The 144,179-nt window shown below is 35.6% G+C and overlaps 8 protein-coding genes and 1 long non-coding RNA gene across 14 annotated transcripts in view; 4 read left to right on the top strand and 5 right to left on the bottom strand.

Annotated features, from left to right (window-relative positions):
• LOC128230267 (uncharacterized) overlaps positions 1 to 20,358 on the top strand; it is a 25,356-nt gene extending 4,998 nt beyond the window's left edge. The window contains exons 2-3 of the long non-coding RNA XR_008260191.1: positions 14,914 to 15,043; positions 15,901 to 20,358. This is a non-coding gene — a long non-coding RNA (uncharacterized LOC128230267). The remainder of the gene's footprint in view (positions 1 to 14,913; positions 15,044 to 15,900) is intronic.
• Positions 20,359 to 39,236: 18,878 nt separating this feature from the next.
• On the bottom strand, positions 39,237 to 53,299 carry LOC128230266 (apoptosis regulator BAX-like). The gene is made up of 6 exons (XM_052942387.1): positions 53,157 to 53,299; positions 47,309 to 47,461; positions 47,078 to 47,162; positions 41,935 to 42,070; positions 41,568 to 41,666; positions 39,237 to 41,414 (listed from the first exon to the last, which is right to left on the bottom strand). Exons 1-6 carry the CDS (start codon positions 53,179 to 53,181, stop codon positions 41,304 to 41,306), a joined length of 609 nt encoding a protein of 202 aa, XP_052798347.1. The 5' UTR covers positions 53,182 to 53,299; the 3' UTR covers positions 39,237 to 41,303.
• An 11,559-nt stretch (positions 53,300 to 64,858) lies between these two features.
• On the bottom strand, positions 64,859 to 78,476 carry LOC128230259 (uncharacterized). Of its 2 annotated transcripts, none has more exons than XM_052942369.1 (9): positions 78,344 to 78,476; positions 71,470 to 71,680; positions 71,078 to 71,276; positions 69,753 to 69,947; positions 69,443 to 69,550; positions 69,153 to 69,356; positions 68,486 to 68,627; positions 68,014 to 68,165; positions 64,859 to 66,373 (listed from the first exon to the last, which is right to left on the bottom strand). In XM_052942369.1, the coding sequence occupies exons 1-9, from the start codon at positions 78,349 to 78,351 to the stop codon at positions 66,267 to 66,269; spliced, it is 1,326 nt and encodes a 441-aa protein (XP_052798329.1). In that variant the 5' UTR covers positions 78,352 to 78,476; the 3' UTR covers positions 64,859 to 66,266. The 2 variants fall into 2 exon arrangements, with proteins under 2 accessions (XP_052798329.1, XP_052798330.1); XM_052942370.1 differs by lacking the exon at positions 64,859 to 66,373 and adding an exon at positions 67,346 to 67,392.
• A 210-nt stretch (positions 78,477 to 78,686) lies between these two features.
• Positions 78,687 to 88,999, top strand: LOC128230260 (transcriptional adapter 3-B-like). Of its 2 annotated transcripts, none has more exons than XM_052942373.1 (10): positions 78,687 to 78,728; positions 81,068 to 81,213; positions 81,466 to 81,656; positions 81,902 to 82,024; positions 82,237 to 82,486; positions 82,675 to 82,759; positions 83,452 to 83,567; positions 84,025 to 84,135; positions 86,146 to 86,339; positions 88,544 to 88,999. In XM_052942373.1, the coding sequence occupies exons 2-10, from the start codon at positions 81,114 to 81,116 to the stop codon at positions 88,670 to 88,672; spliced, it is 1,299 nt and encodes a 432-aa protein (XP_052798333.1). In that variant the 5' UTR covers positions 78,687 to 78,728; positions 81,068 to 81,113; the 3' UTR covers positions 88,673 to 88,999. The 2 variants fall into 2 exon arrangements, with proteins under 2 accessions (XP_052798333.1, XP_052798332.1); XM_052942372.1 differs by having other exon boundaries at positions 82,231 to 82,486.
• Positions 89,000 to 89,065: 66 nt separating this feature from the next.
• Positions 89,066 to 97,745, bottom strand: LOC128230262 (choline/ethanolamine kinase-like). 2 transcript variants are annotated; one of them, XM_052942376.1, is made up of 9 exons: positions 97,212 to 97,741; positions 95,900 to 96,122; positions 95,586 to 95,719; positions 94,504 to 94,614; positions 94,269 to 94,327; positions 93,367 to 93,439; positions 91,242 to 91,350; positions 90,823 to 90,990; positions 89,066 to 90,671 (listed from the first exon to the last, which is right to left on the bottom strand). In XM_052942376.1, the coding sequence occupies exons 1-9, from the start codon at positions 97,490 to 97,492 to the stop codon at positions 90,594 to 90,596; spliced, it is 1,236 nt and encodes a 411-aa protein (XP_052798336.1). In that variant the 5' UTR covers positions 97,493 to 97,741; the 3' UTR covers positions 89,066 to 90,593. The 2 variants fall into 2 exon arrangements, with proteins under 2 accessions (XP_052798336.1, XP_052798337.1); XM_052942377.1 differs by lacking the exons at positions 93,367 to 93,439; positions 94,269 to 94,327 and having other exon boundaries at positions 97,212 to 97,745.
• An 11,627-nt stretch (positions 97,746 to 109,372) lies between these two features.
• On the top strand, positions 109,373 to 112,190 carry LOC128230264 (techylectin-5A-like). Its single transcript, XM_052942384.1, has one exon. The coding sequence runs from the start codon at positions 109,865 to 109,867 to the stop codon at positions 110,888 to 110,890; it is 1,026 nt and encodes a 341-aa protein (XP_052798344.1). The 5' UTR covers positions 109,373 to 109,864; the 3' UTR covers positions 110,891 to 112,190.
• Positions 112,191 to 113,698: 1,508 nt separating this feature from the next.
• LOC128230265 (mediator of RNA polymerase II transcription subunit 18-like) lies at positions 113,699 to 118,171 on the bottom strand. 2 transcript variants are annotated; one of them, XM_052942386.1, is made up of 7 exons: positions 118,131 to 118,171; positions 116,783 to 116,964; positions 116,054 to 116,123; positions 115,340 to 115,468; positions 114,919 to 114,997; positions 114,391 to 114,527; positions 113,699 to 114,160 (listed from the first exon to the last, which is right to left on the bottom strand). In XM_052942386.1, the coding sequence occupies exons 2-7, from the start codon at positions 116,961 to 116,963 to the stop codon at positions 114,100 to 114,102; spliced, it is 657 nt and encodes a 218-aa protein (XP_052798346.1). In that variant the 5' UTR covers position 116,964; positions 118,131 to 118,171; the 3' UTR covers positions 113,699 to 114,099. The 2 variants fall into 2 exon arrangements, with proteins under 2 accessions (XP_052798346.1, XP_052798345.1); XM_052942385.1 differs by lacking the exon at positions 118,131 to 118,171 and adding an exon at positions 117,937 to 118,124.
• Positions 118,172 to 120,587: 2,416 nt separating this feature from the next.
• Positions 120,588 to 133,917, top strand: LOC128230258 (ER degradation-enhancing alpha-mannosidase-like protein 2). The gene is made up of 11 exons (XM_052942368.1): positions 120,588 to 120,700; positions 123,976 to 124,086; positions 124,321 to 124,466; positions 124,795 to 124,920; positions 126,551 to 126,762; positions 128,495 to 128,636; positions 128,988 to 129,112; positions 129,508 to 129,652; positions 131,764 to 131,885; positions 132,228 to 132,396; positions 132,576 to 133,917. Exons 1-11 carry the CDS (start codon positions 120,600 to 120,602, stop codon positions 133,451 to 133,453), a joined length of 2,277 nt encoding a protein of 758 aa, XP_052798328.1. The 5' UTR covers positions 120,588 to 120,599; the 3' UTR covers positions 133,454 to 133,917.
• Positions 133,918 to 136,436: 2,519 nt separating this feature from the next.
• LOC128230261 (BET1 homolog) lies at positions 136,437 to 142,600 on the bottom strand. 2 transcript variants are annotated; one of them, XM_052942375.1, is made up of 4 exons: positions 142,514 to 142,600; positions 138,461 to 138,573; positions 137,403 to 137,459; positions 136,437 to 137,258 (listed from the first exon to the last, which is right to left on the bottom strand). In XM_052942375.1, exons 1-4 carry the CDS (start codon positions 142,530 to 142,532, stop codon positions 137,103 to 137,105), a joined length of 345 nt encoding a protein of 114 aa, XP_052798335.1. In that variant the 5' UTR covers positions 142,533 to 142,600; the 3' UTR covers positions 136,437 to 137,102. The 2 variants fall into 2 exon arrangements, with proteins under 2 accessions (XP_052798335.1, XP_052798334.1); XM_052942374.1 differs by lacking the exons at positions 136,437 to 137,258; positions 137,403 to 137,459; positions 138,461 to 138,573 and adding an exon at positions 138,580 to 141,159 and having other exon boundaries at positions 142,514 to 142,590.
• Positions 142,601 to 144,179: the final 1,579 nt, after the last annotated feature.

Here is a 144,179-nt window from a genome sequence, read left to right as displayed (position 1 = left end):
GACGTGTTCACTACGGAGGAATTTAACAAATTTTGAGGAAATTTAACAAATATTAAGGGAGGATACTCTTTCTCATTGCCGAATGTTCAAATGTCCGCCCTTTTTATTTTGGCGCCTTCCTCACTTGTTCTTTAGTTTTAATCCGGTCTGGACGTGTGTTTTCTCCCTCCCGGTTCCTTTTTTACTTTCTGTCGGACAAGTTCTCAATTATATTTTTGCTATTATGAAATTATGATTAATCTTTTTTTCCTTCTATTATTTTAGGATATTGAATATTGTTTTATGTTTTCACTTTATTATGTTTTCTGATGTGGTGTATCCTTGCATGGAGGATTTATGGCTGCTTTTGAGAAAAGCTTTATATCTATATTAATTTTATTTCCAATCTAGCAGCCTATTATTTCGGTTCAATTAAATTTATATTTTACATTTTTCTTTGTTCTTTCTGAGCGCAATAATTGATAAACAAACTCGAGGTGCTATGTAAACATAATTCATGATTATATAAAAATTTGTCAACATTGCAGCGAAAATAGCCAACATGCATATATGTTTGTTTTGATGATTTACAGTCAAATGAACATGCAAACCACTTTTGAGGAAATTTATTTTGTCGACTCTATTCATATTGGGCAGAATGTTAATAAGAATCAATGCAAACCAGCAAGTTGTTTCCTTGTTTGTGTGGATTTAAATAAGAGGTCGTAAATCTAACTTTATATAACAAATCGTATTCATTGAAACCAATTGGTCGCATTTGTTCAAGACATTAACTTCGCCAAGGCTCGTTATTATTCAATTTAGAAAACTCCTTCAGTTTTGAATGACAAGAAATTTAATATCCTCTCTGAATATAGGAGCTTTAATCGTGTCATTCATGATATTGGTTTCGCTTGCAGTAATATATCTTGCCAAAATCATGATGTTGATGTGATTCCGCACTAGACCTGTGATCACTCCTTATTTCACTTTTCAAATCGGAAAAATATAAATTCTAATTCATAACGACCAATTCAAAATGTTACCGAATTCACAGCAAGCATACTCAACAGCTAGAATCTTTCGAAAAGTTCAAAACAAATAATCCAGATCAAAGCATTTCAAACTCCTAAATGAATATGTGGAAATTAATGTCTTCGTTTTTGAAAGTGATTTAGACGCAAGGGACACACGTTAGCACAATCAAAATCAAGCCCACGTTTCCTTACCTCTTAAAAAGAACATTGCTTATCACACAGATTTAAAATAAATCACAATATTCAGGTGCAATTCCTCTGCTTTTTATTGCAGAAAACAATTAGTAGTATATATATTTCAAAGGGAACTGTCGAACAGTGGGTATTAGTTTAATGGGTGCTTCTTCCGCCCCCCCCCCCACACACAAGGAAGCTCGGCTTTACTTAGACGTCATGAACATTCACACGTTAGGCGTGCATCGAGACATCACCCACGCTTCATGCCATAGACGTCACTATACGAAGAAAGAAGTTAAGTGGGTTAAAATGTACAAAAACATGTGATATTGACTTCACATCACTAACTGGTAAGGAAATGTAGACATAACATAGTTTCCTCCTTTTTTATTTTATTCTTTTTTCTCTAAAATACACAGATAATTGGTGTGTGTAGATATTTGAATACAAAAGTTGTGCAATTACTCTGTTTCATAGTTTGCATTATGGTGGAGAAGATATGTCAGGGATGTTAGCTCTTTCAACATGCCTTTGTTTGGATAGAAATGAGATTAAAAAGTTTGTGATTGTTTTATGTTGGAGTTTCTGGAGAAGGAATTGTTTGTTTTTGGTTTCCCAATATTTGTTTAGATCTTATATTATGCACCAGACGTTTAAATAATAATGCAGACAATTTGAAAAGATATCAAGTATACGATATAACATCGAATTTATGTCATAGCACGAAAGTATTCGAAAGAAAGCCGTTGAAAATATGATAACAATTTCTTAATAAACGTTATTGTGTTGTTGTTTTTCAAATAGTCTTTATCTTAACCATTGCATTTTTGATAATCTAATTATTATTTTTGACATGATTTACTGACAATAGCTAATATAAATAGTTTCTCGAAAAACAGTAGTTACAAACACACTCGACCCCTAAAAGAAGAGTTCGATGTACATAAGGGCTATATGTCAATACCATATTACGCGGACTGACGTTACGGAAATTGCTAACGTAAACTCATTAAAAAAAATACGCCCTGTCGATTCTAATTCGTCATGTTCCAGCCCTATCAATGTCAGCTTTTGTGAGTATGGCTACAGTGAGTTTACCATCATCCGGTACATTACCGTCTTGGACATTAGCAACCCGTCAGAGACACACATAAGTTCAGAGCATGGACCTCATTTGGACACAATTCACGTGTATTTACCACAAGAAAGCCAGGACATGAGAGAGATCAGGAATGACCTTGACAAATTATATTTTTTCTTGTGAAATGAAACATTTTTATGTATTATCAACCTGATTAATAACAAATTACAGTTATAATATTTTCAAAAAGACGAGTCAAACTATCATGTTTAAATAGCTTTCCATTTCATAAACAGCTTATTTAAAAAAAAAAACGAACAAATCGCTCGAATGTTTGCTCCAGTAGTTTTTGTTGTATTATTATTAAGAAATGTATGGAGGCAATTTAAATTGCCATAACATATCTCGAAATGGCAATTGAAATTGTAATAACGTACATAGTTACACTATACTTGTTCTCAATTTATTAAAATAATTTCAATCTGAAATGAAACAGTCAAGTGAAATATTATTTCAATACTTCCCTTTTCTCGCTTATCGTGAACTGAATATACCCTGTTAATATACGATGAGGCATTCGGTTTGAACTACAGCTGAAGCTGGTCCTTGATTAATATTCGAGGTTATGATTTAAAATTTCTAAAGGTTACAAATTACTAAAATAAATCTTCTTTAAAGTATTGTTAAATATTTTTCAGCAATCTAATGTTTGAGATGGATTCAAATGTTAATTTTGCTAAACGGTTTACAATTCTGCTTCATTATTAGCTACATTCAATGACACGCTATGAATGATGCGATATTTCACAACGCTACCGGACTTCGACGAGTGCAACGCCTGAACAGCCATCAATTGATCACCTCTGAGTCCAATTTCTCGAACATTCTTAGGCGTAACAGGCTTAGGTATCATATTTCATTTAGATAGATTTTATACTTAAAGCTGCACTCTCACAGATATACCATTTTTACAACTTTTTTATTGTTTGTCTTGGATAGAGCAAATTTTTGCATAAATATCTGCAAACCAATGATATAAGTTTGCTGACAAAAAATCAGATCGTACAGTTTCATATTTCCATTAGAAAATTAATGTTTTATGTCTTAAACCGTTACTAACGGTTTAAGGAAAATGCATTAAATATCAATTTTTGAACATAAATATAAAACTCTGCGATCTAAGTGTCTGTCAGCAGTCTTATATCATGGATTCTCGCAAAAATTGGCTGGTTCCAAGACAAAGAATAAAAAAGTTGTCAAAACGTTAAATCTGTGAGAATGCAGCTTTTAGTTTCAAATCAAAAATGTTTATCGTGAAACTCTTAAAAATTATTTGATCGTATAATAATGATCTTAAGATCATTCGGGAAACAGTGGGCTGGATCGGGTGGATAGATTTCAGGGAATGAAAAAACAGCCACAACAAGATAGAAATGATGCATCATCAATAAATAAGTTCATAATGTTACGAAGAGACGTGTCTGAATTGCCCTTTGTTTCAAGGAAAATAAGAAATAAAAATATCATTTTAGGTCGCAGTTTTATCTCGGCATTTCATCATTTATAGATAGTGGCGTCTAGGCGTCTGACCAGGAAACCTCTAGCAAATATGCAACAGTTCTTACGTGAACAAGTTTTTTGTGCAAATGTGACGAAGCGACGTGTGCTATTCCTTAAATAAGACATACCAGACGAATACACGAGTGCGTGTATCTTGTGGACGGGCGTTAGAGTCAATACCCTCATGTGGTTGGGGCAAGCGTTGTATGATGCTGGTGTTTCAATAGCAATGTATTATATATAGTGTTGACTGCTTGCGATTCATTCATTGCTAAATGATCTGCGTTGTTTTATTCAATGTTTTAAATAAGACAACATCTGTACCTGTAATATTAGTAACTTTCTATCATGATATTATGTCGACTCAATATGCAATACAATACAACTAAATTCGATGCCTTTTTAAAAAAGTCAAAACTTAGGTACGGCCAGGGTCGATCCAGACTAGAAGTTGAGAATACTAGGTTTAAGGCGCCCAATATAGGTTGAGGCAAACTTTTTATTTTCTTTTATTTCAATGCAATATCATGTTTAGCTCATTTGACTTGAATAATCAAAGTAAAAAATGCGGTAAGGTTTAGGTACAGATAGAAAAATAGTGATATTTTGGCACTTTTTTAACTCTGGATTTCGTGGCTTTGTAGCTATTTATTAAAAACAATATTATAAACCTTGATCTTTTTTAATCTGTACATAAATCGTATGCTTTTTTGTTTAGATTATTTAAGTTAAATGAGTTAAACAGGAACATGTAATTAAATTAAAAAAGAAAATACTGCGTAGGCCTATACGGGGCGCCTGTTGGGGTCGTGTTTTGCGAACTTGACGTACTTATAAGGAAATAGATGGGGAAGGTGTTTGTAGCCTTTCAGCACTTCCTGTCGTCTGCAAAACAAGGTCATGGATGCATACATTTTAGCTATTAATTCTGTAAAATGTATCAGCTTGGCATTTAAAGGTTGGTGTTTAGTTCATTTTCAATGAGAAGTACAATAAAGATACTCGCCTTTGAAAAACCAGATGACAAGTGTCCAAATGGTTTGAATTCTCGACATTCAATATAGATTATTTTTGGTTTAATTGTTGTTGGATAATTAAGGAGAAAGTGCAGCTTTTTTAGAGGACAATCCTCACCATAAACAGTATAACAAGTATTTTTCAATATACAGACTTGTTTTCACCCCTTAAAGGATAACGAAAATCCATGTGCTGTATTTTTAAATTTATTGAAGGAAGTCAATAAAAAAGAAAAATAGTAACTGAGTTCTTGAGAACATTCGATAATACTATAATGATCGACCTTGAAGGTCTCGTAAGTCAAATTGCTTGTGGCTTGCAACTAAACGCTCTTATGAAATATTAAGATATCAACATTGACAACTATCATTATGAAATTAAATCTGAACAAACTAATAGTATACCATGATACACACACACAAAAACAATTCATACTTCTTTCATTTCAAGAGTAAGAATTTCCTTTTTATCTATATGGTCAGCAATTGGTCAGCAGTTTCCCTCTATTTTTGTATCTTCAGCTTACTGGTCAGCCCTTTAGCCCGACTCGAAATGACGTTTTTGTTTAGTTGGTCTCAATGCAGGGAAGGAAAATAAAACAGGAAAAGTTTACACAAAAGGCAATCAAGTCCAAAAACAAAATGTATACTAAATTTAGCATTTTAATTGTTGTGTTTACTCTTATCAAATGGTATTTCTTACTTTTCTGGAAGAATCGTTCGCAGGGAAATAAAATTCTTTACCTTTTATATAAATTTGGGATCTAAAGAGATTGTTTCCGATGCTCCTTTATTTTATTTTATTAATCTACAATGACCTATTGGGATTTCTAGCTGATGTTTATTATGACCAATTAATCTTAATTTTATTCAGTTCATTTCATTAAATTTCAAAGGAAGGCAGGTTTGAATTCAGACGGCCTAAAGATCGAAAAGAAAATAGTGAGATATGAAGAAAGGAACTAAAAAACAATCACATTAGATTGCGTGCCTTTTTATGATGACAGAAGGAACTTGATTCTCTTGATTAATTGATGCAGACATATATCTGTCTCTTTGTAATATTGCAGCTCTCTAGGGAAGCCTACATGTACAATTTCCTTTAAGATTGCGTCTAAATATTTATGCGAAAAGCTACAGAAACAAGCTCTGTAGCAAAAGGTTTAAACATAAACCCGGTTTAATGGCACTGGGTAAACGCCAAAGACATAGAACATAAAATCACAAACAAGAAACATGGAAGAACAGCACAAAACTCCACAAACAGCACAGTGTATACATACTATATATAAAAACTATGTATGTTTATCAAGGATTGCTAGGTACCGCCTTGGACCGGTCAGTAAAATGTAAATTTACTGGGGGTTTAAACCAGTTTGTGTGCACATTATCACTCTTATCCCAACAATCCTGAATAAAGTAATAACGTAAATGGTTGAACGTCAAATTCCTAGGTGTTTCTTTCACATTTGATTTCCTAGTTTATGCCATAATCTCGTTTAAAAAGGGCTCTTCAATTTTCTATTAATATATAAAAATAGATGTGTTTATAAAGGAGTGTTAGGTACCGCCTTGGAACGGTCAATAAATTGTATATTTACTGGGGGTTTAAACCAGTTTAAGTGCACAAACCTCACTCTTATCTCAACAATCCTGAATAAAGATAAAACGCAAAAGGTTAATCTTATCAAAGTATGCATTAACTTGAGGAGACTTAACAATAAAACAAATAATAATAAACGTATAGGTAAACCCCAAGTACTTCTATGATTAGAGATCCCAACTCTATCTGCAGACGGAGGAATACAATTCAGAGCACCTAATGCAAAAACTTTTCAAAGATACGATGCAGTCATTTTTTGAATCTATAAACATCACACACAGTCTGCCTTATAAAATAAAAGGTTTAAAACTGTGATCATAGAGTTTCATAATAAAAAGCATCATTGTACTAAAACTGGGAACATATAAAGAAAACATTATTAAAAATAAAAGCGACATGTATTAGCTAATCTTTCCTTCCAAATGATTTGAAAATGTAAAATATCTGAAGAAAATGAAGTCACATGCCAAAACACTCCGAGTCAGCCAATCAAGTTTTAGCCAAAAAAGGTTTTAAAGATAACATGAATTAGCAAAATCTTCATAAAATCAAAGGACTGAAAGCTTAGGTATGTAAGGATGCTATATTCAACCATATATTTTGTTTCAGGAATTCATCTTCAAAAACTAGAAGGCAAGTACTCTTCAAAATATCGCCTATATATACACGGTTTATATAAAATCTAAGTAATTCATTGAGTCTATCTGCCCAACTTCCTGCTGGAAACATTTTAATTTTTACGAATTTTTTTAAAACATCACCATAAAAATCGGGATGAGCAATACTATTAGCAATCAGCGATTTAAGACTACAATTGTACTTTGATATGATATTATAATGAATATTAACAAATTTTGAGAAAGTTTTCCTTAATTTATAATATCTGAAACCCTGTTTTAGAAGTTTTTCCGTCATAAATTTACTGCGAGAGCTGATTTTTTTTTACATCTGTACATATTCTAGCAAAGCTTATCTACTGTGCAATAAAAACACCACATGATGGTGAACTAGAAACATCTCCATCTAAAGAAGGGCAATTAATTATTTTAAAATTAAAATCATCATGTTTATTATAAAGATTGATACTCAATATATATTCCATTACTTCGAGTTGCAGATCTAAATAGGATGCTTTTAAAACGGATGTATTAGATTTATTAAGTTGCAATTGTGAAGGGTATATCGATTGAATATTATCTGTCAACACAGGATTATTTAAACTTAGAATTTCATCAATATATCTAAAAGTGCTATTGAATTTATCAACAAGAGCCAGATATCCAGACATAGATAATTTCAACATGTATTCATTTTCATAGCAGTATAAAAAGAGGTCTGCAAGTAAAGGTGCATAATTGGCACCCATTTGAAATCCAATTGTTTGCTTATATAAACATTTACCGAATTTTAGAGAAGAATTATTGAGTACAAAATTTAAAACTTTAATGACATCTGTGCATGTTCGATAGATATATTTATCTGAGCGATCATTAGTAAAAAAAGCGTTTTTAACATGAAAGGGACTGTACACCAGATTAATACAAAAAAAAGTTGTTTTTCTGTAGCGAATCTCAGGACAATTTTTTAATAAAATGATTTACTCTTTCTTATCATAATTTAAAAAAAAATATACCAAAATGTAAAAAAAAGTGATTCGGCGACAGGGTTCGAACCTGTGTCGCCAAATTTGCAGTCTAGTAGTGTATCCACTGTGCTACGAAAGTTTACCCTTAACAGTTGGAATATTTAAGCTATATACCTAACTTGGTAATATCACGTGATAACATCGACTAGCCAATCACGCATAAGGAATGAATTATACCAGGTAGACATATTTTTTAATGAAAAAATACGAAAAAACTGCGAAAAATAAATTATTTCTAAACTATGTGGTACTTCAGTTAGTAAGTTTCAATGCATTGTACACATCGATACCAAGTTTATGTCAGTTTTCGACAATTTTCTTTTTTTTCCCGCTATTTCATCATACGGAGTACAGCCCCTTTAACTGCCATGTAAGTAGTTTTCTCCCTCGCAAAAGTTTTTCGATAAGAGGAGTCAATTTGTTTGTAACTAAAGATTGTGGAATAGATGTATAGAGCGTTGAAAAGTCATAAGTATTAAGCATTAAGACCTTATATCGTCTATTTTCAAAATCATTAACTAAATATAAAGAATTATTGATAGACCAAAAGAGATTAATTCCTGAATTCTCATAAAGCGCATATCGATATTGATCAACTTTTCTATGGATGGACATGTTAAAGATATCGGCTTCAAATTTTAAAAATTAGCACATGGTTCCATACCTCTCGCTTGACATTTATGGCTGTTTTTTCGAAACTGTATATACTGTTTTGTATTCCTAATTCGATTCCACGAAATAATTTTTCGCAACAAAACACTGGCTCACGCTTGTCTTATCAGACTGGTTTCATGACAATCTGGAGGTCTTTTATGGTAACTTGGAGACCTTTCATGACAATCTGAAGACCTTTCATGACAATTTGCAGGCCATTAATGACAATCTTGAAGACATTTCATGACAATTTGAAGGCCTTTCACGACACTTTGAAGGCCTTTTATGACAATTTGGAGGCCTTTATCGACAATTTGGAGGCCTTTTATGACAATTTTGGAGGCCTTTCCTGACACCTCGGATGCCTTTCATTACCATTTTGGAGACCTTTCGTGACAATTTGGAGGCCTTTATTGACAATTTGAAGCCTTTTAATGACAATTTTGAGGCCTTTCATGCAATTTGGGAAGTGTTTGAAAAGCAATGTAGAGATGGTATGCCTTAAAACCGTTACGGAACAGTGTTACATTATAAACAAGGGGTTTTGTCTTGTACCTTTTTTTTAAAACTGTTTCTTGGGACCGTTATATTTCAGGGTGATCAAGGACCATCGCGTAGTGGTCCTGCAGGACGAATGTTTCTCGAGAAACAGAAAACAAAGACACTCCAAAAGTCTCTGTTGTTGTAAATATTTTAGAAAGGATACAATATCTTGAACCAAATATTAAATATTGACAGCATTTCATGATAACACGAACTTTCCTAGTTAGGACTATTTAACAAATGCTAGTTCTCAGTCATTTAGTTCTAGCCAGTAATAATAGCGGACTGGTTATATTTGAGGAATAAACATTAACAGATAATAGTTAGTATGTTCCCTGTTGTATTTTCAAAGGTTTCTCTAAACAACAGTAAAATTACATATTTAAATGCATATGGCAAACCTAACATATCAATAATAAAAGCAATGTCATATTGCGTGACGTCATCAGTTATCAAGCGAGTATGATTATGCCAATAAGCGGTTGAAGTTTCAATACCGTAAGTCTGTTTCACAGTCGCTTTCAATTGTGGGAATTCGCTTTCTAGCTGGTGGATTACCGCATAGACTTTTTGTCATGTGCACATGGATATTAACTCCGTTAATAGGAACACCAAAGATGTTATAGAATCCAACAGAAACAGTGAGATTTGATTTGATTTGGAATCAGTGAACTCGAGCTTTGTTGGCGAACTGTATAGAATGAGCATTTTGCATGGAAGTAGGAGTACTTTCACTGGAATACTAGATGTTCGAAATGTCCTTGTGTTGATTTGGATTTATGTGTTAGTTGTCAATAGATGCTCTCTTCTTGTGTACCGACATTTCCAAAATCTATTTCGCGGGAACAGTGTTGTCATTCAAATTTTTCAAGGTTTTTTCTGGCGCTGTGATTGGAGTCAGCTTAGCATTCTTCATCATTCGTTTTCATCGTGGAGCTGAGTTTGTTGACACCACAAGGATTTCTTTTGAAGGGTCCCGAGGCCCAGGTTGATGAACAGTTTGTATGTTTATGTTTTTGATAGCGCGTATGAATACATTTTTTGTGATGTGGTAACCTTAAATGCATGTTATTACACTAATTGTATACAAATATTGCATGGATTTATATCACTCATGTGCCATAAGTTAGGTTATAACGTAATGTATGTCAGTTCTAACTTCATGTCTGTGATGCCAAACATGATCTGATGCTACTTCCTAATATTTATAAAGTTTGTGGCCTATATGTTGTCATTAGCAACTCGTATAGACATGCAATGTTCAACTTGTTCAATTCGGTGTATGTGAAGCGTTTATCATCTTTCTTTCACACAATGGATACAGGCGCGTAGCTAGGGCCAATTTGGGATTACGTAGATCGATGCCTTGGGGGTAGGTGTAGGAAGGGGTCGCCCCCTATTTGAAATTCGGGGTTTTTGGTGTGACAATGGATAAGCCCAGTAGCCAAACGTGTTAAGCCTGCAAAGAAGGACCATGTCAACTTCATAGTTACCCTTCTAAACACAAAAATGATCGAAAATCCAAACAACAATATTTGATGATTACAGTATGGATGCTGATATAAGCAAATATAATGCATTTCGTGTTATGCCTTCGTTAAAGCTGCACTCTTACAAATTTATTTGATTTTTTTTCTTGCCAATGAGCTAATATTTGCGTAAAAGTCTGGTAACCACTGATACAAGCTTGAAGTCAAAAGATCCGATCGCAGTTTTTTTTTATGGCTGGAAACATTACTTACCTTTTTAGAAAAACGAAAAACGATCTGTTCTATGGTGAGTTATTTTATAGACTGTATTGAATGCATTTAAACAAAAATCAACTGATTCTGAGACAAAAACCGTCAAACTGCGAGAGCTTTAAAGCTGCACTCTCACAGATATACCATTTTTAGAACTGTTTTATTTTTTGTCTTGGAAAGTGCAATTTTTTGCATGAATATCTATAAGCCAATGATATAAGATGGCTGACAAAAAATCAAATCCTAGATTTTCATATTTCCGTTCGAAAATTAATGTTTTATGGCTTAAACCGTTACCAACTAATATTTTGTCTAAGATCTTCATTTAAACGGGCCCCTGATTTTGTCCTGCACCAAAACACCCGCATATCTGCATCATACTTTGCCTGCTTGAAAAAAGCATAAGTAAAGTATCTGTACGAAAATGATACGTTAAAAAGCCACAGTGACGTACGATGCAATATTGGTAAGGCCACCTTCGGGGCCTTAAAAATGATATAGTAAAGAAATGAATACCGGATATCATTTACAACATATCTGTCAGAATGTGCATCAAAATGTCAGAATGCAGTTGCAAAACCTCACGACCGGAGATAAATAAAGCCGTATATTGTCCATTCCAATATATAAAAGGAAACCTACTGATATGATTTTACTAGAGATATTATACTACAATTCATGCCATTTGACATTTAAAAGCACTTCGTAGCGGATGTTTTCTCGAAAAAAGATAGCTTTGCAATCCATTGTTGTTTTTGTTGCCCATGTCTACCACTTATACTTGGCTAGCATATATATACAATTGGGCATTAATTATGTTATTTATTTTCTGACAACATGTGCGTCGTATAATTGATACTCCTTATCAAGTTTCATACCCAGGTAACGATTTTTTAAGAAAAATAATTGTTACACGGAATGCCAATTATAACAAAAAACGAACAGATAGCGCTCTGAACATCTCGCAAGATTGAGTTTTTCTGTAATGTTAAATAATTGGTAGTCGAAGAAGCTACTCAAGAAATGGTTCAAACTTTGTTAAACACTCAAACAGACGCCGTAAGATAGCATTCATTTCAATTAACGGCTAAGGCCACAACAAGTTGATCACTTGTTATACAAATTTTGCCAGGAAAAGAAGGAGCGAGCGAGCGAGCGCAAGAAAAATCCATTTTTTTTAATTTATGGCAAATCATTGTCACAAAGCAAATTGAAATGTATTATACAATATGTAAAGAAATGATTTATTGTTGCAAAAAAGGTTTCCAATTGTGAATTTAAAGTTTTTGATTGTATTATGAAAATCCTTCTCAATAGTGAACAAATGGCAAAAAGATCCCGTGCTTCACAATTAGGTGTCATTGCCACACCAATTCAAATATGAATACATTGTAAAAACAACATTCCTAACAGTAACGTGCAGTAATTCGCAGACCGAAAAGAACAACCATTCTAAAACAAATGTATACTAATCTAACTTACTATCACAATAAGCATTTTAAGACTAGTAAGAGTGAATCATTATTTGAGATTTTCAAAATATTGGGTCAGATCTACATTTGAACGACTTCAAACCACCGCCCATGATAAAATTGTTGTGACTTTGACATGCCAGAAGATGGGAAATACGAATAACATGACGATCGCCGTTGCCTCAATGCCCATATGTACGATAAACAAACAGACTACTTTTATACGAAACGAACAGTGTTTTTTTTTTCTCAAAATAATTTTACTGCCTGTGCTTTTAATTAAAAAAATAACTGCGATAAGATTAAATAATTGGGAAATTAAAACACGGTCATTTTAATTATAAAAGGTTTAATAATTTTTTTGTCTTTACTGATGTTGTTTATATATTATATATGCAAATACAGACTATTTATCAACAATTACAATCTCACCCTACAGTTGTATTGGTTTATAACACTTCCAAGTATATGCATACTGAGAAGTGCATTTCAGAATTAAAAAAATAACTAACAAAAAACATGTTTGATGAATGATGTGACAAGAATGAGGTTATGACCATGCTTACTAGTTTAAGACCGTTCAAAGGCGGCAGTCACATCATTTAACGGTACAGCATGAGGGTATGATTTGTTTGTGGTGTGTGTATTATGTATGTGTTGTAGGTTTTGCTTGGTGTTCGTATATGTGTATGTGATGTAAACATGTTTCTGTCTATAGTTCATTGTCGTTTTGGCCCTTACACTGGGCCCCTGAACAGGGTTTATTTCTGAATTTTCGACTTTTGGGCAAGTCCGTGTATTTTTCATTGTGTTTTGAAAAATAAGTTTAGCACTCATAACCTAATTCAGTCATTATTTAGCACTTAATTTTGGGATAAAAACATTGAGATACTAAAAACACACATAAATAATTATTTCATTCGACACCGTGAAACTGCAGCTGTTTACTGAAGACTATAATCCATTTGACTATGACACTTTTTGCACGTAAAACGCTTAAATTACATTACGAAAACTGAAGGCTAACTGAAAAATGATAACGGGAAAAGAATAACAACGGCGCGTCTTGCAATATCCAACAAAAAAGACTGTAAACAAATATCAGATATTTTGCGGTTAACCGGACCGAATTCTGTCCGGACACGAGGACAGATATTTCTGAAAGTTTGCTCGCGAAGAATGCATAGAATTGAAATAGCTTCAATTAAAATGAAAAGTCGACTTTGAAGCCAAGAAATTGTTGATATAGGGGGAAATTCGGAAGTAAACAAAATGAATACGGCGAAGCCAAACAATGTGTTGTTCGTCGAAACCTCATCCTTTCATGTCATTTTAGTCCTTATGCTTGATGGCATGAAGTTTTTGCCTTCCGGTAATTACCGCTACAGACAAGAATGTTTTGCGTACATGATGTACCGCAGTAACCGTTGAAACAAATAACAATTATTCTACTAACAGTTTGCACAACAGCTTTGATTTTGTTTAAGTTGCCGTTGAATTTCGAATGAGTGATTTTCATTTCAGCAACACATCTTTGCTTCGCTAAGAGATTAAGTATATTCTTCAAATTTGATTTCGTAGCACCGTTGAACATGCCTAAAGTAAAATGTTTTTTGTTCACCTGACGTTTCACTGAGTTTGCGAGGTGCCCAATGTCTTTTATTAATAGCTTTTTGAGCTCGTGTTACACAACATGACTCTTGGAGTCACCACCATCTGTGTACGGATGTATTTAATGTGTTGAGAGATATTTCGTGACTTCTTATCCTCGTTACCGAAAACATCACTTTATGTTATGTTCGCGGGAAAGTGTTCTTTATGGTTTGGAAATTCAACTTTCAAACCCTTGTTTCGCATGTTTGAGGGAATGACACAGAGTTTACTGGCAATGTGTACACCAACTAGATTGTACAAATTGTATTGTTCTAACAAAATGTGGCTGTTGCAATCGTGCAGCCTTGAAAAGGTGTTGCGTCGGAAATGAACATCGGGTTATTGTAACACGAATCACCTTACACATTGACATATTTTGGATAATATAGGCCTATTTACGCATTGACATCTATAATAATTTCTTACATGATTGCAGTGCTTCTAATTTTTATCAATTCAGTCATGATATTGCATCTAATGACAATCAAGCATAGTCGATGGCAGGTTTATAGACATAGGATTGCTTTTTACAATTTTTGATAGTATACTTCTCTCCCCCCCCCACCCCCCCCCCCCACCCCCCGCTTGAAACAAACTACCTGGCTCGAGCGTGTCTAGTGAAATGAAGTATTTTGACAGAATAGTGAAAATGCCATGAAATATACCACTATAATACCTATATACTGTATTTACATATTGCGGACAGTCCTATGCACGTGCATGCACTATTTCCTAACATTTTTTAACACAGGACCATGCAGAAGTTACATAGAGAGACACTGTGAGAGGAAGTCAGAAAGTCCAGGGATTTCACAGACCGGTGTACGTGTCAGCAGGGACCAGAGATTTCTGGCAGTAGAAGCCAGTTGAGCTTCCGAGTGGTATATTAAATATAATTATTAGAACTGTTAAAATATGTCACCTGTCGACATTTAATTAGGGTCAGAGTGCATTTGAAATGGCCATTGAGTCTTTGTCAATGTTTAAAAGAAATCATAAACACGAGGCCGAAAATCTCTGATGTTCAACACTGCCAATTAAATATGCATTCATAACAATGAACAACGTCAGTCGGCCACATCCAAAGCCTATTTGTAAAATGTTTGACGCGTTTGTTTGAAAACATTGGGTGTTAAACGTTTAAGCGAAACACTGGTTTTAATTAAATTTTGAATCAAGACATCTAAAATACAACATTGTTAAAATGGCCATATATTTGCCATTGTTTGATTCAATCATGTTTGAGATGTTATAGCCCTCGAAAATATCGGTGTTAAAATTTGAAAAAAAGGAGATAATCTTGTATTCGGTTTAATTATTGTTGGGTAATTCCGGAGTAAGGGTAGCTTTTTCTGAGGAAAATCCTTACCATTAACAGTAGTACAAGTATTCCAATGTTCGACTAAACACGTGTTTTTCCTTCAATACAGACATGTTTTCACCCCTTAAAAGATAATGAAAAGCCATGTGCTGCATTTTTAAATTGAAGGACGTCAATAAATAAGACAAATAGAAAGTGAGTTCTTGAGAACATTCGATAATACTATAATGATCGACCTTGAAGGTCTCGTAAGTCAATTTACTTGTGGCTTGTAACTAAACGCTCTAATGAAATATTAAGATATCAACATTGACAATTATCATTATGAAATTAAATCTAAACAAACTAATAGTATACCATGATACATAAAAAACAATTCATACTTCATGCAGTAACCCTCTGTTTATGTATCGTCAGCTTACCGGTCAGCCCTTTAGCCCGACCCGAAATGGCGTTTTTGTTTAGTTGGTCGCAATGCAGGGAAGGAAAACAAAGCAGGTATAGTTTACACCAAAAACAATCAAGTCCAAAAACAATATGTATACTATATTTAGCATGTTACTTGTTGTGTTTACTCTTAGCAAATAATATGTCCAACTTTTCTGGAAGAACCGTTCGCATGAAATAAACTTTTTAACATGAATCCGAGATCTAAAGAGCTCGTTTCCAGTGTTCCTTTATTTTATTTGACTTATTTACAATGACCTATTGGGATTTCTACCTGAAGTTTATTATGACCAATAAATCTTAATTTGATTCAGTTCATTTTATTAAATTTCAAAGGAAGGCAGGTTTGAATTCAGACGGCCTAAAGGTCGAAAGAAAATAGTGAGCTATGAGGAAAGGAACTATAAACAATCACATTAGATGTTGTGCCTTTTTATAATGACAATAGGAACTTGGTTCTCTTGATTTATTTGATGCAGACATATATCTGTCTCTTTGTAGTATTGCAGCTCTCTAGGGATTCCTACATATATACTTTCCTTCAACATTGCGTCTAAAATGCATGCTACTGTCGATATTGATAAACTTTTCTACGGATGGCCTGACTTGTTTAAGATATCGGCTTCAATTTTAAAAATAAGCACATGGTTACATACCTCTCGCTTGAATTTCTTCTGCGGTCATTGCCCCTTGCAAAATCGAAGTTTTGCAAAATGATATAAATCAGTTGCAAAATAAACATTTAACAGGCAGAAGTAAATACGTCTTTTATTTTTTTATTTATTTTTTTTATAAAAGGCACGTCAAAAGTTTCTTTGTTTAACAAAAACCGTATCACCGAATACACAGGGAATTCATTCAACAAGTGTTTTTAATATTTTTATGAGAAACATATTCATTTTTTAACGTTGTTTAATGGTTTCCTTCATGACACTTTGGAGACCTTTCATGACAATTTGGAGGCCTTTCATGACAATGTGGAGGCCTTCATGACAATTTGAAGACCTTTCATTACAATTTGGAGGCCTTTCGTGACAGATTTGGAGGCCTTTCATGACAATTTGAAGGCCTTTCATTACAATTTGGAGGCCTTTCATGACAATTTTGGAGGCATTTCCTGACAACTTGGAGGCCTTTCATGACAATTTTGGAGATCTTTCATGACAACTTGGAGGCCTTTCATGACATTTTTTAAGGCTTTCATAACAATTTGGAGGCCTTCATGACAATTTGGAGACCTTTCATGACAACTCGGAGGCCTTTCATTACAATTTGGAGGCCTTTCATGACAATTTTGGAGGCATTTCCTGACAACTTGGAGGCCTTTCATGACAATTTTGGAGATCTTTCATGACAACTTGGAGGCCTTTCATGACATTTTTTAAGGCTTTCATAACAATTTGGAGGCCTTCATGACAATTTGGAGACCTTTCATGACAACTCGGAGGCCTTTCATTACAATTTGGAGGCCTTTCATGACAATTTTGGAGGCATTTCCAGACAACTTGGAGGCCTTTCATTACAATTTTGGAGATCTTTCATGACAACTTGGAGGCCTTTCATGACATTTTTTAAGGCTTTCATAACAATTTGGAGGCCTTCATGACAATTTGGAGACCTTTCATGACAACTCGGAGGCCTTTCATTACAATTTGGAGGCCTTTCATGACAATTTTGGAGGCATTTCCAGACAACTTGGAGGCCTTTCATTACAATTTTGGAGACCTTTCATGACAACTTGGAGGCCTTTCATTACAATTTTGGAGACCTTTCATGACAACTCGGAGGCATTTCATTACAATTTGGAGGCCTTTCATGACAATTTTGAAGGCATTTCCTGACAACTCAGAGGCCTTTCATAACAATTTTGAAGGCCTTTCTTTACAATTTTGGAGACCTTTCATGACAACTCAGAGGCCTTTCATGACAATTTTGAAGGCATTTCCTGACAACTTGGAGGCCTTTCATGACATTTTTTAAGGCTTTCATAACAATTTGGAGGCCTTCATGACAATTTGGAGACCTTTCATGACAACTCGGAGGCCTTTCATTACAATTTGGAGGCCTTTCATCACAATTTTGAAGGCATTTCCTGACAACTTGGAGGCCTTTCATGACAATTTTGGAGACCTTTTATGACAACTCGGAGGCCTTTCATAACAATTTTGAAGGCCTTTCTTTACAATTTTGAGGCCTTTCATTACAATTTTGAAGGCCTTTCATTACAATTTGGAGGTCTTTCATGACAATTTTGAAGGCATTTCCTGGCAACTTTGCGGCTTTTCATGACAATTTTGGAGACCTTTTATGACAACTCGGAGGCCATTCATGACAATTTTGAAGGCCTTTCATTACAATTTGGAGGGCTTCATGACAATTTTGAGACCTTTCATGACAACTCGGAGGCCTTTCATGACAATTTTGGAGACCTTTCATGACAATTTTGAGGCCTTTCATGACAATTTGGAGACCTTTATGACAATTTTGAGACTTTTCATGACAATTTGGAGACCTTTCATGACAACTCGGAGGCCTTTCATGACAATTTTGGAGACCTTTCATGAAAATTTTGAGGCCTTTCATGCAATTTGGAAAGTGTTTGAAAAGCAATTTAGAAATTGTATGCCTTAAAACCGTTATGGAACAGTGTTACATTAAAAACAAGGGGTTTTGTCTTGTACCTTTTTAAAAAAACTGTTTCTTGCTAAAGGGACGGTTTTGTTTCAGAGTGATCAAGGACCGTCACGTAGAGGTCCTTCAGGACGAATGTTTCTCGATAACCAGAAAATAATGACACTCCAAAAGTCTCCGTCAAAGAAAACATATTAGCAACATGTCAAATTTGAAGCATGTGTACGTATTGCTTCCAAATCATATTCAGTTCTAATATTTGTATATTAGTCTAAATCCTGAATTATTAGTCATGTTCATGAATGTCATATTCCAAAATAACAGAAGACTTGTTACTCAAAAACATTGTTGTAAATTTTTTAAAAAGGATACAAGATCTTGAACTAAATATTAAATATTGACAGCATTTCATGATAACACGAACTTTCCAAGTTAAGACCATTTAACAAATGCTAGGACTTAAGTTCTCAATCATTTAGTTCTAGTCAGTAATAATAGCGGACTGGTAATATCTGAAGAATAAACATCAACAGATAATAATTAGTATGTTCCCTGTTCTATTTGCAAAGGTTTCTTTAAAAAAAAACATCAAAAATACATATTTAAATACATATGGCAATCCTAAATCAAAACTATCAATAATAAAAGCAATGTCATAATTGCGTGACGTCATCAGTTATCAAGCGAGTATGATCATGCCAATTAGCGGAAGAAGTTTCAATACCGTAAATCTGTTTAACTGTTGCATTCAATTGTGGGAAATCGCTTTCTAGCTAGTGGATTGCCGCATGGACTTTTTGTCATGTGCACATGGATACTAACTCCTTAAATAGGAACATCAAAGATGTTATAAAATCCAACAGAAACAGTGAGATATGACTTGGAATCAGTGAACTCGAGCTTTGTTGGCGAACTGCATAGAATGAGCATTTTGCATGGAAGTAGGAGTACTTTCACTGGAATACTACATGTTTGAAATCTCCTTATGTTGATTTGGATTTATGTGGTAGTTATAGATAAATGCACTCTTCTTGTGTACCGATATGTGCATAATCTATTTCGGGAACTTGTGATTAGAGTCAGCTAAGCATTCTTCACCATTCGTTTCATCGTGGAGCTGAGTTTGTTCTTGACACCACAAGGATTTCTTTTGAAGGGTCCCGAGGCCCCTGTGAATGAACAGTTTGTTTTTTTAATGTTTTTTGACAGCGCGTTTGAATACATTTGTTTGTGATGTGGTAACCTTAGATGCATAGTTATTACACTAATTATATGAAAAATATTACATGGGTTTATATCAATCCTGTGTCATGTTATAGCGTTATTTATGAAATTTTATGGAAAAAACATTTATAAACTTGAACAAATAAACTATTAGTTGTGTGTCAACTTTTTAACCGTTAGGTTATTTTCTTAGCATTGTTTATTATTTTTAACCAATCATTTGACTAGATTTCATCACGTGACACGACTAAGCCAATGACATTGTTCTTGGCCATTCTCAGATATTTTTGGCGTCGGCAATTGCCTCGCCAAACTTAATATTTTTTTTATTACCTCCTCCTCCCCTCCTCCTCCTATGTGGTTTTATTATAGAATAGTCTTATTTCATATTATTTACATTTTTTCCTGTTCATGATTTCTATGTGTAACTTTTATTTCCTTTATGTAAAAGCTACATGTGAATGTATATTAGTTCTTAACACTTTTATGGGGCGGTTTTATCCACCCAGATATGATCTCTCGGAAAACTACATGTGTATATATATTAGTTTAGACACTTTTATAGAATTTTGAATAAATGCCCTTTTTTCATTCAATCAACGTGTTTGTTTTTCCCTTCGTCCATACAAGTTCGCCTGGTTTTCGTTCTACCTAACCTTGGTCAAGATATAAATGTCAGTACCATTCATACAAATCATTCTAACTTCATCTCTGTGATGCCAAACTTGACCGGATGCTGCTTCCTGATATTACTTAAGTATGTGGCCTATTTGTTGCTATTAGCAACTCGTATATACATGTTATGTTCAACTTGTTCCGTTCGGTGTATTTGAAGCGATTATCATTTTTCTTTCACACAATGAATACAGGCGCGTAGCTAGGGTCGATTTGGGATTACGCAATTCGATGCATTGGTGGTAGGTGTAGGAGAGGGTCGCCCCCTTCCATAGGATTTTATTTCAAATTCGGGGGTTTTGGTATGACAAAACTTCGATCTGTCAAAATTTCATTAAACAACTGCGTATTTGTGTACAGTCAGCTACGCGACTGGGATACGACTGGGATACAACATGGATAAGTCCAGTAGCCAAACGTGTTAAGCCTGCAAAGAAGGACCATGTCAACTTCAAAGTTTTCCATTTAAAAACAAAAACATTCGAAAATCCAAACAAAAAACATTTGATGATTACATGCTGATATAAACAAATGTAATGCATTTCTAGTTATGCTTTCGTTCATCTTGTTAAAGCTCCACTCTTACAAATTTATGTGATTTTTTTGTTGGCAATGAGCAAATGTTTGCGTTTCTGTCTGGTAACCAATGACACAAGCTTGTCAAAAGATCCGATCGCAGTGTTTTATGGCTGGAAACATTACTTACCTTTTTAGAAAAACGAAATTTTCGACAGTTTTCCAAACAATTGTGATCTGTTCTATGATGAGTTATTTTATATGACTGTATTGAATGCATTGGTATAAAGATCAACTGATTCTGAGACAAAAACAGTCAATCTGCGAGAGCGCAGCTGTAAGACATCATTAAGCACAACAACCCATATAACTTATGTTAGGCAAGTTCCATTAAAGTATCTTTGTCGTATCTTCACTAATCTTAATTCTGTATAAATGTCACAAATGTCAAAAAGTTCATTTTTTAGCTATAAGTTCATCTTCTATACTGGCTAATGTTAAATTGAAACAAATATTTGGTAATATAACGAAAAAATGACAACTAGATAAGTTATGACATATATTGTCTAAGATCTTCATTTAAACGGGCCCCTGATTTTGTCCTGCACCAAAACACCCGCATATCTGCATCATACTTAGCCTGCTTGAAAAAAGCTTAAGTAAAGTATCTGTACGAAAATGATACGTTAAAAAGCCACAGGGACGTACGATGTAATTTTAATAAGGCCATCTTCGGGGCCTTAAAAATGATAAAGTAAAGAAATGAATACCGGATATCGGATATCATTTACAATATATCTGTCAGAATGTGCATCAAAGCGTCAGAATGCAATTGCCAAACCTCACGACCGGAGATAAATAAAGCCGTATATTATTCCTTCCAATATATAAAAGGAAAACTACTGATATCATATTTCTAGAGATAATATACTACATTTCATGCCATTTGACATTTAAAAGCACTTCGTAGCGGATGTCTTCTTGAAAAAAATAGCTTTGCAATCAATTGTTGTTTTTGTTGCCCACGTCTACCACTTATACTTGGCAAGCATATATATAAAATTGGGCGTTAAATATGTTATTTATTTTCTGACAACATGTGCGTCGTATAATTGATACTCCTTATCAAGTTTCATACTCAGGTAACGATTTTTTAAGAAAAATAATTGTTACACGGAATGCCAATAATAAAACCCCCGAACAGATACCGCTCTGAGATTGTGTTTTTTCTGTAATGTTACCCAATTGCCTGTATATGTTATTACATGTATGTTGTAACGATATGTTACCGTGACAAAATAAAAAGTGAATGTGTGTGTTAAATAATTGGTAGTCGAAGAAGCTACTCAAGAAATGGTTCAAACTTTGTAAAACACTCAAACAGACGCCGTAAGATAGCGTTCATTTCAATTAACGGCTAAGGCCACAACAAGTTGATCACTTGTTATACAAATTTTGCCAGGAAAAGTAGGAGCGAGCGAGCGAGCGCAAAAAAAAAATATATTTTTTTTTTTAATTTAAGGCAAATCATTGGCAAAAAGCAAAATGAAATGTATTATGCACTTACGTAAAGAAATGCATTATTGTTGCAAAAAAGGTAATTATAAATTAAAAGGTTTTGATTGTATTACATAAACATCTGTCTCAAATTTAAATAAATGGCAATAAGATCCCCGGTTCACAATTAGGTGGCATTGCCACATCAATTCAAACATGGATATATTGTAAAAAACAACATTCCTAACAGTACCGTGCAGTAATTCGCATACCGAAAAGAACAACCACTCTAATGTACCAATCTAACTTACTATCACAATAAGCATTTTAAGACTAGTAAGAGTAAACCATCATTTGAGATTTTCAAAATATTGGGTCAGATCTCATTTGAACCACTTTAAGCCCATGATAAAATTGTTGTGACTTTGACATGCCAGAAGATGGGAAATACTAATAACACTTCTTTTAAAGTGACACTTGGAATTGAATCGTGGTTCAATAGAATTGAAGCAGTATCAAACAAATCAGCAAATGTGGCAACTGTCATTATATATAGTGCAGTTGGTGGAATAACGATCGTTTCAAGACCTCGTCTTGACAAAGAATAACACGATGACCGCCATTGCTTCAATGCCCCTATGAACGATAAACAAAAAGACTACCTTTATACGAATCGATCAAAATAATTTTACTGCCTGTCCCTTTAATTAAGAAAATAAATGCGATAAGACCAAAAATGGGAAATTAAAACACGGTGTTTTTAATTATTAAAGGTTTAATTAATTAAATTAGGTCTTTACTGATGTTCATATATATTATATATGCAAATACAGACTATTTTTAAACATTTACAGAAGAAGTTTAGAAGTGCATTTCAGAATTAAAAATATAACTCATGAAAACATGTTTGATGAATGATGGGACAAGTGTGAGCCTAGGTTATGGCCATGCTTTCTAGTTTAAGCTCCGAGTAGATACGAGTTCCTGTGGGCTCTTGTTTCACTGACCGTTCCCAGGCGGTAATCCCATCATTTAACGGTAATGCATGAGGGTATGTTTTGTTTGTGGTGTATGTATTATGTATGTGGTGTAAGTTTGTCTGGGTGTTTGCACATGTGTAAGTGGTGTAAATATGTTTCTGTCTATAGTTCATTGTCGTTTTGGCCCTTACACTGTACCCCTTAAACAGGGTTTATTTCTGAATTTTCGACTATTGGGCTAGTCCCTGTATTTTTCATTGTATTTTTAAACTTAAGTTTAGTACTCAAAAATAATTATTTCCTTCGACGCTGTGAAACTGCTGCTGTTTACTGAAGACTATAATCCATTGACTATGACACTGATTTTCACGTAAAACGTTAATTTTTACATTACGAAAACTGAAGGTAAGCTGAAAAATAATAACGGAAAAAGAATAACAACGGTGAGTCTTGCAAAATATCCAAACAAAAAAATGTTGTAAACAAATATGAGATATTTTGCGGTTTACCGGACCGAATTTTGTCCGGACACAGGGACAGATATTCTCTTAAAGTTTGTTCGCAAAGAAATCATGGGATTGAAATAGCTTGAATAAAAATGAGAAGCAAAAGAAATTGTTGATGTAGGGGAACATTCGAAAGTAAATAAAATAAATTCAACAAAGCCAAACAATATATTTTCCAATTTTTAGTTGCGGCATTTCCGGCGAACAAATGATCAAATGGTTATGGCATTATATCATTTCTTTTACGAATTTCACAACCCAAGGACTTGAAGACTATTAGAAAGTATAAATGTTAAATATTATTACTCAGTATTTCATATGTGGTTTGCAGTTCAGCTACCTGGCTGAATGATCCCACGTGGTTTAACGATCGCTACGTTACGTCACTAGATGTTAATTATAAGTCTGGTGGTTAGACACTTTCCGGTTTTTCATGCATTGCTAAAGTCATACAAATATTGATGCCACACAAATTGCGATCGTATCTCTTTCTCCTCGAGTCCTGATTTGTGTAGTGAGTTTTGTACGGCTTTTTCTTCCCTGGTCATGAATACATGTTTACCATCTCGTTAGGCTCAATAACTACTGTCTTATAGATAAATGAATGGATATAGAATTTCATATTCGGATGGTGTATTTGTATACTATTGTATAATATGGTATTTATGATGTTAATACTCGTGATGCTGTCCTAGTTAGTGGTGAAAAGTAGTAGAATCCGCACTTATAATTGACAGGGTATGTTATTAGGGATTATGGGTAAGAAGGACGAGTATCATTCAACACATTTTCAACGGCAACAAGTTATCCACCACTTAAACCCTTTAAAACTTGAGTATACATCGAAATATCTTTTTCCCTCCATAGAGCATAATATATCTATACAATACGTTAATTGATTCAAATGTACAATATACCTGTCAAAGTATGCATGTCTCTATAAATACAACAATGAGAAAATATATACATAAACATTAAAAGGTGGCTTTGAATTCGAGAGTGAGCTACTTCGATGATATACGTATAAGTTAGTAATTTGCCTCCTGGTTCGCTTGTCGAAAACGCAATAGTTATCGGATGCAATACTTTATGCCATTTTACATGCCGTTTAATCTGTAAATCTGCTTTCATTTGTGGATTTTATGGGATGTGGGGGTAGGGGGTGCGATTGGCGAGCGCCTCAAGTTGTGCCCCCGATAACGCATAATCCTGGAACCGCCCCTGAATCTGAAAATTAAACAATCCTTCCGAGTAATTCTGAAAAGTAGATTCAAAAATGGAAACTCATGTATTTCAAATGAATTGCCATTGTGCGCATTCAGAACCATTAATTTGTCGAACTATCAACTGTAGGATGGGAACTAATAAAAATGAAGTCATAAAATGTAAAAAGAATAGAAATTAAAAAAAAATATGTGAAATTGGAAAAAGTTTCTCATTTTTCTTGTCTCTTGTCTTACAACTAGTCTAAGAATGCGCTGTTCTGGGTTAACAAATTACAACATGATTACATCAGCTGCTACACGTCGAGAATTTGAGAAATAAAATGTTTACAGCGGTGTAAAGTTGACTTAAACCATTGATTTTGTTAATGGATTGGATACAAATAACAAGTAAATTATAAAAACATATTGCGTACGGAATACCAACATGATTGTTTGTGCCTATTGCGTCCAATCCTTCTGTATCATGCGTAACGGTATTGCTATGAATCCCATGACACACCCGTAACTATACAGATATGCTTAAAGAATTGTTAAAAGTGCTGTTGTACTTAGTGTTTTTCTTGAATTATTTATACCTGGTGTTTTGTTAGTATCTTGGAATTGTAACAATCGTAATGTACATGTTTAGACAGTCACGTCTTTGACAATTATGTTGTTCGTAGATGTCGCAAATATCTTCTTAAATGCAATCTGATACACAACATGCACAGAGGATTCCAAATGTAAGAACATGCGCGTGTTGTATGAAATACATTTTTTCTTACACATCCAGCCGTATTTCAGCCGTGTGATGACCTGTTTGGTTGGTGCACTCTATGATTTTTTTATTCTTGGAGCATGTTCCTATTGGCCATATGTCTGGCTGTCTGGGTTTTATTTGTGCTTGTTTTTAAAAAATGCATATAAAGGCGAAGAGAATGGCACTTTCGGTGTGGACATTTGACCTGTTTGGTTTAATTACGGTAGCCTTCGGCTTGGAAACCGCAAATAATTAAGTCTAGATGAAGTTCTTACAATATGCGTTTAGCATTTGATCAAATATGTAAAAAAAAAAATATTTATTCTTCACGTTTCAATTTAAATGTGATGTGTAAAGCTTGGCAAACGTATAGAATAATCGATTATTTCTCGAAACATGTCGACTATCAGTGGCATCGGAAGATCGTCTGTAGCCAACAATGTACATACGTACTAATGAAGGCGTTCTCGTTCTTAATAAGAAAGCTGTGATGAGCTTGTTTAAGAAGCCAGCACTTCCGGGTAAAATTCATGAGTTTAAATCAGGCCTATAATGACTCATACTTGACATTTTTTATATATGTTAACTCGGCTGAATGGACATCTCCTTGTAAGCCACTGTTTCTGTCCAAAGATGGATCATTGGATAAGTATCATGGAGGAGGTGGCGCATATTAAGCGATCACGCAAAAGCAATTTCAGGCCATAAATATTTTACAAATCGAAGATGGTCGTAATTTGAAGTGCCTTACAAATAGACCATGTATCCTCAACATGTGGTTTTAATGCGGAAAGCACGGGTAAAATTACATGAAAGACAAAGGTCCGTTAATAAGTGTGCACAAAAACATATTAATCGAGAAATGCTTGCTATACCCTTACCTTACCTTAAGGAGATTTTTTTTAAGTTTGTAGAGTCACAAACAGAATAGTGTGTGTGTGTGTGTGTGTGTGTGTGTGTGCGTGTGCGTGTGCGTGTGTGTGTGCGTGTCTCTGCGTGCGTGAATGCGTGGGTGTGCGTGGGTGCGTGCGCGTGTGCATTGAAACAGCAAAAAGTGAACGAGAAAAAGAGTTCTGTAATAAAAGAAAATGTAGATGAAAAAAAACGATGAAAAGATGATGAAGTGTGTGAGGACAGCCTTTTGTTCACTGACAAGCTGTGCCTTTCGAAGCATAGGAATAGCTGCGACATAGAGAGCGGAATTAGATACAAGATACAACATATAAGAATCTTTATTTAAAGTCGGGTATGTGTTAACAAGAAACATTAGCTCAATGAGCTATTTTCCGACATGAATAACAAACACACATAGCATATCAAATAAAAATAAAAATGAGCTTCTGACCTGGAAATAAAAGTATATATGTTAAAATGAACACATATTTGAGCATGCATGCAAATACAAATAGGAAAATTGGATTAGAGCATCGAGAACAGTGATAGCATAAACAAGTTTTCACGGCTGTACGGCCAGTCCACGCGCGCGCACGCTTCCACTAGTTGATATACCACTGTAAAATGGTTATTTGTTTCAAAAGTATAACTTAAAGGGTAATCATATACATTGAAATAGCAAAAAGTAGCAAAATATGCAAGGGAATAGCAGCTTTATACATCGATGCGTAGTTCGTAAAAAAACTTATAATTAATCTAGCTTGATAGTAAAAATCTAAGGAGGTATGATATTTTATCATGTTATTTTGATATTACACCTATCACTGTAAAAGAATGTTAATTGAAAAAGTAAAGTCGTAACACCGAAACAAAATACTTGCCGAAAGAAAAACACAAGTAGTTGTATGTGTTCGACAGATGTTATATGTATTTGAGAAAATCATAATTAGATATTAGCCCATGTAATTCAATTTAAAAAGCTGTTATTTTTATTAAAAAAATCCGCTGAAATCTTTTCTGGTACTTGAATGCAATATCTTGTCCAGTGGGTGTAAGCCATCCAACTGAAAACAAAACTCCTTTTCCGTTAAGACAAAGGATAAAAGATATTCAGTGAAACATCTTATAGTTCTCAATTTCTTCTACTTTTTTAAAGCAAAAAGGTATTACTAGTATTTACACGTTGAACATTTACAAGAGGGACCTGTCCAGGTGCGGATCAGCCTTCTAAATACAAGGTAGTTTTGAGAGCACCTTTTTTTCCTTTGTGAGGCTGTTCCATACCTGACTGGCCATAAATCGGAAAGAGTTTTTCCCATATTTAGTTGTTCTTACTGATGGAACGTCTACACAGTTTTCGTATCTCAGGAATTAGTTCCACTTCCTGATTATCATTTAACTCACACACGTATGTATTTCATGAGTGTTGGCATACAGTCATTGTTGTACATATATATGATTAAAGTTATCATATAATTTAATAATGATACATGTGTTTACTTCTATCGAAAATGATGTTTTAAGAATTTTGGTCATACGTGCAACAGCAAGAAGGTAGTCGAATTTCTTTATTAAACTCCCTAAATGTGCAATATTTTAAATGGAACGAGAAGAAGTTTATGTGGTCAATCTGATAAATATAAACATTCTGCAAATGCGTAAGAAAATAGTTCTAAAACTGAAATGTAATATTGAATAATTTTACTTAATACTATTGAAACCAATTCACAAGATAACTTAATTAATTAACCATACTGAAGGAGCAATTGTTAAGGGTAGCTCACCAGGGGCGGTTCAAGGATTTGACCTTAGAGGGGGCGTAACTGAGTGGCGTAACCTTTTGGCTTGCGCCCTCCCTCAGAACCGAAATTAATTTGATTTAAAGCGATGGCATTGGGGTTTAAGGGTACTAACCTGTGAAAATTTAAATGATTTTTATTCTGAAAATGGTGCATTGGAGACATTCTTATAGGATAACTTGTTTATTAATAACTGACTAAGAGTGTGAATGAAATCAATGATGTATGACCCTAAGATTAACTTAAGTATATTATATAAACCACCCCAGTTTTTTTGTTTGTTGTTGTTGTTTTTTTTTTTGTTTTTTTTGTGTGTGTGTTGTTTTTTTTTTGTTTGTTTTTTTTGTTTTTTTTGTTGTTGTTTTTTTTGGGGGGGTCACATGTATTCAAAATGCAAATCTCGAACCATATTGTCCGAGGAATTCCTGACGAGTTTGATTGTTCACAATATTTATCAATGAAACTCATGACCTCGATATAAATATATATATTTATACATTGGCAACCGTGTAGACTGTACAATGCAAGGAACAAAGCAATAAGCTTTAGAATGTTGTTGTTTGCTTTTTTTTTAAATACAGTCAACGAGTAGAATGCTAAGTTAAAAAAATGCACATAATATATTTGACAAGGTGCATGACCTCGTTCAACAACGAAACCAGAAAAAAGAAAATCCATAGGGCTTTAGTTGATGTTGTTGTTGTTTTCATTTCCAACGTTTTTATGAACACATGTACGGAATCAAGGTCTGAACTTCTTCCTGCAGTGACACAACTATTGCGATATTCAGCAATGTTAACAACAAATTACACCAGAACCATGGGTTGTTGTGATTCCACACAATACCATCCACAGTGAAAAAAATGATCATTTCCTGAAAAATGCACTTTAAGCTGCATGCTTTGTAACTTCTTCAAGTTTTATATTACCAGGTTCACAAGGCGCAAGTACATAAACAGAAAAAACATCACATAATTTAAATTTACAATTAGTAGTCACCCCCATCTTAACCTCATATAGAATAAAAAAAATTGAAATGTAGGCATATTCTTCGGAAAATGTATGCTGTATAAATAAAATGTAATGCAAAATCGTTCTTCCCATACAACAATTAAAGAAATGGGATTTTTCAATTTCTGACTATCTTAGATAATACAAGAGATGTTTGTCAAACATTATGCCCCCCTGCGCGCCATGTTGTCAGGATTATATGGACAATTGAATGAAATATGCATGGACCGAAATGACAGCTGATTTGTTGCCGTTAAGGCAGTTTTAAGATTATGACCATTAAAGTGTGAGGATAGAGTGTGTTATGACCATGACCTTTGACTCTATGAACTCAAAATCCAGAGTCATCAGCTGGTCACCAGAAACCTAAATGTCAAGTTCGAGGGCCATGGGTGCAGGCATTGTCAAGTTATCACACAGACAAGTTGTTTTCGTTCAAGGTCACTGTGACCATGACCTTTGACCCAATGACCCCTTAAATCATAAAGGGTCATCTACAAGTCAGATGCAACTCCAAGTCAAGTTTGAAGGCCATGAGTTCAGGCATTGTTGAGTTATCACTCGGACAACCTTTTACCATTCAAGATCACTGTGACCTTGACCTTTGGCTCTATGAATCCTAATATTAATAAGGGTGATCTATTGGTCAGACTTAACATCCATGTCAAGTTTAATGATCATAGGTTCAGGCATTGTTGAGATCAGTGGGAGAAGATTTGTTAACTTTTTGCGTTAAAGGTTACTGTGACATTGACCTAGGCCTGATGACCCCAAAGTTGATAGGGGTCATCTACTGTGCAGGCCCAACCTTCATGTCAAGTTTGATAACCATAGGTCCAAGAATTGTCGAGGTCGCTTTCAAGGTCACTGTGACCTTGACCTTTGATCCCTAAAATTAATAGAGGTCATCTACTGGTCAGGCCCAACCTCAATGTCAAGTTTGAGGGCAATGAGTGCAGGCATTGTTGAGTTATCACTCTGACAACCTTTTATCATTCAAGGTCACTGTGACCTTGACCTTTGGTTCAATGACCCCTAAAATCAATAGGGATCATCTTCTGACCAGGCCCAACCTCCAAGTCAAGTTTGAGGGCCATGGGTGCAGGCATTGTCGAGTTATCACTCGGACAACCTTTTACCATTCCAGGTCACTGTGACCTTGACCTTTGGCCAGATGACCCCCAAAAACAAAAGGGGTCATGTACTGGTCAGGCCCAATTCCAAGTCAAGTTTGAGGGCCATGGGTGCAGGCATTGTCAAGTTATCACACGGAAAACCTTTAACCATTCAAGGTGACTGTGACCTTGACCTTTGGCCCGATGACCCCCAAAAACAATAGGGGTCTTCAACTGGTCAGGCCTAACCTCCAATTCAATTATGAGGGCCATGGGTGCAGGCATTGTCAAATTATCACTCGGACAACCTTTTACCATTCAAGGTCACTGTGACCTTGACCTTTGGCCCGATGACCCCCATAAACAATAGGGGTCATCTAATGGTCAGGCCCAACCTCCAATTCAATTATGAGGGCCATGGGTGCCGGCATTGTTGAGTTATCATTCGGACAACCTTTTACTTTTCAAGGTCACTGTGAACTTGACCTTTGACCCGATGAGCCCCAAAAACAATAGAGGTCAGCTACTATTCAGGCCCAACCTCCAAGTCAGGTTTGAGGGCCATGGGTGCAGGCTTTGTCAAGTTATCACTCGGACGAACTTTTACCATTCAAGGTCACTGTGACCTTGACATTTGGCCTGATGACCCCCCAAAACAATAGGCGTCATCTACTGGTCAGGCCCAACCTCCATGTCAAGTTTGAGGGCCATGGGTGCAGGCATTGTTGAGTTATCACTCGGACAAGCTTTAAAATTATTTTACCATTAAAGGTCACTGTGACCCTTTGACCCGATGACCCCCAAAATAAATAGGGGTCATCTACTGGTCAGGCCCAACATTCATGTGAAGTTTGATGACCATACGTCCAGGAATTGTTGAGTTATCACTCGGACAAGCTTTGGTCTACCGACGGACCGACCGACATACCGACATGCCTGTGCAAAGCAATATACCACTCTTCTTCGAAGGGGGGCATAAATATTTAGATGTAATTGGTATTTCCAACCTAAAGTCAGAACTTGGCATTGCAAAAAAGGGTAAAAAACAATTATCGAATTGTTGATGTTGTCTTTTTCTTAGCACTGATTGTGTTATGAAAAGTAAGTTCAAGAAGTTTATAACTAATCTGCGTTGATAGGTTATAGACGCATTGGGCTTGACAGCCTTTAACAGGCTTTTAAATAAACAAATGGTTCAATAAATCAAAAATGAATTATATTGATTGAATCATTGTTAAAATCAGGATCTCTAGAAATCGAAATGAATAAATACGATGCTTCATGTTCTTCGAGATATTCTCGTAAATTGCAGAATTTCAGATTGGCACCAATCACTTTTATTTATTAACCAATGGCTCACAATACGCTTGCTCTGTATCGCTCACTTACATGAGTAGCATAGCTTCGTATGAAAAATAAACGGAAAATCATTTCATATAAATTAGACAAATGTTTTAAAAATGTTCGATGAATGTTCGTATTATTAACATACGTTTGATCTGTATAATTATAATCATGTTGTAAGCATTGATCTTAAGTGAATTTTTAATTGTCAATAATATTTAATCATCAAATAAAAGTGTTTACGTGTTTTTAAACATAAACGTGTGTATTTCAAATAAAGTCATAGGAAATAAAGCATTTTACAAATGATCAAGATATGTCATCAGTTCCACAGTGAGATACTTGAACTAGGAAAAGTATGCTTTATGAGTACCGGCTCAGGGCTTCATCAAAATTTGGTAGAAATTTGTTTCCAAGAGTTCTTACATGCTTTTTCTTATATTTCACCAAAAACATTTTATCTAAACATACACTATCATTATCGACGATCCAATCATGGGTGCACAACAACTTAATTATGAAATGGATAAGATGTTAGCTGAAAAACGGCATGTTTAATTCAACTCTGGAAAAACAGATTCAAATGTCTTCTCTCGGAACAAAAACATATATGACAGGTGCATTCACCAATCTCAATAAACGGATGACAGATACAACTCTGGGTATCACACTTTCTTATATCTGCTCGTGAGATGGACATATTCAGTCCGACAAATAAAAGGCATGGAAACGTATAAATCTACATTATGAGGGTATTGAAATACATCATTGCTCATAAATATATTTGTTTTATATGCAACATTCAATCGGCCGCTGTTAGAATATGCAAAGTTGTTTAAGATAATCTCACGCAAGCAGAAGACAACCTTGAGAAAGTAAAGTATTGGACAGCGCGAATAATTTCTGATGCAATACGACTTGCTTCCGTATCCATTCTGTATATTGAAACAGAATTTTAATCTGTATGAAATATGGCGGAAAAATAAACTTACTCTAGCTATTCCTTAAAATATTTCATTTTCTTACACCAGGTAATAAAACCAGACTTATTCCCTCTCGAAATTAGTGATACAACCTCCTACAATCTAAGAAGTTCGGTTAACCTGCATAATATTTCATGTCAATCACAACTTCCTGCCATCTCTAATGCTTCTATTCGAAAAATTCAATTCTTCCTTTCAAATATAGTTCCTCATTTCTACTATGAAGATGATCCCAAATTGATTCTATTTCCTTACTACCCCAACACTGTATAAGGAAAGAAGGTTCCGCTTGTGTACTTATCTTGCAAGGTTAGAAAAAAACTTCCGTTTTTTATAAGAAAAATATACCTGGTTGACAATAACCACTTATTATTCAATCAAGTGTCCCAGATCCGGCGTAGTGGAGCACCCACTGAGGCAAAAATGTTAAGCTTCATAAACTTAAACTTAAATCAAGATGGAAAGTAGCCCAGTGTATTGAAATTGTACTATAACCCTGCGCTGATTCAGTTCCCTTGAGTTAAAAAATAGTAAATAGAATTGCACGATTCGGTAGTGTCGCCTGTCGGGGCGCCCATAACTGTTTTTGTAAAATGTTCACCATGACAGTGATAATTCTTATTGACCCCAATTACTCTACACAAAGGCGTTCGACGTGTACTGATAGGAAGCGAAAATTGTGACGGTGGCGACGCCTGTCCGTCCAGGTGCAGAATAATTCATAAAGCAAAAGCCATACTTTTTCTCTCGAAATATTATGTGCGTCAAGTCATTTTTATATATATTTAAGATATTGACATGGTATGTGTATCCTTATTTTTCGGCATTTGGCAAATCACGTGTACGGAAAGGGATTTAAATCATATGTATTGATCTCGAAAAGGAAGATTTGTTACCACTGAACAGTGTTACACAACAAATATATTGTTTTCCTTTATATCTCTATGTAACACAGGTGACCCTCTTGGCATGGCCAATTTTTAACCCATGGCATACTTTGAACAATCTTGGTAGAGGAACATTAGACAATGCTTCACACCAAACAAACAAGCTTGATATCTGTTATCAAAATGTACTCATGATCCGACTTTAATTGCTGTAGCCTTAAAGATAAGAAAGTATGTCAAAAGGTCACCAGGCAATGTCAATATTGATATTTGTTTGCAAAACTACGCGTGGTTGAAATGTCTTTGTTGTAACTTGAAAAATCAGAAAGTATGTCAAAAGGACACAGTCAAAGAGATCCAAGCACAACATTGATATTTGTTTACAAAATTGTGCACATGGTCCAAATTTCTTTGCTGTAGCTTCTAAAAAAGAAAGTAGGTCGCTAGGGGTGGGGCTAATTTTGACCCTAGGGGCATAATTTGAACAAACCTGGTAGAGGGTCATCATATGATGCTACATAACAAATACCAAAGGCCTTGGCTTTTGATTTTGAAAGTTATTCTTATATAAGTTTTATAGGAAACTTGTGAACTTCAGGGCGTGGCCAGTTTTGACCCAAGGACATGAATTGATGTTCACAAGAAATCGTGTACAGACAGACTGACGACAGACACTGTGTCATCGCAAAGCTCTTCTGGCATTTGGCCAGTAGAGCTAAAAATAAAACAACCCTCTTTAACTGACAGAGCTTGATAGTTGCCTGCACATCGACAGGACTTGATACAGTTGCCTGCACAATTACAGGTCTAAGATAACTTGCCTGCTCTCTGACAGGATTTGATACAGATGCCTGCACAATGACAACACTTTGTGCAATTGCCTGTACACAGACAACACTTTGTTCAGTTGCCCGGTCACCGACAGGATTTGATACAGACGCATAAACACTGACACGACTTAATACAGTTGTCTGCACACTGACATAACTTGAAGCATGTGGTTGCTAAAGAGTTTGAATTTCAAAGATTACAGCTTAAACAAGAACATCTTCAAATTTTAACCTACCTAAGTATACTGGACACTCATAAAAAAATCAAAAACCATATTCATTTTTATTTCAAATTGTATAAATGCTCCAGCCAATGAACTCTCACGACCAGACAAGAATATTTTCAAAGCTTACCCCTTTAAATTATATTTTTTTATAAATTGATAAAAGAAGAAAAATGAAATGTCAATTATTGTATACACTACAATAAAGTCAAATTCTTATGGATCATTATCTTTAAATAATTCACAAGCCTTCCAGCTATTCCAAATAAATAAGAAACAAGACACGGATATACAAAAAAAATAACATTATGTTCACTCTATCTCCAACGTACACAGTATAGTTTTCCTTAATTATACATCTATCAAATTTATATTTTATATAAGATGTAATAACTATCCAAGCAAACCTTAGAAGTCACTATTTTAAATAGTTCATAATTATAAAATATATCTCCCTGATTCTTAAAATAGACAATAATTCCAAAAGTAAGCTACAAGAGCAAGGGAGACAACATAGCAAGATTTGCTGACCTTGCTACTAGAGTTAATTTTACATGACCATCTGATTTTAACAAAATGTTTTTCTTATATAAGTGCTAAAGGAAACGTGTGTCTCCAAAAACGAGGAAAGTTTTGACCCAGATACAATGTCACAAGACTTGCTGCCCTTGCTTCTAGAAGAAAGTCATAAAAATCAGATTTTAACAAAATGTGTGTTTTATGTTAGCCTACAGGAAACTTGTAACCCCCGGTGCGGCGCAAATTATGACTCCAAGGCCACGATTTGAACAATACGGTGCCACATACGTGACATCCTCAACACTTTATTTATATTATGGCCACAACTTAGGAACGTAAAGCTTCATCTTAGTAAATTGAGGCCACAACTTAGTAAATTGTGGCCACAACTTTCTAAATTGTGGCCACAACTTAGTTAATTGAGGCAACAACTTAGCACATTCTGGCCACAACTTAGTAACTTGTGGCCACAACTTAGTAACTTGTTGCCACAACTTATACAATTTACTAGTAAATTGAGACACAACTTAGAAACTTGAGGCCACAACTTAGTAACTCGGTGCCACGACTTAGTTTACTCAATCAAACATTCGTATCAACTTTGCTTCTTTATTTCAATAACACAGTTAGCATCCCAAGTCATTGTTTGGGACATAGATGATAAACTCAAACCCAACGCTCAATCCATTCGCCAAGCATCGTTGTCGCATAATTATGTTACCATGAGTACGTCTAGAATGCTCGAACGCGTTGACAACAAAGTCACAAACAGAACGAGCGTCACTGTACTCTCTTCGTCTTAACGTCAACGATCTCAGTACTCAGTGCAAACGACGTAAACTTATTTGAATTCTATGACTTTTCATCAAAACGGTTACATTATTAGCATAATAAGGCCTTCCTAAAAATTATCTGATATAAGACTATCCCTGTCTTCGTCCAAAGTATCCAGTTTTGCTGGCTTCAAATGGCGTTTTAATACCAGGGATGCTAACTGTGCTTTTTCAACAAAGCGACAAAGATGGTACCATTGTTTTGATTGAGTAAACTAAGTTGTGGCCTTGAGTTACTAAGTTGTGGCCAAAATTGACTAAGTTGTGGCAATAATTTACTAAGTTGTGGCCACAAATTACTAAGTTATGGCCATAATTGACTAAGTTGTGGCCGCAAGTTACTTACTTCTGGACACAAGTTACTAAGTTGTAACCTTAAGTTGTAAGTTGTGATCACAATTTACTAAGTTGTGGCCTCGAGTTACTTAGTTGTGGCACGAGATTACTAGGTTATGGCCACAATTTACTATGTTGTGGCAACAATTAACTAAGTTGTGGCAACAAGTTACTAAGTTGTGGCCACAATTAACTAAGTTGTGGCAACAAGTTACTTAGTTGTGGCCACAAGTTACTAAGTTGTGGCCAGAATATGCTATGTCGGGCCTCAATAAACTAAATTGTGGCCACAATTTAGTAAGTTGTGGCCACAGTTTTCTAAGTTTTGGCCTCAATTTACTAGGTTGTGGCTTACAACGTTGTGGCTACAAGTTACAAAGTTGTGGCCACAATATAAATAAAGTGTTGCGGATGTCACCTCTGCGCCACCGTAGAACAAACTTGATAGAGGACCACTATACGATGATGCACAGAACATATCAAGGGTCTATGCATTACGATTCAGACATAAAAAAAATACCTGGGGCGGGGTTAGTTTTGACCCAGGGGCATAATTTGAACAAACTTGATAGACGACCACTAGGTGTAACACACCAAATATCTAAGCTCTAGGCCTAATGGTTTTTGTCAAGAAGTTTTTTGAAGTTTTTTTTTCTTTCGGTTGCTAGGACAGGGTTATGCAAGAAAATTCATGTATTTTAACATTTTGAAAGGGCACCATCCAAGGAACACCCTGGTAAAGTTTCATCAAAATTGTCCAAGCGGTTTAAGAGATGATGTTTATTAGAGACCGACCATAATAGAGCTTCAAACGACACATCATTCCATTGGCTGTCAACTTATTACACAAACGCATGTTACGAAGAATGTGTTTTTCTCTTGAAAAAGAGTACTCCTCAAAACTAAATCAAACATGAACTGTTAAAACATTTTGATTTTTCCCCACCCATGTTTGCACTGTAGAAGGCACTTAATAGTTACTTAGTTAAAACCAGCAGTTCTAACAACTGATAATTGCCAATCCTGAAATTGTTCGAAAGTCGTTTATATTCATTCCAAGGTACTTCCTACTACCTTTGATGCAAATGTCCGATACAACTGTACAAAAGTCTGAAGTTAAATTTCAATCCTAATTAATATCGAACACATGTTACGTGTCAGCATCAATTCATACACGACACACATTACCCTGGTGCACAACAATTATGTTGTTCTATGTCAATTAAACGAAATATGAATTTTATAGCATTAATTCGTGCCTGAGTCATTAGTGTATTCGTGGTATTATTATCAAAGAGTGACCTTGACCGTTGAGCTGATAGCATGGATACACATTTGAATTAACAATCATGTAAATTTTATTGACATGAACGGAGCAGTAACTAAGTTTTCACCGAGAAACATTGTGGCCACAGATAGTCGTGCAAACAGAACCACTTCTATGTGTACATTGTAGCTCTAAGCAAACTAGCACTATAAGTATCTTCCATGGCCGAGAGTGTAAGATAGGTTAATCCCAACCAGAGCGAAGGGTGTTTTGCGGAAACAGGGTTTACCGAGTTTCCGCAAAACAACCTGCGCGAGGGTTGAGATGAACCTATCTTGACACGAGCGGCTATGGAAGATGCTTTATCTCCCACCTCTGTTAAACAAAATTAATTAAAAATGTACTTTTTTACTGGAACTCTTTTGTGCGTAGTGAAAAGAAATGCGTATGGATATGTGATAATTCGTGGTTGTCATGGATATGCGCGCAGTGATTTAGATTATGTTAATAGTCGTATCGGTCTTTAAATAGTTCGGAGGAGAGTGAATCATCATATCTTGAAAGGTGCGTGGAAACATTTTTATGGTGACATTTGAAGCGAGAAATAATTAATAAGCATTCTAAATATTACAACAAGACAAGGTGTATTTGATGCTACAGACGATAGAAGTAAAAATGTGTTTTTTGCTGGAACTCTTTTTTGCTTAGTGAAAATAATTGCGTATAGATATGCGATAATTCGTGGTTGTCTCGGATATGCGTGCAGTCATTCAGATTATGTTTATAGTCAAATTGGTCTTTAAATAGTTCTAAGAAGAGTGAAGCATTATTTCTTGAAAACTGTTGTATGGTGACATTTGAAGCGAGAAATAATTAATAAGCGTTCTAAATATTGCCACAAGACGAGGTTTCCATGATGCTACAGACGACAGTCTTCAACAAGGGAGGTAATTACAATGTGATGACCATTAAAAAGAAGTTCCATACGGGCGTTTTATATTTGCCCGTGGGCAAGATAAGAATTTCTAGCATGGTTAAATTTTTGGATCTACTTATCTGAGGTGGGAGAAAATATTTTCTTGATGCATCAAGATTTATAAAGATTGCAGTTAAAAAAGCATTTGTTAGAAATGAGAAACTCTTAGAAATGTTAAATTGGTGTCAGAAGTCTTCCAGAATCCGGCGTTTACCATCCATCTGTCTCGATGTGGAATGACATTCAATAGCATTTACCGAGAATTGGTAAACTGGTCCGCTTATATAAAAACTATTTTCCGTGTTACACTTTTTATTCACGACTTTTTAATAATTGTATACATGTTTACAAAACATAAATCCTGTTTTCAATTGATGATTAATAATCAAAAGTAAGGTTAATGTCGGACAGCGTCGATAGTTGTTTTCATTAATACATACAAGAGTACATGTGTGACTAAATGTAACTAAAATGACGTACAGACGAATGAGACCTTGGGCTCAGTTCAATAACGATTCGAGTCGTCAAGTGAAACTATCTAGTGTCATATTTATGTTATATTTGTATTTATTTTAGCACGAATATTTAGGCAATTTTTAAGTTGAAAACACACCTTAGTAAACATGTTGTCTTTCCGACAAACTTTAGTTCTTTTAAGTTTTCTTTTTTAAGTTACGACCAAAATACTTGATTAAAACGGGACCCTGGCAGTCCCGAATTTCTCAAACAGTCGTTATAACAGAATTAAGCTAAGATCACAATTTTTGTTTTGATATAAACTGTGTTATTTTCACCTTTAAGAGTTATGAGACTTTAAAATGATTTATTTAAGGGTAATCATGATAAACAATGTTATGTTATATACATCAATTGAAGCATGTCATTTGATTCAATGTAATACGATACTTCATCCAGTACATAGTTTTTTGAAACTTAACACATAAAGTTGCAAAATCCTTTTAGTCGATTAACTATTACAACAAACAGTATTAATTATTTGATAATTAAGTTAAATACGGTATGCTAAAACAACACATAAAAACATTGTTTTTGATAGGTTCTTCCGTTTGTCAAGATATTTGGAGAATCTAGTCAAATGTGCAGATGTTATAGCTGTTGTTGTTGTTGTTTTTCTTTTTAAAAAAGTCTGTACAATATGATTATCTCGGTGTGAACAGCATGTAAATTTTATCGAACATCCATTGCTAACATAATAAACCAGGTACATACACCAGGTACACTATACTATTTAATAGGCAAGTTTATTGTACAATATTTAAAAGAAATGCAGCAATAAGATGAAACCAGGTTCTCAATGATTGACAAAAGAACTTCAACCTTCTTTGTGGCATTCAGTTAGGATATGTCAATCCTAACTTAAGTTATTCAGTTTCAACCATTTTTTCTATCTTTAGTGACAGTGACTTTGACCCTAGGGGCTCCAAACGCAATCCCATGAACCGTCTCAAGTTTAGTAAAGATTTGTCTACCCTAACTAAAGTTAGATTCAAACATTTTTTTTCTATTTTTAATAACAGTGATCTTGACCTTGACTGTAAGGACCCCAAATGCAATCACATGAAAAGTTTGGATAAGATATGTCAACTACAGTCATTCAGTTTCATAGGTGAGTTTGACACAGCCCATTCACCCGCACGCCAGCCCAAACAACGGATATGTCATTCTAATAACTAGGTTTCACTATGTGCAAACTTGGTTAAAAAGACTTACAGCATCAATACAAGGTCAAAAGGAGAACTTAAGAAACATCAGATACAAGTGGGGGTTTATAACAAATGTAGCACTCATTCCAAATGTGATGATATGAGCATTATATATATTCTGTATTTATATCATTTTGAAAAACATTGGAGGCGAAATAAAATAATGACAGATATATTACCTACACATGTTTCTTATCAATATAAAATACTATTGTCTCATTCATCTTATCAAATTTAAACAGCCTTTTTGGCCACTTTTGGAAAAAAAACTTATCAAATGTACCTCTAGTAGTGTTCCAGCAATTGTTCAGTACATGTACACAAAGATAACAGGAAAATGTACAACCTCAAAGTAACCATTGGTGATTGACCATTACACAATTAATGTGTTAATTTAAGTAACTTTTCTTTTAAAGAAAAGTTTTAAGAGAAACTTTGACAAGAAAAACAACACAAAGTATCTACAGTCTTAAAAACAATGCAATAACATTTTATGTTAATATAAAACTATCTATAAAGGACTCTATTTGTAAACACAGTTTGAGAGTGTCAAATCCACTTTACAGGTATAGGATGGATCAACATCTTACAACAAATTACACAATTTCAAAATGGATTTTTCCTGAGTGCAGGGGTGTTATCGCCCCCATACATTGTAGGCAACCACTGCTCCTGCTGCTGCAAACCCTCCCAATGTCAGGCCCAAAAATTGCCATGTCGGAGTACCAAAATATTCCACTATAGCTTCCTGAAATTTTCAAGTACATATGATCAATGTTGACATATTAAGATAACAAAAAATATGTGTGATGTTCTTACAATATAAAATAGGCAAAACACAATTCATATAATATATGTAATTATAAAGGGGGTCAATATTGACAATAGAGCCATGTCCTACCCAGCCGCCTCTTGAGATAATCCATGGAGCAAATGTGTCCACAATGAAGTTGATCACCCAGTTTATTATGGCCCTGATTAAAGGAATCTTGTCGATGGCCTGAAAATAATATGAAAGGGTTTAAGGGCTAAACTGAATGTTGTAATTACATCACCTGTTGTAATCATAAATTGCTTAAATTATAATAAGTTAGCAAAATAAATCTATGAAGTAAATATTCACTGTTTTATTTCATGTCACATGCCAGATTCAGTTGGAGGGCCTCAAATAGAAATATCTAAAATACTTATAACAAACAGACACACAAACAAAAACACTGTTATATACATATTGGAGTGATATTTGTAAGAAATACGAATTATCTGACCTTGACTGCCATTTTGTATCCAAAGTAGAAAAGAGTTGCAACCCTTCCCCAGCTCATCACCCCGTCCAGGAAGAAGTCATTGGCCACATTGAAGAACGTTTGCTGGGGCGCATCTGGAGGCACTTTTGCAATTATTCTAAAAACAGATCAGGTAAACCATTTGTACCGCAGTAAATTAATTTATATCATTCAATGAAAAAGACATGGCTGTTCCACCTGAATAATAATCATAAAATTTCTTATATCGTATATCTTAAAACTGCACTCTCACAGATTGAACGTTTTGACAACTTTTTTACTTTTTGTCTTGGAATGAGCCGATTTTTGCAAAAATCCATTGAAACCAGTGAAATAAGACTGCTGGCCAAAAAAATAAGATCGCAGATTTTTATATTTAAGTTCAAAAATTGATGTTTTATGCATTTTTCTTAAACGGTTAGTAACGGTTTAGGCCATAAAACATTATTTTTTGAACGGAAATATAAAAAACTACGATCTGATTTTTTTGTCAGCAATCTAAAATCACTGATTTGCAGATATTTACACAAAAGTTTGCTCATTCCAAGACAAAAACTAAAAAAGTTGTAAAAATGGTAAATCTGTGAGAGTGCAGCTTTAAGTTATTATATTATGTAAGTGTTGTAGAGAGATGACGTTTTCAAAACAACAATGAATAATCTATCATTCACCTTAGACACCTTTTATGTATTGTCCAAGGTCAAAGTAACATATGTACAGGGAAGTCAAACTAGTATGGATTGAAGGAAAACATTAAACGGCTGAATGAACAAGAGCTGTCGTAAGACAGTGCGCTTGACTACGCCGCTTTGACTTAGAAGTGAATACAATAACGATGTAATATGTGCCTGTCAAAAGCAATAAAACAATCAAATTAAAAAGTGAACAAGAATCGCGATGTGACAAAACCAGATTTTTATGATTGGCAGAAGAGATTCAGTTTCAACTGTTTTCTTCTATTTTTTGTAACAGTGACCTTGATCCTAAGGGCCCCATACACAATCCCATGGAAGTCCTCCATAAACTCTTCCTACATATCAAGTTTGGTCACATTATGTCAACCATAACTGAAACAGTAATCTATTTTTAAAAACAGTGACCTAGGGGAGCAAAAGGCAATCCATGAAAGCTCTGCATAAACTTGTCCTATATACCAAGTTTGGTACACTATGTCAACCCTTACTGAGTTATTCTAATTCAGTACTTATCATATTTCTATTTTTAGCAACAGTGACCTTGACCTAGACCATAACTTCCGGAGCCCAAAACACAATCTCAGGAAAGGTCTCTATAAACTCTTCCTATATACCAAGTTTGGTCACAATATTTAGACCCTTACTTAAGTGATTCAATACCAACCCTTTTTCTATTAATAGTAACCTTGACCTTGATCCTAGGGGTCTCAAATGCTTTCCAATAAAAGGTCTCCATAAACTTTTCGTATATACCAAGTTTGATCTCTTTATGTCAAACCTAGCTAAAATTATTTGAAACATAAGGTGAATTTGACGCTGCCCTACCACCAACCCGCCCGAACAATGACGAAAGTCATTCAAATAACTTGTTTTACCTTTATGAAAATGCCGTTAAGAATATAACAAGAGCTGTCACAGAGACAGCGCGCTCGACTTTTCCGCCGCTTTTCAGTGTATGGATTGAAAAGTTTTGGCGAAAAATGCATGGATCACTGTAAGATTAGATTTCAATGCATTATATGATGTGCTGAGATATTAACATAAATGTGGTTACATGGAAAATTTCAACCAGAATTTTTAAGTCTAATAATAAAGGGCCATTATTTGCAATATACAGTTATCTATCTTGGTTATTCAATTATGTTGGGTGGTTGAATACCATTGTATAAAGTCTCAATGCAATACATCAAGTAGTTGCTGATATATTATCCTATGTGTACTAACATGCAAGACTTTAACCAGAATTTCTAAGTCGCATAAGAAAGGGGCAAAAATTATATAATATGAAAGATAGAGTTTTCTCCCACCTCAGATAAGTAGATCCAATAATTTAACCATGCTAGAAATTCTTTTCTCCCATCTCAGATAAGTAGATCCATTAATTTAACCATGCTAGAAATTCTTATCTTGCCCACGGGCGAAGATAAAATGACCGTATGGAACTTCTTTTAATGCTCACCACATTATAATTACCTCCCTTGTTGAAAACTGTCGTCTGTAGCGCATCATGGAAACCTTGTCTTGTGGCAATATTTAGAACGCTAGTTAATTATTTCTCGCTTCAAATGCCTCCAGAAAACAGTTTTCACGCACCTTTCAAGAAATAATGCTTCACTCTTCTTAGAACTATTTATAGACTGATCGGACCATTTACATACTCTGAATCACTGCGCGAATATCCATGACAACCGAATTATCGCATATCCTTGCACAATTTTTTTCACTAAGCACATAAGAGTTCCAGCAAAAAAATACATTTTTACTTAATTTTGTTTAACTGAGGTGGGAGAAAAAGCATCTACCATAGCCGCTCGTGTAAGATAGGTTCATCCCGACCCTCGCGTAGGGTGTTTTGCGGAAACTCGGTAAACCTCGTTTGAGTAAAACACCCTAGGCTCAGGTCGGAATGAACCTATCTTACACTCTCGGCCATGGAAGATACTTATAATCTTGCCCACGGGCGAAGATAAAATGCCCGTATGGAACTCCTTTTTAATGGTCATCACATTGTAATTACCTCCCTTGTTGAAGACTGTCGTCTGTAGCATCATGGAAACCTCGTCTTGTGGCAATATTTAGAATGCTTATTAATTATTTCTTGCTTCAAATGTCACCATACAACAGTTTTCAAGCACCCTTCAAGAAATAATGCTTCACTCTTCTTAGAACTATTTAAAGACCAATTTGACTATAAACATAATCTGAATCACTGCACGCATATCCGAGACAACCATGAATTATCGCATATCTATACGCAATTATTTTCACTAAGCAAAAAAGAGTTCCAGCAAAAAAATACATTTTTACTTAATTTTGTTTAACCGAGATGGGAGAAAAAGCATCTACCATAGCCGCTGGTGTAAGATAGGTTCATCCCGACCCTGGCGCAGGGTGTTTTTGCAGAAACTCGGTAAACCTCGTTTCCCCAAAAAAATCTACGCTCGGGTCGGAATGCACCTATCTTACACTCTTGGCCATGGAAGATACTTATAATCTTACTTGATTAAATAAGAAGGTTAAATGGTTGCGAGCCTGTGTGTAAAGTTTCAATGCAATACATGATGTATTGGCTGAGGTATTGACTTAAAAGTGGTTACATGCAAGTCTTTAATCAAAATGTCTATGTCAAATAAAAAAGGGGCCATAATTTGAATTTAATGAAAACTAGAGTTATTTAACTTGGAAAATTAAGTAGGTTGGATGGTTGAGTACCACCATATGAAGTCTCAATGCAATACCTCAAGTAGTTGCTGAGATATTAACCTATGTGTGCTTGCACAAAAAACCTTAACCAGAATTTCTAAGTCGAATAATAAAGGCCTATTATTTGCATTAAATTCAACCTAGAGTTATCTTACTTGGTTAATTAAGTAGGTTGGATGGTTGAGTACCACCATATGAAGTCTCAATGCAATACCTCAAGTAGTTGCTGAGATATTAACCTATGTGTGCTTGCACGCAAAACCTTAACCAAGGTGTGACGCCAACGCCGAAGCCAACGCTTAGGTGAGTAGTATAGCCCTCCATATTCTTTGATTAGTCGAGCTAAAAATGTGCCTTTCAAAAGAAATTAAAAGAAAGAAAAAAAAAAAAATCATTCAAGGGCAATAATTTGTATGTAGGGTTAAAATGGAGTTATGTTCCTTGTAAGATGGTTGTCAATAATTCTGCGTAGTATTAAGCGCATTGAATGAAGGGTATAGAATTTTTTTTATTAAAATCCCAACTTGCCTTAAAACTTCAACCTGCCCTTAAACTTTAACCAAAGTCAATCAGGGGCCATAACTTGTATTAAGGATAATATGGAGTTATGTAACCTCATTGCGTAATGGTCCTGAACAACTGTGTTAAGTATTTAGTCAATTAAATAAAGGGTATTGGACTAATAAGTGAAAATCCCAACTTGCCCTAAAACTTTAACCCGGACGCCAACGTCGACACGAGTAGTATAGCCCAACATATTCTTCGAATAGTCGAACTAAAAACGGGCATTTATTAAAATGCCATAAATGTTGATAAGTTACTAAGAAGGTATTTTAAAAAGGTTTTCTGAAAAAAACATTTCTGGGTGGACAAAACTGCTCACTCAATGGATGCAATGCATATATTAACAAAGAGGTCAGAAAATCATAAAATTACGAAAAACAACATAAAATCACAAAATTAACAAAATTGGGAGTACACATTCGGTATAACCGTATAAAGCAAAAGGAATTACAAAACGGTGCACGGAAAAAACAAAAACAAACAACAATCGGTATTTCCTACAGAGCCTTCAAGTGAAAGAAAACAGAGAAAAGAAATAGGGTGGACCTTGGGAGTTACAAAAGCTCTAATAATGAAAAGTGAAGGAGGTGTGGTGGTGGTAAAAGAAATTCCACGACTGGCGAGCGCTTTCCATACACCAGAAAGAACAAAGAAGTAAGGCAGACACCTTCTGATTGGCCTGTCAAGCGTCATACATGTGACACGGAAAGGGGGAAGTTGATTAGCTCCAGGGATAAATTGAGCATAAAGCTAATTCCAGAGATATTGTCTAAATCCTGTGTCACGGATGTACGTGTCACGGATAAAGCTTAATAAATGTACAACGCCATAAATAATTTTATGTTTGCATAAAATTGCATTTATGTATTGTCCAAGGTCAAAGTTACATATGTACAGGGAAGTCGAACTAGTATGAATTGAAGGAAAGCATACACCGGTTGAATGAAAAATGGGCATTTATTAAAATGCCATAAATGTTGATAAGTTACTAAGAAGGTTTTTAAGAAAAGTTTTCTGAAAAAACGTATCTGGGTGGACAAAACCACCAAAAGGAACCACAGCCCAGAGAGACGAGAGTGAGTGAAAGAGGTAGGAAAAAATGAAATGGTAAATTGCATTTATGTACAATTATAATGTAAGGGAACTGCAGCTTTCAGTTTTACCTCTGTATTCTCTTGTCTTGGTCCAGTTCATCAGCTATACATCTAAGTGCTCTAGCAATGTCTTTAAAATGTTCTAATGGTGGACCTGAAAATCAACAACTGTAACCATGAATGTACAGAAGATGTTATACAAACCAAGTTGAAGCCAAAGAAAAGAAAAGAACCTTAAATAAAGTGTAAACTACGTTAATTGGTAAGTTTAATACAAAAGTATATAAACATCTACTTAACCTGATGGGGTGCCCGGTTCTTCAAGGTCAGCCACAGCTGGCGTATCGTCAATGTGCTCTTGCCGGAGTCGTTCTGTTATAAAGTCATTCATCAAGACTCGTCCCTGATTCCCAATGTCATCTATACTCAACTGACGCTTTACCTGAGGTCTTCCTGGATAAAAACAATGAAAACAACATTTAACATGATATCAAAATAGTTTTTTAACTTTTTTTTGTATAGTCATCTAGTCAAAGCCTCTTACAGCATTTGTTTTGATATATACTCATGAAAACAATAACTGAAAAAAACTTTAATTGAATTAAACACTTTAACTGAATTTCTCGGAGGGTATTTTACCTCAAGGTTTGTCATTTTGTTCTTAAGAACAAAATATATCTTGCGCAAATTAAAACTTTAAGACTTTGTTGAAGGTTAAATTAAAACAGTATTTCCATAATCTTTAATATTTTTAATAGTCAATCTCAAAAAGATGTAACATCTGAAATTGAATATGTGCAAATACCAGTTTTCAATAAAAAGTTGACTACATTCAGAACTAAAGATGGCCGTGATGAGTTCTTAAGACTTTTACATTGAAGCCAAAACTAAAGAATTTCTACATTCTCTCTCAAAGAAGAACCGACATACCGTGGTACTAATATAACAAAACATGAACCGCAATGCTAGAAAAACTTATCTTATGACCAGAGTTTTACGATTCAAATAGCAGACAAATCTGACACTGTTGAATTTATGGATATAAAGGACTATGAAAAAGAGGTGTATACTCAGCAACTACTTAGTCTAAAATAATAGACGTGTTATACAGGATTCTTCCAATCCTTAACGTCTAAACAAGTTTGTACAAAAAAAGGGGGGTTTTGAAAAATGTTGAAATTGTTTATAAAGAAGTATTTTATGTTTGAAATAGATATTAAAGGTTTATATTCATATCACCATGTAAGTGCAAAGATATTTTGCACAAAACAAGCATTAAATACTTTAAAACAGGATTTACCTTTCCAATGAAATGAAACTTGACTGACATAGACAACAATTATGCCAAGCGTAACAACTCGACCCAATCGTAATAACTCGGCCATCTCCAACAAGCTTTGAGTCTTGTAAATAGAATCGTAACAGCTCGGCCATGGCCGAAGTGTTCCGATTGTCGTAAAACTGTGAACCACAGCCTTGCAGGTGCTCTTCATGTATATATCGTTATGTTTTGACAGTATAAATGGAGAAAACCACATCAAACTCATAATTATTCGTTGGATATTTATTTTTTGTGTACGGAACTAATATAAAACAAGAGATGTTTGTCAAACATTATGCCCCCCCTGAGCGCCATGTTGTCAGGATTATATGGACAATTGAATGAAATATGCATGGACCGAAATGACAGCTGATTTGTTGCTGTTTTAAGATTATGACCATTAAAGTGTGAGGATAAAGTGTGTTATGACCGTCATGACCTTTGACTCTATGAACTCAAAATCCAGAGTCATTAGCTGGTCACCAGAAACCTAAATGTCAAGTTTGAGGGCCATGGGTGCAGGCATTGTCAAGTTATCAAAAGACAAGTTTTTTTCGTTCAAGGTCACTGTGACCTTGACCTTTGACCCGATGACCCCTTAAATCATAAGGGATCATCTACAAGCCAGATGCAACTCCAAGTCAAGTTTGAAGGCCATGGGTTCAGGCATTGTTGAGTTATCACTCGGACAACCTTTTACCATTCAAGATCACTGTGACCTTGACCTTTGGCTCTATGAATCCTAAAATCAATAAGGGTGATCTACTGGTCAGGCTTAACATCCATGTCAAGTTTAATGATCATAGGTTCAGGCATTGTCGAGATATCATTGGGGGAAGATTTGTTAACTTTTATGCATTAAAGGTTACTGTGACATTGACCTTGGCCTGATGACCCCCAAAGTCGATAGGGGTCATCTACTTGGCAGGCCCAACCTTCATGTCAAGTTTGATGACCATAGGTCCAAAAATTGTCGAGTTTGCTTTCAAGGTCACTGTGACCTTGACCTTTGACCCCTAAAATCAATAGGGGTCATCTACTGGTCAGGCCCAACCTCCATGTCAAGTTTGAGGGCCATGGGTGCAGGCATTGTTGAGTTATCACTTGGACAACCTTTTATCATTCAAGGTCACTGTGACCTTGACCTTTGGCCCAATGACCCCTAAAATTAATAGGGACAATCTTCTGGCCAGGCTCAACCTCCAAATCAAGTTTGAGGGCCATTGGTGCAGCCATTGTTAAGCTATCACTCAGATAACCTTTTACCATTCCAGGTCACTGTGACCTTGACCTTTGGCCCAATGACCCCTTAAATTAATAGGGACCATCTTCTGGCCAGGCCCAACCTCCAAGTCAAGTTTGAGGGCCATGGGTGCAGGCATTGTCGAGTTATCACTCGGACAACCTTTTACCATTCCAGGTCACTGTGACCTTGACCTTTGGCCAGATGACCCCCAAAAACTCAATAGGGGTCATCTCCTGGTCAGGCCAATTCTCCAAGTCAAGTTTGAGGGCCATGGGTGCAGGCATTGTTGAGTTATCAATCGGACAACCTTTTACCATTCAAGGTCACTGTGACCTTGACCTTTGGCCCAAAGACCCCCAAAAACAATAGGGGTCATCTACTGGTCAGGCCCAACCTCCAAGTCAAGTTTGAGGGCCATGGGTGCAGGCATTGTTGAGTAATCACTCGAACAACCTTTTACCATTCAAGGTCACTGTGACCTTTGACCCATTGAGCCCAAAAAACAATAGGGGTCAGCTACTGGTCAGGCCCAACCTCCAAGTCAAGTTTGAGGGCCATGGGTGCAGGCATTGTCACGTTATCACTCGGACAAACATTTACCATTCAAGGTCACTGTGACCTTGACCTTTGGCCCAATGACCCCCAAAAACAATAGGGGTCATCTACTGGTCAGGCCCAACCTCCAAGTCAAGTTTGAGGGCCATGGGTGCAGGCATTGTTGAGTAATCACTCGAACAACCTTTTACCATTCAAGGTCACTGTGACCTTGACCTTTGACCCATTGAGCCCAAAAAACAATAGGGGTCAGCTACTGGTCAGGCCCAACCTCCAAGTCAAGTTTGAGGGCCATGGATGCAGGCATTGTCACGTTATCACTCGGACAACATTTTACCATTCAAGGTCACTGTGACCTTGACCTTTGGCCTGATGACCCCCAAAAACAATAGGGGTCGTCTACTGGTCAGGCCCAACCTCCATGTCAAGTTTGAGGGCCATGGGTGCAGGCATTGTTGAGTTATCACTCGGACAAGCTTTAAAATTATTTTACCATTAAAAGTCACTGTGACCTTGACCTTTGACCCGATGACCCCCAAAATCAATAGGGGTCATCTACTGGTCAGGCACAACCTTCATGTGAAGTTTGATGACCATACATCCAGGAATTGTTGAGTTATCACTCGGACAAGCTTTGGTCTACCGACGGACCGACCGACCGACCAACCGACCGACATACCGACATGCCTGTGCAAAACAATATACCCCTCTTCTTCGAAGGGGGGCATAATAACATTATCTGGTTATATTTCTTGTTTTTAAGATATTTTATAGACGCAATATGCTTCAAACCGGAATCCCGGTCGGAATAGCTACCCACTTTTGGTACAAAACAATTTGTATCCTCGACTAACCATGATTTGCGGATGTAAGGAATAAATAAAAAATAATAAAGTTGAGCAAAACAATGAAATAATTTAACTACTTTTGTCAGACATGCCATTTATTTATCCATATTTCCACAAGTATTTAAGAACAAACGGTCAAAAGTTCACGTAAATAATGTCAACAGAGTACAGACACTGAAACTAGGCCGCCATCTTGATTCTAGTACCTTGATGCGCGAGCTCTGACGTAATCTAGGTCAGCACGTTTTAATTAGGCCAACACTATTTTGATCAATTGTTTTTTGAGAAAAACAGTCAAACATATCTTTAAAAATGTTAATTTCAAAATTTCAACTTGTAATAAAAGATTTACAGTATTTTGTAAACATAAAACATTAAATCATGTCAAATTACTCGTAGTGGGGGAAAGTATAATTTAACCTAAAGACAAAACTGTCTCTTTAAGTGTATTTTCAGGAACACTGAACATTCTAGATGACTTAAGGACATAAGTGCCTTCCTCTCTGATCATTTTGTACATAAGCATGTTTAAGGGCAGTTGGAAATAAATTATGTACTGCTTTATCACTGTTTAGGGATGCACCTAAAACAAAAATTAACACTCACTAATTTCTTTATTTTGACACTAAGACTATGGGTCATGAAAACACATATTATAAGTTTGCTTTGCCTTCCTACAAGAATTTACGTCACGTGACCGTCATTGATAAAATGTATACAAAGCAGACGAAATAACCAGCGAATTTCTAAGGATGTTATGTGGCAAATATGGTTGGTTTCTATGGCAATTAACTTGGGATTAGTAAAATTACGTTGTTTGCAGTGTTAACCATTGTTTCAAGTGAATTTATCTGTTTTAATGACATTTTTCGCGAGTTGGAAAGCATCTACTCTTGTAGTCTAAAATAATAGATGTGTTATACGGGATTCTTCCAATCCCTAACGTCTAAACGGGAATGTGCAAAAAACGGGGGTGTTTTAAAAATATTGAAATTGTTTAAAGGGAAGTATTTTATGGTTGAAATTGATCATAAAGAGTTATATTCATATTTTACCATGTAAGTGAAATGTTATTTTGCACTAAACAAGCATTTTATGCATTAAAACAAGTTGTTTACCTTTCCAATAAAACGAAAGCTGACTGACACAGACAACAATTATGCGAAGGGGAACAACTCGATACAATCGTAATAGCTCGGCCTCCTCCGACAAAGCTTCGAGATAGACCTCGTTATACAATCGTAACAACTCGGCCATGGCCGAAATGTTCCGAGTGATTTAAAACTGTGCCCTAAAGCCTTGCAGGTGCCCTTCATGTATATATCGTTATGTTTTGACAGAATGAAATGAAAAAAAGCCGTCAAACTCATAATTATAAGTTGGATATTTATTTTTTTGTGTACGGAACTAATATAAAATAACATTATCTGGTAATATTTCTTGTTTTTATGATATTTTATAGACGCTATATGCTTTAACCCGGAATCCTGATTGGAACAACTACCCACTTTTGATACTAAACAATTTGTACGTGAAGGATTTGCCATATCAAAAATCTAAAAAAAATCCGTCAACGTACAATTATTTGGACTACTACACTTGTAAATAGTTCGTAGTAAAAAATGACGTCATAGCTTTGCAGATATGTGCATTTCACGTGATAACCAAGTAAACACAAAGATGGCAGCGAATCAAGGTTGGTCGCGATTTTAGGGACTAGGACGATACATGAAGGATTTGCCATATCAAAAATTGTAAAAAAAATCCGTATAAGTTCTATTATTTGGACTAAGCAACTACTATGAAAACTTCCAAAGATACACATTAGTGTGAAGCAAACGGACAGCAGTCTGGAACACTCAACCTGTTTACAACAGATCACATTGACTTTTATATTTTGAAGTGTTAAAATGTTATATGCCGCAAGTGCTGGAGCCTTCGAAATAATATACCGAACAATGGTTTTTCCTAGTGCCATCCTATTCAAAGCAATAAATGAATGTTATTTTGTTGTTAAAATACGTGACAATAAATAACTATTGATTTAAATTGACAGCGATCAACAACCCGAGGTTGGTGGTCATTCTTTGTTTCCGATATCCGAAATACCGGGACAGTTTGTTTCAGCCTCTACATGACAACGACAGCATCTTCACGTTCATGTGAAACAAAACTTACTCATTGTTAAGGGGTGCTCGGACATGTTCTCTTTCAGAATATCAGCAATATTCAGGAAATATTTAACTTTCTATTTTAAAATTCTCAACATCTCTTCCGGCCGGTGTTCTAATACGGGGATGGTTGCAAGAATGGCAAAACGTAATGGCTGTGTACCACCATATTCCTTTTGTAGCACATCGGCTACTCACCACAAATTCTCCAACACAGTGATTTCCCCTATCGCAACGCTGGTTATTTTTTCCCCGGAGATATCTGAAATAGACGTTTTAAATTGTGTTCGTTTAGAGAACTTTAAAAACGTACACATTTTAACAATATTTTTATTTACACATCTATGTTTTTGCTTTTGTAACGTGCGAGGCCAACAAGACTTAAGATCCTGTAAGAGAAAATGTATGCTCGACACATTCGGAAGAGCTCGACTGGTATTTATATACTTAACTTATATTCTCCATCCAAACGGAGACCTGGATATGCCAATTTGCATAATCAAGTACACAAACGTACTACGAACGCACTTCCGCCTCCAGCGGAACGTTACATTACTTTCCCTCCGAGAAGACTCGTCCGGAGTCTTGGCCTGAAAAATTCGTGCTTAAGGCAACTCCGGCCCGGCAGTTGTCTTCATCCCACCGCTGCAACCATTTGTACCTGGATATGCCAATTTGCAAATTCAAGTACATAAACGTACTACGAACGCACTTTCGCCTACAGCGGAACGTTACACTTTGTTAAAAAGAATATTATGAATAGTATCACAAACATATGCAGATATCTTCTCAGAAAAAAAACAAAAAGTCTGCAGTGGGTTACATTTAAATTATGTTGAGACAAGGATTAATTTATATGAAAATCCTAGTATTCAAATATAACCACAACCGGCATCTGGAACTTGATCAATTGTTTACTTTACTTATATTCGACAAACCATCTTAAATGCGCATAATACGTATACATGTTTATCTAGTACGTGCAAGTGTGATATAATAACTGAAAGTGATATTCATTTTCTGTTACATTCATAATGCATTTAATAAATGAGCTGTCTTCTCAGTATTGTATATGTTTATATATCACCTTTTTCAATATTGATGTCATATGCCGAACATATGCAGAACATCTAACTCTTCTTAGTCATACGGTACCGTAATAAAGTTTGAGTTTGAGTTTGAGTTTAATAGACAGTACACTTTAGGTATTGCTATAAATATTAAACAATTAACATTTAATCACAAAATATTGTTTTATTAAAATCAACATAACCAAAGATCATGTCATAATTCCTGGAATAATCGCATGATCATGTTTTTTCTGTAGATTCGTGATGTTCTCACACGTAAACAAACAGGCAAATTAAAATACTCGTTCAGATACTGCCTTCAATCTCCTGGGTTCCATGGAGACCTCTTATTTTAGATCTATAGTCAATATAGGGATAAGTGTGGCATTTATAGAATTGACAACAATGACAAAATATTTCAGGAGGATAGTTCACGCGGTAGTCTAAAATAATAGACGTGTTATACGGGATTCTTCCATATAAAAAACGTAAAAAAAATCCGTCAACGTACAATTATTTGAACTAGTGCACGCGGATGAATGATTTTGCGCCTGAATATGACAAATTACAGCGACGAGTCCGTGGTTGAACCGTCAGTTTCGAACGACGAATGAAAATAAAGCTATATGTTATAGTTAATTAGTTGAAACGACTGTCGGAATGTCAAATGATTCGAAATGGTTGTGAGCTTTTGACCACGATTTGCTACGGTCATTAAACCTGTCGATACAGAATATGGGGCAACAACATTTTGTCTGACACTATTAAATATATTTTTAAAGGAAATAAACAATAAAAGCCTAGTTCTTCTGACTTTTCAAATGTTGACCATAGTCAAATGAGTACATGAACCTTTTAAAACTACTGTATATTTTGTATTACTATATTACTAAATTCGTTATCAAAATAGTTTGTTTCAAAGTGTGTTTTTTTGGCGTAGAAAAACTTAATAATGAATGGTTCATGTTAACGTTAAACCATTAAATAATATTTCATAGCATTATTATATTTACTTATGCGTATCTCATGAAAAAGTGGGGAACTGGTTAATGTAAGGTAGAGAAATTCATATATGACAGTCTCATTTTTCAAACCCAGTATATGTCACCGTTTCACCGTTCCCTGTCACAGGCATATGTTGCTAGTTTTCAGGTTTTAGACGCGGGATTAGCATCAGACTTGCATCCAAGTGTGCGGTTTACATTCCACTGTCTAGGACGTGTGGGATGTTTTTGAAACAACACTGCATATGGTACTTTTAACGTTATGGCATAGCCGTTTATTTTCAATAAGTTTTAGACTGAAAGTCACTGGACTTGCCGGAGGCTTCATTGGCGGTATGTTCATGTAACCTGTAAGTATTTCACGTTTTCAGTCCCGCTTGCTTTTAGTGTGCGTTGCATAAATATTGCAGGAAGACGTTTGTCGATTCATGATGCTATTTAATCCGTTCGAAATAAACATTTCTACTATAAAACATTAAATTACAGATGGTTTATTTGAAACTTAGTAAACAGCATCAGATAATGGATAATAAATAGGATCACATCTAATGCTCTGAATATACTAACATTCAAAATCGCTTAAGGGGACATTTTACATTAATTAATGCGCTCATTATGTTATTCATAACTATGACAAGTAATAGACCATGAAACATACTGTCATGATTTGTATTTGAAACCATACATGGTAGGGTTTCTCCTGTTCTAATGGCATTTGAATGTGCGCACTGTTTCTTTTTTAAATGTCAGACAGATATGGGTGTTGACATTAAGGCAAAACCGAACCTAACAAAGGTTCCATACGCTACATGATAATATGAAAAATAAATCTGTTTCAACTAGTTTTGAAAATCAACAACAAAATTAGTAGAATGCTCATTGCCACGTATATCCATTAGAAATGTGATATAACAATGACGAACTAATATATGCAAACATGAACATTTAAAACAAGAATAAAACCAGTTTGCGCAAAATTCATGTATCATTATATATTCTAAATGAAAATCTCCTGTTTAATCACCAAGGTGACTGAACAAACCATGCTCTGGGCTTGAATTTAGTTATATATTCTTACACACTTTAGTTTGTTGTTGAATTTATCTTATTAACGACAGTTTCTGCTTAAGAACAGTGCAGCTGTGTGCTTTACTGTATATAAGGTTAGAGAGATGTAAGCTCAATTATCAATTAATTTTAGTAGAGTTTGGACGAACAGGTAATGTTATTTCAAAATAATATACATGTATACACATTTTCTGCTTTTCTTTATTGCGAACATTTTATGCGTAAAATATCCACATAATGTCGTGGATGTTTTTTGTTAACTTTGTATCACTAATACAACTTAAGACTATTAAAATCAAAGAAAAACAACTTGTGGTTTTACTTCACATGTACACTTGATTAATGTTATAACGATTTAGTGTTGTTAAGACCATAATCATGTAACATAAAACAGAAACTTAATTCGAATTGCTTAAAGTAGAGTGTAAAAATAACAACGTCAGAAATATCAAGCTTTAGTATTAAGAGAAAATGACTGACTGTTCTGTTTTGAAATATGAGAAAATGGCCGCCCTCTGGCCGTGTTGAGAGTGATTTTGAGTCCTCCATGGCTGACATTATCGTTTTTCATTGTTGACATACCCATTATTTAATGTTCTTCTACACAGACTAAACTGATAAGTATATATACTATTGACAAACAGTTACAATTGTTTCTGTTGGTATTGACGGGTTTAGCGTCAACTGTTTGGCTTCTGGCCATGCTTGTCATCGTCCCGTCCAAGATGAGATGTAAGATGGCCACTATGTTAATTTACAGTCTTTGAAATTATTATTAAAGCAATCAACATCATTATGATAATTATCTTCATATATCGCATGTATCTTTAATAATTTGATTATTGTCTTAAAACGCAAATCTATTTCACACTTCAGATTCTCCCGCCCGACCCTACCAACAATCTCTTGATCATCTTTTAAGATTAAAGTGTCATGCTACCACATACAGTATTTAAAACCCATTTTCTGTATTGTTCATTAAACATTTGGTATATGAGTTTGCACTGTTTATTTCAGTAATATGGGATATGTTTTGTAAGGTAAGTGCTTGAGCCAGGTATTCGTTAATAAACAATATATTTTCTCTCAGAACGCCTAAGTTAAACATTGATATTTCGGAAAAAATGGACGCTTGATCTTTTTCTAAGACTATAATCGTGGGCAATCATATAACTGTTATAAAATGTCTTACAAAATTACAGTTATTTGAAAAAAGAAGGACAGGCAATTTGGAAATTCAGAATTGTGCACGTAATGTACACAACATGTGATATAATACTATAATAGAATGCTTGCATTGATTTTAGCCACGTCAATAACTTACATACACAGCTTAGATCAGGGACTGGATTACTAATACAGCTTAGATCAGGGACTGGATTACTAATACAGCTTAAATCAGGGACGGATTACTAACACAGCTCATGCAGACCCGGGACTTGATTTCTTCATGCCTAATTAACATTTCCCTTTTCTTTTTATCTATTTGTTCTTCGAAGTGTATTCCACTTTTTGTTTGTCTGTAACAGTAGTGCATGAATTGTAAAGAAATCTTACCTACTTTCATAACTTTTGTACCGCGCATGATACTTATAAGTAACGAATTTTCGTAAAAGGAAATATCCTTATTTTTTTACTTAAGCCTTCAAGAAGACGGCTTTTTGAAACTGTTACAAGATGTTTCATAGAATAGACGACAGACAATGGAATACTTGGGAAAATCACCAAGGAAAAACAGCCAGTGCTTGAAATAGCATAAACAGTGAAAAACTCAGTTTAACTAACACGTTACTTAACATATGTGTGTGTTTTGATATTCTAACTAACCCTACTCTGCAAGCGTTGTGACCCAAGTCTGGTGAGGGTTTACATGGTCCGGGCAGTGTTTGTGTGTGTGGCGGCGGGGGTTGACCAGGTCCGGGGACGGGTTTGAGTCTCGGGACATGGTCAATTCCATGTCGCCCTGCATCGTCATCAACCTCCCCTAAAACACGTTTGCTGAACAGAGCTTTCCATGTGAGCACGCTACATGCTAGTATTAAGCTTTTAGGTATAAGATTTCAGACAGCTTTGTGGCATTTTTTAAGAAAAAGAGTTTATTCAGTGCATATCCGTATACTTGCGGTGAAAGATTTTTCATTACCACTGAAGCGGAAGTTACGGTAGATATAGATAACGCTGTGCATCTAATTTAACGGCATGTATTACCCTTAGGTTTTGAATTATACTGGCTTGACTAAAGGCACAGTTGACAATATTTCTTTAGCTCTCATTTATATTTTTTTTAAACGAATTACAATATAAGCGACCACTGTATGTGTTTAAATTTTCTTAGAACTACTCATCTTATAGTATCTGACCACAATGGACAACATTTTATGTAAAATTATTAACGTTTTCGTTTGTAAAAAACACTATTTCAAACAATATATTTTACATCTTGGCGTTTTAAATCCTCACAATGAATGATTGATTACTAAACTCTAATTACATTATCCACTTTTAAGAATAAAATGCACATAAGGGTGAGAACAGGAGAAAGGATTGTTGGAAATCACTCGGAACTGGATGCAAGGATAACGCTGTGTTGGACCGAGGGGGATCAACTCTGTTTGTGCGAGTGTGTGTTCGGGGAGTAAGTTGTCGGGGTCCCAGGTGTACCTAGTCCCGGGACTACGTCAACTACTTGCCCGTGCCACACAGGCCTGCACGGGAACCCATGGGCACGGCAGTCTGCACGGGAACTTCGGAGGATTTGCACGCGAAAGTACCAGCATTACGGGCATACGCCCTTCGAACTTTGACTGAAATCAGTGCGATGCATCGTATATAACTCTTGTTAATTCTCGGATGGTGCATGATTAAACTTAGTTTTGTGGCTGAAAACAAGCATGAAATCTGTGAGCATTCTTTAAGTTTTATAAAAGCGATAATTCTTATCATGACATTAATGTTTATTGAAAGCATGTGCATGTTAGTATCATCGTAATACTCATATTAAGTATATCATAAGATCCTAAAACATAAAATTTCCCATGTACACGAAAAGTCATTTATGTAACTTCATGAAATGCTATTTCGCGCCAAAAAGTAACTTTTGATGCCAAGTCCCTTCAGGGGTGATTGTCTTGTGTTATACATTAGTGTCTTCCAAAGTATGAGTTTGACATAAAATTGAAGTTTTCTTGACAATCAAAGTTGATGAATGAGTTGGTTGCTCACTGACTCAAACACAATGTGTCTTTAGTTTGACAACCGCGATCTACTGCCGCGTCGTATATTTAAGAGAGAAATAAAAAACATTGTCAATTAGCGATTGGTCTGCCGTAACGTTCACGTCTTTTTATACGTTAGGTTAATTGAGCTGTGAACAGTGACATCGGAAGTACGGAAACTTGTGGTTGTGGATATACTTAAATAATACAATTTATACTTTGTTTCATCTAGTCGCGCTTTTTTCTTTTAAAGTAATAACGCAGTTTAATATAATAACAACATGCCAATACTTGAATGTTGTCAGCTTCATATACTTTTAACGTCGAAACGTTCTTTATACTAAGATTTATAGTTAATATGAAACATGTATACGAAGTTATTTTTTTCTAATTAGACTAATCGATTGAAAGGGATTGAAGCTTTAATTCCAGGATTGCTTATTCATCAACATTTCGGATGCTCATATAAATTAATATACAAAAGTAGACTAAGAAGAACTGATTTTTACATTCTTGCGCATACATCAAGTTTTGCTTGTCAGTGTTTGCATATATCCTGAGGCCTGACACAGGGAACATGCCCCGAGGCAATTCTTCATGACAACGTGGTAGAAGACAGGACGTTTTGATAGCGTTGTTAGCGTCTATACGTTAATGAGTGAGTTGTCATAACGCGCTGCGCTTTCAAGCATGTCACAACTCAGTATGTTAGACGGGCGTTGGTGAAACTCCGCGAGTATGTTTAGTGGAAATAATGAACGCGTAAATATTTTTTCTGTTCATATATTTCTTATTAAAGTTAAGACGATAATACGATCTATATTGCAGGAGATGAATATGGAGTTGGCCGTTTTAGAACTTGTACTGTGACCTGTGTTTGATGAAGGTCATAGCAAGGATAAAACTGCTGACTGCTTTCAACAAATTACATGCTCGTTTTTGGAAAAGGAGGAGGAAATATCTTACGAAACACGGATGACAAACTACTCAATGTTTTTATTTGGAGCTGAACCAAAAAAGTGGAGCGGACTTGCATTTCATTGAGCCTGGGTGACACGACCATCTGTCTTGTCTGGACGGCCGCAGGGCGGCGGCGAGTCAACCGGTCGGAATCGCGGATATTGGGGAAACGCACTCTGTATTATCGTTGGTGGATTTCCCAAGATCCGTGATTTTTATCGGCACTTTCAACATTTGCTCTTTTAAAAATCGCTATTAAACTTTGAAATGACAGATCGATGACTTTATTGCTAATTCGTTCAGTTGTTTGAGGTTTGAATTTGTGTTAAAATTGATAATAATATGCATAAGTGGCACAACTGAAACTTAAAATTGATAATAATATGCATCAGTGGCACAACTGAAACTATTCTAAATGTCTTGCCATACCGACGATATTGTATCTGAATACGAAAAAAAACATTGTAGCATGCCAGAGGATAAAATGTACATGTTCAGCATTAAATGTCTATAAATATTGAAATATACATACAAACAACGAGGGACGAACTGTAATTAATGGACCAACGTTTGAATGATTAAAACAGCATTGTTGCTCATATTGCATAAAGCGTGACATTATTTTTAAATGAAATAATATCATATTTGTATTGTACAATTTTATTGTAAATAAAACAAAAACTTCAATGTGTTTTGTTTGATCATATGTATTGCTAAAGTGTGACTGTAGTAGATTTTAATTAAGAAATGAGTAAGGCATTAGGCCAATTAATCGAATAAGAAATATGACTGGCGACAAAATCATTTCCTTGAACGGAAGTAGACATACACCTTGTACAGAGAATGTATATGGCTGATGATCATAATGAACAACGCACGATTTGGTTTTGAATTTTGCTTTATTACTAACGGTATACTTTTTATAAATAGAATTAATTATATTTTTAAATACACAATTTTATTTTAAAAAATAAATAAACACAACTGTGTTTTAATATGCCAGGGCGGTAAATTAACGAACACAAATCTTGCGTTTGCTATAATGTCAAATATGTAACTATTCGAACATGAGAAACTTGAGGAGTTCAACCCAATCCGTCAAAGATCACAAAGCAATGATCGAGAACGAAATATATGTACAGTAAACAGAAATACAAAGCCCAATATACGTCAGACACCTACGTATTAAGCATAAACAAGACACAGTGTGTGAATACAACATGCTAAATTGCGTCATATATGCTACACCAGACGGCAACATATTATTCAAATAAAGACATATATCAAAGTTAACTTTTCTTTTACAACACCATTTTAAATTAAACAAATGGCAGTCTATGCCGCTTAAAGAGCCACGTCTTCGTTTTATTGCCGGAGTTTGAAAAGGTGATAGTTTCATCAAACACTTCGACAAACCTGAGACAATACTTTCATTTTTGAACTCAAAAATACCGAAATAATCGTCAAGCTATATTCACATATTTTGGGGATACATGAAACCGGGAACACACATATCTTACAAAGCGATGTAAACAACAGCAAAATGGAGAATAGGTTTATAAATGTGTCTTAAATCAAGTTCGGTCGTGTTGTAGCACTTGTGGCGGTTGATATGTTACGAGGATGTCAAACTCAAGATTATAATATAATTTTGACATTGAAAAAAGTCCTCTTCAAACACAGTGTTTTTTTGTTTATTCTCGCCCGATCCTATTTTTAACTTGTCATGGCTAGCCCCAATCAGGAGCATTGCATATTCCTCCCTTTATCGTGCCGCAGCTGCTGTCTATGCATGCTGGAACCATGAGGTACATGCATGGCCTTCACAGATTTTAGAAAGCAACAACTCTTCTTTCTTAAATAGTTTAGAATGGGCAGTACTTATTAGCCTCGGTTCGTCCCATGAAACCAGTTTATACCAGAGTAAGGTATTTCAGAAATATTTTACTTTTTTGTATCACACTGCATACACTATTTCATTGCAATTTTGTTTGCTTTTTTTTATCAATAATGAGATGTCGAAGTCAACTTTAAGCTGCGAGAATAAGCAATTATTTAAGCCATGGTGATGGGTTTCCTAGCATGTAAACTAAGTAACACGTGAGTAGCTCGCACTGGTCAGCTATACTTTTAATTATATCGGCTTCCTTGGACAAACTATGCTAATATCAAGTCATGGGTTTGTTACACTCTTGGCGCATAAATCTCCTTTTCCTCGTGCTTATGTACATGTTATTCTTAACGTATACAATGTACATATATCTGTATTAAGTAGTGCACAAAATGTCACAGACTGTCTTGATAGTCTTTGCAAGAGCATGGAACTATTTGGCCGCAACTCTCTGATTGTAATTTTGTTTGCAGTAACGGTCAAACTATATTGAAATTTAGGCGGGAAAGCTGAAATCGGGACAAAATGTTGCGACACTTCTTAGCTCAATACAATACAATTACATTATATATCTTCATTGCTACGAGTTTAATGTTATCCATAAATTAGTTTAATGAAATGCTGTCAAGTTGATATTTTGTAATATTGGTTATAATTAAAAATTATAATCCATACAGAATCCTCAGTCCGACCTGGGAGTAGGATTTGTTATTGGTCCCGGGTCCGACTGCCCAATGCCAGAATGAATATGTGATAACGGCGTTTAAAGATGCCTCTTTCTTAGCGACAGAGAAAGAGTGTGCAAAGCTTCGAATGAAAAGTCCTACGCTTTTTCGTGATACAATTATCTTCAGTAAATATATTCTTACTTGAGGAAATACCTGTTTTATTCCGATTGCGTTGGTATAGTATTTGGGCATGCTGTATGTTGGTCTTTACATAAATCATCAGGGCCAATGTCTAAATATTCAAATGTTATAAGAATCAAATCTAAAAATCTGTTAGGTTGGATTCCTGTCCACCTTCTGAAATCTAATTATCGTTCTGCTTGCACTGGGTAATGAACAGGCTGGTCATGACATGAATACAGGTACAGTTAAGGGATATATAACAACGAAAAGTGTACGATGAATAATGCAGAAATTTGGTAAATAGAAATCTTCAATATATTTCGCTGTAAATCAGCACTAATGGCGAAATACAAAGTACACTGAACAAGTATGAAACAATATGGACAGTCATTGCACAACATCTCATGAAACGATGAAATCTAATTGACATTCACTTCGCTGTATTAACAAACGGTTTTCAGCATGCATGAAAGCACAGTATAAATGCTTCCATTTACATATATTTGGCCAACGGCGAAACAATAAAATATTAGCGTGCCTTTTGTTTTAATGCGAGGCCCATGAGGGGAAAGTCATGCGCATATGAACATACCTTCCCATCTCGACGTTATGTTGATGAGGCGAATTTATGATAACATATATGTTTTCTAGTTAATTTGCATTATTAAGACGAATACATTTAGTGAATTAGCATTTAATACCTATCACAACCCAAATGAGGTGACAGGGACTTACTTATGGCACTTAATGTGCACTAGATCGGCCTATGCTCGAAATAAAACGACGTATATTTAAATATTTTAACAGTTTAAATGTTACGTTTTATACCGAGAACCAACCACGTGAATGGCAAGTACGAGCGAATCTGACAGAAGCTATGCATAATTCCTGAATTCTGGTCAAAATCAAATGAATGCAAACCATGCATTGCTGAAACGCGATGTAATTTTAACTGATTTAGGACAGCCGTAAAAGTATGAACGCACCTTTATGACTAAAATACTCGAACAATACTAGTAGCTCTATATGAGTATTAAGTATAGCATCGTGAGTTTAGCTGTTTTACTCTGCGTAAAACGACATTGTATAAGATTGGTCGCCTTAGTTTGTAATTGCAAGTACAAACAGGAGAATTAGGACCTTCTTTCTTTCTTTTTTGAAAGGGATAATGGCCTGTCCGCGACTGGATGGCTTTATTAAGCTTGACCCCGCCTTGTTCTCCATTGTGACTTACTTAAGTTGATTAAGAGGGACATGACCACCCACCAACCTACCAGCACCGGTGGGTGGGGCATACGGCCAGGGAAGTAATTTCGAAGTCAAAATGATGTTAGAGAGGCGAGTAATAAAATCTGGATGGTTTCTCAGCGCCGATAATTTGTAAAAAAATGAAGGCTGCCTTCTTAGGGACGCCCGACCGATCTTGGTGGAGGCTTTATCAGTTGGCGACTATAATTAAGTCGTCATTACAGGGAGTTTCGTGCCCTAACCTCTGCGTGGCGTGAACGCGCCAGCTAGGACATCGAAGAAGGGAGATACCTCCGTGACATGCTGATTTATTTATATGACGAACTCAGGTTGAGGCCAGCCCCACAGCCATTACAATTACCTCAAACGTGAGCAATTTATCCTATAACCCCGTTTGAAGGATTGGAGAGAGTTTGAGGCTGGCGTATATTTATTTTGTACGTTCCACTCACCTAGTCAACTATACAATTGGAAATATAAAATGGCTGCCGTCGTATAAACAGTTACAAAATACAGTTATATAAGTAAACACCACAAACCTATCAATAATAACACTGCTAATGTAAATTATCAAACTCCAAGACGCAGTTACTTCCCTTAGTTGTACAATCATCACAGCAATCACGTAAATCAATGAAAACTCGCACATAATACTATTATTTATAATAATAACGTTACAATGATAATAAATGTAAGTAAAATAGTTATTGTTCAACACAAATGAATAACACAAAATACAATGTGTTTGGATCAAAGCTTCTTTATTTATTTTAAACCAAACCATTATGAACACCCAGTGTTGAATATGTACTTAGCACCACAAAACAATGACTCAGTGTAAATTGTAAAAAAAACAAAAACATAAGCACAAACTACACAAAAATTAAACAAGATTTGACTTAGACACAAGCACAAAAAAGTTCGGTAAAACCATGAAATCTTTCGACAAAAAATACTAATATAGTATTGTAAAAAAAGGGAATGACCGGTATACGACTATCAATCAATTAAATACTTGATTGCATCACTTAAAATAATTATTAATGTATTGGAAATGAAATTAAATCTCAAGAAATATCTTTACAAAAAATAGTATAGAAATGGAAGGTTGTGGATATTAAATAAGACGTTATTAATTGTGCAAGATGTTTAACGCATAACAGCACTGACTACCACTGCCTTCTGAGGGACCAACCTGAGTTAAATATATAATATATAGATAACAAATGCATACGAAAAACAACCACTAGGTCATTCCAAACTGCGTTCTTATAACTAACTTGACAACAAAAGTAATTATTTCAAAATCTACGTTTAGATTTCAGTGCGTACCCGTATATGTTTTGGAAAGCATTTCTGCTCTAATTCATATGATACCAAAGGCTTACATGTTGGTATAAATGAAACACAGTGGCATACTTATACATGCCATCCCATTATATTGAAGCCATCGATACACTCATTCCGTTAGTTTGGCAGATCACCACAAGGAAAAGATTTGCCATTACCCTCCAACGTATAAACCATCGGCTATATACTACATTCATTTCAGTAATACAGCGTCATTCTAATACATAGCAGAGCAATGGTATCCAATGTTGCAGTTATAAGTTCTTGTAAAGATACTAAAATTGATTTTGAATATGAAGCACAGCCCATCATAGTTGTATTTTAAATCAGAAAAGTACTGATAGCAAACCATTGTAGAATGAGCACATTATGCTGTATGTATAAAACATTTCCAAGTGTATCCGCAATAACTGTCCAGTGGCTGCCATTGTAGCAGAACCTACTAGACAGTAGTTCCCTGTCAGCTGGACCCCATGCCCGCTGTGCAGCCATAACAGTGGTTGTCAGTTGCTATAACAATATCCTGCAAGTCCTCACAAGACTCTATGTCAAACACTGTCGCCTGGTCTGAAACATGAAGTCAATGTTTAAACGTTCTATGTCAAACACTGTCGCCTGGTCTGAAACATGCAGACAATACAGAACTCTATGTCAAACATCTGAAACATGACGGCAATACAGGACTCTATGTCAAACACTGTCGCCTGGTCTGAAACATGCAGACAATACAGAACTCTATGTCAAACATCTGAAACATGACGGCAATACAGGACTCTATGTCAAACACTGTCGCCTGGTCTGAAACATGAAGACAATACAGAACTCTATGTCAAACATCTGAAACATGACGGCAATACAGGACTCTATGTCAAACACTGTCGCCTGGTCTGAAACATGCAGACAATACAGAACTCTATGTCAAACATCTGAAACATGACGGCAATACAGGACTCTATGTCAAACACTGTCGCCTGGTCTGAAACATGAAGACAATACAGGACTCTATGTCAAACACTGTCGCCTGGTCTGAAACATGAAGACAATACAGGACTATGTCAAACACTGTCGCCTGGTCTGAAACATGAAGACAATACAGGACTCTATGTCAAACACTGTCGCCTGGTCTGAAACATGAAGACAATACTGGACTCTATGTAAAACACTGTCGCCTGGTCTAAAACATGACGGTAATACAGGACTCTATGTCAAACACTGTCGCCTGGTCTGAAACATGAAGACAATACAGGACTCTATGTAAAACACTGTCGCCTGGTCTGAAACATGACGGTAATACAGGACTCTATGTCAAACACTGTCGCCTGGTCTGAAATTTGAAGACAAAACAGGACTCTTTGTCAAACACTGTCGCCTGGTCTGAGCCAGAGAGACAATTTAGGACTCTATGTCAAACACTGTCGCCTGGTCTGAGACATAAATACTATACAGGACTCTGTGTCAAACACTGCCGCCTGGTCTGAGACATAACGGTAAAGACAATTTAGGACTCTATGTCAAACACTGTCGCCTGGTCTGAGACATACCGGTTAAGACAATTTAGGACTCTATGTCAAACACTGTCGCCTGGTCTGAGACATAAATACTATACAGGATTCTAAGTAAAACACTCTCGCCTGGTCCGAAACATGACAGCAATACAGGAATCTATGTCAAATCCTGTCGCTTGGTCTGAAACATTAAGACAATACAGAAATTTATGTCAAACACTGTCGCCTGGTCGAAACCTGATGACAATACAGAAATTTATGTCAAACACTGTCGACTGGTCGAAACCTGATGACAATACAGGACTCTTTGTCCAACTCTGTCGCCTAGTCTGAAACATGACAACAATACAGGACTCTTTCTCCAACTCTGTCGCCTAGTCTGAAACATGACAACAATACAGGACTCTTTCTCCAACACTGTCGCCTGGTCTGAAACATGAAGACAATACAGGTCTTTATGTCAAACACTGTCCCCTGGTCTGAAATATGAAAACAAAACAGGTCTTTATGTCAAACTCTGTCATCTGGTCCAAAACATGAAGACGATATATGAACGTTTACTGCATATATACAAACAACGTTGAGACAAATATATCCAAATAATGATCAGAGTGACACAAAATAAACATTCAAAATGTTTCAATCTATTCAAATAGTGAAATCATTCTTATACTGTATAAGCAATGCATAATCTATCCTTACTGTCTACAGGGATACTGAGTTGCTGGTTGAAGTCACAATCGTAAAGGCGACCATCCCATGCTACGCTCAAGAGACTCCGGCACATGACATTGTCCACAGCTGCAAGGTTAAAATTCCTCACCAGGAGCTGCATGTACGACTCAAGATCACCCCTAGAAAAACGAATGTTTTTACAAGGGCTATACAACGGTCATCTCTTATCATTTTGGAGGAGATTAAGAAATGGTAAAACACTGTCATACCATAATGAATCAATAATAAGTATGTCAGCACTAAACTTTTGAAACTGTTCTTGTCATAGCGTGGAAGATGTATTAATTCCATTGCCTTTACTGACCGTATCACCATTCCCGTTAAAATCTAAAATGTAGACCGGCCAGAAATAAAATACTAAAAGTAAAATATGTGATAAATTGGTATCTAGAAGGATATGGATATGGGTATGGACAAGGGCACACGACTAAAATAATACCTTCTGTGCAGGAAGTCTGCGAATCGCTTGATGGGCATGTTGGTAATTGTGAACAGGTTGGAGAACTCGATACCGAACACTGACCATAGCTCCTCCCGGTACTTTTCCTCCAAGGCCATCTGTGGCGGAGGCAGGAACCCGCCTTTAATACAACGGTAAGTTAGAATAAGATAGAGGTTTGATAGAGGTCCCAATGGTCTGCACCTAAATAAGTCATTATTGTATGTTTACCTGACCAATCACTAATATCACTTTGTATAAATGCATAGTTTTGTACACAGAATAATTAAGCGAGCGTGACTGAACGGTTGCATTGGCCAGAGCTCCTTGGAGTCGTCAACTCTTTTGTTTCAGTCGGATTAAATCATTTTCATGTTGTGTAAGCATTGAGTTGTTTGGCGTCAATTAATATCATTGGTGTTGTTGTTGTTTTATGTCATAGTTTAATATATAAAGTGCATTGCATTCATCTATGATTTCGCTGAACGTACTTGTGTGCTAACCTCAACTTTTATTGACAAAATTATTAATGTAGATCGTCTGTACTGAGTATTATATTGTTTGTGTAGTATTTATTGTATGTTTGTCATTTGACGTCGTTGTGCATAGAAGAGATTATGCTCCACAGTTGATTCATCTTGTATCAATTAATTTAGTATTAAATTACCAAGCGGGTTATAAACGAGGTCCAACTTAAGGCCCGTCCCCGACTTCCCGTAGCCGAGCTCATTGAGGACTAGCAGTGCCTGTATGCTGCGATCAAACACGCCCTTGCCCCTCTGCGTGTTCACGTTCTTGGCACTATAACATGGCAGCGACGCCACCACGTTCACTCTGTGCTCGGCAAGAAACTCGCCAGTGTCCTCTTGACCTACATGTACACAAACATTTTATTACACATTCTTCGCTATAAACAGTGTAAAATCACTTTTGATATTTATGGAAAAATAATATTACCAGGTTCTAGGAGCGCAGTAAGGTTTGATCGAACGAGAACATCCTTATTCAGTTTGTGTGCTTCAGATGTAAGGAACCTGAAATCCGTGCAAAGCTCCGGTGCACCACCTAAAATGAATACAGAATAACAGTGTGGATGTGTAAGTAAAAAGTAATAAACCGATAAATTATTGCTGTCTTGTTGTTTTAAAGATACAGTAAACCATGTCATTCTCGTATTACTGCATACACCTTAGCATATCAAAACCCGCATCCTAGACGTATTTAACTTTATCAGTATGTTTTAATTCTTCAAACGAAAGAGGCAGACCAGTGATGTCGAGAAGCTTGACGTGTGGACTGTTTTCCAGAAGATGGAGGCATCTCTCAGCAACCGGGCGGCTCATCATCTCCTTTCGCCTAGGGGAGGACTCCACGTGGCAGTGGTTGCACGCCTGGTTACAGTACAGCCCAACATTCACCTGCAGTACCTCTGTTCGTCTCCGTTGGAGGGTCGACTCTGGTACTGTATCAGTGTATGCGCAATTTATAGTCGACTTGATAATTAAACAAGAGCTGCAAATATCACAAAATACGCCCTTTCTAATTCTAGGACACCAAGTATGGTGATAAGTGGTTGTACGTTAAGCCAAATTTAGATAGCGATCAAGGGTCATAACTCTAGAATGACTGAGGCAACCTGACCAAGATATACAGCCCATACACATTCTGGCCAAATATGGTGACGATTGGACAACGGTTTGTCTTTATTAGACAGGACAGTTTTAGGTAATTTAAACTAAAGGGTGATTCATCTTGAGTGAATAAAGAGTGAAACACCGGATATCGAACTTGACCGAGATATTATGGGCATATACATTCTGACCAAATAAGGTAATGATTGGACAAAAGAAAATTGATCGGACATGACCGATTTGTAGTAATTTATATATTTAAAGGGCGATTACTCTGGAGCAACAAGAACGATATGGCAGGGTTTTTAACTTGTCTGAGATATTTTGCTCATACACATTCTGACAAAATTTGGTGATAATTGGACACGGGCTTCTTAAGTTATTGGGCGGACAATTTCAGGTAACTTCTATAATGAAAGCGCGATATCTATAGTGACAAAAACGATATAGCTGGCTATCGAACTTGTCCGAGATCTTATGCCAATACACATTCTGACCAAACTTGGTGGTAAATGGACAAAGGTTTCTAAATTTATTGAGCAGATAATACCCATTTCAGGTAATTGCAATTATTAAAGGGCGATAACTCTTGAGTGACTAAAGCGATATGGCTAGTTATCGACATTGTCCAAGATATCATGCCAATACATATTCTTACTAAGTTTGTTGATGATTAAACAAAGGTTTCTTAATTCATTGGGCGGCCCACTCGCCAGCCCGTCCACACCTAGGCCGTAGGTAAAACTACAATACGTACCGTTCTTTTAAACGGTCGTGTAAAAAGCAAAGGACACATAACTGATACATGAAATTATACATAGCGATGTATTGTACATTGGTTGTTGATGTGACAAAACAAATTTCAGTTAAACTGGATTAAGTCTCCATATGTCTAAACTCGTTCATGGAAGGAACAGATAATATTGCATTAAACTAATTTATGAATAGGACGATAACCTACCAATAATTCCATTTTCTGCTGCTTTCATCTGACAAAACTCGAGGAAGTTCGGTACACCCAAGTTATCTAAAGCTCTCTGTCGTTTCTTCCTTTCTTCCTTGGTCAATGTCTGTTGTCCTAGTTTGCGCAAGTTTTCTTCCGTCAGTTTAAAATCGTCGGATTCCTCCATTTCTTTTAATGTGATAGGGACAAGTGAATCCTGTAATTTACTAATTTTTGACCAAGTGTTTGCCTGCATTCAGATAATCTAATTAATAAAGAGTTGATCTAATAATTAACATTAGTTTTGAGTTTTAAATATTATGTCCACAAAGAAATTATTCAAATCAATTATCCGAAAAATAAATGTTTGTGTTATGAAGCTTTGAAAGACTAGTATCCTGTCTACCTACTTGTGTTCTATCCTTCAACCCTGTAAGGCCCTTCCATTTAACTGTGCTATTAGGTTTTCCTCCCGGCCTTGTCAGTTTATGTTCGTGGACATTTATACTAGTATTGTAGTCCGGCAGTTCGGGGGAAGCATCACTGAAGGATCTCCTAAATACAGGTTTGTGTACTCCCCATGTCCGTCCTAACGCATTCCATCCGCACCTCATTGCCTTTCTGTGGGGGATGCAATAAATTGATCATTAATAAAACTCAAATATAGAAACGTTCTATGTGATTGTAGGTATGTTGACCAACATAATTGGTTTTATTTTAGCAGAGAAACTGGAAACTTATATTTCATATTGACAGGCCACAGTTAAGAGCTCTTCTAAATAATTAAGTGTGAATCTGTCAGGCGACCTCATTGGGGAAGGCATGGGCCTGAACACTTAACCAATCAAAGTGTTCAGGCCCATGCCTTCGCCAACGGGGTCGCCTGACAGATTCACAATTAATATTTTAGAAGAGCTCTGTCAACCAAATACAAATTAAGTAGGAAACATCTAAGTTTCCTTATAGTCACGAATATGTCCACCAAATTTCCATTTTGTCATTAATTGGTTTTATTAAGTGGGTCATTTAGAAGCTAATGCATGGACACCAGCTAAAATATAACGGCATTTGCGTGGAATTTCAAATAATCACATTCTACTTAATTACTTCTTAGTTGGTTTTAACATTTTCGTTCACACTAATTTTAGATTATAAGTATCTTCCATGGCCGCTCGTGTAAGATAGGTTCATCTCGACCACGCGCAGGGTGGGGATGAACCTATCTTACACGAGCGGCTATGGTAGACTCTTTTTCTCCCACCTCAGTTAAACTAAGTAAAAATGTTGTTTTTTTCCTGGAACTCTTTTGTGCTGATGAGAGTGAAGCATTATTTCTTGAAAGGTGCGTGAAAACTGTTTTATGGTGACATTTAAAGCGAGAAATAATTAATAAGCGTTCTAAATATTGCCACATGACAAGGTTTCCATGATGCTACAGACGACAGTCTTCAACAAGGGAGGTAATTACAATGTGGTGACCATTAAAAAGGAGTTCCATACGGGCATTTTATCTTCGCCCGTGGGCAAGATAAGAATTTCTAGCATGGTAAAATTATTGGATCTACTCATCTGAAGTGGGAGAAAAAAGGGTAACTATAATTGAAATTACTAAGTATTCATATTGTAGAATGTAGATGGATAAAGATTCAGTATTTTTCATATAATTGACTTTATATGGGTAGAGAAAACGGGGAAAATATTAGTCAGCTTCTATCTTTCACTTTACAATTCACATGAAAAAACACTACGTTGATTGGAAATCTTGCCACCTGTCTGCGCAATAATCTTTGGGAACATATTAATGGAAACCCCCATGCAGGATTATGTTGCTGTGTACAAGTATACATTTCAGATTTCTGTGTAGCATCTGTTTTTAAAATTATAAGTATGCAGACACTCAGTCCTATATGTGATCTTGGAGTGTAAACCTCCAAAATATACTAAGTCCACCATTTGTCATTTGTTGCACAGACACATATATATACATATTTGTTTAAATAATAATTTTGATAAGAAACAATTCAAATAATACAAAGTATTAAGAACAGTGACAAGCCGACAAGCCAGTAGGCCAGCAATAGCATGAAACAGAGAATAAACTTGTTTTTGTAGTGCCGTAAAAAAATGGCACACGGAAAAGTTATACAGCAAAAAAACATGTTAGCAGAGCAATTTAGGACCCTACTGGTATTGTGCTCTAAGAACGTAGCACATCACTCAGCCTAAACTCCTCAAAACGAAACAATCCATCAAGCAAAAATGCGTTTGTTAACATACCCTTATTTGCGCTCCTATCATTGAATCACTTGGGGAAAATATACAAAAGAAAACGCATCTAAATCGATGATACAAGTCAAAGATGGAATACCTTACCGAAATGATATAATACGAGTCAGAGTTATCAAAATTATATTATACGAGTTAAAAACAGTTTTTATAAACCTTCTTACATGAACCCAAAACTTTTGAGGAGGAATAAAGTTTCAAGTTTCATGTTCTATTTATAATAAACCAGGTCGTAGACCCATGAGGCATAAAGAGCCCAACGGTGACAAATACAAATAATATGTACTTGTGCAGTAACATATTAACTAATAAATTTTATGACAATGGCTATAATACTAGACTGTTACAAAATATCTATTTTACATAATGTGAAAAGCTTTGTAAACAAATACACTCAATTTTTTAATGTTTCGGCGGATGTGCGTTCATAGTATAACATTCCGTTATAAACGGAAGTACGTTCATAGTACGTATGTTAACTTGGTTTGTAATATGCAAATTAGCAAAGCCCGGGTTCTGTGTAGATTGAGAATTTACTGTATATTAAGGGTCGAGCATGCTTTTCTCTGAAGGGATCTGTTGGGCTTGTTAGACGTCACATGTTACAGTGTTAATTAATTCTATACCTTTGAGCATACTAGGATGTCGTATATAATAGGATGGCAATAAAGATTTTCGATTATCATTATAAAATGGACATCCAATAACAAAATAGTATTCGTCTTCTAAAATATTACATTCGATACATTTTCTATTATGTACGTGTATTGATACAGGTCTATCCCATCTTCCAGTCTCTATACATAGTTTATGTGAGGCAACTCGAAAATTTGCTTAAGCTATTCTAAATCTACTAATATTTATTACATCTAAATATGGCTGAGGCTTAAAAAAACAAGTTATATATCTATAAAAATTAGCCCTGGTGGAATCCTGTAATCTTCCATTCCAGCCCTGAATAATCTGATCTTTTAAGCGTTGTCGTACATTTGCGAGAAAAATGTTATCATTGCCAACATCTTGGAAAAGCCAAACATCAAGAGAACACAATGAATCCTTTAACATTAAGAGCACCAAGATTTACGATGTGGATAGGACACATAGTATAAACGTGTGGCACATGTTTATTTCGTTTGGATTTCAAAATCTTTAACCTGAACCAACATCTAACTATGTTATAATACCTTTTCACTTGAAAGTCAGTTCGCCCCAATTCACCATATATAAAATCACTTTGTTTATTTATTTCTACACCAACTATTCGTTTAAAAAAATGAAGATGAACTCTTTTTAATGCATTTCCCTTTACGACCCCCAGACCTCACTTCCATAATTTAAATTGGGAGTAAAAAGTTTATCAAAAAGTTCTATGACACACTGATAGATCTGAAAATTTATGTAAATACTTATTCATTGCAAAAATTGCTTTAAGTGCTTGGCCCTCAATACATTTTTTGCTTCAAAAATGACTCTGTAGTGGTAAAAAAATACCTAAATATGTAATCTTACTTACGATATCAATAACTTCAGTTTTATTGATGGATGTTTTATTAAATAAATGATGAAATACATAAAACAAAAACATATGATACGAATCAAAGACGGTATACAGAGTGCAAATGTTTAAAAAGGTGTTCCACAGGGCTCAGTACTCGGACCGATACTTTTTAATATTTTTTATCAAAAATATATTTCATTTCATTAATAGGAGTCAGTTATACATGTATGCAGACGACAATACTTTGTTTTATTTAAGTCCCTGTTTGACCGATTTAATAAGTATATTAAAAAATGATAGATTAACCCTTTAAAGCTGCATTCTCACAGTGTGAGAGACTTTTTTTCTCTTGAAAAGAGCAATTTTTTGCGTAAATATCTGCAAACCAATGATAAAAAGAATGCTGAAAAAAAGATCAGAACGCAGAATTGCATAATTCCGTTCGAAAATCATTTTTCAATGTCTTAAACTGTTACTAACGGTTTAAGAAAAATGCATAAAACATTATTTTTTTAACTTATAAATATAAAAATATGCGATCTAATTTTTTTGCCAGCAGTCTTATATCACTGGTTTCCATGGATTTTCGCAAAAATTGGCTCGTTCCAAGACAAACAAGAGCTGTCACAGAGACAGCGCGCTCGACTATTCCGCCGCTTTTCAATGTAAGGATTGAAAAGTTTTGGCGAAACATGCATAGATCACTGTTAGATTAGATTTCAATGCAATACATGATGTGCTGAGATATTAACATAAATGTGGTTACATGGAAAATTTTAACCAGAATTTTTAAGTCTAATAATAAAGGGCCATTATTTGCAAAATACAGTTATCTAACTTGGTTATTCAATTACGTTGGGTGGTTGAATACCATTGTATAAAGTCTCAACGCAATACATCAAGTAGTTGCTGAGATATTATCCTATGTGTGCTAACATGCAAGACCTTAACCAGAATTTCTAAGTCTCATAATAAAGGGGCAAAAATGACATAATATGAAAGATAGAGTTATCTTACTTGATTAAAGAAGAAGGTTAAATGGTTGGAAGCCTGTGTGTAAAGTTTCAATGCAATACATGATGTATTCGCTGAGGTATTGACTTAAAAGTGGTTACATGCAAAACCTTAACCAGAATTTCTATGTCAAAACAAGAGCTGTCACAGTATGTGACGAATGCCCCCGAATGTGACATTGACCTATGAACAAGGTCAGTACATGAAAAGTTAAAGATCAAACAAATACATATGGCAAGTTATTTTAAATTGCATAAAAAATACCACACATACTTGACAACCTACATTCTTATGTCCTTATATGCAACATTCCATTGTGAATAAACACCTAAGTGTGACCTTGACCTAAGAGGTAGGGACACGGTTCTTGCACGCGACACGTCGTCTTGGTATGCCGAACACATGAGGCAAGTTATTTTAAAATCTGTCCATACAAGGGGAAGTTACAGCCCGGACACGACAACCTATACTCTATGTCCTTATATGCAGCATTCCATTGTGAATAAACACCTAAGTGTGACCTTGACCTAAGAGGTAGGGACACGGTTCTTGCACGCGACACGTCGTCTTGGTATGCCGAACACATGTGGCAAGTTATTTTTAAATCTGTCTGTACAAGGGAAAGTTACAGCCCGGACACGAGTTATTGAGCCAGACACACGGACAGACGGAAGGACGGACGGTGCGATTTTAATATGCCCACCTTCGGGGGCATAAAAAGGGGCCATTTTTTGAATTTAATGCAAACTAGAGTTATCTAACTTGGTTAATTAAGTAGGTTGGATGGTTGAGTACCATTGTATTAAGCCTCAATGCAATACCTCAAGTAGTTGTTGAGATATTAACCTATGTGTGCTTGCACGCAAAACCTTAACCAGAATTTCTAAGTCGAATAATAAAGGCCTTTTATTTGCATTAAATGCAAACTAGAGTTTTCTAACTTGGTTAATTAAGTAGGTTGGATGGTTGAGTACCATTGTATAGAGTCTCAATGCAATACCTCAAGTAGTTGCTGAGATAAAAACCTAATGTGTGCTTGCATGCAAAACCTTAACCAAGGTGTGATGCCAATGCCGACGCCAATGCTTGGGTGAGTCGTATAGCTCTCCATATTCTTCGAATAGTCAAGCTAAAAATAAAAAGTCGTCAAAACCTTCAATCTGTGAGAGTGCAGCTTAAAGTTGTTTTTTACTAATGAAACAAACACGAGAAAAATATAGAAAATTCAAGAAAGAGTACTAAGATTTGTTTATGAAGAATATACTAGCAGCTACATGTAAGTACAGTTACTTGTAATATCTGGTTTTATTCCTTTGAAAGCCAGGAGATTAAGAACAAAAAAATGCCTAAGAAACATATACAATTCTAAACAATATGTCTCCAGAATAGTTAAATGATCTTGTGAACTATAAACATGTTAATTATAATTTTAAACACACACAATCATATTGTTGAAATTTCACCACAAAGAACAGAAAAAGGATGGATAGAAATATTTTCGGAATACTGCCTCCATATCAGCTCCAAGATGACTTTGGAAAAGCCTCTTCTTTTAACCACTTTTGCGCTCTACTTAATATTTGCAGGGAGAAGAGTGTTCCTGCTCATCGTGTGGAAGGCATAAAATGTTGACCTTTCCATGGTCAACTGGTGGCAACATACATGAACTGGATAGTTTTTTGCCCAGTTATTTAAAAAGTTGTTTAAAATGTACCCCTCCCCACCATCTTTTTGTGCTTGCCAATTACTCTAGTAGTTGTTACTACTGTTGCTTATGCACCAGTCATTTGTAACCGGGGAATAGCCGGGACTTTGACTTTCGGTCCAGCCAATCCCGGACGAACCGATGGTTAAACCCCGGCCAAATGCCCCGCACCCCAGAGACTCTATATAAGGCCAAATCTTGGCTTTATTTGGCGCTATGACAAAACCACCGCGGTCACCCGGCCCTCTGCGGGGCCACCTGGAAAGTTAAAACACGGCCCTTTTCCCCGGTATACCCCCGGACCTGGGGGGGGGGGGGGAGGCGTGGTTACAATTGACTGGTGCATTATGCTTGAATTGCTTTTTAGTTGCCTGTTTTGCTACTGATGATATTTGTTTGTGATTGATGTGTGTTCATGTGCTTTACACATAAAGAAACGCTTAGCTGATTAGTACATACTTGCAGCTCCAACATACATGTACTCTGCAAACATTGTAACCCAAGTTGGCTATAACTCATACGCTTTTCATGCTTTTAGGAACTTAAGCTTAGTTTTCATATTGTACCATCAAGGAGTAAGATTTGTTATAGGTAACATGTATGTATCTAAATATTAACTTAGCTCTTATCTTGAACATAATTATTATGCACTCGACGTGACCTGTCCGAAACATTTTGTCCGAATGCTAGTGATATGCATTACTTTTAAAATGTAAACAAACACATTTCTGGCAGTATTACACATGAAACTACTTAACAGCAATTAACCACAACATCGTACCTGCTCATGTCATGTTAAACAAAAAAGTTTAACAAATGACTTAACTATGTGCTCCTTGGGGGCGGCGGCAGACAACGTTTTCACACAAAAAAACCCATCCCAAGTGGGTCTGATTGTTTAAACCCCACTCAACATTAAATCACATATTTGTACCCGGTACAGAACTTACTTACCAAACTCGTAAGTAATGATCTCTCAAAATATGTGCATTGATATATAATCATGGCAAAGTACTGTTACTGATCAGAAAGGGTCACGCTGATGTTTGACTCCAAGCTTGTTAGGGGAAGACACTGCCTAGGTGATCACCGAATATTTTTATGACCGACCAAATTTGTTAACTGCTACATTCGAGCACCTGCCACTTCCGGCTAAAAGTAGAAAGGTTTTAAAAGCTTTAACTACCTGTATATTATGCATGAAACACTATGTAAAATATCTTGATAAGTTTCGCAATGTACTGTGATTTTGTAATTTAAGTCACTTACCGCCGAACTACTTTTATTGATTCGCTTGTATTCCAAATTGTAACTTTCTGATTATACGGATAGGTAACTGAATCGGATAGCGAAGTTTCATTGTCTGTTACTGGCTTAGGTCACAAATCCGAACACTTTTTGAGTTTTTTTACAATTATCTTGGAGAGTTTTTGTTGTAGTAACTTAAAATTTCGTATGAAACATCTTTGGTTCATGTGAAAACAGCTGTCAAAGTACCGATTCATGATCTCATCAATTTTATGTTGTAAATCGTTCATTTTATGGACAGTAAATCACCCTTAAAATTATGCTATGGAGGACACAAATACCGAACACTTGAAAAGCAAAAAAAATGGTCATACAAATATGATTAAAAAGTATGCTATAGTAAATAAACACTTAGCTGTAAAGTGATTTATTGTTTCCGATGTTTTTTCAAAACATTCACTTCAAAATGTAAACCGTGATTTCTATTTATAAATATCTTGAATGTAGGTCAACATAACTGCAAAATCTAAAGATGCGCGTGCGCCCTCTCTGACATCATTCCCCTGTGTGCTACATTTTGATCTTTAAGCGTATAAACATTGAATGGCATTTTTTTTTGAAAAATACTCAACAAAACAATATAAAACCTCGCAAGTGTGACCAAGGCATGCCTTTGTATTGATCTAGATCATCGAATAATCGATCACGGTAAACACACACATGTTTGAGCTGGTGTTCGGGATTTGTGCCCTGTTTGGAAATGTACCGTCAACCAGTTTAAGTATAATGTTCGTTCAATAACGTTAAAGTTTGTTAAATGCACATATTCCAAGGTACTTTTTATTTTACCATGGTATTTAAACTAAAAAGATTCAGGTTTCTTGATCGGAAATCTGCTAATTTTTTTCCGGGCCTTGAGTAAATTGTTCTTCTAGATAACCCAGAAAACCTTCAACATATCAATTGAGTTCACTAAAATAAGCACAATTTTTTGTGTAATTATCCCAGAAATTTATAAGAATATATTTACCCACATAGCAAAGTTTCTTTGGAAACTAGAATCATATTTTTACTGTTTACAATGTGAGAATATCCAAAACCCTTTGGAGAAGGCATTATCGTTCCTGTCTTTAAAGGCAAGGAAATGTTGAAGACCCAAAAATTATAGACAAATTACACTTAAAAACATCCTTTCAGAATATATCCACAAATATTATTAAATAGACTTACACAATGGAGCAGTAGTAAAGAAAAGCTCATAAAAAATCAATTTGGCTTTCAAAAAGGAAGGCAACGGGAGGGCTGGTAACATTGATTGGAGGGGTAGTAAGGGGAATTAAATTGTTAAACTAATGATTGGTTGTTTTTCATTAAATATTATACACATATTGAATGGCCTACCAGTCAGTTTAAGGGACTCACTCATGTTCTTTGACTAAAAATTAGTTTAATGCATTGGAAAAACACTTTTTGTATCATTTTTTTAGCTCGACTATTCGAAGAATAAGGAGGGCTTTACTACTCGCCCCAGTGTCGGTGTAGGCGTCGGCGTCCTGTTAAATTTTAGGGCAAGTTATAATTTTCACTTCTCAGTCCAATACCCTTCATTCAATTCCTTTTATACTTCACACAGTTGTTTAGGGGCCATCACATAATGGTTAGATAACTCCATATTATCCTTTATACAAATTATAGCCCCTGATTGACTAAGGAACTTAGGTTAAAGGTTTAGTGCAGGTTGGGATATTTATTAAATAACTTCTATACCCTTCATTCCCCTCAACCACTAGGCCACAAGGACTTTTACATAAGCAATGGATATTTTGACCTTTTACTTATACATTGACAACATCATGTGATAGTTTCAATCAATAAATAATGCAACAACAAAGCCCTAACGCCAATGAAATATGTGGTCTTTAAGTACAATTTTTGGTCAAATATTAACATTTGATGAAGGATTCCAGCTTTTGGTATCTTATTTTTAACACTTATTATTATTTGCTAAACTTTATTTTGTCATACATAAAAAAGACTATTTTACAAAAGCATGAGCGAGTCCCATCGTGTTAATAATCAAAAACTATTTGCTTGAGATCGGGCAACTGGATGAACCAGTCAGTTTTGACTTAAGGCGTATCAGCCGAGGGCAAAAGTTTGCTTGGTCTTTCCACGGCAAAAAATAAAAACTTAATATCAAATGTAAAAATTATGATTTTCACATCCCTGCTATTGATGTATTTTTTCCCTATTTTAGGATGGTAAAAATACCAAATGACAAGACAGGGTAGAAGATTAAAACCATGAAAGGAAAGGGTAAATCACAGGACAAGGACTGTCCACTGCTCTTTCCAGACCTTGAGTGTATAGACCATGTGAAACTCTGTCCAAGATATACTGCAGGTAGGTGAAACTGGCATGCTGTAGATAGATACATAGATGGGGTTGGGTAGGGTAGATAGGTAGGTAGATAGAAAGCTTCCTTTTCCTGTACAACGTTAATAGCTGATAACTATTTATTTATAAGTAAGCTTCCTTTTCAACCCCATTGATATTAATACATTAAAAGTTTATATCGTAGATTATATGAACTACTTTTTTAGTCTAATCAGTCCATATATTCAAGATGCCTACAAGTGTTTTCTGATGTTTTAGTGTTGTCACGTGGGGAAGGGGAGAGTATAGGCCTGGAGGAGCTAGATGGGATCCAGGTCGACCTCGAGACACTTCTCAACTCTGTAGGCAAGAGGCTCAAGGTCCTTGAGAATGAGATACAAATCCTCCAGAACTGGCAGGAGAAAAATGGAGACATAAAGCCATTACAGAAAGCCAAGGGTGGAAAAGTTGTAAGTTGAAATTTTGAATAAAAATTGATTTCTGTCTTGAAGCAAACAGCTTAGTCTTGGCTGAATGCATGCTGAAACAGTGTCTCCCTTTATGCCCAGTTCACCTCAAGTCATATGGACATTTGTGTGGATGTATTTTCATTGAGGAAAAAAAATGACAAGTTGCTATTTTTATAACAGAAATTTGACTTAATAATCCTATTCATGCATACCTTTATTTTATAGAACAAACATGAATCTTTCAGCAACCAGAAACCCCGGGAAAGCGTGGTAAAGGTGCAGATGAAAAACCTTGCAAGAAGTTCAAGGATTCTGCTGGCAAACCTGTCATGCCAGTCGCAACAAAACTAAAAACTAAAATAGGACAGGTATGATTGATTATTCAGAGCTTATCATAGATTTTCTTAATCAAGTAACTTCTTTTCATACCATGTTTACAAAGGTTACCTATATTGTTCTGTGTCAAAAGTGCAAGGAATTGATAAGTGACTTGCATGGTTTATCGTACAAATGTTCATTAAGCATGGACTGAAAAATTTGATGTATGATTTTTCTTCAAAAGTAATGCTTTTAGATAAAGGTTCCAGAGTTTGATAGAGTGGACTCACCACCAGTGGAAATCTCGAAGCTACCTAAGAACAATGCTGTGAACAAGTTCTGGGCGTCAGTGGAGCCATACTGTGCTGACATCACACAGGAGAACCTCAAGTTTCTGGAGGACCTGCTGCGCTCACATGAGGACGACTCAGAGTACCTGAAGGTTCCTCCTCTTGGCATGCACTACAGTGAGAAGTGGGCCGAGGAGGACATGATGGAGGAACAGAAACAAGGTGCACTTGTGCCTTCATGCTTCATTTGACTCTTTGGAATGGGGCCTGTACCATATTGCATCATATTCTGTTTATATTGATTATGCCAAAGTTCTTTGAAATTTGGTTAGCTTTTAAATATCTTGAACTGGAAGTCATCTTTGCTTCATAGTTAACTTTCACATAAAATTTATTGATTTGAATTTTAGGGGCAAAGATCTCAGATAAACGAAGTAATGGCATAACTCCCGAATCCAATGGGGCTTCGGGTCTGCTAAAAACTGCTGATGCTGGGTATGAAATTTTTATGACATTCATGACGATTGTAAGTTGTTGATTAATTAAACAATTTTTCTTTGTTTCAATATACAGTTCCTTTCGAATGTGCTTTGATTGGAAATATATAAGGTATGATACAACCAAGAAAACTAGTAGAGCTTTATAATTTTTATAGTTATATATCAGTGGTACAGCCAGGATTTGAAAAGGGCAGGGTGCTAGGTTAAAAAGGGCACTTTCAATGAGCCTTGATCGGGCACTTGCAAGGGCCAATGTTGAATTCTTATTGTGTATTTGTTGTAATTACTTTCTATTTTAATAGTTAGTTATGAATACCTTAGCTGTTTTCTTTAATTTAGTGTCAAAACTATGTATATTTATTATTTTCATACTTATTTCTGAAAATTGACTCTGTCAAACAAAAGGGCATAGCAGGGTGAAGTAAAAAGGCAGCAGAGTGCTGGAAAAGGGCAGCAGGGTGCCCCACCCTGCTATTTAGGCCTAGCTGGAGCACTGATATATACCTTTTTGTTGATTTAACCTAATATTTGAACATCAGTAAGAAATAATATATAACTTCTTAAACAGTCAACAAGTTTACAACAGTTTTAATATACAGTCTGTTAATGAACTTACACATTTAAAAAAGATTTGTATCTGAAGTGTTTATGATTGTTATGACTACAAAATAGTTATGTGTGAACTAGGTTACTTGATGAGTCGCCTTTCGGTCCTCTTACCCAGAGGCTGGTGTCAGCTCTCATCGAGGAGAACATCATGGCACCCATTGATGACGACATGGACACAGACTACACAGAAAATGGTAGGTACAGGTTAGGTAACTGTTTAGAATCTCTCTCAAGAGTTGTATGCAGAAGTGATAGTAATCCCAGGGTTCACATGCTGCTTCATGTTTTGTAATCCTCTTATGCAGAAAAAGTGAAGTCTATTAACAACATGTAGCAGTCTTCCAAATAAGCACAAGCCGGCAAATTTGAATATAACGTAGCCAACATATAGCCCCATCATGCATTGCTTAAATAGTCATGAATGTTCATACTAGGGTGATCTGACATTGTTATTTTTTATGTCAATTACAGAAGTCAAGAACTGGGTACGTAGTTTGAGTTGAGTCTAATTCTAATGACTACATTCAAACATCATATTGTAAATAAGCTTAATGAGTATCGTTGTAACAAAATATTAAGTAGAATTAAATTGAAATATTGAGACTTCAGTTAACATTTTAATATTATTTTTGTGTGTATATGTTTTTTCAGAATCGTTGAATGAGTCTGCTGCAATATCACCGAAGGAGCTTGCCAAACAGCTGAACCTGGGAAACACAGCCCACCTGGAGAAGAGGATCAAGCGTGAGCTGGAGGAGCAAGGTCAGGTTTTGTCTCACCTTAAAAGCAACATATAGAGGATATTTGCTGATATCAGTGCAATATTTTATTTTGTAATATCAAATGATTGTTTTTGGCAACATTTACTGGTTCAAAAGTAGGGATGGCAACGAGTACTCGAGTACTCGATCGAACGTCAATCACTACTCGAGTACTCGGAATTTTTTTTTAAAAAAATCTATAAAAATCACCAAATACATGATTTACAGACAAAATATCAGATCTGGTTAGTTGCCAAGAGGACAATTAACGGTCCCTCTAATCCCCGCTGTGTACACAATTGACCTCAATCAATTAGTTGAGAGTTGTTGTGATAGTTGCAAACTGTCAACAAAGGACCCCTTTTTCAAATTAGCACTGATGACAATTAGCGAAGTTTTGATAGAGGTACTTTCACCTACACAATTATATTGAACAACTGAATTTCGTTCACTATTTTTATGTATGCTTTTAATTTTCGTTCATTGTAATTCTGATTGTTGTTCATTTCTGCAGTGCATGCTTGTATAAAATGAAACGAATAAGACAAATTAAAAGCCTGAAACAACATTTGTTTTCTTTTTATATCATTTTTTGTTAAAATACGTAATGAAAGTTTACTTTAAAGGTGAAAATGACCAATAATACGACCAACGCACAATATACGTCATTAACGATACATGTATATACAATCTTGTCTTTGCGAACACATATTCAATTTTTCCGAGTAATCGAGTACTCGATCGAACGATCGTCCGAGTACTCGAGTATTAATTTTTCTACTCGTTGCCATCCCTATTCAAAAGTGGTGATCTAGTTTTGTTCTCGGAGAAGTATCATATTCATATTTTTACTCTTGTTATTTCATGGATAAAACTCATTTTTTCACGGAAAAGCATGAATTTTAGTTGCATTTTAAAGTAAAAGTTGCAAAATTTTGAGTTAAATTGAGAACTTTTTTTTATTATCTGGTGTAACTTAAGCAATTTACCCCATGACTGAACTTGCCAACACCAAGTTTCATCATGATTTTATAATAAATACTTAAAAAATTGTCTGCAAATATTTTTGGCAGCAGCTGATGCTGTCTGTGACGTAAAAAGAAATACTAATTAAATTAGTTTGACTATGATGTGCACTCCAAATCCAATTCTGAGAATGTCAAGTTTTTAAGAATGATCAATGTTTCTTTAACCAGGTTTATTACAATAACATACGTCTTGTTCAGGCAGGCAGGCAGGCAGGCGGGCAGCATCACCTATGAAACTGAACTTTAGAATTGACATACCTTGACCAAACTTGGTATATAAGAGTTTATGGAGACCTTTCATGGGATTGCATTTGGGACCCCTAAGGTCAAGGTCACAGTTTCTGAAAATAGAACAGTTGAAACTGGAAACCTATATAGTTAGAGATGACATAGCTTGACCAAACTTGGTACATAGGAAGAGTTTATGGAGACCTTTGATAAGATCGAGTTTTTGCCACCATTACTAAAAATAGAATATCGGTTGAAACAGAATAAATATTGTAAGACTTGACATATTGTGACCAAACTTGGTATGTTGGAGAAGTTTATGGAGACCTTTAATGGGATTGCGTTATGAGCCTGTAGGGTCAAGGTAAAGGTAACTGTTACTAAAAATTTAAATAGAAAAACAGGTGTGACTGAATATCATAAGTTGCAGTTGACAAATTGTGACTATACTTAGTTGATGTAAGAGTTCATGGAGATGCGTCAAAAGCCCCTAGGGTCAAGTTCGAGGTCACTGTTACTCAGTTGATACAGATTATCTTGAGCTACATAGTGTGACAAAACTCCACTAGTAGGAATAGTTAATCCTTTCACGGAATTGCATTTAGGGCCCTAGGGCCAATATTACCTAAAAAATAAAAAGAAGTGGAAGCTGACTCACAATACAGGCTAAGTTCTTCTGTCAATCAGTGAAAACTTTGTTATATTGCATTGCATGTTTTTTGTTTGCTGTTAACATCATGGGTGTTGTGTTTTAGGAATCCTGGATTTTGATGATGATGAGGAGGATGATGAGAATGATGAGATCCTGCGTGAATTGAGAGCGAAGCAGGCGGAGCTGCGTGACATTTGCGCCCACAACCTACAGGCCACCAAGCGACTGTACAAGCTCGCTCGGGAGGAGATCGATCAACAGGAGCTGCGCAGGAAACTCTCTACCTCAGATACAGAGGTTGGTCCACAAATACTTCCAGTGGTTGGGCTTTCAGAGTTTGGATTAAAGCTTACAATTGCAGCATGTTGTTGAATATCTCAAAATTATTTATATATTAAAATAAGAACAGGGTAGCCTGCCGGATCTTATTGTATAGCATTATCTTCATTATCTCTTGTTGATTTAATGTTACTGAAGGTGGTCATATTAAAATCAAGCATTCCGTCTGTTTGCCCCTACATGGTTTTGGGGTTTTACTGACCTAAGGGCTAGGGGCACATTCCGTCTGTTTGCCCCTACATGGTTTTGGGGTTTTACTGACCTGAGGGCTAGGGGCACATTCCGTCTGTTTGCCCCTACATGGTTTTGGGGTTTTACTGACCTGAGGGCTAGGGGCACATTCCGTCTGTTTGCCCCTACATGGTTTTGGGGTTTTACTGACCTGAGGGCTAGGGGCACATTCCGTCTGTTTGCCCCTACATGGTTTTGGGGTTTTACTGACCTAAGGGCTAAGGGCACATTCCGTCTGTTTGCCCCTCCATGGTTTTGGGGTTTAACCTACCTGAGGGCTAGGGGCACATTCCATCTGTTTGCCCCTCCATGGTTTTGGGGTTTAACCTACCTGAGGGCTAGGGGCACATTCCGTCTGTTTGCCCCTCCATGGTTTTGGGGTTTTACTGACCTAAGGGCTAGGGGCACATTCCGTCTGTTTGCCCCTCCATGGTTTTGGGGTTTTACTGACCTAAAGGCTAGGGGCACATTATGTCTGTTTGCCCCTACATGGTTTTGGGGTTTTACTGACCTAAGGGCTAGGGGCACATTCTGTCTGTTTGCCCCTACATGGTTTTGGGGTTTTACTGACCTGAGGGCTAGGGGCACATTTCGTCTGTTTGCCCCTACATGGTTTTGGGGTTTTACTGACCTGAGGGCTAGGGGCACATTCCGTCTGTTTGCCCCTACATGGTTTTGGGGTTTTACTGACCTAAGGGCTAGGGGCACATTCCATCTGTTTGCCCCTACATGGTTTTGGGGTTTTACTGACCTAAGGGCTAGAGAGGCACATTTCGTCTGTTTGCCCCTACATGGTTTTGGGGTTTTACTGACCTAAGGGCTAGGGGCACATTCTGTCTGTTTGCCCCTACATGGTTTTGGGGTTTTACTGACCTAAGGGCTAGGGGCACATTCCGTCTGTTTGACCCTACATGGTTTTGGGGTTTTACTGACCTAAGGGCTAGGGGCACATTCCATCTGTTTGCCCCTACATGGTTTTGGGGTTTTACTGACCTAAGGGCTAGAGAGGCACATTTCGTCTGTTTGCCCCTACATGGTTTTGGGGTTTTACTGACCTAAGGGCTAGGGACACATTCTGTCTGTTTGCCCCTACATGGTTTTGGGGTTTTACTGACCTAAGGGCTAGAGAGGCACATTTCGTCTGTTTGCCCCTACATGGTTTTGGGGTTTTACTGACCTAAGGGCTAGGGGCACATTCCGTCTGTTTGCCCCTACATGGTTTTGGGGTTTTACTGACCTAAGGGCTAGGGGCACATTCTGTCTGTTTGCCCCTACATGGTTTTGGGGTTTTACTGACCTAAGGGCTAGGGGCACATTTCGTCTGTTTGCCCCTCCATGGTTTTGGGGTTTTACTGACCTGAGGGCTTGGGGCACATTTCGTCTGTTTGCCCCTACATGGTTTTGGGGTTTTACTGACCTAAGGGCTAGAGAGGCACATTCCATCTGTTTGCCCCTACATGGTTTTGGGGTTTTACTGACCTAAGGGCTAGGGGCACATTCCATCTGTTTGCCCCTACATGGTTTTGGGGTTTTACTGACCTAAGGGCTAGGGGCACATTCCGTCTGTTTGCCCCTACATGGTTTTGGGGTTTTACTGACTTAAGGGCTAGGGGCATAAGGGCTTATTTTTCTACAGGAAAAAATCATAAAAACACCTACTGATTTGAGCTTGATTGTTTAAAGAAGGAAAATCCTGATCAACCATTTATGTTGGTCCTTTCGTCCTTTTTTCTCGTCAGGGCTATAACTTTAATACAATACTTGGAAACAAACTATAATGTTTTGTAATTATTTTTCAAGCATATTAATAGTAAGTTTTTATGAATGAGGGCTTTGATTTATGCAGACTTCACATTTCTTCATAAAGGATAGGATATAGATTGTTGACCTGTAACTTCATTTTATTGTTTGTTTAATATTAACCCAACCAGGTGATGGAGGCATACAGGAAAATCCAGCTTGCAAAGCAGAAGAAGAAAACTCCAACAAAAAAAGAGCGCGAGACAGTGATAAAAGTGTTGAAAGACCGGGAACCAATTGTGAAAGCCCTCGATATATGAACCTTGATACAAACCAGGGACTGGGTATTAGCGAACAGTGATTATTGTCGCTGGTCAGAGCTTGTAATATCTGAAACAAGCAATTTAATGTGCATAAGGACTTGTTTGCACGAAGGAAGTTTACACATTTATGTGTTGTAGTGAATCTGCAGCTGACAATGTAATTAGCAGAATTACTCGTCGACTATAACGTGTTTGAAGTGTTCAACATGAGAACAATGATAAGTACAGTGTACAAAGTTCAAGTGTTACAAGTCATACTATTTATGAATGGTATCTTATATGGCTGTTTCATTTTATGACTTGGGAAATAAATATTTGTATACACATGAGATTTTTGCTTCCGAATGGAAAGATTGTCGTCAAGGTTTTATCATTCAACAAAACAAGAAGTCAGGGTTCTTTTTGTTTTATTTACATTTATAACATGTTGCTCAAAATTATCACATTAGCAAAAAGAAAAGTTTTTAAAAGATGAAACAACGCTAAAACAATGATTTATAATAGAAAACAGTTATAAAATATATGATTTAGTCATGGGATAAAAGTATTGATTTAAAATATCTACAGAGGACAGTGAATAGAGTATGAGCATGTTAAAACTACAGAATGCTAATTAATTCATTTGGGGGGGGGGGGGGGCGCTTCAGTAAACGAGCTTAGTTGTTACTTCCAATAATAGTTTATGTATTCTAACCTTTGTAAAATGTATTAACACAACATGAAGCATAAACACTGCTGACTGAAGGCATCATAGTTGAACACAAGAAGGCATGGCATTTATGGAACAATTGACACAAGCCCAGAGTTCACCTTCATAGGGATATGTTCACTCAAACTTAATTAAAATACAGACAAAATACTTCTGATTTCCATGTAAATATTCCAAATAGATTATGATCTATACCTTTTTCTCAAACACTTGTATAATATTAACACAATTATAATACTAAGATGAATCACATATGCATGAATAAATTTATTCTGATCATAATACTGAGCATAATTCAACAGATATATAATACTGCCTGTCTTGATGAACTATTTCACTTCTTTCTGTATAAAGGACGGCTGTTAAAACTCAGACAGGGCGTATAATTTTTTCTTCCTTTCCTTTTTTTCCCCAAATAAATTATTAACTCTTGAATCACACAAATAGTAAGAACATTTATGATTAAAAATACTGCAAAATGTACATATCTTTATGCTATTTAATTTTGTCGAACCGTATATTTAAAAAAAATCATTGTTCAATGTTTGGAAATAAACTTAGCAAAACATGTTCGTCAATTAGTTAAACAAAGCACAATCAAAATGCTAATTTGCACTGAAGAGATGGTCAATTTGTATATCCGCTTCACCAGTTGGACTGGGCCAGGATTTCATTGGTCTATCGAAGTGAAACCCGTGCAAACTGTAAATGTGTGGATGCTTTCCAGGGTGGCCTGGCTCTTCAGTGGTCAGTTCCGGGTGATACGTCAAAAGTATATTACGTCAAAAGTATATCATATGACAAAAAAGCTGATGGCTGCAGTCGGTTTCTTTGATGTAGGAAGTCAATCAACAGGCTATATATGTATATATAAAAACCACTCCGATGGATAAGGCAGACTTAAAGCCACGATCATTAAATGCTTCAAACACTTCTAATGCTTAGTTTATTTACAACAAGTACAACGTGAAGTCAGATCATTCTTTTTATACACACCTGGCTTATATATAACACATTTCCCCAGTGCATACACTCATAATAAAAACAAACTATAAATATTAATAAACCTTATTGTAAGCGGTACATAAAGGATTTCTTAGACACTGGTGAATCATAGTTTAATTTATGTAAATATATTGAAATATCTTGGTCCAATACAGTCGAGATCACAGGCAGTGTACTGAAAGACATATCCTGTTAGTCCATGGCTTAGTTTATATCCGCACCGATAGTAGAAAGCCGCTCTTTCATTGTAAAATAACCCTCGAATCTGCTCACTCCATACTCCTGAAACAATACACACAATAATTAACTCCATTTTATTAAATCTGATTCGGTTACCAACGTAAGGCAGAACCATATAAACAAAATATTATTTTATTAAATCCTTCACTTGCGTTATAATTATATGATGACTGTTACTGTATTGATGTCCTACCATAAAGCCAAACTGTATGGAAGACATTTCGTTCTGCAGTATGGCCCAGAGTCCCCATAAGAAGTGTGAGGCGAGGGCATATGTGTTCGCCTCCAGGTACATCCCATCTAGCATGCTCTCCGTCACCTCCACACCGCTCTCTGACAAATAGGCACGAAAAAACTCCGTCTGAAATCATCCATGGTCAACGTGTGTTAGATCAAAGTGGTATTATGTCTATGTGTTCTGTCCTTAAAGGTCGAAAATGACCATCAAAACATTTGCCCGCACTTATACTTTCTCTTACAATTGTTAACGTAACACTCACTAAACTGGTACTTTAAAAACGTTACTTCCGTCAGAGTAAAATTTAACTATTCTTAGATTGTCGTTTTTATATATTCTTTATATCCCTGCCAACCCTCCCGACTTGTATGTACCTGCTGTTGCCTGGAAGGGTAGTTTTCCAGTTTGGCGCTATAATACGGGGGCTCGGTCACGTGGTAGTCGTAACACCACTCAAGAAAGTGGTTACCAAAGTCGTACCCCCTGAAGCAATGGAACATCATATAAGTTTAGTTTTTAGTTTAAACCTTTTTGAACGAACGTGAAGAAAGCAACATTTAAGAGTATTAAGTCAGTCTCGTTGGCACGATGTCGATGTGTTAACATGATAGCAGCGTACACCGGGAGCCCGAGTCCACCAACTTTCACTTAGGGAATGCAGAACCTATATGAGTCCCGTTGGGTTACCATAATTTGTTGCCAGAAAGCCAAATTAAGTTCAAGAATAACTTGTTTAAAATCTAATAATTGATTTGGGTATTTTAGCGCAGGAGTGTATAAAGTGCACATCGTTGGTTTTGCAAGTCAACTTTATCATACACAATATTTATTATATATAACATTCCTAATAACAGCTGCAACAAAGTATTTGTCTTTATGTTTACATAAGAGCGCCATGATGGCCAAATATCGCTCCATTGAGATAACTGCCATTTCCCCTGAATTTTGTCAACTTTAATAAATTGTTAAAGCTTACTTAAAACGTCCGACAAAAACTATGACTTAGTTTCGCGAGGATCCAAAAATAATCAAAATTCAGCATCCATTGTTATTGAAAAAAAACAACGTTTCTCTTTGCGACCTACCTTTGTGACATACTCTTTCATCCGGATGACTCATACTCGAAATAAGTCGAGATTTGATCAAAACAATTAGTCTGACTAAGATTCAAGGTGATAAGATCAAAGGTGCTCGTCACATTGCCTGGATACAGTTTGTTTTATAAAAAATAAAAAATAAAAAATTTAATTATTTATTTTGGTCAAAATAGTGAATATATGTCATTTAAAAAATTCATGAAAGAAAATTAGTATTATATATAAATAAATATAAGGTAAACATGTGCAAAAAATCATCAATTCCAAACGGACCTAATCAATAGAGCATAGTTCCTAAAATAATTGAGATAATCTAATAATTTTTACTGTTCTGATAAGGTAAGATTCCCATCTACAAGAAAAATATAACTTTTATGCTAGTAAGATTGACCTTTAAGGCATATTCCAACAAAATGCACCGACCAGAAACTGAAATTCGCCATTACGAAAGAACCGGGAGGTTGAAAAACAACGGATTCCCCCCCCCCCCCCCCCAAAAAAAATACGTTAAGAAAAGACTGACATGCAAACTTTGCGCATGCATTACAAAGAGAAGCTTAAAATATCGTTCCTACCGTTAAAAACTCGTTGAATAAGACGCGTATTTATCCAAATCAAACGTTTTTTGTTGCAGTATTTCTACGTATGACCTAGTGACCCAGATTTTTACCCATATTCGAAATTGTTTGAAAATCCATCACGAAAATGAGTCTGATCAATTTTCACAGAGATAGGATGTAACCAATACTGGGTAATCATGTTTTATCTACGACTTGACCATTTGACATAGAATTTATACAAACGGACCGAGATTCGATCTTGATCGAGACAGCACCAAGAAAATCATCATGGCAAAAACGTAGCCTCCATTGCGTTATAAAAGATTTTACATAGTTTTAACCTAAGGTAGCCCATTTAAAACTTGAACAAAATTACACGAAAACAATCATTCTGACCAATCTTTACAAATATCAGGTTTTGTAACAGGGTTTTTGTAAGATTTGACAGTGAAATAGTTTTTGATCCGAGATGTCCCGTACACGAACTTGTCAAGGATTTCAACATTACAATTATTCTTACCAATTTTCAGATACACAGGCCTAAAATATTGGCCTCCGGGGAGTAAACAAACCAATTGTTGTCGTCGGGGCCAGACAACCAACCTACCATAAAAGCTCAGCCTGTGCTCAGGTAAGCCGAAAATATTTTATCTTTTTATTTCCCTAATAAACTTCTTCTAAACGGCTCCTGTACAGACGGAGCCTGATACACTTCTCATGTTACAAATAAGTACTACATTTTAGCAAACTATCCTTTGCACTCACCTGTAAATCTGTTCACGTAGCCAATAATAAGGTATCTGCTACTTGTACGTTAAATCGGTTATTAATGTTATTCTTACCTGTAGTTATAACTGCAGTATTCCCAGTCAATGACTGTCATGGTCTTCGACTCCTCCGTGTACAGAACGTTCCCTGCAAAACTAGATAGAATTACCCCGAGTCAACAGGTCATAAAGGGGAGATAAATATGCCGCTTTAGGTTCGGAGTGCAATGCAAAATCAATTGGTGATGAATTTCAGTGTTTGTTTAAATGTCTTTTTAGAGGTATAACGTTATATATATATATATATATATATATATATATATATATATATATATGGCATTAAATATATATTTATATATATTACGATGAATTGTAATAATGGAACACAACTGTTCAAACTTTCCCTCATTTGTAATAAAGGTCATTTTAATTAACTCATTCTTTGTGTACCCTCAACATATGTTTTTATTAAAATTTGTAAATACACTGTTTGATAAATAGTGCTGCTTGTGTTTTGTTATTTTCATGTCACATGCAACAATATAGCACAGCCTTAACAGTGAACTTCAAACTTGTTTTCGCTCGTTTTTATCATCATAACTCTATGATAATTTTAAGTGCGTTGAAGCTCAATATAATTCAAGGAATGTCCTATAATAAACTTTGGACTAACTGCGTCTATATTTTCCATTATCCATGTAAACAACTCATATGATCGCACGCAAGCAACTGGATGCTTGTTGAATATATCGCGTTTGAACAAGACCTGGTTTCAAGACATTACTGCCAACCAGTAGAAAGGGACGAAAAACATAAACCTATGTTAATGCTCGATTCTACTCTACTTTGCAAGTATGGGCTACAGCCGTTTCAAAGTTCCTAATATATATATATGCAGACATTTCAATACGCAGGTAACGGCATCCCTATAATGTGGAAGAGAGCGCCAGTGTGTTGAATGTGAACAAACCACTCACCCTCCTGTAGGTCGTTATGTGAGAACACAACTGGGGATGTCACAGCTGCAAGTATTGATCTGAAATATAAAATGTACTTACTTTGTTCAGAAGTTCGTGCAGGTAGTTATATGTTATGCTAATTTGGTCGTGGGTTTCACACGTTTAAGTAATGCCGTTGTACTCAATGGCAAAACTCATTTCTGCCATCCATTTTCCTTTACGAGAGACGTGCAATTTTCTGAATTTGACTTACTTTAACGCCTTAAGCTCGTCTACCAGATTGTAGTTTCTGAATTTCTGCATGAATGATTCTTGGCTCCGAGAATGCTTCTTTTTTAGAATTCCGTTTACTTGCTGCATCCATCTGAAAAAAACAACAAACAGTTTCAGTAAACAACCTTTAAATTGACAGCATCATAGTGAAATGATCATGCAGCGGTGTTCTGCGTAGCCAAATGCCAATCTTCACGATAGCGGCAGTGAGCGGAGATTACTTCCAGTGCTATTGAGACAATATGGAAAACATGTTAACTGTGTCACTGACAATAACGGACCATAATGAGAACTCAATGTAATTGCCATTTAAATATATTTACAAGTTTATTGGACTCCGCACAGCAACCTATTTTTGGGGTGGTCCGCCGTATTAGATATCCGTTAATCTCATTTTACTGAAAGAGTCTTGTCAATGTAGTCACAAAACACATTTCTGTTTAACGGGACACCATGACCATGAACTACCGACGGTTCCTTTATTTAGTTCTTCAACAACGCACTATAGCCTCTCTTAAATCTGTCTGTTGTAGACTTCGGTGGCAACAACAACACGCACTATAGCCTCTCTTAAATCTGTCTGTTGTAGACTTCGGTGGCAACAACAACACGCACTATAGCCTCTCTTAAATCTGTCTGTTGTAGACTTCGGTGGCAACAACAACACGCACTATAGCCTCTCTTAAATCTGTCTGTTGTAGACTTCGGTGGCAACAACAACAACACGCACTATAGCCTCTCTTAAATCTGTCTGTTGAAAACGTAATTTAGTGAACGCTCAAAGTGTTTGTCCCGCGATGGCACCAATTCTATGACCGGAAAAACCTCTAGAGACAATCTAAACATGTTTCTTTGTACGCACATGTATATGTCACTAGTGGCACTGTTAAACATTTTTGCTAACCGCCACAAATGTATTTTCCATTGGTGCCTTCCTGTATTTTTAGAGGTTTATGCCGAATCCATTGGAAACTGAAAGGATGGTCCGGATGTTAGCAAAATGACGGATTATCCCTTAACAACAACAACTAATGACAGAAAGTAAGAATGTTAGTTACTCACGAGTCCATTGTATCGTTAAGAAAGCGTGGTTCCTTACAGAGCGGCATGTCCAGCGAGTGGAAGAGGGCCAACTTCCGGGCAATTTGGCGTGAGATGTTCGGCTGTGCAAGGTCAGCCGTGCGCAAACACTCAGCCTGAATCCAACAATCAAGGAGTTTTTTTGTGTAGTAGTAATGGTATAGCTGACCACATTAGATAAGAAACACATGACCAGAAACTGAGAAACTGAATATCACGACACTGATATGATGAAAAAACTTCACATATAAATAAATGTGATTTAATGTAACAAATTGTTTATATGCGAAACATACCGGTACCAGCTCTTCAATGCGCGCCTTGGGATTCATGCCGTACAGTTTAGGGCCCAAACCTTTTTCGGACATGAGTGCAAAGATGACGGAATTCTGCACGACAAAGTTGCTTGAGGTGGCGATGTTCCCGTAAACGCGCAGTAGCACCGCCTGTGGCTGGTTTTCCGGTACCGGCACATCCGGTGGCAAGGAACAAACGTACAGATAATTGGTCAGACCGCCACTGAAATATCACAAAAGGGAAGATATAATATCTTAATGGCGCTATAAATGTGTACTATATAAGATCAGGTAAATATAACGGACTCAAACAAGCTTACCATGAACAAAACTAGACAAGTATTTGTGAATTCGTTGAAAATATCAGAGCACTCTTTCGCAATCCCGTTTTTCTGTCACAATATTGCATATCAATACCTTGGATATACTAAAGAGTTGCATATAGACCAATATAATTATAGATAATTATAATAAGTCATGAAATTTGACATCGTCGGATACCCAGATACACACACTCACGCTTGTGTTGAGCCGATGATCGATTACAATCGACAATTGATCGGAAAGGCATACGTCGGTGACAATCGATAATGAAATTTAAACAATCGATTAAAGAAACAAGGGACGTAACCGCTACCGACTAATTTCCTTCTACTGGTTAATGCTAGGTAATGTTGAAATGTTAAGGTGTTACTATGTCACTACAGTAACTTTTAAAAAAAATTCTTTGTAATTTAACTGCTATAGGATTGGTTCTCAACTTCTCATGTTTGTGGTTTAAAAGTGATTTATAAAACCTTTTACTGTTTACTTCGATCTTACGTAAACCTTCGAATAGTCGAGCTAAAAATTAGAGCCTTTCAAGGGTCTCATGTTCTGTAATCACTAAAAGATAGTCGCGTTCTGAACAAATAATGTAAAATGATGTAATTTATACAAAGAAATGTGCCAACAATAGTGTAAGGCAACATGCGTGCTTAAAACTGGAGCATGTACTAGATAAGATAATTAAATAATGATTAAATCGAGTAATAATCGATCATCGATCGTTTTCGGCATAAATTGATTATCGATATGTTTTGTATTTTTTTCTGTCCGATTCCCACCACAACACTACGCTATGCTTCGTTGTGTACATGTAGTAGTGTAACGGGAAAAAGTACCGTGGTTGCCGACGATGGAATTTTGAGTGTTTTTTTTATTGAAAATGAATATAGATCTATTATTATTTTAAATTTCATTGCATCAAATAGACTTGCCAATACTTCTTAGTGATCGGGTATTGACCATGATTTTACAGAGATAGCCTCACCTCAGTGGCTTGATGTGAAACTCGTCTTCAGCGATGTCCGCCCACACACCACCGATTAAATCGCGGCACATTTCGAAGCCCAGGCGCCGAGTCCCCGCCGGAATACCATCGTCTATGTCAGCCGACTGCACTGTCCGGTCCTCCATGTGTAAAAGTCGTCTTAAGACGAGGACGACCATTGATAACAAGTTTTGGGACACGAGATAACGCTTTTCTATCTCCATGATTTTAGTGTGTTTCGTGAACAATAAGATAAGTCGCAATCCTTTAGAATACACCATTGTTTATGTTATACTAATTATATTTAGGTTACCACTCAACGAAAGTATCGAAGTCAAACTAAGTAGTGAACACCACGTCAGAAGCATGTTATTGTTTATCATAATCAGCTGACTTCCCGCTTCGCCCATATTTTCGTAACACGCTGGGAACAAGCCACTCAGACTCAATCGATACTCTCGCCACTTTTTCCTGGATGACATAACATGGTCATACATGTATAATTATGACAGTAAGATGACATACATCATTTGCACTTATCACGGCTGTTCAATGTTAACATTGGGTATTTACAATATTTACCAATTACTTGCGAGTGAAAGTATATCGGTCACTAGATTATGCTGTAATGGGGTTTGTTATCTTCGCGGTCTAGTAAATCCGCCGCTTCAAACTGGTTTAACAGCAGGGGCCGTACTGGGGGCGTACTTTTGGGCGCGCATCTAAGACAGAATGACCATTTCAAAATGAGTACAAAGATGCATGGTTATGTATTAGGAGTTGGTTAGGAATTGAGGTCGCAGGGGTTGATCCAGGATTTGACATTAGGGGGTGGGGGCGTTACTTAGGGGGCGTACCCTTATGACTTGCGCCCCTCACGCAGAAACGAAATTTATTTGGTTTAAAGAGTTGGTAGGGGTTCCTCCCCCACGAAAATATTTCTAGTCCGAAAAGGTACATTTAAGGTGTATTTTATTACTTTTCTTCCCCTTCTGCGCCCCCCCCCCCCACCGAATCCGCTAGGTCGTTCCTATAGAAGCTATTTTAGAATGAGTACTATTGCAAGTTCTTATTCCTCCGATATAGATCGAGTGGTTGCACCGGTTGGCGATTTTCACCTACGTACCAGTTAGCCACAAAGACATTTTCAGTAACATAACTGATTATGATCAAGATTCTCAAAGATACCATCGCATAAAGGTCGTTAATCGTTATGTGCTTGAAATATCGAACATACGGACTCTATTTCCAAAAAGAATTCCTGCAAGGAGACTTTTAGTGCAATAAATATACCTATAGATTCCTGCAGAAAATAAAATTTATCGACAACTAAGAACCAATCTGCACCGTACAAGCCAGCATTTATATGATGCATATTATTGTAAAGTTAATGTGATAAATATATGTATACATGCATACGTCGCTTGTTATTTGTGTTGTGAGATATATTATAAAGTATTGACTCTTGATTTAGTGAAGACATGTCGGTCATGAGATGTAATGATATTAGTACTTATGCCTAATATTGAATAATATGGTAAAATATAGTTGAAGAAAAATTAAGGATTTCTAGAACGTAGAAGTTGCATATAAATTAAATGAACAAATCTTACTACCTTTTAACATAAGCTTTCATTTATCGAAGAAAGTTTATGTTTGTGTTCATGATGCCGTAAGATGAATCTTGAAACTGTCTTAAAATAACATGTTTAAAGATTAAGTACTAAGTTTAAACTTCACCAGGGCCGGTTTTCATAAAAAAATACTTCAGTAGTTTTCTTGCAAGTTAAGTATCTCGCTGGTCATATGGGTTTAACCACGTGATAATATATAAAATACATAATTCTCATTATTTTTATGTAAGTTACAATTATTTTTTTACTGGAAGAGCGCATGTACTTCTCTAAAAAATAGTAAGAAAAACATATTAGGAATTCGTCTTAAAGCTGCACTCTCACAGATCGAAGGTTTTGACGATTTTTTGATTTTTTGTCTTGGAACGAGCCAAGTTTTGCGAAAATCCATGGAAACCAGTAATATAAGACTGCTGACAAAAATTTAGATCGCAGATTATTTATATTTAAGTTCAAAAAATAATGTTTTATGCATTTTTCTTAAACCGTTAGTAACGGTTTAAGCCATAAAACATTGATTTTCGAACAGAATTATGCAAATCTGCGTTGTGATCTTTTGTCAGCATTCTTTTATCATAGGTTTGCAAATATTTACGCAAAAAAATGCTCTTTTCAAGACCAAAAATAAAAAAAAGTTGTAAAAACGGTAAATCTGTGAGAGTGCAGCTTTAAGTAGAAAATGACTTAAGATATTTTATGAATACCGCCCCAGTACGTACGCATGCAGCATGTACAGCGATCCAAGTGTCGGTGTACAGAACCAATGATCGGTTCCCGAACAAATATTAACGTTGTTCTTAGTGATCACACTGACTTTCGATCCAGGCATTTCCATGTAAAATCCTCGCCCTGCGGAGACAAACTGCTGGTAAAATCCCCTGCTCCCGCACCCGGCGACATGCAGTCCGCGCTACTTTCGGCGCGAACCAAAACCCACCACATTCACTCGGCACTGCGGGCAACTGGAAGGTTAAAACGCGGCCCATTTCCCCCGCTATGCCCGAAATACCCCCGGACCTGGGGGTGGGTGGGGTCGTTACGATTGACATTATTAGAACATTGCCAATACACAAAGAACATATCGGTGACATTAATGACAACACTATAGAGTGAACTATGAACAAGAATTAAATATGAGATGAGTTTTACATTTGATATTAGGGAAGAAAAGTATGGACTACAATTAAACGTTGCATATATTGAAACATTTTTATTATGCTACGTTAAGCATTTCTTTTATCTAAATCATGTGATGAATAAGAAGCAATATTATTCAATATTTCATCAATATATCGGGACATGAAGTTGCAAAATATGGCCATATAAGGCCAGTGAATGTATCACACGGGTTTATATATTGCACATAAGTCCCAATAATGAGGACACACTAACATAAAGTGAAATTCGTTTTCGACAACATTCATAAATATTACATTTTCGATCTTCTCTGTTCACATTTCTTTATCTTCCTTCTTCATTATAAAGGTTGTGTGCCGAAACAAAGTCTAGCAAGTAATATCCTTAATGTATTGCTATTGATACAAACTGGGACTAATAAGAAATAATCCTATTCCAAGATACAAACTATTTTTATGTGTGATATGAACAAATGTCCCTGTGCGCTTGTTTCAAATAAAACAACTATGTAAGTGTTAAGTGGGCTTTTAAATATCCACTTTTTTATCAATGTAGTGTGTTATACACGTTTGTCGAAAATAATGAAATAACGCAACGCGATGGGTGCATCATAATAACGGCAACATTTTAGTTAAAATCATATATTTAAGACTGTGTCACAAGTTACGGAAAGATCTGATGGTCCCAAATTGTTTCAATACTATTAGCAGAAAATGTATTTCTCCGAAGTACATAAGAAGTCATAATCTGTTGCATTGCTTTATGTAACACTTCTTAATAAAAAATAATTCAATGTGGGAGTACGATATTAGTCCCAGGTCAAATATTGAGTTTGAAAGTACTTTCTTTAGATGTGCTCTCCAAGTCTGTAATTTTTTTCTTCACAGGGTAAGTGCTGAAAATGATGCTTTATGTTTGAGTCTGTGTATATTGTCAGTGTGGTTAATAGCGACATTGTCGTTGAAAATGTTTTCTAGGTTTGTCATGTAAGGTGCAACCTCTCTATTGACATAAAACATGAAATAAATCGGGTCCGCCCCGACTGAAACCGCTGAAGTAACTGGCAACTACTTGTATTGAGAAAAGGTAATGTTATTGCTACCACATATACCTTCAAAAAAAATCGAAGGTTTTAAATTTCGGCTTACAAATGCCAGTGATATAAATAATGACAAGCTATTTCAAGTTACCTTCCGGTGCCCGAGCTGACAAGTTTAAGTGACCATTGATAACGTCTCAGTTGTCTAATATTTGTCTATAATAGTTGTCTGAATATGCAAATTGTCCAAATAATATCATACCCTGTCTTACATCTGACCCCCCCCCCCTCCCCCGTGCAGGGAACCATGACCACGGCCAAGGTGGCCGCCGGTGTCTGAGCCCATAACTAGTCTGAATATATCTATTAAAACTATCTTATTTGGTTTCCCTGACTTTACTATTTTATTATTAACATATGCGAATGAAACGGCATCGTCGGCAAATAGTAACATGTTCTTTGACATACTTAACTTTTGATCGTCGACCCCGCATACACAATCTCAGACTTTTATATAATTACTATTCAGTGGTGTAGCTACATATAGTCCTTGTAGGCCCGGGCCTTCAACTCTTTTGGAAAATGACAAATTTGAATAACCCAAAAATGCGACAAAAACTTATATCTACTCAAACACTTTGAACAACTCAAAAGTTTGCTATATTTTAACGAAAGCAAGTTTTGTGTTTGTTTGTTTTTTAAACTACGTGCAGGGTGTTTTGCTTCGTTGTATTGTAATCATTGCAACTGTATTGTAAAATTGAGTGTGTGTAATGTACGTATAAAAGTTCCCAAACTCAAATAGAATCATCGGGCCTACAAGCTTTATATGCCCTAGCTACGCCCCTGCTATTAGTTTTACGTTGTCGTCCACGATTAATACCAATAACAAACTAGGAAAGAACTAATTTTAGGTACCGCCCGATGTTGCACGCATATACTTTATTCAAAGAATTATGATTTCTCTGATTTTATCTGACAGCTGACATCACCGCGATATTCATCGCATAATATATTTACATGTATATGGATTTTGTAAACCGTGAACTTGACATTTTCTGTTAGTTGTTAAGAAATTTAGTGCGATATATTACTTTTGTTGAAACATGATTCCTCGAAGTCTACGAAACAGCAGTGTAACTTCACCTTTTGGCTGAGAAAATTTCTTTTATTTGCTACGATTATGTGTAAGATAAAGATATAGTCAATTGTCGATTTCTTCTTTTGAACTTGATTGTCTGTCTATTCAATCATGTCTCCGCGCTCACCTTGTAAGACGATTCGATACAATTGGGGGTAAATATTAAAAAAATAATATCTGATGTTTAAAACAGCGCATTTCTGGTATTGCATTTTCTCTCGTAATCATTACGGGTTTCGCCTGTTACATTCTTATCCTGATTATCAGTAGATGTTTGTTCTGTATAATGTTTGAATACTCAGGGGCGGCTCTAGAATTTGACGTTTGAGGTAACTTAGGGGCCGTGACAAGGGTCTTGACATTCGACTCTCTTTAAGAACCGAATTTAGATACTTTAAGGGGTAAGCAGGTTCTCCTGCATCCTGTAAGAAATTTTGAAATTGTCTACTCCGAAATTTTGTATTTTGAGCATAAAAAAGTACACTTGGTAAACATTCTCTTTTCTGTTTGTGGATACTCTTATACAGTCCAGAGTTTTGCCCTCCAAACTTATCATTTTGATAAAAGTTACCCAGGGTCAGTGTTTATTAACACCTATGTGATAATGATCTAAAGCAAAGCACAGATTTATAAATACTGACTGCCCAGGTGGTATTAAATTCCTAACACATGTTTCTGAGAACCGAGCTGTACATTGATCTGTTGGAGCAACTTCACTGTAATTTTTTGCGACGGATTACATATACTAGAAAAAGTACTCCACGGTACATGCTCTACTCGGAACTGGGTAGATACCCCCTTAACACCATAGTTAAAACCAGAATGATTAGTTACTGGAGTAAACTCGTTTCATCCCATGACTCGAAAATAAGTTTTTTGATATATAAAGGCATTTTACATAGTAATAATTCAGCCTGGACCAGTTACATCAAGTCAATACTTGATTCAACGGGTTATTCATACGTTTTGCATAACCAAACAAGAGTACCTGTAAAACATATCAGTAAACTTGTGAAATCTAACCTTGTAGACCAATTTCAGCAAAACTGTTTTGAACAATTTAATCTTTCGTCAGGTAAAGGGTAAAATGTATTCTCTGTTTAAGTCTGACATTAAATTTGAGGAGTACCTTAATATTTTACCCAAATCTCTACGTTTTACATTCTTGCATTTCCGCACTAGTAATCATAAATTCCCTATCGAAGTCGGTAGATGGAGACAGAATGCTGTACCACATGTCAATAGAAAGTGTACGTTTTGTAATCTAAACGATATCGGTGACGAACTGCACTATTTACTTACATGTCCATTTTTTAATCCTACCAGAAAACAATACATAAGTAGTCGTTTTTACTCAAGACCTAGTGTCTTACACTTTAGTGAAGTTTTAAATTGTATGAACCCGGATACCTTAAGGAAAACAGCAATTTTTGTTAAAATCTTAGTTAATCACTTTAAACGAATCTGATCATGTACTTTATAGTTTTTCATTTGATATCTCATAACTATATCGATTATATTGTATCCTAATTCAAATAAATGAATTTGTTTGGTTATAAAAAAATAAATAATAATAATATTTAAACTAACCACATTCCCCTTACTTACTAATTATATTTGTTTTGTATAATGATAAACTCTAAACCTGTTGTGTAGCCGCCATTAACCCACATATTTATACCTGTGTTAACATATATATATTGCGTTTTCACATGCTTTTACTTAAATGTAAACTGTGATATAATAAAGAATATTGAGTTGAGTTGAGTTGTATTTTCACTAGCTTTTGTCGTTCAGAACATTTCAGAACAGATTTAGTATACTTAAATTTTTAAGTGGAATAATTAATTTTATTGCATTTCTTTAAAATAATAAGATGATCAAAATTTGCATACAACATTGAACACTTCAAGGTACATGGAATGATCATTTCAAGGCCAGAGTAGGTTTTTTTTTCAATATTCTGTTTTTTAAGTTCATTTATCTATTTGCACTTTCTTTTAAATACTCATATGCTATAAACATGGATTACTAAAATTTCAAATACATTAAATTTTCATGAAAAGCTATATCACACTCTTATTTCAGCTGATGCTTTGAAAGTTAAAACATTCTTGATTCTTATCATTTTAAGAATGCCCCAAAACAATCGTGAATATGTGCAGTTTAAATGTTTTCTGACAGGATAACATTTTTTTTATTTCTCTTAAATTACTGCAACATAATAGTGAATAAGAGTTGTAATAAATATTGATATTGATATATTATGTGAATAAAATTAGCTTCATCATTATGTCTAATGTTCTTTTCAAAACAAACATTTAAAAAAATCAATGTTATCAAATACCATATAAACGCATCCAAAAAATACCATGTAGGTGCAAAGTTGCATACTTGGCATAAAAACGCAACATATCTGATTAGATGACATAACTGTTTCATAATGTACTTTATACGGACATACAATACTTCGCATTTCAAAATGAAGGTCAAATCATTTGAATAAGAAAATGCAAATATGGTCAATATCGACAGCGCTGTTTTGATAAAATCTTTGTTTTGTTTGAAGTCATAACATAAATACAACCACAAAACAGCTAATAAATATATTTGATCTCTTTTCCCATATTAAAAGTCAAGTCAACCATGCATCCAGTGCAAAACAAGTTACATATATATGTTAATATTCTAGTACCAAACAACCCAATAAACATCTTTTCCCAGGTCGAAACAGTATTTAGAAAGCAAAAACGTATTTCTATAAATCCACTGAATTCCTCAAACCCCATTAGGACGCAATTTCAAATTGTGTCTTGTAGACAAAATAGGTCTCCAGCAGCCCTCTACATCCTTATTGTGGTTACAGACATGCCGACTCATGATCAAACAAGCCCCAGACGGGCTCTAAAAAGTCAAGCCAGGGCTCATTTATCCTCATTATGGCTACCATCAACCCATCACAGTCACCACAGACAGATTGTTCTCAAGTCCACTGTGTGTCCAATAAACATTTTGTGCCAAACAAACAATAATGAGGCTCTATATATGAAGTGCCCAATTGACAATAGTTTTGTAATACTAGTACTTGATACTAAACGTTGTGAAAAGATATAGCATTGCTGATTGGCCCAAATCCCACATGATAACGGTGATTTTAAAAACGGTATACCGGCGAAAATACCTCGAGTCTCGGAAAATTCGAGCCAAGCGGGAAAACTTACGCTCAGTGTAAAGAGATCGGCCCTTAACATTCAATTTGAGCCAACGAGAAATTCGAGCCAAACGAGATCGAGCCAACGGGGTTCAACTGTATTGATACGCAAAAGTTCGTCACAATTAGTTTGTATAAGTCAACTTTAAATCAACGCGCTTCATATGAGAACATTCACCTTGTGTTATTTTTTTTAAATGGTTGGCTGTTGTTATGGATAAGAAAGGCAACATTATTGCAGACTTCATAGGTACGATCTGGATCAGTCAACTATAAACTTCTGATTACGTTTTTTTGACAAAAGAAAGCAAATGGGTAAATAAATATTTACATGAAAATAATATGCGTTATTGTTTATGCAAATACAATGCATGGACATCAAAGTGATTTACGAAAGTATTGCTTAAAGGCCTGGTTTTAACCTTCTATAAGTGACCCCCTACCCCCCCCCCCCCCAAAAAAAAAAAAAATAAATAAATAAAAAAAAAAAATAAAAAAAAAAAAAAAAAAAAATGTACACAATGTCTGTGTATTGATCTTAACTAAATGCCTAATTGGCTTATCAGATATCTAATGGAACCTAAATGATTCTGAGCCAATACACAAATAAACAGGAAATAAGCCCCTACCGTGCCATCGGCGCAATTAGCATGAGATGCACAGCACGGGATTGTCATGCCAAACATTCCTTAAATTAGGCCTTTAAAAGTAACACTGGTAACTGCGTTTCATTAACTATCAAAGGCAATTCTTTTCTTTCAATCTTTGAACGGTAAGATACGTTACCTTTTTGTATAAAAAGGTACACTTACTTTGAATGTATCCCATATGTCAAGTTCACAATAAACCATTGGTCGCAATTTAAAAAAAACACAAACAAAATGTGTCGGTTGGTTATGTATGCACTATAACCTCTTAATCAAGAAACTGAAGCGAGACCTACCACTACGTCAACACTATCAGCTTGCTGGTTTACTTGACACATTTTTCTTTGGACTAAAAAGGAGTTAAGATGGCGGTAAAATCCCAAGAAATCAAGTCAATTCAGTGCCCTGTAAATCTAAATTCTGTTGCAATGAAGTTTATCCAGTGCCAAACATACCACAGTAAGGCTCTTCTACATCCAACTCAGTTCAAAATACTCACAAATGCAACTACATTTAAGTCCATCATGTGTCAAGCAAACACCTAAGCAGCTTAACAATCGGTATTCTTAACTACATAAGGCTTCTACACAAACCCTTATAGGGTCTGACGATTCCTTTTGTGGATACAGTCAAGCATTTTCATAGATAAACAAACTTCGGAGGGTCTAAACGTAAGCCAGCCCAGTTCTCCATTATTTTCACTATGCCTACAATAAAGCACATTTAGAGTCAAACGAACACATGATCTTGAAGTTAGGGGCACGGATCTTGAGCGCGACACAACCTCGTGCTATGGTGTTCAGTTCTGCAAAAAATCAGGACATGAATGAGAAACATATAGAATGGACAAAAACGGGACGGAGGGACCGACTGTCGTACGGACAGACGTGATAACGCGAGTAATTCCTAAATAATTCCCACCTGACTGTGAAGCGGGAAAATAATGAATACACTGTTTTCTGTGACCATATTATGATAACGTCAACAAATCAGGTGCATTGGTTTGTAAAAAAGTGCAAACAAAAAATGCAGCAAAGTTATGCATATTCCACCCTTAATCAAACACAAGAACCGAAAAGAAAACATTGTGAGTTCATGATCATCTTTTAACTTTTAATTCTCCAATTTGTGTAGGCGAATGAGGTGTTAAAATGCTCTGGAAGGGTTTGTGTATATATTTTTTTGTATGCAAGCATGTACCTCTTTTTAAAGAACGTTTTAAGGTTTGAGTTGAAAATCATACTCGAAAGTACTTAATTTCAATGAAAATCAGTCTCTGAAACATACCTGAAATAATGTTTGATTTACAATAAGTTCATGCACAAGTATGTAATATTTTGCGTATATCAACAGTAAAACACATTTATACACTCGGACATGAATGGGAAAACTCCCATAAACTGAAAAACTACTTGAAGGTCTGGTGTTGAGCTAATTGTAACTGTATTGCATAATAATTCTATAGATAAGATACTACAGGGGAGGACATTCATATGTACAATCCATAATTAATCCAGTGCTGGTTTCTCCCTTCTGCCTGCACTTTTCTAGAAGTGAAACAAGATAAATATACCAAATAACATTGGTAAGCTGGGTCATTTTCCTCTGTACATGTATGTTTTTGTGTGTAAGTTAAAACAAAGTCTAGCCTTGCGCGTGTCATATACTAGTACTTCTGAATATTCTAATGATTCTTATTTCCATATGGTGCTGTTATGGATAATTCGTTTAAATATGTATATTTGTAAGTAATTTGTTATACTCTCTTTTTTAAGCTGTAATCTGAATTGAAATAGTATTTTCTAAACTACAATTGTGTTCACATTCACTTAAAATTGTAGTTGATAGGCATAATAGAATAACACACTAGTATAAAAGTTCAGTTAAGTCTGAATATAACCTATTGCTATGATGTCCGTTTTATTCTACAGCTCATGGAATACACCGAATAAGTATGGTGGGTGGGGTGGGTTGTGAGTGGGTTTTGAGTGGTGAGTGAGTGAGTGAGTGGATGGGCCGGTGTGTCGGAAAGTTGGATGAGTGGACGGGCAGGCGTGAGATTGTGCGAGCGAGTGCCATGTTATCAGTCATATGTTGTTGTTTTTTATCTTATTATCACATAAAGGAAATCATCGTTCAAACCGTTCAGCACTATCAGTGCTTTGATTATACATACAATTCATTCATGAGAAACTCAATGCGAACATATAATGCTGAAATTGGTCAGAACAAGAAACATCTGGGAATACACACAGTCAATAGCCCAGCAGGATGACATGCTAAGTGGTGATTTATTGACTGGTTCAATTTCATAGACTGATAAGCCTTTTTCTCAAAATAAGGAGTTCGGGAGGCAATTTCCCTGGACTGTCCGGGTTTCCCGGCAACAACACAAGACCACACTCGAGCGTAAAATCGTGCCAACGAGAGTGATTCATAAAATGTTGTAATAACTTGTTCCACAATCGTTGTAAAATAAATATGTTTAAACTAAACTGAGTCTAAAGTGCATAGACACTGTTCATGTAATGATCTGGTATGCACACTCATTTTTTTCAGTTTCCCATTTTTTCTCGCTCGCATAAAACATATATTGTATTGCTTATCACAGGGCGAATAACACCATTTTAGAAATGACTACTCAGCGTTATTACTACTAATGGGTATCCAGCTACCCTCTAGTTGGTTATTTGGATATTCAACTACCTACTAGTTGCCAGATTGGGATTAGAATAATCAACTACATAGTTTAGATGTTGATATTTGGCTACTCGGCAATTTCCAGCTGTACACATAACGAACACTGTTTGCCTGTGTCTCACAAGTAAAAAATAACACAACAATCGCTCAAAGAGCATGAATCATCATCACGAAGTTGATTATATATAACGGAAGATTACTATGTATGTATGTATGTATGTATGCATTTACTCGGAAACTGTTCATAAATGCAGTTGACAGAATCTGGATCCAGCTGCTTAGCAACTTCCGCCATCTATTGACATTCTAATCGAACTTGTAGGCATACTTTGTACTTATCGCATGTCTTAAACGTGTGTCATGGCCATTTAGGTATTTTTGTAATGGAGTAGAATGCGTCGTTATGTTTCACTCAGCACGATGCATGCAAACGATAACCTCGTTGTCAAGCACCGTTAGCACTATAAGATTTTTCTCTTCTGTATAATTTAGAAAACTCGCTTATCAAATTGGTAAGAATTTCTGCAATTTATCTGGTCATTTTAAAATGACTTGTACCTTGCTCATGCATATTGTCGATGGGTACCGGCACGTTTTCATACGCAGTTAATGTTCCTTTCCTGTATGTATCCATTTTTTAAAGCAAATATAACTTTCCACTGTACCAATTTATTGAAATGTATTCAATTGACTTTGACACAACATCAAATATGTAGCATACATGTGCATTGTATATGTCGATGGTATATGCGAGACGCACATGGACATTCTATGTCTAGGGTTATAGTTCAAAAACAGACAAATTCTTTAGCAATTATTCGAAAACAATATGAACCGGAAAACCATATTTGAATATTCTATACAAAAACAAAAACACTGAAAACCCGGATCTAATTATATCAGAAGGGCGGCAAAGGCCACTTGTGCCTATTAACGCACTTATAAAGTGAAGCTTAGAGTATAGCGCAAACTGTCTGTTCTGTCTGGAAGTGAAATAATGAAAAACATAATAACATTATTTGGAATGTTTCTAGCCCGATTCCTGATTTCCACATGGGCGTTGGAGTACGTGTATGCGGGAAACAGTACGAACTTTCTCCAGGAGCGGGTCTCGCGACTCGAGTGACGACTGGTGGAGGACGTCATGCTGCTTCGACAAGAATTTCACGAGGAATTCGATCATTTTCATACGCATGAGACCAGTAAAATAAACACCACAGAGGCGGTCCCAGTCGAGACACCGGACTCGAAAAATGAACAATCATCTACCACGGATGACATTGAGGTTCTAAAGAAAGCCTTCTTTACGGAAAAACGTTTTGTGAGGGATATTCAGAACAAAATAAGCACAGAAAACGAAGCTACCAGTATGGCCATGCAAAATCTCGTCGATTCTGTTCAAGCCATGTCAACAAGTCTCGGATCACAGATAGAAAGCATGGCGAGAATGTTTGAAAGTCAAGCAGATATATTTGTACATGCGCTTGTGGAGTTACAGCAAAATAAAAGTTGCCCCGCAACGCAGATCGAGCATCACACTTTCAGAGACTGCTCCGACCTGCTGCGGGCAGGGCACGTGACCAGTGGGGTGTACACCGTCCATCCTCGTACCACATGGCGTCCCCTGCAGGTCTACTGTGACATGGAAACCTCCGGGGGAGGTTGGACTGTTATGCAACGGCGCAAGGACGGTTCCGAAAATTTCAATCGTCCCTGGCTGGATTATGCGTTTGGTTTCGGTGACCTTCAGGGTGAATTCTGGCTGGGTAATGAATTCGTCAATCGACTGGTTGAAGGAATTCCCCACAAACTCCGCGTGGAGTTGGAGGATTTTGAACAAGAAAGGCGCTTAGCCGAATACGGTGTATTTTCCGTCGGGCCCGCCACCGACCTGTACAGACTGTCCATTGATTCATTTAGTGGGAACGTGACAGATTCTCTTCAAGGTCACAATGGTCACCAGTTTTCAACACAAGACAAAGGTCCCTCGAAAACTTGCTCTGCCAGTTATAAGGGGGGATTCTGGTACACTAACTGTCATTCAGTCAACATCAACGGCCTCTACCTGCGGGGTGAACACACATCGTATGCTGATGGTATCAACTGGGTAGGGTTTAAAGGATACCACTATTCTCTAAAATTCACTGAAATGAAGTTCAGGCCATGGTAATAATTATATTGTCTCAGCTTATGAGCGGTTTAACTAGCAGGAAAGGACTTCCCAGTATTCTGAAGCTTGAACCAAATGGAAATATGAATGGAATGTACGCGTGTTGCTTTCCAAGGCATTTTCAGAAAGCAGCTCCTTCAAAATATGCACACATTTGTTTCAACTATACTTAGTTAAGGTCATGCCTACAGACTTAAAGAAATACTGATTTAGAGTTTGTAGAATAATTGGTTTAAACATAATTTAATTTAAATAAATAAGACCTCTTACAATGTACCTTTATTTGAAGATGTGTAGAATTGAGTTGGAAGACAATGGCTTACATGTAATCTTTTAGAATAAAAGATGAATCATTAAATAGTTAAAACTTTATCCTGATAGTTAGCCCTGCTCTTACGAATATTAACTTATACCACAAGGGCATGTTCTAAAACCTGGCCTGGCCTGCTGACTCAGCATTTTGTGTCGGGCCAGGCCAGGCCATATTTTATACACATTGAGAGTATAAACACTAAATATACTGGAAAACAATGATAGACCTTTATTTAGAAATAAAGCTGCATGTTAATGTTATGATTTTTCTGAGTTTTATTTAGATAAAAAAGAAGTTTAATTGAATGCATGGGAATACACTGCATTGGAAACACTAAAAGAATTTAAAAAAAATATGAAGTGCATAGATCTTGGTTTACAAATCGAATCTTAAAATACATGTGTTCAAATTCAAGGGTTCCATGCAAATATATATTTTATTTTTTACATACATAAAAATTATACATTTTTCTTGTGATGATTTTCTTGTTTGTTATTATTTAAGGTGTAGAAATTCCATCTTACAGTTCATATATAGTTAAACATTCAAGTTGTTCAAAACTACATGCATAGTTTATTTGAAAAAATTGTATAAGAAAATTAATTAAATATGAATTCAAATGAACTACCTTATTTATCTAGATAAATCTCAAAAAGACATTATATTAAACATGCAGATTATTTTTTTAAATAAAGGTCTATCATTGTGTTTGCATATATTCAGAGCTTGGACTCTTATTATGTATAAAATCTGGCCTGGCCTGACACAAAATGCTGAGTCAGAAGGCCAGGCCAGGTTTTAGAACATGCCTACTACAAGTGTCCAATGCAACTTAACTAAGAAAATAATCTCTTGCTGATGATATTGACCATGTTATTATATTGAGTCACAAAAAAACCTTGAGCTTGTTTACTATATAATTATGCACATTCCTAATGTACCGGTACACAAAAAAGGCAATACACTATAATAAAAATCATTTCTAGACTCTTTATGTTGCTTTATTTCCCCAACATTTGGATGCGTTTATTTGGCAATTGAAAAAAATATGTATTTTTGATAAAATGCCAATAGTTTGTGTTGAAAAGTAAATCAGAATTAATGCTGAGGATAAAAGTATTAGTGTATGATGTACCCTTCTGTATTTAACACAACTCTTGTTCACTTAGAGTTATTTCACAAAAAAACAAAAGCTGTCACAGAGACAGTGCTCTCCACTATTCTGCCGATTTAAAATTTTTAGAATTGTAAAGTTTTAGTGAAACATGCATGGATCACTAAATGCAAAACCTTAACCAGAATTTCGAAGTTGAATAATAAAGGGGCAAAATATGCATTATATGCAAGATAGAGTTATCATACTTGATTGAATATAGTTTCAATGTAATACATCAAGTAGTTGCTGAGGTATTGATTAATACGCGCTTACATGTACATGTAGAACCTTATCAAGGATTTTTAAGTCCAATAATAAAGGGGCAATTATTTGCATTATATGCAAGATAGAGTTATCTCACTTGATTATTTACAATTGGATGGTCGGGAGCCCGTGTATAAAGTTCCAGTGCAATACATGATGTATTTGCTGAGATATTGACTTAAGTGTGAAAACCTTAACCAGAGTTTCCGCTACATCAATGCTGCGATTAGAAAGGTTCAAACGCCTTGCAGCTAAACAAATTCAACATTTACCGACATCGACATGCACGGATATGGCCTTAAGCATTCTAGGCTGGTACACAATGGAATACGACATCCATAAACGTTAACTTATGTTCCTGCAAAAACTATGCCCACCTCATTGCTTTCTCGTCAGATATTCAACTATAGACTGAACCTATACGTAACAAAGGGATTTAAACATCAAACAGGCTACATTCTGGATGTAATTTCACTTTTGCTAAAATACGAACTGATTGGGTCTTTGAAAGTGTACCTTAATACATCCATATTCCGAAGTAAAAGTAAGTGGAAACTAATAGTCAATCGAACATTATCACTGTATCAAAAAACACAGTGGCGAAGAAGAACAAACTCTGACGAGGATTTCCGAAGATTCCAAAGCGTCCATGAGTCCATTGCCCCATCCATTCTTTGGCTGAATGCACAGTCACGCACAGAAATCATTCACGCCATAAGTGCAACAGACAATTTCAACCCAAATATTTGTGTAAACTCTGCAAAACTGAAACTGGTGATGTTATAATGCATACCATTATCATCTGTTCAAAAACTGGCAGCCTCAGAAAAACTTTTTTACACGAAATTAAAACATTACGCTGTCAGAACATATATGTTGCTAGTAAATTCGGATAATGAATATCTAATGTGCTCACTCTTCCAGCCAAACTTCATCACTGCGTTCAGTCTTCCGGAGGAAACTTTAAAGATATTTCTTACATATTGACTCTCTATTTAATCTCACTGGGATTTACCAGGTAGACAGACCCAGTACCTTTTCAAATTTTAAAAGTACGCAAAAACAATGAAACATAAAAGTATTGTAAGCACTGTAATACATCAATAAGAAAGATTCAATTGTATCATCTGGTGACAAAAGAAATAAAAATATAATTGTGAGGTTTTGTGACCATATGATTTCTTTTTTATATTTGTACCGGTAAATTAAATTTCCTCTACAAAATGGGATTTAAAATAAAATAAAATAATTTTCCACTCATACAAATCTGCACAAATAATAATGTTTCAATGTTAAATGTGAATTATTTGAAATGCTCAAATATACACAACAGAGTATTGCTCATCTTTTAGAATTCACTATAACAGTCCCGGCTTCTGTATCCTCAGTGAATATTCCAAGCATGCCATTGTCACAACAGTTCCAGCCTAGTAGTCCTAGGGGTTCCCTCCACGTCGGCTTCCTGCACCAACCCCCTCAGGTTCCCTGCTTGGCTGCAGCAAAAGGTTTATGGTCAATCTTTTCAAGACATACTAGGCTGGGCAAGGGGTTAAGGACAACTATTTACATAAGAAACTCAATTTCAACACTGGTGAGAATAAAGAATTATGACATAGATTATAAGGTCTATTTGTTCTTCACTTGTATCACAAATAATATTCTATGAAAAGGGTCAATTTAGTTTTATATAAAAGTCAAATCTGAACAATTTATTAAGCAAACCAAATGCTTGGAAAAGGCTGATGTTGACAACAGTGTCAAGGATACGGCTTGAGCTGCTCAGCAAAGTTCTTCATGTCCTCCCCGACCTGCTCCTGTCCAGTAGGGGCGACCACGCTGAGCTCTACGAGGTGTGAGCCCGAAACAGGCTCGAGTCCAGCCTGGGGATCACCTGGCTGGCTCAGCTGGAACACAGGGTAACAGCACTATTTTACAATTGTATTTTTCCTTGCTATTGTGAGGTAACATCAACTTACTCGACCATCACATTACCCAAACTGTATATTATAATTAAATCCTTACATGAAACACTTTATGGAAGCTACTGATTTAAGTATTTTTGAATTTAAAAAATGCACATTTATTCTGGTTTTAGGTATACATTTTAAATAGTCTTTCTCTATTTATGTTACGGTTGACAGTGTGGCAGAGTATATTTATTAGATACATAGAAGACTCACTGAGTACCATCGCTGCACACATGCAATTTCACGTGCCAACGTTTAGATTTGGTTTATCACAAGTAGCTGTGCTTATATGACTCAGTTTACAAACAAGTTGGTTAAACACACTTACCTTGAACAGTTTTGACACAGTAACTTTCATTCTTCCCTTGTGGAAAAATATTCCTCTGGCAACAAATTCAAAGTCAGCACTGCAAAAAAGTATACTTGTGTCCATTTTGATAAGAAAAATACCAGTAAAACTGTAATAACAGATTGTACCTGACAGGACTAACATACCACTTAACATTGAATTACCTATCAAACATTTATAATTAAACAAGCTTTTTTGCTTAAGACTCATTAGGTTATTGACATTTAAAAAATAATTTTTACATTATTAATTTATACTACAACACTTATTTACGAAGCATTATCATGTTCAGATATTTCTAGAGAAAAGCATTTACATTTCAACAAAACTACTGAATTAAATGATTAAGAAACTTAGGATTGAAGTGCTCTCTGTTGCACACATGCTTTTAACATAATACCGGAATCCCATTTCATTGAGGAACTTGACCACAGTGTCCGAGACGCCAATGTCAAGGCATGTTCGTACAAGTGTGTGTCTGCTCTTGTCTCCAATACCCATCTCTGTCTGCCCAACATATCTCAAGTGCCTGAGAACATTTTGGAATTACTATAACAATATGTGCATGTACAAGTATATATACTAGGTTACAAACAGACAGGCAGTAATGTCATGCACATATTGCAAGCTTAATTTGGAACTGTAGTAACATTGTTATAATATATGTTATGTCTGAACATTTAACATTATTCATTTTAACAGAACCGTTTTAAACTTTTTTTATACAAGGATCAATCTAGACTTTGAAATCAGGGAGAAGTTTTCAACAAAATATTGAGAAGTTCCCATGAAGGATTAGATTCTTAAAAAGTTTTAATACTGTAAAGCAAAACTTCTGCCTCAGCTCAAATTTGGGAAACGTTTGGCAAGTAAGGAAGACCTCTCCCAAGTATCTTGCTAGCTTGATCTCTGTTGTAGAATTCAAACTCATTTGTCTAAATAATAAAGTTCTATGTTAACTCATGCCAGAAATTAACTTTGTATGATAATCAGATTCATAATTATCTTCAGCAATATACCATGTGGTATTCAGCAACATAAGGTTAAAAGTCTATATGGCACTTATAATGAAATACTGTATGTTATATTTTGAAAGTAAATCAGCTTTATTCACCAGCACTCTGGATGCACCAAGGAATGTCGGACTTGCACATTGATTGGGAGCATCTGTTGTTGAGGACCCTCTGAAACAGTAAAATAACTGTATCCATTCCTAAACTTATATCTGTTATGAAACGGATACCAATTGTTTATTTCATGGTTTCATTGGTATTAAGTTGGAAAATAAATAGCAAGATTTTATAAATTAAACTTAAGAGCTTTAGTAAGAAACTATATGTCACTTTGTCTTAGAAATAAATGCATAAAAGATGTTATATGTGCCTGTTGTATAATACAATATTGGAGAAAAAAAAGTAGAAAAAAAGTCAAATAAAAAAGTAAAGAAATAGTCAATCAAAGGCCATATTTTAAATAAAGGTTGAAATGGAGTGATGTAACCTAATTTTGTGATGGCCATGAACAACTATGTAACCTATGAAGGCCATCGAATGAACGGTATTTGTGATCTGATTAAAAACCAAAGTTACACCAAAAACTTTAAATAAACGTTTAAAGTCAATCAAGGGCCATAATATGTATTTAGGATGATATGGAGGTATGTTATTTAATTTTGTATGGTCCTGAACAACTGTGTGAAGTATCAAGCGAATTAAATGAATTGGAGTAATAAGTTGCACTAAAACTGGACATCGACAATGGAGCGAGTAGTATAGCTCTACTTTTTCTTCAAAATGTTGCCAACATGAGATCAATTATCTGAGAGAGTCTCTTTAAATCATACTCATCTGGAAGACCATTTCATGGTCAGAAAAGGTCTCTGGGGCGGTGTCTGCATTGTCACAGAGCCCTCGCAGTCTGTGAAGCAGGATGTCCTTGGAACCATCTAAAATGCTGCCCTGAAGAAGGTACTCCTGCATTGGAGCAACCCCCGTCTTTAGTGCCTGCGTTAGGGCTGGATCCATTCTTAAATATGTAATATTATTAATTATGAAAATATAATCCACATGCCCAAAAACATGTATAAAATGACCATGACCAAACCCAAGCCATATTGACTTTCGGTAAAGCGTACCCCGGGTAAAATCCCTGCCCTGCGGGCACGAACTGATGGTAAAATCACCGCCAAATGCCCCCTCACCCAAGGGACCATAGGTAAGGCCCATTCTTAGTCCAAATAATTGTACGTTGACGGATTTTTTTTAGATTTTTGATATGGCAAATCCTTCACGTACATAGCCGAGTTGTTACGATTGTATAACGAGGTCTATCTCGAAGCTTTGTCGGAGGAGGCCGAGCTATTACGATTGTATCGAGTTGTTCCCCTTCGCATAATTGTTGTCTGTGTCAGTCAGCTTTCGTTTTATTGGAAAGGTAAACAACTTGTTTTAATGCATAAAATGCTTGATTAGTGCAAAATAACATTTCACTTACATGGTAGAATATGAATATAACTCTTTATGATCAATTTCAACCATAAAATACTTCCCTTTAAACAATTTCAATATTTTTAAAACACCCCCGTTTTTTGCACATTCCCGTTTAGACGTTAGGGATTGGAAGAATCCCGTATAACATGTCTATTATTTTAGACTAGGCCCATTCTCAGCTATATTTTGTGCGAAGACAAAACCACCACATTCACCCAGCACTGCGGAGCCACCTGAAAGGTAAAAACACAGCCCATTTCCCTGGTATACCCCCGGACCTGGTGGAGGTGGGGACTGGTGCATTATTTGGGATACAAATAATCCTGCCCTTATCCAATTCGAATCATAAAGCACAAATTTACAGATATGGACATACCTCGATGGGCTGATCGGATATGCACTAGACGGGTGGATTTTGAGCTTTGAATCAGAACTATGTGAAAAAATAAGAAAAACGCTTGCAGCACATAGTTAACTTCCGACTTAGAATATTAAGCTCTAAAAATACCTTTTGTCCGAATTAATATCGATATATCCGAATACAGTAACCTATTTCATCGTACCCTATTTCATACATAATATAAGCCGTTCTACTTCATAATTAAATTGTTGTTGTTTTCTGGTTTTAAGGGTGCATAATATGTGCTTTATAGTTTTTTTGGTTGATTTTTGCATCCCAGTTTCCTTTAAAGTGTTATTTACCTAAATTGTACAGCGCTCGGTAGCAGTCAACAATTTCAAAATACACCGCTAGAAAACCATTCTATGTATGTATTTCTTCAGACCTTGCGGTCAAGGATAACCCATGAAAGTGCAAGCACTTATTTCCAATGGGGTCCTTTGTTTTTTGCTGAAGGGACAGCACGCTGAAGAGACAGTGTTGGGATACAAGGAAGTCCGGGTGCGATACCCTAGCTCTTTTTCGAAGAGACCCCTTGGTTCTTTTACGTGCTCGGTGTAAAGCACCGATACACGGGGTACAACTTTCCTGGGTTAAACCAGTACTGAGTACACCACTTTTCCAAGCACTACCCTTTAAATGCCAAGCGCCAGGCAAGGGAGCTACTTGTACCAATTTTTAACGTCTTCTGGTATGACGCGGCCAGGGATCGAACCCACGACCTCCTGCTCCGTAGGCGGACGCTTAACCACTAGGCCACGGAGACGGTTTCTAAAGCAAAGGGGCAAGTTCGGATGAGAAATGTATTATTACCAAATTAAGTTGATATTTGTAATTCAACGAATTTTGTTTTAATACTGTTCTGTGAAATTTATTTCGTGTATTTATGTCAACGAATTTGAGAAACACCAGTGCTAAGGAATGCACATAAATAACACTGAGAGCGCATTATGCTGCCAAACAGTGCTGCCACGGTCCCTCGTTAGGCGCCATATGTAACAGACTGCACAAATTGCTATGTGCACCTGTCGGGGTTCGAACCCAAGACCTCTTGCTCTGCAGGCGGACACTCTACCGCGTCGCTATAAAAGCTAGCTCTATAGCGAGACAGTATAAGTGCCGCTATATACACATCGTATACCCGGTTACACAATGTATATAAGTCATAGTGAAGTTACTGATGTTTAGTACCAGATTTTTACAGTACTATAGTACATGCATGTTAATTTGTATTCTTGAATAAAATTTTACATTTTTTTCAAAGATTTATCATTGTTTCTATTTCTTGTATCCAATATATGTGTGAGTAAACATGTTTCTATTACTTAGATTTTCTTATAAATGAAATAAGGTACCGGAGAAACTATATATACTAAGCAAATTTAAAAAAAAACAAACGTGTATGCCTCATTTGAGGATACTAATAAGTACACTGTATTAAACAAGAGAGTTGTCATTGGAACTTTCTGTTTTAAAAAGTAAATGCTAGCATACAAAGTTTTCATTTTTGGATAATCATGTTTCAAAAATTGATGTAACAAACAATATTTTAAAAACATATATAAGAATCTAGTGTAACGTGTCTGTCAGCTCATACTGTGTGAAAGTATCAAGTGTACTTGAATGTCGATAATAGTATAAAATAAATGAAAGGGGGGAGCTGTGATTTTAGTTTGATTTTTAATAACATATTATGCTATATATATGCTGAAGGGACTTATCGATAAACGTCAAAATCACAAGTCAATATATCTGATGTAACGTATTTGTTGCGTGGCCTGTAATACATTAACTACACATCTTTATGTGAGAATAAAATTTATGCCGATGTTATGTTATATGTTGAGTATCGTTTTAGTTTAAATGATTTATTTGCTAATTAGGGCTCAAACATGCGATGACAACCTTGAGATGATTTATGCAAAATAAATAAAAAAAGAAATAAGATATATCCATGGATGTTGGTATAACATTAAACGATTTATCCATACACCGGTCTTTGTCTTGTATCAGCTGGTGCAATCCGCTGTACATGTCAAGGTATATATAGCTAGGTCTAAATCACGTTCATCGTGATATTGAAAGGGAAAAGTAATAATGAACAGAGATACGTGAGGGCAGAAACAGAAGACTTAGCCGTTTTGGGTTGATACTGCACATTTGGGCATAATCAACAATTTGTGTGGCTCATGTCGTGAAGTGGGGGAGGGACAAACCCCGTTACTCATTTATTTAGAAGAGAGACATAACATAACCATTCTGGTCAATTCTCAATTCTGTACCATACCTTTGTAACGCTTTTATCCCAAATTATCTTAATGATTACAACAATGTAATCTTGTTTATTCTTTGTATATATGTATATTTGGATTTCTGTATATTGTTCATACGTGTAATATCCTCATTGATAAACGTCAAAATCAAAAGTCGATATACCTGATGTATTGTATCTGTTACGTCCTATTGTGTATTTTTAATGATTTTTATGTGAACATAGCAAACAGCATACATTGTGTAGGTATAAATAGATCAACCGATGTCAACATGAATTAATTACTATCCCAGCATAGAAGCAATTAACAGAGACAACCCAAATGTCAATGTATTTAACTTCAAACCTGTAGATAATAAGTATGGGCATAATATGTTACACAGTATTGATTCTAAAAAGGCCACTGGTGTAGAAAATCTACCATAAGTCCGCAAGTCCAAAGAAGGGGAGGGAACTGCGTTGGATATTAACAACACATCGACTGCTACTGATTTGCAAAATGGCTGCGCCCATCATACGTGTAATTGTTGTTTTGATATGTTTGAAAATAACAACATATGAATGCAAAGTTATCACATCTTCCGATATGATACACTACAGGTACATTTTATCTTAATTTTGTCCCCAACCCCCCTGGTCCGGCGTTATACCGGGGATAGCCTTGAAAATGGGCCGTACCTTCCAGGTGTCCTGTCAGTGCCAGGTGAATGTGGTGGTTTTGTCTACATGTAAAAAATAGTGGGAAATGGGCCTTACCTAGGGTTCCTCAGGTGCGGGGGGCAATTGGTGGGGATTTTACTAGTCTAAAATAATAGACATGTTATACGGGATTCTTCCAATCCCTAACGTCTAAACGGGAATGTGCAAAAAACGGGGGTGTTTTAAAAATATTGAAATTGTTTTAAGTTAAGTATTTTATGGTTGAAATTGATCATAAAGAGTTATATTCATATTTTACCATGTAAGTGAAATGTTATTTTGCACTAAACAAGCATTTAGTGCATTAAAACAAGTTGTTTACCTTTCCAATAAAACGAAAGCTGACTGACACAGACAACAATTATGCGAAGGGGAACAACTCGATACAATCGTAATAGCTCGGCCTCCTCCGACAAAGCTTCGAGATAGACCTCAATATACAATCGTTACAACTCGGCCATGGCCGAAATGTTCCGAGCGATTTAAAACTGTGCCCTAAAGCCTTGCAGGTGCCCTTCATGTATATATCGTTATGTTTTGACAGAATGAAATGAAAAAAAGCCGTCAAACTCATAATTATAAGTTGGATATTTATTTTTTTGTGTACGGAACTAATATAAAATAACATTATCTGGTAATATTTCTTGTTTTTATGATATTTTATAGACGCTATATGCTTTAACCCGGAATCCTGATCGGAACAACTACCCACTTTTGATACCAAATAATTTGTACGTGAAGGATTTGCCATATCAAAAATCTAAAAAAAAATCCGTCAACGTACAATTATTTGGACTAGGGATTTTACCTACAGTTCGTTCTCGTTCGGAATTTACCCGGGCTTGGCTGGACTGAAAGTTAAAATCCCCAGGGGGTGTGGTTACAATTGACTGGTGCATTAGGGTTACATCCTTTGCATATAGCAGATGGTTGGATAGGCTTTATATAAGGACGTTATTGGCATCAATGGAGAATGGTGTTGAAGTCATCTTATGTATAAAGCTATAAAGTTTTTAATCTTCATATTAAAACATACATTTAAAATATATATATATTCATTTTTTTTGCTTTTTAAAAACTGACAATTGTATTTGAAAAGTTTACTTATGGATTGTCCATTTTTTTTATACATGTAAGGAATAGATGCAATCATTGATTTAAAGGGATTTCTTTAAAAAAAATATGTTTTAAAGAAGGATTTAATTATTATAAAAATATCTGCATTCGGTATGGTGCATGAAATATTACTTTTAAAGTTTGTCCGACAATGATTGGCAGTCCTGGCAGGCGACATCTGAGTGGCCAAATTCTAGTTTGGTACATTTATAATGTCAATATCATACTTTTAGACTTGATTTCATGGCATACATGGACTATTTATTACTTTCTGACTGGCAAAATCCACAAAGCCTAGATTCAATAAGTTCGGGCTTCAACTTTTCCGCAAACATATGCACATCTACAGTACCTAAGTGAATATGTTACAAGGAAAAGCCTGCAATGAGTACCATGCAAGTTGTTATATGCACTCAGCATTTTTGAAGCTATACAACTCAACTATGAACATACTTAACACATTCGAATAATTGCGCAGAGATGACTTGAAGTCATGAAAAGTATGACAAACATCAGATTTTTTTTTATAAAATTGTAATAGTTTTAGTGGATAATTATCTAATAAAAGGGGATTAATTATGACCCATTTCCAATAAAATCATGCTGAATTACCAATTTTGACAAGCGAATTGGAATTTCAGTAAGTTTTCACAATAATAGGTACAATTACTTGTCATGAAAGTGACAAGTAAGATGCATACTAATTTCTTAATCATATATGATGTATTCAGAACACCATAATATGAATCATAGACTATACCGGCCATCTCTGATACAGCCTAGATATTACTGCTACTGTTGACAGAGTGGCAGACAATACAGTCCAGAATGGAGCAGTATAGTAAACACCATAGTGTTGATGAAAGACCATATGGCTCACCATATAGCCCAGTTTGAAAGACCATATATCCCAGTTTGAAAGACCATATATCCCAGTTTGAAAGACCATATATCCCAGTTTGAAAGACCATATTGCCCAGTCTGAAAGACCATATATCCCAGTTTGAAAGACCATATTGCCCAGTTTGAAAGACCATATATCCCAGTTTGAAAGACCATATAGCCCAGTCTGAAAGACCATATATCCCAGTTTGAAAGACTATATATCCCAGTTTGAAAGACCATATTGCCCAGTCTGAAAGACCATATATCCCAGTTTGAAAGATTGTATAGCCCAGTTCAAAAGACCACATATAGCCCAGTCTGAAAGACCATATTGTCCAGTTTGAAAGACCATATTGCCCAGTCTGAAAGACCATATATCCCAGTTTGAAAGACCATATTGCCCAGTTTGAAAGACCATATATCCCAGTTTGAAAGACCATATTGCCCAGTCTGAAAGACCATATTGTCCAGTTTGAAAGACCATATTGCCCAGTTTGAAAGACCATATATCCCAGTTTGAAAGACCATATTGCCCAGTTTGAAAGACCATATATCCCAGTTTGAAAGACCATATTGTCCAGTTTGAAAGACCATATATCCCAGTTTGAAAGACCATATTGTCCAGTTTGAAAGACCATATATCCCAGTTTGAAAGACCATATTGTCCAGTTTGAAAGACCATATATCCCAGTTTGAAAGACCATATTGCCCAGTTTGAAAGACCATATTGCCCAGTCTGAAAGACCATACAATTCAGTTTTGAGGACCATACTCCCCACATTGGCAAACGATACAGCTGTATGGTCTTTAAATTTAGGCCAGTGTGCTCCGTCAATCTTTACCTTTTCGAGATAGGCCTCAAAGTCTGTAGACCCGCAATACAGCTTAACCTCCTCCATCTGAAGAAATCCTACAAGACAACCATTTTGTTATAATAAATTGCCAGTTCCTGATCTTGCAAATGATAATCTAAATCATTGCCTTACAATTAAAAATATATGCACTCAATATTTCCAGCGTCTAATGAAGTTTTAGTAAAGCTGAAAGTTGATTTTGCTACAATGAAATCTATGTACATGACTTATATGTCAAACATAGGTATTTTTCATGACAGACTTTTACCTTGATTGCATATAAGTCACTGAAATTGTGTCATGAATTTTGTATGGTTGCAGAAAGAAAGTGGAAGAAATGTTTCATCATGCATATGATGGCTACATCCAGTATGCCTATCCATATGATGAGCTGAGGCCCCTCTCTTGTGATGGCCATGACACGTGGGGCAGGTAGGGTTACAATATTTCAACATAAATTTATACATGGTATGTTTTTTAAGTTAAGAATATTGTGTTATGATATGTTCCTTCCTTTTATTACATTTCATTATAAAAATAAATCTGATATCAATTTCTTTCCTTTTCATTCATACATCATAACATATATATGCTTAGATACATAACAAGTGATATACATGAGTGACACAGTACAGTGTTCATTGGGTTGCTCCATTACAATTCCAGCTACTCCTTGACACTGATAGATGCCCTGGATATGCTTGTCATCATGGGAAACAACACTGAGTTCCAGAGAGTTGCCAACCTTGTCATTGAGAATATGAACTTTGACAATGATATTAATGTCTCAGTCTTTGAGACCAATATTAGAGGCAAGTTAAAATTTACAAATGAAAGAGTTTGTTGTCACCTATCTGTCGACTTGCATTGTTATACTAGAATCTTCACGTTCCTTACCAAAACTGTCTGGTCCATAAGGAGTTATGACTCAAATAAAATACACATTACTTACAGTACACTTCAATTTAAATTACTTATGAAACTTGATAAAAGTTTTGAACTACGAGTTTTATTAACTAATTCCTCACAGATTGCATTTGCTCATTCACCTCCAAAAGTATTAGCCTTTGTTTGTGAAACTTCTTTGGCTTTAAGAATGCACAGTCTGTCCACGACAAATAAAAGTTAATTTGCTTGCAGTTGTGGGTGGCCTGTTGTCAGCACATCTTATGTCGAAGCGCGGTGGTCTAACCCTGGAGCCTGGCTGGCCTTGTTCCGGTCCACTCCTTCGCCTAGCTGAGGATGTTGCTCGCAGGCTACTGCCAGGTCTGTGCTTAGTTCTTATTAGGGATTCAAATGAATATTTGAATATTCAATCAATGTTTAGTACCGTATTCGAATGTCAAATTAGAATATTCAATGGTTTTTTGTTTGTTAAATAAATAAAATGATAAACCTTTTTCCTACAACTGTGTTGTTGTGTATAAAGTTTGTTTGACTTTTTTTACAACAATCAGCTTTTAATGCCAGAGGCTTGAATGTCCTGACAGTACACTATTTACGCGTCACATGTCAATTAGGAACATAACATTGGGTACTATAAACAGTCACCGTAATTTAACAATAACTGGCTATTAGAAAAGTGACTTCAAACAAGTTTCGGTAAATTTAAATGACAGTAATGATTAAAGTTAAGGAATCAGCATTAACATTGACAGGGTTGTTTTGGCTACATATTAATCTATTCAATACAAAGTGGCTTGTTTTTGGAAACTCCATGCTCGAAGTCATTGTCCATAATTCTATTCACAACATATTCATTAATAATGAAATAGAAAAATGCATACCTGATTAGCTGTATAGCTGTAAATGATTTCATCATGTCATTTCATTTCATCATTGATAGCTACTAGTACCAGTATCTGTATTTTTTGTTGTTGCATTTTTTTTATCTATTTCAAATTTTTTGTTTTGACATGTGCACTGTAGATGGTGTTTGGAGAGGGTGTATCTGGTTAATGTTAAACTATATACTCCAGGTATATCAGTGGTGAATGCAGTCATAAATTGTATCATGTTTCCCTGAATAATGGTGGTCTTACCATACTGTACATTTTGTAGTTTGGAACTTAAATAATTGATATAAATTCAAAAAGCTAGCACACTGTTTTGATAACTTTATTAAAAAAATTGAAGCCTAGTTAAGGAATTAATTGAGCTGATTCAGTGGAAAAATTGCCTTGAAGAGCAAACTGTGAATTGTTCATATTGAATATAAATGTTTTGGAAATATAACTATTATTTGTACAAATCCTGGAATTAATTTTGAAACTAAATTTGGGGCAAGGTATTTGTTATGATTATTGTGAATAAAAATGAATGTTTAATACAATTAATTTTCATTCTAATTTGGTAATTATCAATCATTTTAATGAAGATTTAAAATGTGGAATCATTTTGACAGCTTTTTTGCATAATTTCTAGACTTCCAAGTATTGATTATAGTTTTAATCTATGTTTATTATTTGATTGATTAGACCAACTATAAATATATATACAAAAAAAGACAAAAAATTACAGACGCATTATGGATTTTAAGTTGAGATTTATACTGATAATCTTTATATGATCTTAAATAAAAATTGCGACCTTTTATTGACTTAAAAATATTTACAAACTTCATGGAAAGGTAGGATTGGTCTTCATGAAAACATGTTAGATACTGAAGGCTATCTTGACATACAGGTCAAAATACTAATGGCTATCTGTCCAACAAGGACATCTGGGGGCTTTGTCATGTTTTTGAGACATCTCTTGTTTCTTTTAAACCTGCTTATTGACACTATTAGTTATACATGAAGTTCTATTTTCTTTAGATTGAAGATTTACAATGTGTTTATTTAACTTTTTGTGATCTACTAACATGTTAATTATGTCCTTGGATTTCCACTTTCAGCCTTTGATACTGCCACTGGTATGCCATATGGAACTGTGAATCTGAAGTATGGGGTCCCAAAAGGGGAAACAACTGTTACTTGCACAGCAGGAGTGGGCACATTTATAGTGGAGTTTGGTGCCCTTAGCAGGTTGACAGGGGACCCCATCTTTGAGAAAGTGGCCATGCGAGCTATGAAAAGTCTTTGGAGAGCAAGGTCTAGCATTGGCCTGGTATGACTTAAGATTAATATTTGACATGTATGTGTTTGCAATAAAAGGAAACTTTCAGTGAATGCCATTGTTCAAATCTTTGAAGATGCACTCTTACTCCCAAATCAGGTTTACCACAATTAATAATATTGTTTAATATTCCAAAAAGGATGAATAAATGTCGAAAACAATGGTTCTTATGAAGGATACCGAGTTTAATTTGAAAGAAATGTGCATAAAACATTATTTCTACCCCATGAGACTATAGGAGATCACAGTAAATATTTTAGCATTTACCAATCATTTAATATATTTGCACTTTCTGCTATTAAATACACGGTTACAATCTTGTTAGCGGTAATTAATATTTTTCATAAGTACATTATTTAGTAAGTAGTTAAAGGTTTATCTTTCGAAATTGATGTTTGTTATACTATTACATTTGTTTATATTGATTTGGATAAGAGTGTCACTTAAGTTTTTAGCTCGACTACTCGAAGAATAAGGAGAGCTATACTACTCACCCTGGCGTCGGCGTCGGTGTCACGTGTCACGTGTTGCATGTAAGCACCTTTAAGTCATTATCTCGGTAAATACATCAGTTATTGCATTGAAACTTTGGATATGTATTCCCAACTATCTTACATACTAAATTAATGAAGTTAGATAACAATTTATTGAATATAATGCAAATAATAGGCCTTTATTATTCGACTTAGAAATTCTGGTTAAGGTTTTGCGTGTAAGCATACATAGGTTAATATCTCAGCAACTACTTGAGGTATTGCATTGATACTTGATACAATGGTACTCAACCATCCAACCTACTAAATTAACCAAGTTAGATAACTCTAGTTTGCATTTAATGCAAATAATTGCCCTATATTATTCGACTTAGAAATTATTTTATTATTTCACTTAGAAATTCTGGTTAAGGTTTTGCATGTAAGCGCATTGAGACTTTATACAATGGTACTCAACCATCCAATCTACTTAAACAACCAAGTAAGATAACTCCAGTTTGCATTAAATTAAAATAATGGCCCTTTTTTATTCGACATAGAAATTCTGGATAAGGTTTTGCATTTAACCACTTTTAATACAATACCTCAGCGAATACATCATGTATTGCATTGAAACTTTACACACAGGCTCCAATCTATTTAACCTTCTTATTTAATCAAGTAAGATAACTCTATCTTTTATAATATATAATTTTTGCCCCTTTTTTATGCAACTTAGAAATTCTGGTTAAGGTCTTGCATGTAAGCACACATAGGATAATATCTCAGCAACTACTTGATGTATTGCATTGAGACTTTATACGATGGTGTTCAACCACCCAACTTAATTGAATAACCAAGTTAGATAACTATATTTTGCAAATAATGGCCCTTTATTATTAGACTTAGAAATTCTTGTTAAAATTTTGCATGGAACCACATTTATGTTAATATCTCAGCACACCATGTATTGCATTGAAATCTAATCTAACAGTGATCCATGCATGTTTCGCCAAAACTTTTCAATCCTTACATTGAAAAGCGGCGGAATAGTTGAGCGCGCTGTCTCTGTAACAGCTCTTGTTTTAGAACATATTAATTGATAGAGGAACTGTCAAGATTCAGTGTGCTTCACCATGATAAAATTTGCATTCTGACTGGTGATTAAGCAATGCATGTGTTTTCACTTACAATCTAAAATACATGCATCGTACACTTTCATTCTACAGTATGGAATTTGTGTGTTACAGGTGGGTAATCATATTGATGTGGCCTCGGGCAAGTGGACGGCGCTGGATGCAGGAGTGGGAGGGGGCATTGACTCCTACTTTGAGTACCTTGTTAAGGGTTCTGTCATGTTGTCTAACACAGAGCTACTTGACCAGTTCTATGGTGTGTGCCATGCTTGGTTTATTTTGTAATATTGTTTTTTTCTGTCAACTGTCAACCTTTACAGTGAAATTTTGGTATGGCATTGTTTATAATAATGATCATGTAGAGCAAGTTTTGTATTTTAAAATTAAAAAATATCAAAGCAAGAAACATTAAACAATTAAATCATAAAATATTGCAATAAAAACAAAATGTCTAGTCTTGGCGTACGAATACATGTATGTACTGAGCAGTTTGAAACAACTTATCAATACAATCATCTGACTTTTGATAATTTAAGGGAATGTCACTGTTTTACATGAGCTTGCCCATATAAGTTGTGTTTAGCTAACAATGTGTTGTACATGACAGAGTACCTGGAATCCGTGGAGCAATACCTGAAGAAGGATGACTGGTACATGTGGGCCCACATGACAAAGGGAACCGTCAGTCTCCCCATCTTTACATCACTAGACTGCTACTGGCCAGGAATTCAGGTGACAGTTCTTATTTCATTTAAACAATCCTTGTAAATTTTATATGAAAAGTAAACCACTTCTGCTAGTAAATAAAATTAGTTTCCAAAGAGGTTTTGATGTGAGTGGTAAGCATATCTAACTGAAGATCAGAGGGTCTGTGGTTCAATCCCGACTTGGAGCTTTCTAGATTATTTGCACTTGTTATTACCTCGGAACTATAGTGCACAACTGTTTGTCTCTATGAAAACTGTATATATATATGTTTCAGAGCTTTTACAAAACTTTGGACTAAGGACTAATTAATTATCTGATCACATTCATTCATGACAAAATGACATTTAACCAATCAAATCCGTGAAAAAAGCATTGTGTAGATATTGTTGATAAGACTGGTTGCAAATTTCCTTTTGCAGGCGATGTTAGGAGATGTGGACAAGGCCATGAAGACGATGCACAACTTCCACCAGGTGTGGAAGCAGTATGGCTTCCTGCCCGAGTTCTACAACATAGTGAAGAACGAGCCACATGCCGGACGTGAAGGATACCCCCTCAGACCTGGTATATACATATCTACAGAGTAGCAAACGTTTCTATTTTCATGCTCCTCAAAGGAAGAGCATATAGTTGCCACTTTGTCTAACTGTCCTTCTGTCCATCACACTCTTGTCTGGAGAAAAACTTCAAAACTACTGATGATATTGAAATAAGACTTGGTACATGTATATAGATACATGTAAATGGCAATTAGAGAAAGTGCAGTGCACAAGAACCATAATCCTATCATGCATATTAATTAAGTTGTCTCTTCTTAACCATTTTTTTCAAGATTGGTGCTTTTCCGGGCCATAACTTCAAAACAACTGATGCAGAGCACAAGAACCATAATTCTGCCTTTCTCCCTTTCACCTGATATTTTACAAAAATTGGTACTTGTCCTGGCCATATCTTACTAAATTAGTAAATTGATTGAAATGAAACTTGAAATGTAGATAGATGGCAACAAGAGGAAGTGCATTACCAAGAAACAATAATCATGCACTTCATTTGTTTTTTTATTTTCTCCCCTTATCTTATAGTTTTTGAAATCAGAGTTTATCCAGGATCTTGGATATTTGGCAATTTTAATTGCTGCTTTTTTATTCCATTCCTTGAAATTTACTTGATAATTTAATTAACCTGCCCATAACTTTCCATTTTCTGATTTTTTTCAACTAGTATATAATATTCTAATAATGCTACAACCATTTACCTCCAGCACATTATATTACAATTTCTGCCTTTTCATAGAAAATCGGCTAATGGGGAGCATCCATTGCTTCCAGTGAAGAATGTGTTCATCTTGATGATTTTGCTTAACAACACACATTCTGTCAATCCTTTGGGGTAACACTTAAGTCAAATTGGATAAGATATCTCATTTTTGCATCATTACATGTATTGACTGGCAATTTGAGGGAATATAATTTTAGTGGCGTATAGTTGAGCTATACGGCAGCTCTGAATCAGATAAAGGTCTAAGACAATAGATCAATTTGTTTTAATATACATCCTAACTGTAATAGAGGAAAGCTGTTGACCTAACACCTGTGTACAATGAACACTGCTGGGTCATTTATTTTTTATGTTCTTGAAGCTTTTCTCCTCACTAAGATAGAGAAAGGATATTTTTGTAATCATGATGCAAGAAATTAGCTTTCAATGCCCATTCCTATTATTATAATGACCTTAAGTTCTCTGCCTGTAAATGGCCTTGAAATAAACAGCTACCCCCAGTGCTTATTGTAATAGTGCCAGGAAACAATGATTGTAATATAAGGGTAGTGGGGTATGATGCACTAGATTTCATCCAATTTGTTCCCATTTGATACTCAAGGTTAATTCTAATAGCAAACATTTAAAATTGGCTAATAGGAAACAATCTTCTAGTGGATGTTATAAAAGGATGGTTTTATATAAAGAAACTATTCCAATTTTTAAAAACTTCATGGTTATTCTACTCATTTATTTATGGATGAAATCTAATAAAATTTGGCATGGAAGTTCATTGATTTCTATTCTTCGAAAGAGTATATCATTTTTCTTGTCAACTCAAAAATTAATTATTATTGGTAACAAGTGGCTTAACTGGCCTGAACAAGGAAACACTGTTTGATGTTTGAATAACATTCTTCCAGAGTATCTAGTACTACAAAAAAGTCAGAGATACGTTACAAGTGTTCATAGTTCATCTGTTTTGTGAAAATTGTGTATATTTCATAGTGAAATTCAGATATATTTCATGGTTAAATTGTATCATGGACAGATACATTTATAGCAGTATTCTTATATATACCACTTTGTACTGATATTTAAATCAATTTCTTTTTTCTACAGCTTTAGTTAAAAAAAATGTATAATAAGTTGATACAAAAGGTACCGGTACTCTTTTTCTTTCATTTTGATACCAAACTTAAGTATTATCTTAATTAGGTAGTTATTATTTCATGTTAAAATGGATAACCATGCACAGCGTATAATAAAACCTAAGATAGCATTGTCTTACTGTTATTTTAAGGTATGGTGGAAAGATATTTAAGACAAATGTATCATTTTCGGAATGAAAAGATCAGTGACATTTTCTACGGACTGTCATAAAGCAGTGAGGGTATTCCAGAACCATTCTATTCCAGAGCTGGTGGAGGCAGCAATGTACCTGTACCAGGCCACCCGGGATCCCTTCCTGCTACAGTTGGGTGTCGACATGCTAACATCCATAGAACAAATCACTCGCACTAAGTGTGGATATGCAACTGTAAGTACCTAGTACACTGCCTTTAAAAAAAGCATGGTTTAGTAGTACAGTTCAAGGCCATCTTTAATACTGATTCCACTATCAAGAATAATATACACATCAAGCACTTAGCCACATTAAAGAATTGTTGTCTTAGATTCCTGATCTTGCAAATCTTCATAATTATCACAGCATCCTGTGTGATGCTTAGGGTATTGGTAAAATGGTAATGGATTTTATTAAGTTCATGATTTGATCATGAGCAAATTGTTTTTTACTTGGTGTACTTGTATATTCCATCACATACGTTTGAGATGTAAGGTACATTTGATTCCTCCCAACTTACCACTTTCTCTTATGTAGGTGAAGGATGTGACGGACCACACCCTGGAGAACCGCATGGAGAGTTTCTTCCTGGCTGAAACCGTCAAATACCTCTACCTTCTATTTGACGAGGATAACTTTATACACAACTCTGGCGACCACGGAACCATCATACAAACACCTAATGGCCAGTGTGTTGTTGATACAGGTACAGATTGTTTGAAGCTTGTCTGATTGTCGGAGTACAGAAAGTCTTGGTCCTCTTAATCCAGTATATTATTTAAAAATTTAGCACTTTAATTTTGATAACTTGCTAAATTGTCATTCATCAGGGCTTAGCTATAACAATTTTTTATATATATATATATATATAAATTTGTATTTTAGGTAGCTATATTTTCAACACAGAGGCTCACCCTATTGATACAGCTGCTCTATACTGCTGCAGTGCAGAGAAAAAAGAGCATGACCTTGAACTTCAGGATTTCCATGATAACCTTGACCTCCTCACCTTGTTTAACCTGAATGACAACACAGACACCATCGAGGGGGTCAGGTGGAGCACATACAAGAAGAGAAATGACACCTTGACAGATATGCAGCAAAACTTGGAAAGTTTGAGTGAGCAAATTAAAAAGTACCAGGTTAAAACCGAAGGGGACCATCAGAGGATTATGTCCACCAAGGGTGAAAAATTTACTGTGAACCAGAGACAGTCATCTTCCACCAAAGTTGTTACAATAAATGGAAAACATATCAAAGGAATGAAAGCTATTCAAGAGCAGAATCCGCAAGCTGGGTCTGAACTGAGTGGTGTGGTATCTCCACCAGAAACAAAGCCTTTGCAACAAGTGCAGGACCCTGAAAATGACAGATTTGATGACCAAGAAAATGAAGAAGACCAGTCGCAAGACCAAGAAAGCATTGAAAACAATGTGGATTCTAATGCAAATTCAGAATTTACAGTTACACCAGCTGAAAGTCTAGCAGCAGTTAATAATGATGTGAAATTTCATTCCATTAAATATGAGACACCATTCAAAAAGACTGAGAGTAAAATAACAGATGTGTTAAAGCTAATAAAGTCTTTCACTGAAGACTACTTAGCTAATAGTGGAGTAAAAAGTGTTAAAACATTGCATGAAAAGCTGCAGTATTATAGTTTATTCCATCATGAAAAGCCTGAAAGGTTAATGTGTGAAGCTCAACCATTTTACACAAGATTTTCGCTGATGGGGGAAATGTTTTTATCTGATAAATATTGAACTGAAGTGATTTATAAGCATAAAAAGTAATAGACTAGTGAATGCCTTCATGTGATACAAATTCCTCATCTTTTTTTTTAGCTCAACTATTTGAAAATGGGGTTTAACAATTCCGAGAATGTTTTTTTTTGGGGGGGGGCACATTTGCATCTGCATTGCGTTTCAGGCTTGTATCAAGTTTGGCATGACGACACATATGTCCGTAATCACTCATGGGGTTAATTTAAACTTTCACCAATATGAACATAAAATTTCTAGGTTACATGTACTAGAATATTACTTTAATAATTAAAAACCAACAATTGCTTGTGTAACTTAAAAAAAATAGTTTAAATTAAACTTGAATGCGAAATGGACCTAGCAGCATAATAGGTGAGTATACTACCTTTAGAAAGCCCTTGTTAATTTTTATTATACACCTACACAAAATGTATTACAATTCATATCCATAATAAAATTGACTGTGATAAGGGTGTTTGAATTATTTTTGCCCAATCAAAACGAAAGAACATCCTTAAAAGCAGCAGAGGAAACTAGTTATGGGATGAAGAGATCATGAATGCCAAGGAAGATGTTTTAAATTCATATCAATGGCAATGGCCGAGTTGTTGATCACAATCAACTCTGGAGCTTTGTCAGAAATAGTACCCAGAAAATTCAGGTATGTGATTTGTCCAAGGATTCGCATAATTCTGCAGATCTAATGGCTCCAGGGACAACGAAAAAAAATAAAAATTGATAATTAAAATTAAAAAAAATATTTAAAGAAATGTTTTGGTTGTAAGAGTTGATATTCTCTTTGCTTCAACGGCAAGTTCAAAAATAGGTAGGGTAGGTAGGCTTTTTTTTTTATTTGGCTATATAAGAATATCATTTTCATCATTGGATAATGGTGTTAAAGTTATCTTCTGTATAAGCATTTACAGTTTTCAAAAAAAAATATTTATTTTTTTTCATTTTTTTTTCAAACTGACTGTAAAAGCGGTAGGGTCGGCGCCCATTACGTAGGTAGGGTCAGGTAAACCGAACCAAATGTATCTTTTTTTTAGGCCCTAGTATTTTTAACCCAAAAACCCCCCATATTTATACTTATCGGAGATATTGTTCATACAAATAACCTGATCAACATAAACTATTCCGTTTGTGGGAGGAGAAATGAACATTTTATAATACATCAGCTTTTCTAATAAGATCTGTCTTTGAGACCTAGAGGAATCACTTTATCATCTAAGATTTCGAAAAAATTATGACATCGGGAAAATATTTCCTAAGATTTGACCTTAGTGACATAGTTTTTGATCTTAGGTGACTCATATTCACAAATGTTTAAGACAACATGTAGACAAATATTCTGACCAAGTTTCATAAAGATTTGACAAAAATTAATTAATTTTTATGACCGTGGAATTCTTTCTCCTAAGATTTGACCTTGTGACCTAGATTTTGACTGGGGATAAACCATATTAAAGAACTTTAAAGTTTCATAAAGATTTGACAAAAAATTGTTGAATTTATGACGTGGAAAGATTTGACCTAGTGACCTAGAATTTGACCTGGGATGACGGATATAAAAAATAAGCAAGATAATATGCAGAAAAATATTCTGACCAAGTTTCATCAAGATATGAAAAAAATGTTGAATTCATCGTGGAAAATATTTCCTAAGATTTTACCTAGTGACCTAGATTTTGACCTGGGTTGACCCATATTAAAAAATATGGTGCAGACAAGCATTCTGATCATGTTTCATCAAGATTTGATAAATATTGTTGAATTTATTACCGTGAAATATATCTTCTAAAGATTTGACTTAGTTTTTTACCCTAGATGACCCATATTCATATATATTCAAGATAACATGCCGCCAAATAGTCTGACCAAGTTCGATAACCATTGAGGATATTCAGTTTCAACTGTTTTTCTATATTTAGTGACCTTGACCGTACAGAGTCTCCATAAGCTTTTCCTGTATACCAACTTTGGTCACAATAAGTTAACCCAAACTAAAGATATTCCGTTTCAGCCATTTTTAATATTTTTAGTTACAGTGACCTGGACTCTATGGGCCCCGAACCCAGTCCCAAAAAAGGTCTCCATAAACTCTTCCTAAACATCAAGTTTGGTCACAATATGTCAACCCTATTTTAAGTAATACAGTTTCAAAGGTGAGTTTAAAGCCGCCCACCTGCCACGACTGTTAGACCAAAGAGCCAATAATATCCTTATGTTGTTGCATGAAAAACACACCTCTGACTCTGTTCAAAATATTCATTACAGAAACACATATTTTTAACAGAAAATATTTATTCATTATTACTTAACAAGCTACAAATAGTCAAAAGTATCTCACAAATACCTTAGAAGATAAAACAAATATGAAGACTGTAACATTAGTGACATTGATGTGAGCACACAATCTTATTTACATGCTTTACTATCTCCAAACATCATCGAACAAACAATATGAGACAATCATGCATTCATCATTTATGTGCTATCATGTTACAAACTCACATAATGTCCAGCATTATAAGGTACCTAATAAATATAACCATTAGGCTGTGGTGGTGATTGTCAACCACCTTAATTATTGACCAGTGCTTCCAGAAGACCAACAACAGTTGGGTTTCCCCTAAAAGCCACACACCACACTGCTTCAGACATTGTCCAGCTACAGTTAGATTTCAAATACAAAGACACTGGCATTCTCTTTCACCAGAGGGATGGTGCTGTGTGTTAGATTTATCAGTATCAAACCTCTGATGAATGAGAACGAGAGACTGATAGATCCTTTAAGTTGCTTTATAATATTTAATCACAGTCAAGGATTTACTTGTAGATGATATGGAAACTTAAGATGAAAACAGTTTTAATAGAATATGCAATTTAACGGGAAAAACCACATAACAAAATGTTTTGACCAAAGAACTTTCTTTGCCGAGATTTATATATATATATATATATATATATATATATATATATATATATATATATATATATATATATGTTGTTTTGGAAAATGAAGTCATATTGTATTTTACTTGTGAGATATAAAATGATTTTTGTTAAATAATTAAGACAAACGTACATGTGTAGCAATTTATCGCGTCTCCCAAACCTTTTGGAAGGCACTGTAGAACAATTTCAGTACATTCAGTATAAGGTTGTTACATACACATATAAAATATATATTATATTATAAAACATTGAGAAGTAACATCCGATACTTCAAATACACTGTTTATGTTGTCATAAAGAATACAATCATGAAAACGCTCAACCCCTGGAACGTCAAGTGTTATGTAATAAACCTTAAATAGCAGATTCTAGTCTTTTTCTAGTTGAGCAAAGGGGCATAAGTCAATTAAATTTAAAGCCAGAGTTGAGGGACTTATAACACATAAGCAGACAGACAAGCTTGACAATAAGTAACCAAAAAGTCATGTATTTTCAACACAAGAGTTTATAACAAATGTTATCATCTATTGAATATCTACAATCTCACATATTGAACATTCATATAACAAACAAATATTCCAATCTGCATGATTGTGCATCAAACTTTTTATCTCAGCATCATTCAATCATGACGAAACAATCACCATAATCTGACAATAACATGGCAGCAAGCTGGGAGCAACGTCAAGTGTCATCTTGATCGTACAATGAGCCAGCAGACAACGAAGACAAAGAGGCAGAAGAGAATCAGGTAGAGCATCTGTCTGTGGCCGCCCATCCGTGTGATGGCCTTCAGTCTCCGCATGCTCGCCTCCAGCAGGCCCCCTGATGAGTCAAAGTCATCATCCTGGATACAAGGAAATGTGAACAATGAGGGAAATCAGTCCAATAAACAATATAAAGTTTAGTTAAGTGTCATTTGAGTTTTAAAAAAATAAATCAGTTAACTGCAATTCAACTCTATATCCTAAACAAAAATGTTTAAACCTACCATTCCATGTAGCATCTTGTTCTGGTCTCTCACTTCAGCACCAATGTCAATAGTCAGCTGGAAAAAAACAATGAAAATGTTCTGTAAAGTTTTGCCTCAAAATCAATTAAACATAACATGCTAGGCATCAAGTATTTGCAGATTAATTTTGATGACATTTGTTATTGTAACTAAACATATCTTTATCCTAATGGACGACCATGAACATTACCCTGCATGTATACCCAGTACCTAACATAAACATGACTTCAAAACATGTCACTTATTATGTTAATGTTTTTAAACAAACATAATATCTTATATACAATACATTTTGATTTTAATTAATTAAACACTACCTATTTACCACCATGCCATCATACATGTTTCTTGATAAAGTAATTGAAAATTTAACCCATGTATACAAAACACATCTGTCATTATAGCCGTTTGTAACTACAGCTATCACAGAATGTGATAAATACTATGCATGCCCATGTGTCGGAGACATTACCTGGATCGACTGATTACAGTATGTACCACAAAATTGTCAATACATGTATTGGTAATGTAGCAAAACATACCAATTTCAGATGGTTGCTGTAACCTTGAACTCAAAGGTAAAGACACCAGTTCTTATATGGCACCTTCTCAAACTATGGGGGGGGGGGGGGGGGGGGGTCTTCTATGCAACACGACTTCATACTACTAGGGGTCACTTCAGCGAAATAATAATCAAATCAAAATATTACTAAATCAAACCTTGTATGACAAAGATTTGGACTGGACACTATCATCAGTAAGGCTTATATTGCAAATTAAACCAAGATCAGAAGTTTGCTTTGACCTTGACTTAAAGGAAATCAACATAGATTTTGTGTTTGACACATCCTCAAACTATGGTGGTAACATCTGCCAAATAATTTTTAAAAATTAGACAAAAATATGGACCAAACCAAATATATAAGGACAGACAGACCGAGTGACATGACGCCGCGTGTGATTCCTACATGTATATAGCCCCCACTAAAGTTTGTCCAGCGGGGTAATAATGAAGGATGTGAGAGGTAATAACTTACAGACTTGAGAGCCTTGACCTTGGTTGAGAGGAGTTCCTCGTGGCGCGAGTTTTCCTGTTCCAGCATGTCCTGGGTGGGCTGGTACTGAGCCTCACCCCAGCCACCCTCCCCCGCTGAAACACAGACACACCGCTACACTTCCACAACACATAAACCTACACGAACACACAGCACTACACAGGGGCAAGCATGTTATCATGTAATATTTAACTTGGCTATATTTAGTCTCAAAGACAAAAAAGTCATTCACAACTGAAACCAAAACATCTGTTTTTAAGAGGGATTTGGGAACCATTTCATACACTAGTTGATGGCCAAAAATTCTAAATAGCATGAATTTATTTCGTTCTTCTGTCTTAAAAAAATATGATTACACATTTACTGTCAATGACTACTTTTTAACCTGTTCTGTCATTAAGATAACTTCCATATAATTTAATGAATTGATAAGACTGAATTGCCACTATGAATACCAAACAATAAGATTGAAACTGAGAATAAATCCCTTCAACACAATTATGATAGCATTAAATAAACTGTCCATTTAACAACACACAAGCTACATTGTAGTAAAATGACTTTATTTCATAAAATATTAAAAGCAAAACAGTCACAATAAGATTAAAATTTAAAATGATATCAAAGTTAAAGATAGTGATTCTCAGGTCACATGAACATACTAATACAACAATTGGTGCTCAAAGTGGGCTAATGTTATATTTTCTTAAATGTATCTAAATAATAACAAATTAACAATATACATTTTGTACACTGATTCAAAAAGGTATATACGTACACATTATTATTCAAGCATTAAATGAATTCATTAAAATATATACAATATTTCATCAATGGTAGTGTAAGAAAGTATGAAGAATAAAACAAAACTCTCATGTAAACAGTAAAATCATGCCTAATGGCTATATATGAAATACTTTGGAATAAAGGTAAAGTTAAAAACATATATTTCAAAAACAAAAATGATTTTGTTACAGCTGGCAGTATAGTTGTAAATAAGTGTTTGTTTTTTATCTATACAAGTTACAAAGCAGAAAAAAGTATCATAATGCTGGCACCTACTATACGATGAACAAGTGGAAGTTGGACAATTCTAAAACACTGAAAGTAGGGAGTAACTATTCTCCAAATTACTGAATTCAGTATCAATACTGAAACCTTTCACTCATGCATATATATATACAAACATACTGAGATGGAGTATTCTTTTACAACATAAAGTTTTCAGGCAACATGAAATGTCATCACACTTACACCTATACAATATAGCAACTGTCTTTAGAATTACTTATGACAATACTTATTTAAAAGTGATCAAGCAGTAACTTGTGGTTTGATCATTTCATTTCTAAGACATATTGAAAATTTATTCTTGATTTTCGTCAGCAGTCTCGTCTGAGTTGTCACTAATTTCATCAATTTGATCACTACTATCATTACTGGGACTGCTTTCTTCATGGTCTTCATATACTGGATCATAGGTTTTCTCCACATCACTTGAACCTTCCTCCTCCGGCAAGTCCACCTCTGACTTGACCACAGATCCATACTTTTGTTTTCCCTTCACTTTATATCGGTAAATGCGACAGTCTGTCTTTCTGTTAATGTGGTACTTGTATGTATCACTCCTTGAAAACCTCTCTCCACACCGAGTGCACCCATATGGGAGTTCTCCTGTATGTATCCGAGAATGCTGGGTTAAAGTGTGCCTTGTGATGAATGTTCGATGGCAGATATCGCAGGAGTGGGGTCGATCCTGGGTGTGTGACCTCATGTGGATTTTTAATGAGCCATTTCTCTTGAAGGACTTCCCACAGAGGGAACATAGATATGGTTTCAAGTTTGAGTGACTCTGGACATGCTGTTTTAAAGTGCTGTCACTAAAGAATGTAGCATCACACTGACCGCATTCATATGGGCGATCTCCAGTGTGGGTATTTAGATGGCGTTGAAGAATGTTCCTCTCAACAAAACCTTTGTTACACAAGGAACATTTGTACCTTCGCTCACTTGATGGTCCATGAACAGTTCTGTGTTTTATTAAGTGATCTTTTCTTGAGAACAGGCGGTCACAAACATCACACTGGAATTCCTTGCCTCCAGAATGCACCAAGTAATGCCTATTATACTTTGATGTATCTCTAAATGACTTTTGACACACTGGGCAAGTAACACGCTCAACAACAGGTTTTGAACTGTGGATTTTTTTCATATGTTTATTTCGCAACCTACTTGTAGGAAGGTTTTTACCACATTCTGTACATAAGAAACCCACTGGACACCCACTTAGACCTTTTTTGGCAATGTCCAAGTAAATTTCAAGAGCATTACCACTTTCTGAAGCAGCAGCAAGTTTAGATGGGCTTTCATTTTTTATTATATCCTTTAGATGTTCAAACAAATCATTTTTTATTTCCTTTTGCAAATCCAAATTTGCTATCTCTGTTGTTGCATTGTCCTTTCCTGGAGCAGCAATTAAAAGGTCAGACGATAAAATAGAATCTGATCCTTTTGCAAGATGGCTACTGTCAGCTGTGGGGTCTACATCAGTGCTTTCTGATTTAATAGTTGAATTCAAACTTTCATGGTGAACATCATTTACAAATTCTATCTCAAACTTATCCATGTTAATTTTCAGTCATCAGATTCTACAGCAAATGAAATTCTGTTCCACTGGATGCCTACAAAGAGATTATGCATAGTGTCTGATTTGAAGATAACCAACACCACCAAAAGCTGTTCTAATACTGCACCTTAATAAAGATATATTGACAAAACAATACTACATGTACTACAACAGATTGCAAACAAATAAATAACAAACTGCTTACATGCAGCAATGATAACAGTCAGAAAAAATATTCTGCAATTCATTCTTCAGACTATGTTGGTAACAGTACACTCAACGAGTTAGACCCACATTCCGTTTCCCTCTTGAGAATTTTTGCTATGGCACACAATGAATTTATCAACTGTCCACGTTCCTCAGAGTTTGAATTTAATACCCTCAGAGGGTGATCAGTCGACCGAAGAATTACGATTAACAATGTACATAAGCATAAAAACAAATAACTTCTGAACAAGAAATAATTATTTCTTGCCTATCTGATTAGACGCGGAGTTCCACAGCGGGTCCATAGTCGGACTATAAACCAATGATATAAGATTGCTGACAAAAAATCAGATCTTGATTTTCATATTTCCGTTCTTTTATGGCTTATGGTTTAAGAAAAATGCATAAAACATCATTTTTTTAACTTAAATATACAAATCTGCGATCTATTTTTTATTAGTTACGGTTTAAGCCATAAACCATTAATTATCGAATGGAAATATGAAAATCTACGATCTGATTTTTTGTCCGCAATCCTATATCATTGGTTTACAGATATCTACGCAAAAATTTGCCCTTTCCAATACCAAATAAAAAAAAAGGTAAATCTGTGAGAGGGCAGCTTTAACATCCTTGAAATTATCAATTATCAACACAATTATCACAGTTTTTTTTTTCGACGTTAATTTTAACACTTTAACAGCTCTTAATAATTGGTAAATTAGGTGTGAACAATATAATACCAATTGGCATTCCATACACACTTCCTTTCAAAAGTAGGCCAATTTAGACCGGGCCAAAAAGGTAATTGGGCCGAGCTGACCCTACACCCAACTCTGTGTTGAAAGAACTTCTTGTGTATTTGTATTACGAAAGTGAGACAAAAGTACCATTAGGCTATCTTGACTAGTATGATTCTACATATATGCAGTCATCATAAATATAAGTAGTATTCTGCACAGGCAGCAGTTACGTTGACAGGACCAACCCTATGGCCACGCTCCTCTAAAAAATAGTGGCCATAGGGTAGGTCCTGTCAACGTAACTGCTGCCTGTGGTATACTGGAAAAGGTCAATACTTTTGAAAATGTCTGGACATTTTTTTATCACAGACAACGCATCAGCGATTCAATTGCAATCAAATTAAAGGGAATATAATCATCTACATGTGTTAAATCTACCAAAAAAAATAATGAAATTACCCATATGAGTTCTTCTCATTGCCGACAAAATAGTTTGTTTACGAACAGCAAATTCTCTTGCAATCTGGCACTTCCTGTGTATTATGTATGTGACGTCATTATATTATGTGTATTTTAAACACCTTACCGAATAAGACTAAAGCTGACATAACGGCTAATTGTTATATTGTCACCGGTTAAATAGAGTTTTAGTAATGCTCGGGGTGGAATATAAGGTTACAATAAATAAAACCTCAGTTAGTATGATTTGTAAGATTGAGACCTATTGAAAAGACATAAATCCTAGGTAGTATTCCACGCCAGCTGGTCCCAATTTTTCGAAACTTCTTAAGCTTAACAAGCTTAAAACGCTTATTTCAATTAGCCAAAATACATATTTTAATTGAATTGAAAACAGTTTATTGTGATTATTATAATGATAATTTCTATCTGAAGTATGAGAACCCCTCGAAAACTAAAATAGTGATGTAATAGGGTAGTTTTTCTTATGGCCACGACTATATTAACGGTCTAACTCAGCAGTTAGGGTTCAGTGTAGTTGATTAACACGTCGGAAGTCTTTAGGGGCTTTTATTACATGTATTATAAATCCACAGCTCTGAAAGTATATAAACATCAACTTAAGCATTTCACACAAGAGTTAACAATTAATTCAGTATATTTTCTATAATACTTTGAGAAGCAATATTCCTCATAATTAATACTATTTTCTAGCGGCCATACTATTACATAATATAATCATATTAAAACAATACAAACATCATATACAAAACAGGTACAAACACATTTCACATCACATTACATATAATCTAACTCACCAGCTGTAGGCCAAACTGCCTTTATATTCTTCCTGACACATACATTCAACTGGTGCCGCAATTCTAAAATAAGTGGATTTATTTAATATTACTTATAATATTAACATGCAAGGTTAAATCACTATCTTTACCTTTTAGAAATATTATAACTATCATATTTCCAACTTACTAAATACTTAGATAATTAAAACAATTACACTTCTTAATAAACAATATTCTAGAAATACTAGGTTCTAGAAGTATAACTAATAGACTAACCTTCAATATCTTTTCCCGCCAATTCCAACAATTACAGACAAAGTAAAATACGATGTGTTCGCCTTGAAAACAAAGAACCGAATGATCCAGTGTTCCCACCAAAAATGTCAATTTAGGGATTATAGTCACAGATGACCACACAGCAATTATATTTTAAAATTACTAAGAAAGACAACTCTGTACATAACATCAAAGCTGATTTGCTTGTTTTCTCCCTTGCATTACATCAAACTCAAAATAAAATGTAATAATTATGAAACTTGGACTTTGTTACACATTTCCCTGTCTCCTGAAATGACGTCCCGTCATTGTCTAATCGTCACAAAAATAATTTTAAAAAAAATTAAAACAATAAAAAAATCAAATAACAACCAATATTTCCTGGCAATTAAATCTCAATTACACTCATGTCACTTAAACCAAAAATTAATGAATATTTTATCCAAAAACCCTAAACAAACAAAAAATGCCATACTTAGTTAGTACAACATACCAAAAAAATAAATTTCATGCCATCTTCCTCCCCTTCTACAAAAAAGTGTCCACACCAAATAACCAATTACTGGGTAGTAGGTTTATGAACAATAAGA

The sequence above is a fragment of the Mya arenaria genome, chromosome 4 (genome assembly GCF_026914265.1).
Source record: "Mya arenaria isolate MELC-2E11 chromosome 4, ASM2691426v1".
NCBI lineage: Eukaryota > Metazoa > Mollusca > Bivalvia > Myida > Myidae > Mya > Mya arenaria.
Note: the sequence above shows the minus strand (reverse complement) of the source record. Positions and strands in the feature narration are given on the sequence as shown.

Excerpts from the sequence above, each read along its gene's own strand:
- LOC128230265 (XM_052942386.1), bottom strand. The coding sequence starts at position 116,963 with ATGGATCCAGCCCTAACGCAGGCACTAAAGACGGGGGTTGCTCCAATG. Across the intron at positions 116,124-116,782 it reads TGAAATGGTCTTCCAGATGA|AGGGTCCTCAACAACAGATG; the intron begins GTATGATTTAAA and ends TTACTGTTTCAG. Across the intron at positions 114,161-114,390 it reads TTTGCTGAGCAGCTCAAGCC|CCTAGTATGTCTTGAAAAGA; the intron begins GTATCCTTGACA and ends CCCCTTGCCCAG.
- LOC128230260 (XM_052942372.1), top strand. The coding sequence starts at position 81,114 with ATGAAAGGAAAGGGTAAATCACAGGACAAGGACTGTCCACTGCTCTTT. Across the intron at positions 81,657-81,901 it reads AAGCCAAGGGTGGAAAAGTT|CAACCAGAAACCCCGGGAAA; the intron begins GTAAGTTGAAAT and ends TGAATCTTTCAG. Across the intron at positions 82,760-83,451 it reads CTAAAAACTGCTGATGCTGG|GTTACTTGATGAGTCGCCTT; the intron begins GTATGAAATTTT and ends TGTGTGAACTAG.
- LOC128230258 (XM_052942368.1), top strand. The coding sequence starts at position 120,600 with ATGGCTGCGCCCATCATACGTGTAATTGTTGTTTTGATATGTTTGAAA. Across the intron at positions 129,113-129,507 it reads GCTACTGGCCAGGAATTCAG|GCGATGTTAGGAGATGTGGA; the intron begins GTGACAGTTCTT and ends TTCCTTTTGCAG. Across the intron at positions 131,886-132,227 it reads CTAAGTGTGGATATGCAACT|GTGAAGGATGTGACGGACCA; the intron begins GTAAGTACCTAG and ends TCTCTTATGTAG.
- LOC128230262 (XM_052942376.1), bottom strand. The coding sequence starts at position 97,492 with ATGGTGTATTCTAAAGGATTGCGACTTATCTTATTGTTCACGAAACAC. Across the intron at positions 96,123-97,211 it reads TTTCACATCAAGCCACTGAG|TGGCGGTCTGACCAATTATC; the intron begins GTGAGGCTATCT and ends GTGATATTTCAG. Across the intron at positions 95,720-95,899 it reads GCATTGAAGAGCTGGTACCG|GCTGAGTGTTTGCGCACGGC; the intron begins GTATGTTTCGCA and ends TGTTGGATTCAG.
- LOC128230266 (XM_052942387.1), bottom strand. The coding sequence starts at position 53,181 with ATGTCCGAGCACCCCTTAACAATGA. Across the intron at positions 41,667-41,934 it reads GATACAAAATGGCAGTCAAG|GCCATCGACAAGATTCCTTT; the intron begins GTCAGATAATTC and ends TATTATTTTCAG. Across the intron at positions 41,415-41,567 it reads TTATCTCAAGAGGCGGCTGG|GAAGCTATAGTGGAATATTT; the intron begins GTAGGACATGGC and ends TGAAAATTTCAG.
- LOC128230264 (XM_052942384.1), top strand. The coding sequence starts at position 109,865 with ATGCTGCTTCGACAAGAATTTCACGAGGAATTCGATCATTTTCATACG.
- LOC128230261 (XM_052942374.1), bottom strand. The coding sequence starts at position 141,104 with ATGGATAAGTTTGAGATAGAATTTGTAAATGATGTTCACCATGAAAGT.
- LOC128230259 (XM_052942369.1), bottom strand. Across the intron at positions 69,551-69,752 it reads CAAGCTTCTCGACATCACTG|GTGGTGCACCGGAGCTTTGC; the intron begins GTCTGCCTCTTT and ends TATTCATTTTAG. Across the intron at positions 68,628-69,152 it reads CCTCGTTTATAACCCGCTTG|GCGGGTTCCTGCCTCCGCCA; the intron begins GTAATTTAATAC and ends GTTGTATTAAAG.